At 37.5% G+C, this 133,192-nt stretch overlaps 1 protein-coding gene and 4 non-coding genes across 5 annotated transcripts; 3 read left to right on the forward strand and 2 right to left on the reverse strand.

The window, feature by feature from the left end:
- Nucleotides 1–18,699: 18,699 nt before the first annotated feature.
- Nucleotides 18,700–18,807, forward strand: LOC122274837. Its single transcript, XR_006228379.1, has one exon. It is a non-coding gene; the product is annotated as a small nucleolar RNA R71 (small nucleolar RNA).
- Nucleotides 18,808–59,018: 40,211 nt separating this feature from the next.
- On the reverse strand, nucleotides 59,019–59,126 carry LOC122274832. Its single transcript, XR_006228375.1, has one exon. It is a non-coding gene; the product is annotated as a small nucleolar RNA R71 (small nucleolar RNA).
- A 1,498-nt stretch (nucleotides 59,127–60,624) lies between these two features.
- On the forward strand, nucleotides 60,625–99,615 carry LOC122318232 (the record flags this gene model as incomplete). The annotated part of the gene is made up of 6 exons (XM_043135436.1): nucleotides 60,625–61,220; nucleotides 94,392–94,514; nucleotides 94,872–95,845; nucleotides 95,972–96,096; nucleotides 97,021–98,587; nucleotides 99,092–99,615. Coding segments are annotated over 6 exons (3,909 nt in total), but the record flags the coding sequence as incomplete, so codon positions are not given.
- On the forward strand, nucleotides 79,987–80,094 carry LOC122274839. The gene has a single exon (XR_006228381.1). It is a non-coding gene; the product is annotated as a small nucleolar RNA R71 (small nucleolar RNA).
- On the reverse strand, nucleotides 94,834–94,937 carry LOC122274847. Its single transcript, XR_006228389.1, has one exon. It is a non-coding gene; the product is annotated as a small nucleolar RNA R71 (small nucleolar RNA).
- Nucleotides 99,616–133,192: the final 33,577 nt, after the last annotated feature.

Raw genomic sequence — 133,192 nt, forward strand, 5'->3', positions numbered from 1 at the left:
GCTCTTATGCACTGTTCTTCATAAGAATTTAAAAACTTGAGAGGATCGTTTGCCATTTAAAGAGTTTGCATATAATAGGACCTTGTATACTACTACTTCATATTCTCCTTTTGAAGTTGTTTATGATTTTAATCCACTTACTCATTTAACTCTAATACTTTTGTTTGTGGATGACAGAAGTAGCTTGGATGGACATTTCCAAATTCTTGATAAAATTAATGATATTTCATACCTAGTGGATCTTCTAGGTATGTATCACGTGTTTGCTATTTTCATTGTTACTGATCTTTTTCCCTTTGATCCAGGTGGAGATTTGAGGTCGAATCCTTTTGAGGAGAGGGGGAATGATGGGCCCCAAGGTGGACCAAGTCTTAAGGATCAATTACAAGATTAAGAGCCATGAAGATCAAAGAAGCAATGCAAGGATTGGTACAATCCAATTGGGATAAAGCTAGCAAGAGCCAGAACCAGTTTTGATCCACTTGATCCAAGTTATGGAAGACATGACTTGGGCCTACTGTTAATGAAGACCATGAACTTATTTATTTCATTAAAAGAGCTTATCTTATTAGTTTAGAATAAGTGGGCTTGAGGATGTTAGCCCACACATATGTCTTATTTCTAATGAACTAAATTTTTGGGAAGGCCTTGTATTTTGGCCAAGGGCATATTTGAAAAGTTATAAATTAAAGTGAACTAGGGTTTTAGAAGTACTGTAGCCCTGACACTGTTCACGCTACAGTACCTGCGGCTCACTTTAGGGTTTTGGGGATTGTTTATTTAAACCACTTGTAGCCTCATATGAGGGGGTAAGACATTTTTTATTGAATTTTCATTGTGAGTGAGTTTTCTCCTCTTGTTCTTAATTGAACTCTTGAACTTATCAAAGGTAAATCACAACCTTTGTGGCGTTCCTCCTTGTAATTTGGGTTCTTGAGACGGGATTTCATTGGGTCTAGATTTTAATATAATCTAGGTTCTTCAAACGAGATCTCAACGGGTCTAAATTCTCCATCCATAGACTTGAGTTTGACATTCTTGGGTTTGTTTTTTCCAATCTTGTTGTTGGGTCTCAAAGCGAGTCGATTGGGGTTCACATCATTTTTGATATTATTATTGTTTTAACTCATTCTTAGACTGATTTAGAAGGTTCGGCTTGATCCATCACATGTCAATAGAACCAAAACCACGTCAATTCCCAAGTGAACGCCAATCGGAACCTTGGTGCACCACCATGTGCATTTTAGACCATTTTCTCAAGGGAAACTTCTTCATTTACACCCCTCCTCCACCCTCCGACTTCAGTTCTAGCTTTGGACGAATTGGCACCAACAAATCCGTGTTTTACTTCATTCTTCCTATTGAACCCCGAACACACCGTTCCGTTAGTTTCGCCCAAGCCCAAGAAGTGTCACAAGCGCCTAAGCTGCCCATCTATACATTGTTAAGTTTCAAACTTGACTTAAGCGCATTAATCAACTTAAAAATGATTAGTAATCTCTAAACCATGTTTTGAGATTAATTTCCGTTGAAATTCATTCTTGCCCGTTCGATCTGCACCTTTTTTATATTATTGTTGTTTTACATCATTCTTAGATTAATTTAGAAGATTAGCCTTGATCTATCACACTTCACTAGAGCCAAAGCCATGTCAATTTCCAATTCACAGCGAGTCGGAAGCTAGGCGTGCACCTTCACGTGCATTCGTACAATTCCGCTCTTAGCCTTGTCCTTTTAGACCTTTTCCACAGGGGAACTTATCAAAAGTAAATCACAACCTTTGTGGCGTTCCTCCTTGTAATTTGGGTTCTTGAGACGGGATTTCATTGGGTCTAGATTTTAATATAATCTAGGTTTTTGGAACGAGATTTCAACAGGTCTAAATTCTCCATCCATAGACTTGAGTTTGGCGTTCTTGGGTTTACTTTTCCAATATTGTTGTTGGGTCTCAAAGCGAGTCGATTGGGGTTCACATCATTTGGTAATCAGAGTAAGGTTTCCAATCAGGTCTGATTCTATCTTTATTTATTGTATCGTTAATTCTAGAGATTCAATGTTCTAGAATTGCCCAAAAAAAAAAAAAAAAGCACAAAAATTCGTTTTTCCTAGGGCTGCCAAAATTTGCACCATCTAGGGTTTGAAATTTCTAGGATTTCATTGATTTCCTTCCATTTCTTTGTCAATTTTTATGTGTTTGAATTCAATTGTTTGATTATCACAATTGAATATTCCAGTTTGTGGTTGAATTTTTGAGAAAAGAAAAGAAAAAGAAAAGAAAGGAAAGGAAAAGAAAAGAAAAGAAAAGAAAAGAAAGGAAAGGAAAAGAAAAGAAAAGAAAGGAAACGAAAAAAAAATTCAAAAAAAAAACTCAAAAAAAAAGGAGAGAGAAGGAAAGTAGAGGTAGCATATTCAGTGGTTGCTATATAGTTACAATAAAAGAGAAAGAAAGAAATTTGTTGATTGGGTCTTGTCCTTAAAGGGGCTGAATTACCTCTTGTTACCTCTTTCTAGTTGGTATCTTGTCTTATAGTTACCCTTCCATTCCAATAATTTCCTTGATTCCCTTGTCATTTTATTCATTCCGTGTTTCTCTTGTTCTTGTTTCTTGGATCTAATTATTAGTTGGGATAAAACAAGGTTGTATTGCCTTGATTTAGTTCAATTAGTTTTGAAAGAACTTGAGTGAGAAAACTCTTGAGGTAAAAGGCAAGAGAGTGTGAGATCATTATCGGGAAAAAACCAATTAAGAGTAAAACACGAGTGGAGTGCCATTATTTGAGTGTAAACACGTGAGGGAGAACGTGTGAGGTCTTTTTCCACTAACATTCTTTTTTGTGCAGCACATACAATGTCTCATTAAAGTGACTCATAACCAAAGGGGATGTCAGACAATTCATTCTTTTTGTTGCAGTCCATGCAACAAAAGTTTGAAAGGTTCAATTTGAAGTTGGGGGAAGTGATGGATAAGATGGAACAACAAGGTGCATTAATTAGAAATTTGCAAAGTGGGAGAGATAGGAGGAGATGTGAGCCTAGTATTGAGAATAGGTACAATAAGAATGAAGAGTATGGCGAGTCTCTTGTTAGGCGTGCTCCCAATACAGAATTTAAGATGGATGGTATAGAGCAGCAAAGAGAGAACATTTTTTGTACTAGATGCCACATCAACAACAAGGTATGTAGTATGATTATTGATGGAGGGAGTTGTACTAATGTTGCTAGCACTACTTTAGTTGAGAAATTGAATCTACCTACTTTGAAACACCCTAGACCATACAAGTTACAGTGGTTGAATGATTGTGGGGAGGTTAGGATAAATAAGCAAGTGCTAGTTTCTTTTTCAATTGGAAGGTACAAGGATGATGTACTTTGTGATGTTGTGCCTATGCATGCTGGCCATATTTTGTTGGGGAGGCCGTGGCAGTGTGATAGGAGAGTGATCTATGATGGGTTTAGAGACATGTACAGTTTTGAAAAGGATGGAAAAAGAATCAAACTTGCTCCTTTAACTCCAACACAGGTCCATGAGGACCAACTGAAGTTGAAAAGTGAGGTTGATCAAAAAAGAAATAGTGAGGCCAAAACCTCAAGGGAAGGAGAGAGTGAAAAGAACAAAGAGAGTGAAGAAAAAATAGAGAGTGAAAGGATTAAAGAGACTGAAGCAAAGAGAGAGAGTGAAAAGAAAAAAGAGAGTGAAAAGGAAAAAGAGAGTGAAAGAAAAAAAGAGAGTGAAAAGAAAAATGAGAGTGAAAAGAAAAGCTGGAGTGGAGAAAGTGAGAGAAAAACAAAGAGAGAAGTGAGTTTTTATGCTAAGGCGAATTTTACTACTAACGAATTTAATGAATCTTTGCCTAATATTGTTATCTCTTTGTTGCAGGGATATAAGGTCGTAATTCCTAGCAGAGTGTTTAGTGGATTGTCATCTATTAGAGAGATAGAGCATTACATTGATTTTATGCCAAGTGCGACAATCCCTACTCGACCTTTCTTTGAAGAACATGAGTCCTTGACGCACTTGAAAGGACACTGTAAGTTGAATAGAATGCATGACAAGTGGGTGCAACTCATTGAGACATTTCCTTATGTAACTAAGTACACACGAGGTAAAGAAAATTTTGTGGTTGATGCTTATGCAAGAAGGTACGTCCTTGTCATCATTATAGATGCAAAGTTATTGAGACTTGAATATGATAAGAACTTGTTTGTTAATAATGATGATGGCATGGCTAGTGTGTATGGAGTACGTAAGAAAGCATCGTTTTCTCATTTATATAGACTAGATTGGTACTTGTTTAGAGAGAAAAGATTTTGTATGCTTACTAGTCTTATGCATGAGTTGCTTGTGCATGGATGTGGTCTGTTGGAAAATTTTGATATAAAGAGGATTTTATACGTGTTGGATGACCATTGGTGGGAGTACTACTTACCATTCATTGAATTTGCATATAATTGGAATGGTCATTTTGGTACAAAGAAAACTTTAGATGTGTTTCATGAACATTTGTGGGAGTATCATTTGCCATTCATTGAATTGTTGGATGAACATTTCTTTTGGCCTAAAATGAAAAGAGACGTCAATTGCATTTGTGGTATGTGCATTACACGTAGGAAGGCCAAGTCTAAGGTTTTGCCATATTGGTTGTATACACCCTTACCCGTTCCTAGTAAACCATTGGTAGGCATATCTATGGACTTTGTTTTGGGGCTGCGTACAACTAAAAGGGGTAGTGATTCTATTTTTGTGGTTGTGCATAGATTTAGCAAAATGTCACATTTCATTCCATGTCATAAAATTGATGATACCACAAACATAGCTAACTTATTTTTCAGGGTGTTAGTGCAACTTCATGGTGTACCTAAGAGGATTGTTTCTAATACCCAGCTCTTATGCACTGTTCTTCATAAGAATTTAAAAACTTGAGAGGATTGTTTGCCATTTAAAGAGTTTGCATATAATAGGACCTTGCATACTACTACTTCATATTCTCCTTTTGAAGTTGTTTATGATTTTAATCCACTTACTCATTTAACTCTAATACTTTTGTTTGTGGATGACAGAAGTAGCTTGGGTGGACATTTCCAAATTCTTGATAAAATTAATCATATTTCATACCTAGTAGATCTTCCAGGTATGTATTACGTGTTTGCTATTTTCATTGTTACTGATCTTTTTCCCTTTGATCCAGGTGGAGATTCGAGGTCGAATCCTTTTGAGGAGAGGGGGAATGATGGGCCCCAAGGTGGACCAAGTCTTAAGGATCAATTACAAGATTAAGAGCCATGAAGATCAAAGAAGCAATGCAAGGATTGGTACAATCCAATTGGGATAAAGCTAGCAAGAGCCAGAACCAGTTTTGATCCACTTGATCCAAGTTATGGAAGACACGACTTGGGCCTACTGTTAATGAAGACCATGAACTTATTTATTTCATTAAAAGAGCTTATCTTATTAGTTTAGAATAAGTGGGCTTGAGGATGTTAGCCCACACATATGTCTTATTTCTAATGAACTAGATTTTTGGGAAGGCCTTGTATTTTGGCCAAGGGCATATTTGGAAAGTTATAAATTAAATTGAACTAGGGTTTTAGAAGTACTGTAGCCCGGGCACTGTTCACGCTACAGTACCCGCGGCTCACTTTAGGGTTTTGGAGATTGTTTATTTAAACCACTTGTAGCCTCATATGAGGGGGAAAGACATTTTTTATTGAATGTTCATTGTGAGTGAGTTTTCTCCTCGTGTTCTTAATTGAACTCTTGAACTTATCAAAGGTAAATCACAACCTTTGTGGCGTTCCTCCTTGTAATTTGGGTTCTTGAGATGAGATTTCATTGGGTCTAGATTTTAATATAATCTAGGTTCTTGGAACGAGATTTCAACGGGTCTAAATTCTCCATCCATAGACTTGAGTTTGGCGTTCTTGGGTTTGTTTTCCAATATTGTTGTTGGGTCTCAAAGCGAGTCGATTGGGGTTCACATCAGCTACAATTCTGCCCTTAGCCGTGCGTCCATTTTGAACTTTTTGATATTATTATTTTTCTACATCATTCTTAGATTGATTCAGAAGATTTGCCTTGATCCATCACAGGTCAAAAGAAGCAAAAACCTTGTCATTTCCCAAGTCATCTCTAGTCGAAACCTAGGTGCACCATCGTGTGCAATACAAGAAATTTGTACCTAGCTGAGGCGTTTTAGACCATTTTCTCGACGGAAACATTTTCATTTACAACCCACTTTTACCTCCTAGTTCAGTTCTTACTTTGGACGAATTGGCACCAAGAAATCTGTGTTTCACTTCATTCATCGAATTTATGCCCGCACACACCCTTCCATTGGTTTTCCTCAAGGCCAAGAAGTTCCACATGCGCCTAATATGCTCATCTAGCCATTGTTAAGTTTGTGACTTGACTTAAGGGCATTAATCAACTTAAAGATGAGTAGTCATCTCTAATCCCTGTTTCCAACTTAATTTCCTTTTAAATTCATTCTAGCCATTTCGATCTGGACCTTTTTGATATTCTTATTGTTTTAACTCATTCTTAGACTGATTAAAAAGGTTCGGCTTGATCCATCAAATGTCAATAAAACCAAAACCACGTCAATTCCCAAGTGAACGCCAATCGGAACCTTGGTACACCACCATGTGCATTTTAGACCATTTTCTCAAGGGAAACTTCTTCATTTACACCCCTCCTCGACCCTCCAAGTTCAGTTCTAGCTTTGGACGAATTGGCACCAACAAATCCGTGTTTTACTTCATTCTTCCTATTGAACCCCGAACACACCGTTCCGTTAGTTTCCCCTTAGCCCAAGAAGTGTCACACGCGCCTAAGCTGCTCATCTATGCATTGTTAAGTTTCAAACTTGGCTTAAGCGCATTAATCAACTTAAAAATGATTAGTAATCTATAAACCATGTTTTGAGATTAATTTCCGTTGAAATTCATTCTTGCCCATTCGATCTGCACCTTTTTGATATTATTGTTGTTTTACATCATTCTCAGATTAATTTAGAAGATTAGTCTTGATCTATCACACTTCACTACAGCCAAAGCCATGTCAATTTCCAATTCACAGCGAGTCGGAAGCTAGGCGTGCACCTTCACGTGCATTCGTACAATTCCGCTCTTAGCCTTGTCCTTTTAGACCTTTTCCACAGGGGAAACTTCTTCATCTACACACCTCCCTGACCCTCGTAGTTCAGTTCTAGGTTTGGATGGATTGGCACCAAGAAATCCGTCTTTCACTTCATTCCTCCTATTGAAGCCCGCACACAACATTCCATTGGTTTCCCACAACCCTAAGAAGTGTCACACGCGCCTAACGTGCTCTCATCTAGCCGTGGTTACTTTCCTCACTTGACTTAAGCACATTAATCAACTCAAATGTGATCGGTAATCTCTAAACAATACTTTGAGCCTAATTTCCCTTTAAATTCATTCTCGCCCTTTCAACCTGGACCTTTTTGTTGTTATTCCTGTTTTACATCATTCATAGATTGATTTAGATGATTAGCCTTGATCAATCGCACGTCACTAGAACCAAAGCCAGGTCAATTTCCAATTCACAGCTAAATGGAAGCTAGGTGCACCTTCATGTGCATTGCTACAATTCTGCCCTTAGCCGTGCGTCCATTTTGAACTTTTTGATATTATTATTGTTTTACATCTTTCTTAGATTGATTCAGAAGATTTGCCTTGATCCATCACAGGTCAAAAGAAGCAAAAACCTTGTCATTTCCCAAGTCATCGCCAATTGAAACCTAGGTGCACCATCATGTGCATTACTAGAAATTTGTACCTAGCTGAGGCGTTTTAGACCATTTTCTCGACGGAAACATTTTCATTTACAACCCACCTTTACCTCCTAGTTCAGTTCTTACTTTCGACGAATTGGCACCAAGAAATCTGTGTTTCACTTCATTCATCGAATTGATGCCCGCACACACCCTTCCATTGGTTTTCCTCAAGGCCAAGAAGTTGCACATGCGCCTAATATGCTCATCTAGCCATTGTTAAGTTTGTAACTTGACTTAAGGGCATTAATCAACTTAAAGATGAGTAGTCATGTCTAATCCATGTTTCCAGCTTAATTTCCTTTTAAATTCATTCTAGCCATTTCGATCTGGACCTTTTTGATATTATTATTGTTTTAACTCATTCTTAGACTGATTTAGAAGGTTCGGCTTGATTTATCACATGTCAATAGAACCAAAACCACGTCAATTCCCAAGTGAACGCCAATCGGAACCTTGGTGCACCACCATGTGCATTTTACACCATTTTCTCAAGGGAAAGTTCTTCATTTACACCCCTCCTCGACCCTCCGAGTTCAGTTCTAGCTTTGGACGAATTGGCACCAACAAATCCTTGTTTTACTTCATTCTTCCTATTGAACCCTGATTACGCCCAAAGAATAACGCGGTAGTTGTAGCACAGCTTTGGGGTGTCGATTCCACAGGAAGACAATTTAAAAGAATAGCAAGAGGAACAAAGAAACTAAAGAAAAAATATTAAATAAGTAATAGAGAATAAAGGTTAATTTTAAATGTAAATTCAAATGAAACAAAGTGATTAACAGAAAAAGTACTCAAATTTAACAAACAGTAGAGCGTTGGGAATCCCTTGCACAAATCTGGTATTTTAATTATTCTTAGTTCATTGGATAACTCAATTAGGAACTCAATTCCCGCAATTCCCAATCGGAAGGTATAGATTTATAAACCAGACTTAAATCAAATGTAACCCTTTGAAAAAACATTCACCACTTTTAAAAAACGTGAATTACTACCCCTATTGATAAAATCCAATGACGACAATATACTCAAGAAGCGATATTGCAGCAAAAAAAGTAAATCAATATAGATAAATAATTGATCCAAACATAATCAAAGAACTAATCCATTCAATAGAAAAAGTATGACTGAATCCATAAACGCAATAAATTCTATGATTATTCGGAGAAGAAAACATCAACGATGAATTGAGAATGATAAAACAAAAGAGTTTTAGCAATTTAAAATCAAATACATGAATTAAGAATAAATTAGAAATACCATCTAATGTGCAAGTTCATCCCTAACCCTACTTGAGAATTTAGTTACCTATAAATATAATGGACAACAAAAATCTCCAGAGAAAACTGAAGCGAACGGTGGCCATGGAAGTGATTTTTTCCTCTCTTCAGATCTGCCTCTTTTGCCTCTTCCTCCCTTCTATTTCGTGCTAATGATATGCTTATATAGGGTAAGAAAGAAACCCTAATGTCCTCTTGATTTCTGCATAAAAAAATCGCCTAAATTTTAGGACTTATCTTGGCAGCCACGTACAGCCTTTAGGAGTTCGAATTTGGAAATCCTTATTAGAGGCAAAGTTATAGCCCTTTAAGATATCTTTCCAATACATCAATAATCTCATCAATCCGATATATGAGTACAAAGATACAGTCAAAAGACTAAAGTATGTCTAGACTGTCTCCTAGCGAATTTCGGACTTGGACTTCTTGTGGTTTCATTTTGTGATTTTTTTCTTTTTCTTTTCTTCCAAATTGCTCTCAAACCCCATGAGTGTCCTCCTTTGAATTTGGCTGGGCTTGACTTGCTCTTTTATAAACTCTGAAATTAGACATAAAAAAACTGCTTAGGAGTATCCCAACGTAAATAGAAATTCAATTTAAGAATACACATTAATTCCTATGATTTCTATTCACATTTTAGTATTTTAGTCCAATAATAGGGTATATAGAGTGCACTTTCGCACACTCATCACACCCCCAACTTACTCCTTGCTAGTCCCTAGCAATTTTCATGTCAAAACAATGAAAGAGACCAAAGAAAATCACACATAAAGGCCATCAAGTCACACTTTCCAGATTCACATATCAAAACAATCTAAGGAATCCAATAACCCATCAAGATCAATCCACCTATAGCAATCCACAGAGTGTGTGTGTGTTTTCCAAGCCATAACCATCGTACCACTACCCTTGACACATGCAACATTAAGAACATCTTAAGCAAAAGATTCAACTCCACAACTCACGGGTATAATAGTGTTTCGTGTAAGGGCTCTCTCTATAGAGTTGACAATGGGTGTATATACACTCTCATGAAAAATTAGGCAATTATGTACAAGCAACAAGTAAACATTGATCTTATGATAGGAACACTAACAAATGAGACTTCCATCAATCTTTTCAATAGCTTATTTAGGATCAGAATGGTCAACACAAAAGGTTGTAATGTGGCTTGGTTTTGGGGTTATATGAAAAAAAAAAGATGAAAGGGATTCAAAAACTTCCAAGTACATACAAATGGAATTTTATTAAATATCTCAATAGACCATATTTCTCACTTAATATACTCTCCAACTTTTCAGATCATCAAATAATAATGCTTTTCCTTCTTCTTCCTCTTTTTTTTTTTTTTTTGGAGCTCACTCAATTGAACACTTTGCAACTTGTACTCTTTTCTTTTTTTTCCGTCGTCTTCTTCTTCTCTTTTTTTTTTTTTAATTGAAAATGATAAAATTAAAGAAAGAAAATACAAATTCCACACCTAGTATACACTTGGAAGTAAAAAGGGTAAGAAAATCTGTGTATAGGTTATACTCCAATGTGGAAAGGCATGGATGATATGGGCATATGAAAAGAAAAAGCTACAAGTGTTTTATTGGCTCAAAGTTGGCTACTAGGGGTCTATGATGGAAAGGATAGCTTGAAAGGCTCAAACGTTAATCCTAAGTTGACCTTCGTCATATTCCAAGTATATCCACCATTGTACCGCAAACCATGTAATGATATTCTCAAAAGAAGTGCCCAATTCAACAGATCAATGAACGCTTATCACAATTTACTGCATTTGTATGCTCTCAATCCTCTCCAAACTCACATGAAAACTTAAGCAAAAGAGTTCTCTAGCTACATGTGTCAAACCACCATCTTACCACAAAACTTGGATAAGTGCATTAAGGATTCTGTGAATGTTTCAGCAAAAAATGATCTGGTGGGTTTGGTGAATTCACGAAGATGGCTATGAATGAGAATGAGTACACATGTGAAAATGATGCACGTGTGATGCAAATTAAAAAAAAAGTTGACACATAAAAATATGTCACAGAGTTCCAACAAGCATTTTAAAAACTGAATTTGCACCACCAACCCCCAACTTAAATGAAACATTGTCCTCAATGTTTAAGAATCAAAATTGAATGGGGAGTAACTGAAAATGGTAGAATACACCTGATGAGTGACGTGGGTAGCTCCCTAAACACCAAAGATGGTAATCTGAAATGACGAAATGAAACTATCCTACAATCAAAAACAAAGAAAACAACAGCAAACAAAAAGGAAAAGAAAGAAAATAAGAAAAAACAAAAACAAAACAAAGCAAAACAAAATAAATAAAGAAACACATACCTTGGTGGTGTGGTCAAGGTTGATAGATTGGATCCACAAGTGGAATGTCTTCCACTTCTGGAACTTGCCTATCAATTAATATTTTAAGGCGTTGACCATTTACTTTAAAGATCCGACCATCCTTAGGATCTTCTATTTCTACCGCCCCATTTACAAAAACATTCCTTACTAAAAAGGAGCCAGTCCACCTAGATCGAAGTTTTCCTGGGTGCTTATGGAGTCTAGAATCATATAAAAACACTCGATCATTAAGCTTAAACATTTTTCTCAAAATATTTTTATCATGAAACGCTTTCATTTTAGCCTTATAGATTTTAGAGCTCTCATATGCATCATTTCTCAACTCCTCTAACTCGGTCAACTGAAATTTTCTAAGCTTACCTGCTTCTCCCATATCAAAATTGAAATGCTTGATGGCCCAATAAGCTCGATGCTCGAGCTCCACAGGTAAGTGGCAAGGCTTCCCAAAAACAAACCTATAAGGTGACATACCTAAGGGAGTTTTGAAAGCTGTACGATAGGCCCAAAGCGCATCAACTAGTCTTAAAGACCAATCTTTGCGATCTGGATTGACCGTATTTTCTAAAATTTGCTTAATTTCCCTGTTTGCAAGTTCTACTTGTCCACTTGTCTGGGGGTGGTAGGCAGTAGAGATCTTATGTACCACCCCATATTTTTTCATCAAAGCCTCAAAAGAACGGCTGCAAAAATGTGTACCCCGATCACTAATGATAGCACGTGGTGTACCAAATCGAGATAACACATTCTCTTTGAGAAATTTGATTACCGTCCTATTATCATTGCTCCTGCAAGCTGCTGCCTCTACCCATTTTGACACATAATCTACTGCCACAATAATATATTGATATCCAAAAGAAGGAGGAAATGGTCCTATAAAATCAATGCCCCAACAATCAAAAATTTCAATCACTAAAATTGGGTTTAAGGGCATCATATTACGACGGGATATAACTCCTAACTTCTGACACTTTTCACATGAGCGACAATAGATGTTTGCATCCTTAAATATGGTGGGCCAATAAAATCCACACTGCAGAATTTTTGCAGCGGTTTTCTTCATTGAAAAGTGGCCCCCACGAGCTTGAGAGTGACAAAATTCCAAGACGCTAGCAATCTCTTCATCAGGGATGCAACGCCTTAAAATTTGGTCAGGGCAGTATTTGAAAAGAAAAGGATCATCCCAATAGAAATTACGTACCTCAGTTATGAACTTCCTCTTGTCCTGAGCACTCCAATCCACCGGTATCTCACCTGCAGCCAAATAATTCATAATATGAGCAAACCATGGTAGAGAAGTAATAGATAGTAAATGATCATCGGGAAAATCATCCCAATTGGCAGGTGGTCAGAGGTGTCCTCAAATGTGAGCCTCGAGAGATGGTCAGCCACTACGTTCTCCACTCCTTTCTTGTCTTTGATGGTGATGTCAAATTCCTGCAAAAGTAAAATCCATCGTATTAATCGTGCCTTAGCATCCTTCTTTGTAAGAAGGTACTTAAGGGCTGCATGATCCGCAAAAATAATAATAGGAGAACCAATCACGTACGCACGAAACTTATCCAAAGCAAACACTACAGCTAGCAACTCTTTTTCAGTGGTGGAGTAATTCATCTGAGCACTATTTAGAGTTCTACTAGCATAGTAAATGACAAAAGGCTTTCCCTCCCTTCGCTATCCAAGTACAACACCTACAGCAAAATCACTTGCATCACACATAATCTCAAAAGGTAAAGTCCAATCAGGTGGCTGCATTATGGGTGCTGAGGTAAGCTTGCCAATTAGCGTTTTAAAGGCCTCTTGACAATCTTGTGTCCACTCAAATGGGGCATCTTTAGCTAGGAGGTCACATAGTGGTCTAGATATGGTGGAAAAATTTTGTATGAACCTCCTATAAAAGCCCGCATGACCAAGAAAGGATCTCACGTCCCTTACTGTCCTAGGTGTAGGCAACTTAGAGATTAATTCAATCTTAGATTGATCTACCTCTATCCCCCTAGAAGAAATAATATGCCCTAACACAATACCTGAAGGTACCATAAAGTGGCATTTTTTCCAATTCAAAACCAATTCCTTCTCCTCACAGCGAGTCAACACCCTCTCTAAATTCAATAAGCATGCATCAAAAGTAGATCCAAAAACAGTCAAGTCATCCATAAAAACTTCCATGCAATTTTCAACCATGTCACTAAAAATGCTCATCATGCAACGTTGAAAAGTAGCAGGTGCATTACACAATCCAAATGGCATTCTACGAAAAGCATAAGTACTGAAAGGACAAGTGAAAGTGGTTTTATCTTGGTCTTCTAATGCAATTTCAATTTGATAATAACCAGAATAACCATCCAAGAAACAATAGAAAGGATGACCAGCCACACGCTCAAGAATTTGATCAATAAAAGGGAGAGGAAAATGGTCTTTCCGGGTGGCAGCATTCAATTTTCTATAATCAATACACAGCCGCCACCCAGTCACAAGTTTTGTAGGGACTAGCTCTCCCAGGTCATTCTTCACCACAGTAACACTTGACTTCTTAGAAACAAACTGTGTAGGACTTACCCATTTACTATCAGCAATAGGATATATGATTCCTGCATCTAATAGTTTCAACACTTCATTTTTCACCACTTCTTTCATAGTAGGATTAAGCCTACGCTGGGGGTCTCTATGAGGGCTAGTTCCTTCCTCCAAATTAATTTTATGAGAACAGACCAGGGGACTAACACCTTTTATATCAGCAATGCTCCAACCTAAGGCTGACTTATGCTCACTTAGGATCCGAATTAATTTCTCACCTTGAAATTCAGACAATTCAGATGAGATAATAATAGGAAAAATATCACCTGGACCAAGGAAAACATGCTTTAAACCCTTAGGCAGAGGTTTTAGTTCAACTTTGGGTGCTTCCACACTTGAAGGAATTTGCTTTTCCTCTCTCTCAGGCAACTCCTCAAACTTCGGTTGCCAGGCCCGAGTGCCATAATCCTGAGTTCTAAGATAGCACAAATATCAACTACATCAGATGGATTACTGATAGAATCAAACTCAGAATTAACAAGAAAATACTCAAGGGGGTCAAAATCATGAGCTATAGAAACTCCCTTTTCTATGAGTGAGTCAATCATGTATGTCTGGTGGCTCTCGTCATCATCTTCTGGCTGTCTTGCAATATGGAAGATATTCACCTCGAGAGTCATGTTTCCAAAAGAAAGCTTCATGAGCCCATTCTTGCAATTAATAAGAGCATTAGCAGTGGCAAGGAAAGGCCTACCTAAAATCACAGGAATTTTAGAAGTAGTATCAACAACAGAGCTAGTGTCAAGGATTAGAAAATCAACAGGATAATAAAATTTATCAATTTGAATTAGAACATCCTCTACAACACCCCGGGGTACTTTGACTAAACGGTCAGCCAATTGTAATACCACAGTGGTTGGTTTGATTTCTCCCAACCCCAACTGCAAATAAATAGAATATGGCATTAGATTCACGCTAGCTCCTAAATCTAGCAAAGCTTGCCCAAACTCATGATTTCCAATGTTGCATGCAATGGTTGGGCAACCAGGATCCTTGTACTTGGGAGGAATCTGCTGCTCAATTAGAGCACTAACTTGCTCTGTCAGAAATGCTGTCTTCTTAACATGGTGCTTCCTCTTGACTGTACACAAATCTTTAAGAACTTTTGCGTAAGTAGAAACTTGTTTAATAACATGCAAAAGAGGGAGGTTAATTTTTACCTGCTTGAGATTCTTCAAGATTTCATTGTTAGGATCCAAAGTTCGCTTATTCAGTTTTAAAGCTTGAGGAAATGGTACCTTAACTGGGCTCTTTATTACCTCGGCTTCTTTGGGCAGCTCGGCACCACTATTGCTTTGATCCTCTTCCACATCTTCTGATTTGTTCGTTGTTAGGATGTGTAATGACTTACCACTTCGTGTCACAATGGCATTCGCATCCTTCAAATTCTCTTGTGCCATGTGTTGACCATGGGGTACGGATTGAGCTTGAGAATGAAACTTACCTCGCTCATTCATACTCAAGGAGCTCATCAATTTGGACACTTGGCTTTTTATCTCCTTATTTTCTTCAACAACCTGCGTAATCAAAGATTCAAACTTTTGGTTAGTCTTACCTTGTGCCTCAATAAAAGCATGTAAAGTATCTTCTAAGGGGCTCCTAGAAGATGAAGGTGCATGATATGGTATAGGATATGATTTAGGGGGTTGTGCAGGTGGCTGGTTTTCAGACTTTCAGCTAAAATTGGGGTGATTACGCCACCCCGGATTATAGGTGTCAGAGAAATGTGTAAAAGGCTTCTTGTACATACCTAAGGCATTACATTGTTCCTCATACATTCCTCTCATCTCAGCCAATGTGGGACACTCTTGGGCAAGGTGATCTACCCCACCACACACAAAACATGGTCCAAAAGACTCTGCATGATTAGCCACGTGTGTTGGCTTTAAGTCCTTAGTCTTCAACGCCTCTAGCTCTCTAGTGAGCATCTTAACCTTAGCTTTTAGGTTATCTTCTTCCCTGAGATGGTAAATTCCACCACCATTTAGGTTTCCTGCAGGTCGTAGAAACTTGGATAAGTGCATTAAGGATTCTGTGAATGTTTCAGCAAAAAATGATCTGGTGGGTTTGATGAATTCACGAAGATGGCTATGAATGAGAATGAGTACACATGTGAAAATGATGCACATATGATGCAAGTTAAAAAAAATTAACACATGAAAATATGCCACAGAGTTCCAACAAGCATTTTAAAAACTGAATTTGCACCACCACCCCCCAACTTAAATGAAACATTGTCCTCAATGTTTAAGAATCAAAATTGAATGGGGAGTAACTGAAAATGGTAGAATAAACCTGATGAGTGATGTGGGTAGCTCCCTAAACACCAAAGATGGTAATCTGAAATGACGAAATGAAACTATCCTGCAATCAAAAACAAAGAAAACAACAGCAAACAAAAAGGAAAAGAAAGAAAATAAGAAAAAAACAAAAACAAAACAAAGCAAAACAAAATAAATAAAGAAACACATACCTTGGTGGTGTGGTCAAGGTTGATAGACTGGATCTACAAGTGGAATGTTTTCCACTTTTGGAACTTGCCTATCAATTAATATTTTCAGGCGTTGACCATTTACTTTAAAGATCCGACCATCCTTAGGATCTTCTATTTCTACCGCCCCATTTACGAAAACATTTTTCACTAGAAATGGGTCAGTGCACCTAAACTGAAGTTTTCCTTTGTGCTTGTGAGATCCAAAATCATATAAGCATATTCGGTCATTAGGTTTAAACCTCTTCCTAACAATATTTTTATCATGAAACGTTTTCATTTTGACCTTATAGACTTTAGACTTAGGCAAAGATTTCAATTTAACTCTTGGTACTTTCATATTTACAGGAATCTGTTTTCCACATTTCTTAGGCAACTCCTTAAATTTATGTTGCCAAACCTGTGTGCCATAATCTTGAGTTTCATAAAAAATACTACAAATATCAATAACATCAGATGAATCACTAACAGATGTATTAAACTCAGAATTCACAAGGGAATATTCAAGGGGATCAAAATCATGGGTTGTGTGAACTCCCTTGTCTATGAGTGCATCAATCATATACGTTTGATGGCACTCGTCATCTGTTGGCTGCTTCTCAATATGGAAAATGTTGACCTCCATGGTCATGTTTCCAAAAGATAACTTCATCAACCCATTCCTGCAATTTATAAGTGCATTAGCCGTAGCAAGGAAATGTCTCCCTAATATGAGAGGAACTTTAGAGTTAGACTCAACAACTGATTGAGTGTCCAAAATTAAGAAATCAACAGGATAATAAAACTTGTCAATTTGGATCAAAACATCCTCAACTATCCCCCTCGGTTTCTTAATTGAACGATCAGCCAATTGAAGCACGACAGAAGTAGGCTTAATTTCACCCAAACCAAGCTGCAAATAAATGGAATAAGGCATCAAATTAACACTAGCTCCTAGATCTAGCAAGGCTTGCCCAAACTCATGATTCCCAATATTACATGCAATGGTTGGACAACCAGGATCCTTGTACTTAGGAGGAATTCGCTGCTCAATTAGAGCACTAACTTGCTCTGTCAGAAATGCTGTCTTCTTAACATGGTGCTTCCTCTTAACTGTACACAAATCTTTAAGAACTTTTGCATAAGTGGGAACTTGTTTAATAACATGCAAAAGAGGAAGGTTAATCTTTACCTGCCTGAGGTTCTCCAAGATTTCATTACTAGGATCTAAAGTTCGCATACCAGATTTTAAAGCTTGAGGAAATGGTACCTTAACTGGACTCTTGATTACCTCGGCATCCTTGGGGAACTCGGTGCTATCATTGCTTTGTTCCTCTTCAACATCCTCTTGCTTATCAGTTGTTGGGACGTGTAAGGACTTACCACTTCTTGTCATAATGGCATTGACTTCTTTTAAATTTTTTTGTGCCATATGCTGACCTTGGGGTGCGGATTGAGCTTGAGAAGGAAACTTGCCACGCTCATTCACACTCAAGGAGCTCATTATCTTGGATATATGACTCTTTATCTCTTTGTTTTCTTCAACAACCTGCATAATCAAAGATTCAAACTTTTGATTAGTTTTACTCTGTGCCTCAATAAAAGCATGCAAAGTGTCTTCTAAAGGACTCCTAGAAGATGAAGGTGCATGATATGGTGCAGGATATGATCTAGGGGGTTGTGCAGGCGGCTGGTTTTCTTCCAGCTAAAATTGGGGTGATTACGCCACCCATGATTGTAGGTATCAGAGAAAGGTGCAAAAGGCTTCATGTACATACCTAAGGCATTACATTGTTCCTCATACATCTCTCTCATCTCAGCAAATGTGGGATACTCTTGGGCAAGGTGATCTACCCCACCACACACAAAACATCGTCCAAAAGACTCTCCATGATTAGCCACGTGTGTTGGCTTTAAGTCTTTATTCTTCAACACCTCTAGCTCCCTAGTGAGCATCTCAACCTTAGCTTCTAGGTTATCTTCTTCCCTGAGATGGTAAATTCCACCACCATTTAGGTTTCCTGCAGGTCGTGACCTATTTGTGCTCTCAGTAGCACTAGGTCCAGTCCAAGCGTGAGCTTTTTCAACAAGCTCATTGAGGTATTCTATGGCCTCATCAGGATCTTTCTGTAAGAACTCACCATTACACATCATCTCCACAAATTGAAGCTCTCTAGGTGTAAGTCCCTCATAAAAATAGCTCACTAAGCGCCAATTCTCATACCCATGGTGAGGACACATACTCAATAGCTCCTTAAATCTCTCCCAAGACTGATACAAAGTCTCACTGTCCTTTTGTACAAAGGTGGAGATTTGCCTTTTTAAAGCATTGGTCTTATGTTGGGGAAAGTATTTATTAAAAAAGACCCGAGTCATCTCATTCCATGACCCAATAGATCGTGGTCTCAAAGAGTATAGCCAACTCTTAGCTCTATCCTTCAAAGAGAAAGGAAAGAACTTAAGTCTCACAATGTCATCAGTTGCATTTTGACTATGAAAAGTTGCAACTACTTCCTCAAACTCCCTAATGTGCACATATGGATTTTCATTTTCCAAGCCATGAAAAGTAGGGAGTAACTGTATCATCCATGTTTTAAAATCCAATTGGCGAATATTAGCTGGAAACATGATGCATGATGGTGTGGCTGTGCGTGTAGGGTGGAGGTAATCCTGAAGGGTCCTAGTGGGTTGATCTTCATGTTCACTCATTTTCTCAAAATTAGAAGAATTATCAAACAAATGATCAGAAAAATTAAACTCTGACTCTAACACAGGTCTACAAGCAAACCGACCCAAGGCGTCTCTATACCTGTGCATGCAAGGTAGAGAAAAACCCAACACTAAAAAAAAAACTAAAAAAAGAAAAAGAAAATAAAAAAAAGACGCAGCAAGCTAAAATAGGGAACGGAGTTACCGCCTTTACAAACTGTTGAAAAGAAAAACTATCTCACAATTCTTCTACCGTCTCCCCGGCAACGGTGCCAAAATTTGATTATGCCCAAAGAATAACGCGGTAGTTGTAGTACAGCTTTGGGGTGTCGATTCCACAGGGAGACAAATTAAAAGAATAGCAAGAGGAACAAAGAAACTAAAGAAAAAATATTAAATAAGTAATAGAGAACAAAGGTTAATTTTAAATGCAAATTCAAGTGAAGCAAAGTGATTAACAGAAAAAGTACTCAAATTTAACAAACAGTAGAGCGTCGGGAATCCCTTGAACAAATCTGGTATTTTAATTATTCTTAATTCATTGGATAACTCAATTAGGAACTCAATTCCCGCAATTTCCAATTGGAAGGTATAGATTTATAAACCAGACTTAAATCAAATGTAACCCTTTGAAAAAACATTCACCACTTTTAAAAAACGTGAATTACTACCCCTATTGATAAAATCCAATGACGACAATATACTCAGGAAGGGATATTGCAGCAAAAAAAGTAAATCAATATAGATAAATAATTGATCCAAACATAATCAAAGAACTAATCCATTCAATAGAAAAAGTATGACTGAATCCATAAACACAATAAATTCTATGATTATTCAGAGAAGAAAACATCAACGATGAATTGAGAATGATAAAACAAAAGAGTTTTAGCAATTGAAAATCAAATACATGAATTAAGAATAAATTAGAAATACCATCTAATGTGCAAGTTCATCCCTAACCCTACTTGAGAATTTAGTTACCCATAAATATAATGGACAACAAAAATCTCCAGAGAAAACTGAAGCGAACGGTGGCCATGGAAGTGATTTTTTCCTCTCTTCAGATCTGCCTCTTGTGCCTCTTCCTCCTCTCCATTTCGTACTAATGATATGCTTATATAGGGTAAGAAAGAAACCCTAATGTCCGCATAAAAAAATCGCCTAAATTTTTGGACTTATCTTGGCAGCCACGTACAGCCTTCAGGAGTTCGAATTTGGAAATCCTTATAAGAGACAAAGTTATATCCCTTTAAGATAGCTTTCCAATGCATCAAGAATTGCATCAATCCGATATATGAGTAAAAAGATACAGTCAAAAGACTAAAGTATGTCCAGACTGTCTCCTAGCGAATTTCGGACTTGGACTACTTGTGGTTTCATTTTGTGATTTTTTTCTTTTTCTTTTCTTCCAAATTGCTCTCAAACCCCAGGAATGTCCTCCTTTGAATTTGGCTGGCCTTGACTTGCTCTTTTATAAACTCTGAAATTAGACATAAAAAAACTGCTTAGGAGTATCCCAACGTAAATAGAAATTCAATTTAAGAATACACATTAATTCCTATGATTTCTATTCACATTTTAGTATTTTAGTCCAATAATAGGGTATATAGAGTGCACTTTTGCACACTCATCAAACCCCGAACACACCGTTCCGTTAGTTTCCCCCAAGCCCAAGAAGTGTCACACGCGCCTAAGCTGCTCATCTATGCATTGTTAAGTTTCAAAATTGACTTAAGCGCATTAATCAGCTTAAAAATGATTAGTAATCTCTAAACCATGTTTTGAGATTAATTTCCCTTGAAATTCATTCTTGCCCATTCGATCTGCACCTTTTTGATACTATTGTTGTTTTACATCATTCTCAAATTAATTTAAAAGATTAGCCTTGATCTATCACACTTCACTAGAGCCAAAGCCATGTCAATTTCCAATTCACAGCGAGTCGGAAGCTAGGCGTGCACCTTCACGTGCATTCGTACAATTCCACTCTTAGCCTTGTCCTTTTAGACCTTTTCCACAGGCGAAACTTCTTCATCTACACACCTCCCTGACCCTCGTAGTTTAGTTCTAGGTTTGGATGGATTGGCACCAAGAAATCCGTCTTTCACTTCATTCCTCCTATTGAAGCCCGCACACAACATTCCATTGGTTTCCCACAACCCTAAGAAGTGTCACACGCGCCTAAGGTGCTCTCATCTAGCCGTGGTTACGTTCCTCACTTGACTTAAAAGCACATTAATCAACTCAAATGTGATCGGTAATCTCTAAACAATACTTTGAGCCGAATTTCCCTTTAAATTCATTCTCGCCCTTTCAATCTGGACCTTTTTGTTGTTATTGCTGTTTTACATCATTCATAGACTGATTTAGATGATTAGCCTTGATCAATCACACGTCACTAGAACCAAAGCCAGGTCAATTTCCAATTCACAGCTAAATGGAAGCTAGGTGCACCTTCATGTGCATTGCTACAATTCTGCCCTTAGCCGTGCGTCCATTTTGAACTTTTTGATATTATTATTGTTTTACATCATTCTTAGATTGATTCAGAAGATTTGCCTTGATCCGTCACAGGTCAAAAGAAGCAAAAACCTTGTCATTTCCCAAGTTATCGCCAATTGAAACCTAGGTGCACCATCGTGTGCATTACAAGAAATTTGTACCTAGCTGAGGCATTTTAGACCATTTTCTCGACGGAAACATTTTCATTTACAACCCACCTTTACCTCCTAGTTTAGTTCTTACTTTGGACGAATTGGCACCAAGAAATCTGTGTTTCACTTCATTCATCGAATTGATGCCCGCACACACCCTTCCATTGGTTTTCCTCAAGGCCAAGAAGTTCCGCATGCGCCTAATATGCTCATCTAGCCATTGTTAAGTTTGTAACTTGACTTAAGGGCATTAATCAACTTAAAGATGAGTAGTCATCTCTAATCCATGTTTCCAGCTTAATTTCCTTTTAAATTCATTCTAGCCATTTCGATCTGGACCTTTTTGATATTATTATTGTTTTAACTCATTCTTAGTTCTTAGACTGATTTAGAAGGTTCGGCTTGATCCATCACATGTCAATAGAACCAAAACCACGTCAATTCCCAAGTGAACGCCAATCAGAACCTTGGTGCACCACCATGTGCATTTTAGACCATTTTCTAAAGGGAAACTTCTCGCCCTTTCAATCTGCACCTTTTTGTTGTTATTGCTGTTTTACATCATTCATAGATTGATTTAGATGATTAGCCTTGATCAATCACACGTCACTAGAACCAAAGCCAGGTCACTTTCCAATTCACAGCTAAATGGAAGCTAGGTGCACCTTCATGTGCATTGCTACAATTCTGCCCTTAGTCGTGCGTCCATTTTGAACTTTTGGATGTTATTATTGTTTTACATCATTCTTAGGTTGATTCAGAAGATTTGCCTTGATCCATCACAGGTCAAAAGAAGCAAAAACCTTGTCATTTCCCAAGTCATCGCCAATTGAAACCTAGGTGCACCATCGTGTGCATTACAAGAAATTTGTACCTAGCTGAGGCGTTTTAGACCATTTTCTCGATGGAAACATTTTCATTTACAACCCATCTTTACCTCCTAGTTCAGTTCTTACTTTGGACGAATTGGCACCAAGAAATCTGTGTTTCACTTCATTCATCGAATTGATGCCCGCACACACCCTTCCATTGGTTTTCCTCAAGGCCAAGAAGTTCCACATGCGCCTAATATGCTCATCTAGCCATTGTTAAGTTTGTAACTTGACTTAAGGGCATTAATCAACTTAAAGATGTGTAGTCATCTCTAATCCATATTTCCAGCTTAATTTCCTTTTAAATTCATTCTAGCCATTTCAATCTGGACCTTTTTGATATTATTATTGTTTTAACTCATTCTTAGACTGATTTAGAAGGTTCGGCTTGATCCATCACATGTCAATAGAACCAAAACCATGTCAATTCCCAAGTGAACGCCAATCGGAACCTTGGTGCACCACCATGTGCATTTTAGACCATTTTCTAAAGGGAAACTTCTTCATTTACACCCCTCCTCGACCCTCCGAGTTCAGTTCTGGCTTTGGACGAATTGGCACCAACAAATCCGTGTTTTCCTTCATTCTTCCTATTGAACCCCGAACACACCGTTCCGTTAGTTTCCCCCAAGCCCAAGAAGTGTCACACGCGCCTAAGCTGCTCTCATCTATGCATTGTTAAGTTTCAAACTTGACTTAAGCGCATTAATCAACTTAAAGATGAGTAGTAATCTCTAAACCATGTTTTGAGATTAATTTCCCTTGAAATTCATTCCTGCTCGTTCGGTCTGCACCTTTTTGATATTATTGTTGTTTTACATCACTCTTAGATTAATTTAGAAGATTAGCCCTGATATATCACACTTCACTAGAACCAAAGCCATGTCAATTTTCAATTCACAGCAAGTCGGAAGCTAGGTGTGCACCTTCATGTGCATTCGTACAATTCCGCTCTTAGCCTTGTCCTTTTTGACCTTTTCCACCGGGGAAACTTCTTCATCTACACACCTCCCTGACCCTCGTAGTTCAGTTCTAGGTTTGGACGGATTGGCACCAAGAAATCAGTCTTTCACTTCATTCCTCCTATTGAAGCCCACACACAACATTCCATTGGTTTCCCACAACCCTAAGAAGTGTCACACGCGCCTAAGGTGCTCTCATCTAGCCGTGGTTACGTTCCTCACTTGACTTTTAAGCACATTAATCAACTCAAATGTGATTGGTAATCTCTAAATAATATTTTGAGCCTAATTTCCCTTTAAATTCATTCTCGCCTTTCAACCTGGACCTTTTTTGTTGTTATTGCTGTCTTACATGATTCATAGATTGATTTAGATGATTAGCCTTGATCAATCACACGTCACTAGAACCAAAGCCAGGTCAATTTCCAATTCACAGCTAAATGGAAGCTAGGTGCACCTTCATGTGCATTGCTACAATTCTGCCCTTAGCCGTGCGTCCATTTTGAACTTTTTGATATTATTATTGTTTTACATCTTTCTTAGATTGATTCAGAAGATTTGCCTTGATCCATCACAGGTCAAAAGAAGCAAAAACCTTGTCATTTCCCAAGTCATCGCCAATCGAAACCTAGGTGCACCATCGTGTGCATTACAAGAAATTTGTACCTAGCTGACGCGTTTTAGACCTTTTTCTCGACGGAAACATTTTCATTTACAACCCACCTTTACCTCCTAGTTCAGTTCTTACTTTGGACGAATTGGCACCAAGAAATCTGTGTTTCACTTCATTCATCGAATTGATGCCCGCACACACCCTTCCATTGGTTTTCCTCAAGGCCAAGAAGTTCTACATGCGCCTAATATGCTCATCTAGCCATTGTTAAGTTTGTAACTTGACTTAAGGGCATTAATCAACTTAAAGATGAGTAGTCATCTCTAATCCATGTTTCCAGCTTAATTTCCTTTTACATTCATTCTAGCCATTTCGATCTGGACCTTTTTGATATTATTATTGTTTTAACTCATTCTTAGACTGATTTAGAAGGTTCGGCTTGATCCATCAAATGTCAATAAAACCAAAACCACGTCAATTCCCAAGTGAACGCCAATCGGAACCTTGGTGCACCACCATGTGCATTTTAGACCATTTTCTCAAGGGAAAATTCTTCATTTACACCCCTCCTCGACCCTCCGAGTTCAGTTCTAGCTTTGGACGAATTGGCACCAACAAATCCGTGTTTTACTTCATTCTTCCTATTGAACCCCGAACACACCGTTCCGTTTGTTTCCCCCAAGCCCAAGAAGTGTCACACGCGCCTAAGTTGCTCATCTATGCATTGTTAAGTTTCAAACTTGACTTAAGCGCATTAATCAACTTAAAAATGATTAGTAATCTCTAAACCATGTTTTGAGATTAATTTCCCTTGAAATTCATTCTTGCCCGTTCGATCTGCACCTTTTTGATATTATTGTTGTTTTACATCATTCTCAGATTAATTTAGAAGATTAGCCTTGATCTATCACACTTCACTACAGCCAAAGCCATGTCAATTTCCAATTCACAGCGAGTCGGAAGCTAGGCGTGCACCTGCACGTGCATTCGTACAATTCCGCTCTTAGCCTTGTCCTTTTAGACCTTTTCCACAGGGGAAACTTCTTCATCTACACACCTCCCTAACCCTCGTAGTTCAGTTCTAGGTTTGGATGGATTGGCACCAAGAAATCCGTCTTTCACTTCATTCCTCCTATTGAAGCCCCCGCACACAACATTCCATTGGTTTCCCACAACCCTAAGAAGTGTCACACGCGCCTAAGGTGCTCTCATCTAGCCGTGGTTACATTCCTCACTTGACTTAAGCACATTAATCAACTCAAATGTGATCGGTAATCTCAATAATATTTTGAGCCTAATTCCCTTTAAATTCATTCTTGCCCTTTCAACCTGGACCTTTTTGTTGTTATTCCTGTTTTACATCATTCATAGATTGATTTAGATGATTAGCCTTGATCAATCACACGTCACTAGAACCAAAGCCAGGTCAATTTCCAATTCACAGCTAAATGGAAGCTAGGTGCACCTTCATGTGCATTGCTAGAATTCTGCCCTTAGCCATGCGTCCATTTTAAACTTTTTGATATTATTATTGTTTTACATCATGCTTAGATTGATTCAGAAGATTTGCCTTGATCCATCACAGGTCAAAAGAAGTAAAAACGTTGTCATTTCCCAAGTCATCGCCAATCGAAACCTAGGTGAACCATTGTGTGCATTACAAGAAATTTTTACCTAGCTGAGGCATTTTAGACCATTTTCTCGACAGAAACATTTTCATTTGCATCCCACCTTTACCTCCTAGTTCAGTTCTTACTTTGGACGAATTGGCACCAAGAAATCTGTGTTTCACTTCATTCATCGAATTGGTGCCCGCACACACCCTTCCATTGGTTTTCCTCAAGGCCAAGAAGTTCTACATGCGCCTAATATGCTCATCTAGCCATTGTTAAGTTTGTAACTTGACTTAAGGGCATTAATCAACTTAAAGATGAGTAGTCATCTCTAATCCATGTTTCCAGCTTAATTTCCTTTTAAATTCATTCTAGCCATTTCGATCTGGACCTTTTTGATATTATTATTGTTTTAACTCATTCTTAGACTGATTTAGAAGGTTCGGCTTGATCCATCAAATGTCAATAAAACCAAAACCACGTCAATTCCCAAGTGAACGCCACTTGGAACCTTGGTGCACCACCATGTGCATTTTAGACCATTTTCTCAAGGGAAACTTCTTCATTTACACCCCTCCTCGACCCTCCGAGTTCAGTTCTAGCTTTGGACGAATTGGCACCAACAAATCCGTGTTTTACTTCATTCTTCCTATTGAACCCCGAACACACCGTTCCGTTAGTTTCCCCCAAGCCCAAGAAGTGTCACACGCGCCTAAGTTGCTCATCTATGCATTGTTAAGTTTCAAACTTGACTTAAGCGCATTAATCAACTTAAAAATGATTAGTAATCTCTAAACCATGTTTTGAGATTAATTTCCCTTGAAATTCATTCTTGCCCGTTCGATCTGCACCTTTTTGATATTATTGTTGTTTTACATCATTCTCAGATTAATTTAGAAGATTAGCCTTGATCTATCACACTTCACTACAGCCAAAGCCATGTCAATTTCCAATTCACAGCGAGTCGGAAGCTAGGCGTGCACCTGCACGTGCATTCGTACGATTTCACTCTTAGCCTTGTCCTTTTAGACCTTTTCCACAGGGGAAACTTCTTCATCTACACACCTCCCTAACCCTCGTAGTTCAGTTCTAGGTTTGGATGGATTGGCACCAAGAAATCCGTCTTTTACTTCATTCCTCCTATTGAAGCCCCCGCACACAACATTCCATTGGTTTCCCACAACCCTAAGAAGTGTCACACGCGCCTAAGGTGCTCTCATCTAGCCGTGGTTACATTCCTCACTTGACTTAAGCACATTAATCAACTCAAATGTGATCGGTAATCTCAATAATATTTTGAGCCTAATTCCCTTTAAATTCATTCTTGCCCTTTCAACCTGGACCTTTTTGTTGTTATTCCTGTTTTACATCATTCATAGATTGATTTACATGATTAGCCTTGATCAATCACACGTCACTAGAACCAAAGCCAGGTCAATTTCCAATTCACAGCTAAATGGAAGCTAGGTGCACCTTCATGTGCGTTGCTACAATTCTGCCCATAGCCATGCGTCCATTTTGAACTTTTTGATATTATTATTGTTTTACATCATGCTTAGATTGATTCAGAAGATTTGCCATGATCCATCACAGGTCAAAAGAAGCAAAAACCTTGTCATTTCCCAAGTCATCGCCAATCGAAACCTAGGTGCACCATCGTGTGCATTACAAGAAATTTTTACCTAGCTGAGGCATTTTCGACCTTTTTCTCGATGGAAACATTTTCATTTGCATCCCACCTTTACCTCCTAGTTCAGTCCTTACTTTGGACGAATTGGCACCAAGAAATCTGTGTTTCACTTCATTCTTCGAATTGGTGCCTGCACACACCCTTCCATTGGTTTTCCTCAAGCCCAAGAAGTTCCACATGCGCCTAATATGCTCATCTAGCCATTGTTAAGTTTGTAACTTGACTTAAGGGCATTAATCAACTTAAAGATGAGTAGTCATCTCTAATCCAAGTTTCCAGCCTAATTTCCTTTTAAATTCATTCTAGCCATTTCGATCTGGACCTTTTTGATATTATTATTGTTTTAACTCATTCTTAGACTGATTTAGAAGATTCACCTTGATCCATCACGTGTCAATAGAACCAAAACCATGTCAATTCCCAAGTGAACGCCAATCGGAACCTTGGTGCACCACCATGTGCATTTTAGACCATTTTCTCAAGGGAAACTTCTTCATTTACACCCCTCGTCGACCGTCCGAGTTAGTTCTAGCTTTGGACGAATTGGCACCAACAAATCCGTGTTTTCCTTCATTCTTCCTATTGAACCCTGAACACACCGTTCCGTTTCTTTCCCCCAAGCCCAAGAAGTGTCACACGCGCCTAAGCTGCTCATCTATACATTGTTAAGTTTCAAACTTGACTTAATCGCATTAATCAACTTAAAGATGAGTAGTAATCTCTAAACCATGTTTTGAGATTAATTTCCCTTGAAATTCATTCCTGCCCGTTCGGTCTGCACCTTTTTGATATTATTGTTGTTTTACATCATTCTTAGATTAATTTAGAAGATTAGCCTTGATATATCACACTTCACTAGAACCAAAGCCATGTCAATTTTCAATTCACAGCAAGTCGGAAGCTAGGTGTGCACCTTCACGTGCATTCTTACAATTCCGCTCTTAGCCTTGTCCTTTTTGACCTTTTCCACCGGAGAAACTTCTTCATCTACACACCTCCCTGACCCTCGTAGTTCAGTTCTAGGTTTGGACGGATTGGCACCAAGAAATCCGTCTTTCACTTCATTCCTCCTATTGAAGCCCGCACACAACATTCCATTGGTTTCCTACAAGCCTAAGAAGTGTCACACGCGCCTAAGGTGCTCTCATCTAGCCGTGGTTACGTTCCTCACTTGACTTTTAAGCACATTAATCAACGCAAATGTGATCGGTAATCTCTAAACAATATTTTGAGCTTAATTTCCCTTTAAATTCATTCTCGCCCTTTCAATCTGGACCTTTTTGTTGTTATTGCTGTTTTACATCATTCATAGATTGATTTAGATGATTAGCCTTGATCAATCACACGTCACTAGAACCAAAGCCAGGTCAATTTCAAATTCACGGCTAAGTGGAAGCTAGGTGCACCTTCATGTGCATTCCTACAATTCTGCCCTGAGCATGTGTCCATTTTGAACTTTTTGATAGTATTATTGTTTTACATCATTCTTAGATTGATTCAGAAGATTTGCCTTGATCCATCACAGGTCAAAAGAAGCAAAAACCTTGTCATTAACCAAGTCATCGCCAATCGAAACCTAGGTGCACCAACGTGTGCATTACAAGAAATTTGCACCTAGCTGAGGCGTTTTAGACCATTTTCCCTTTGGACCTAGTCATCTCTAATCCATGTTTCTAGCTTAATTTCCTTTTAAATTCATTCTAGCCATTTCGATCTAGACCCTTTTGATATTATTATTGTTTTAACTCATTCTTAGACTGATTTAGAAGATTCGCCTTGATTCATCACATGTCAATAGAACCAAAACCATGTCAATTCCCAAGTGAACACCAATCAGAACCTTGGTGCACCACCATGTGCATTTTAGACCACTTTCTGAAGGGAAACTTCTTCATTTATGCCCCTGCTCGACCCTCCGAGTTCAGTTCTACCTTTGGATGAATTGGCACCAAGAAATCCATCTTTTACTTCAATTCTTCCTATTGAACCCCAAACACACCGTTCCGTTAGTTTCCCGCAAGCCCAAGAAGTGTCACACGCGCCTAAGTTGCTCATCTATGCATTGTTAAGTTTCAAACTTGACTTAAGTGCATTAATCAACTTAAAGATGATTAGTAATCTCTAAACCATGTTTTGAGATTAATTTTCCATTAAATTCATTCTTGCCTGTTCGATCTGCACCTTTTTGATATTATAGTTGTTTACATCATTCTTAGATTAATTTAAAACAATAGCCTTGATCTATCACACGACACGAGAACCAAAGCCATGTCAATTTCCAATTCACAGCGAATCGGAAACTAGGTGTGCACCTTCACGTGCATTCATCCATTGCCTCCCTTAGCCTTGTCCTTTTTGACCTTTTCCTCAAGGGAAACTTCTTCGTCTACACACCTCCCTGACCCTCGTAGTTCAGTTCTAGGTTTGGACAAATTGGTACCAAGAAATCCTTCTTTCACTGCATTCCTCGTATTGAAGCTCGCATACAACATTCCATTGGTTTCCCACAAGTCAATAGAAGTAAAAACCATATCAATTCCCAAGTCATCGCCAATCGAAGCCTAGGTGCGCCATCATGTGCATTACAACAAATCTGCCCTTAGCTGAGGCATTTTAGACCATTTTCTCGACAGAAACATCTTCATTTAGACCCCTCCTTGACCTCCTAGTTCAGTTCTAACTTTGGACTAATTGGCACCAAGAAATCTGTGTTTCACATCACTCCTCGTATTGAAGCCCGCACACACCATTCCATTGGTTTCCCTCAAGCCCAAGAAGTTCCACATGCGCCTAATATGCTCATCTGGCCATTGTTAAGTTTCAAACTTGACTTAAGGGCATTAATCAACTTAAAGATGAGTAGTCATCTCTAATCCATGTTTCTAACTTAATTTCCTTTTAAATTCATTCAAGCCATTTCGATCTGAACCTTTTTGATATTATTATTCTTTTAAGTCATTCTTAGACAGATTTAGAAGATTAGCCTTGATCCATCACATGTCAATAGAACCAAATCCGTGTCAATTCCCAAGTCAATGCCAATCGGAACCTTGGTGCACCACCATTTTCTCAAGGGAAACTTCTTCATTTACACCCCTCCTTGACCCTTCGAGTTCAGTTCTAACATTGGACAAATATGCACCAAGAAATCCGTCTTTTACTTCATTCTTCCTATTGAACCCCGCACACACCGTTCTATTAGTTTCCCTCACGTCGAAGAAGTGCCGCACGCACCTAAGATGCTCATCTACCCATTGTTAAGTTTCTAACTTGACTTAAGCGCATTAATCAACTTAAAGATGATAAGTAATCTCTAGACTGTGTTTTGAGATTAATTTCCCTTTAAATTCATTCTTGCTCGTTCAATCTGCCCCTTTTTGATATTATCGTTGTTTTAAATCATTCTTAGATTAATTTAGAAGATTAGCATTGATCTATCACACGTCACTAGAACCAAAGCCATGTCAATTTCCAATTCGCAATGAATCGAAAGCTAGGTGCACCTTCACGTGCATTCGTACACCTCCCTGACCCTCATAGTTCAGTTCTAGGTTTGGACGAATTGGCACCAAGAAATCCGTCTTTCACTTTATTCTTCCTATTGAAGCCTGCACACAACATTCCATTGGTTTCCCTTCTGCCCAAAGAGTGCCACATGCGCCTAAGGTGCTCATCTAGCCATTCTTGTGTTTCTAACTTGAATTAAGCACATTAATCAACTTAAATATGATTGGTAAGCTCTAAACCATATTTCAAGCTTTAAATTCATTCTTGCCCGTTCGATCTGTACCTTTTTGATATTATTGTTCTTTTACATAATTCTTGGATTGATTTACAAGATTAGCATTGATCTATCACACGTCACTAGACCCAAAGCCGTGTCAATTTCCAATTCACAGCGAATCAGAAACGATGTGCACCTTCACGTGCATTCGTACAATTCTGCCCTTAGCCGTGTGCCCTTTTTTACCTTTTCCTCAAGGGAAACTTGATGGGTCCCAAGGCAGACCAAGTCTTAAGGATCAATTACAAGATTAAGAGCCACGAAGATCAAGGGAGCAATACAAGAATTGGTGCAATCCAATTGGGATCAAGCTAGCAAGAGCCCAACACTCATGATGGGCTTGAAAGAAGGAGAACCAGTTTTGATCCACTTGATCCAAGCTATGGAAGACACGACTTGGGCTTATTGCTATTGAACGCCATAGACTTATTGATTTCATTAAAAGGGCTTATTTTATTAGTCAAATGAACTAATCAAGAAAATTGGGCTTGGGGGATGTCCAACCCACACGTCTTATTTCTAGTGAACTAGGGTTTGGGGAATGCCTTGTATTTTGGCCAAGGGTTTATTTAAAAAGTTATAATTTTATGTCTTACTAGGGTTTCAGAAGTTACTGTAGCATGGCGTATGGCACTGTTCACACTACAGTACCGACGCATTGTTTACTTAGGGTTTTTGGGGATTGTCGATTTAAACCAATTGTAACCTCATTTGAGAGGCAGACTACATGGAATTGTGATTGAGAGTTGAGTTATCTCCTCTTGTTCTTCTTGAACTTTTGAACTTATCAAAGGTAAATCAAAACCTTTGTGGAGTTCTTCCTTTGTAATCTAGGTTCTGGAGACGGGTTCTTCAATGGGTCTAGATTTTGATATAATTTAGGTTCTTTGAACGAGTTCTCATCGGGTCTAGATTCTCCATCCATATACCTGAGTTTGGCTTTCTTGGGGTTGTTTTTCCAGTATTATTGTTGGGTCTCAAAGCAAGTCTATTGGGGTTCACATTATTTGGTAATCAGAGCAAGGTTTCCAATCAGGTGTAATTCTATCTTTTATCTATTGCATATTTAATTGTAGGGTTTCATTGTTCTAGGGTTGCAAAAAAACAAAAAAGGTGTAGAAATTCATTTTTTCCTAGGGTTGGCAGATTAGTCTATCATTTTGGTTTCATGTTTATCAACATTGGTTGGCTAAGTTGCTTGTTTGAGGGCTGCCAAAATTTACACCATATATAGGTTGGAAATTTCTGGGGTTTCTTGCATCTTTAAATTTGTCAATTCCTTGGAGTGTCGTTTCATTGATTCTCTTCTATTTCCTTGCCAATTTTTATGTGTTTGAATTCAGTTGTTTGATTGTTACAATTGAATATTGCTGTTTTTGATTGAAATAGTGAGAAAAGAAAGGAAAAGAAAAGAAAGGAAAAAGAAAAGAAAAGAAAGGAAAGGAAAAGAAAAGAAAAGAAAAGAAAAAAAAATTGAAAAAAAAATCCGAATTTTTATTTTATTTCAAAGGGGCTGCATATATCATTATAGTTGGTATATTGTCTTGTGATTACTCTTTCCCTTGTATCATTTCCTTGAGTCTTATGTCATTTTATTCTTTCAGTGTTTTCTCTTGTTCTTATTTCTTGGACCTAATTACTAGTTGGAATAAGACAGGGTTGTATTGTCTTGATCTAGTTCAATTAGTTCTGAAAGAACTTGAGTGGGAAAACTCTTGAGGTAAAAGGCAAGAGAGTGTGAGATCATTATCGGAAAAAAGCCAATTAAGTGTGAAACACGAGTGGAGTGCCATTATTTGAGTGTAAACACGTAAGATAGAGAGCGTGAGGTCTTTTCCACTAACATTCTTTTTTATGCAGCACATACAATGACTCATTAAAGTGACTCATAACCAAAGGGGATGTCAAATAATTCATTTGTGCTGCAAGCTATGCAACAACAATTTGAGCGGTTGAACATGGTGTTGGGAGAAGTAAGGGATATGATGGATCAACGAGGTGCAGTGATTAGAAATCTACAAAGTGGGAAAGATAGGAGTAGGACTGTTCATACAGGCTGGATTTTATCCAGCCCGGATCGGAACCAGGATAACCGAGTTCCCGGTTATGGGTTTCGGCCCGGATTTGATCCGAGCCAAAATCTGGATTTTTAAATCCGTATAAACCAGGGCCGGGTACCCGGATTTAAAACCCGGTTCTTGGTTTTAAACCCGGTACCCGGGTTTTTTGAAAAATCCATCAAACATTCAAAACCCTACTACTCTCACTCTCATTTCTCACGCCGGTCTCTCTCTCTCTCTCTCTCTCTCTCTCTCTCTCTCTCTCTCTCTCTCTCTCTCTCTCTCTCTCTCACGCCGAAAACCTAGCTTCCTTCGCTGTCCGAATCTTCATCGCTTGTGTCGTCGTCTTCATCATCACTCTCCGTCACTCCATCTCCTTCTCGGTTTCTTGGGTCAATGGATTTTGTGCTTGTGGGTTTGGGTGAGCATGGTGTTGTCGGTTTCTCGGTCTCTTCCCTTTAAAAACGAGGTTCGTGTAGATCATGCCGTTAGTGATTTTGTTTGTTGTTTCATACCTGTTACCTTTGTTGTTTGTTGTTGTCGATTTTTCTGGATATATGAGTGTGTATGTCGTTAGTGATTTCTCTTGCTCGAGATGTTCATTTATTGTGTATCCTTTATTTTAATGGGTTTTTTAGGGTCAGATCTATGCTAGCATCTATTCAAGTTTAGATCTGCAACAGTTTTTTTAGGATTTTTTTTCCTTTTTTTACTTCGTTGATTTGGGTCTATTTTGTTTTCATTTCTTTGTGCAGAAGAAAAGAGATGAGGTGGCTTTTTCACCAAAAGATCAACAATATGTTGAATCGTTCCTCCAGGTTTCCTTACATTGCCAAACATTTGTTTTTGTGAATTGGATTAGTACAAATTACTTAAATAAATAGTTGATGTGCAGCTAAAGAAGCATAATGGCAACTTCCCCTTTACACAATATTACAGAAGCATCATGGACAACGCTGCTTCTAGAAATCTGTTTTTGAGTGAAAAGGTGTGATAAGCCTCACCTTTTTTTGTATTCCCCTTTGCCCCTCTTTGTTCTCATTTTTTCTCCTTATTCATTCATTTCACTGAATGGGAAATGCTACCTTTTGATATGGGTTTTAAAGAAAAAAATAAATAAAAGGCTTCTCATATAGTGGTTGAGTCATTGTATAGGCATTAGGGGCAGAGGCAGGAAATAGAGGTGAACTCTAGGCCAATAACATGCATGATTTTTGGGTGACTAGAATCAACTGATTGTGTATGCTATCCTTTCTAGCAATGGGTTTTAATCTCTGCCATAATATGGCTCCATTTTGTTTGTGAGAATATGGATCCAAATTGTGCAATATATTGCTAAATAAGATCCGTACTTCACATTGATGGCACATGGTGCCATGCTTGTTTTTGTTTTTTCTCGTAGTAAATCATGAGGGGGAGAGGTAGTTCATAGGTCTCTATCTATTTCCAATACTGTTTTGATCAAAAAATAAATGTACTGAAAAAAAAGGGAATTGAAATCATTTGGGATGTGACAAAGGGGAAGCAGAGAGGCTGCTTGAGTTTGTAAGATGGGGGAAAAGATGATGGCTGAAATGGGCTTACTAGTCTTAGTCACTTTGAATGCTCAACGTATGCAATTCTGCAGGTGTTCCCTCTTTCAACTACATGTTTCAATTGGAGGTGGTTGTGTTGGGTTTTGGCATTTAAGATCTCTGCAAAGTGAATAAAATTTTTGGTAATGGATTCTGCTTATGTTTTGAGTCCCCAAAAAAATCATTTTCTGCGTGCCCAGAAAAAAAGAACCGACATAGTATAACAAAGGCCTTCTGTAAAAAAATCTTGTTTTTTTTCTTAAGAAAAACAGCTTTCTTAAAAAAAATACTGCCATCCTTTCAAAGGGATGTAATTTCAACAAGTGAGATTAGTTCCCTCTCTGATTTAGTGAAATTGCATCATGTGATCAGCTGAGATCATGATAGTACATGAAAAGCAGCTATCATTCTCGAGTATGGAAACATCATATTCCTTTCAAATATTAGATTTTTGTATAGTCATGATGACTTGATCTGTAGGATCTGTAGAATCAGACCTGATTGGAAACCTTGCTCTAATTACCAAATGATGTGAACCCCAATCGACTCGCTTTGAGACCCAACAACAATATTGGAAAAACAAACCCAAGAACGCCAAACTCAAGTCTATGGATGGAGAATTTAGACTCATTGAGATCTCGTTTCAAGAACCTAGATTATATTAAAATCTAGACCCAATGAAATCTCGTCACAAAAACTCAAATTACAAGGAGGAACGCCACAAAGGTTGTGATTTACCTTTGATAAGTTCAAGAGTTCAATTAAAAACAAGAGGAGAAAACTCACTCACAATAAAAATTCAATAAAAATGTCTTGCCTCTCAAATGAGGCTACAAGTGCCTTAAATAAACAATTCCCAAAACCCTAAAGGAATAGTGCCGCGGGTACTGTAGCGTGAACAGTGCCGCGCTACAGTAACTTCTAAAACCCTAGTTCACATAAATTAATAACTTTCCAAATATGCCCTTGGCCAAAATACAAGGCCTTCCCAAAAACCCTAGTTCATTAGAAATAAGACATATGGGCTAGACATCTCCCAAGCCCAATTATTCTAGAATAATTCCTTTGACTAATAAAATAAGCCATTTCAATGAAATAAATAAGTCCATGGTCTTTAATAACAATCGGCTCAAGTCGTGTCTTCCATAGCTTGGATCAAGTGGATCAAAACTAGTTCTCATTCTTTCAAGCCCATCATGTGTGTTGGGCTCTTGCTAGTTTCATCCCAATTGGATTGCACCAATTCTTGCATTGCTCCCTTAATCTTCGTGGCTCTTAATCTTGTAATTGATCCTTAAGACTTGATCTGCCTTGGGGCCCATCATTCCCCCTCTCCTCAAAAGGATTCGACCTCGAATCTCCACCTGGATCAAAGGGAAAAAGATTAGTAATATTGAAAATAACAAACACATGATACATACCTCGAAGATCCACGAGATATGAAATATCATTAATTTTATCAAGAATTTGGAAATGTCCATCCAAGCTACTTCTGTCATCCACAAACAAAAGTATCAGAGTTAAATAATTATGTGGATTAAAATCATAAACAACTTCAAAAGGAGAATATGAAGTAGTAGTATGCAAGGTCCTATTATATGCAAACTCTTTAAATGGCAAACAATCCTCCCAAGTTTTTAAATTCTTATGAAGAACAGTACATAAGAGCTAAGTATTAGAAACAATACTCCTAGGTACACCATGAAGTCGCACTATCCCCCTGAAAAATAAGTTAGCTATGTTTGTGGTATCATCAATTTTATGACATGGAATGAAATGTGACATTTTGCTAAATCTATGCACAACCACAAAAATAGAATCTCTACCCCTTTTAATTGTACGCAACCCCAAAACAAAGTCTATAGATATGCCTACCAATGGTTTACTAGGAACGGGTAAACGTGTATACAACCAATGTGACAAAACCTTAGACTTGGCCTTCCTACATGTAATGCACATGCCACAAATGCAATTGACGTCTCTTTTCATCTTAGGCCAAAAGAAATGTTCATCCAATAATTCAATGAAAGGCAAATGATACTCCCACAAATGTTCATGAGACACATCTAAAGTTTTCTTTGCACCAAAATGACCATTCCAATTATATGCAAACTCAATGAATGGTAAGTAGTACTCCCACCAATGGTCATCCAACACGTCTAAAATTCCCTTTATATCAAAATTTCCCAACAGACCACATCCATGCACAAGCAACTCACGCATAAGACTAGTAGGCACACAAAGTATTTTCTCTCTAAACAAGTACCAATATTGATGTGAACCCCAATAGACTTGGTTTGAGACCCAACAACAATACTGAAAAAACAACCCCAAGAAAGCCAAACTCAGGTATATGGATGGAGAATCTAGACCCGATGAGAACCCATTCAAAGAACCTAGATTATATCGAAATCTAGACCCATTGAAGAACCCGTCTCAAGAACCTAGATTACAAAGGAAGAACGCCACAAAGGTTTTGATTTACCCTTGATAAGTTCAGAAGTTCAAGAAGAACAAGAGGAGATCACTCAACTCTCAATCACAATTCCATATAGTCTGCCTCTCAAATGAGGTTACAATTGGTTTAAATAGACAATCCCCAAAAACCCTAAGTAAACAATGCGTCGGGTACTGTAGCGTGAACAGTGCCATACGCCACGCTACAGTAACTTCTGAAACCCTAGTAAGACATAAAATTATAACTTTCCAAATAAACCCTTGGCCAAAATACAAGGCCTTCCCCAAACTCTAGTTCATTAGAATTAAGACGTGTGGGCTGGACATCCCCGGAGCCCAATTATTCTTGATTAATTCATTTGACTAATAAATTAAGCCCTTTTAATGAAATAAATAAATCCATGGCCTTCCATAACAATAGGCCCAAGTCGTGTCTTCTATAGCTTGGATCAAGTGGAGCAAAACTGGTTCCCCTTCTTTCAAGCCCGTCATGAGTGTTGGGCTCTTGCTATCTTGATCCCAATTGGATTGCACCAATTCTTGCATTGCTCTCTTGATCTTCGTGGCTCTTAATCTTGTAATTGATCCTTAAGACTTGGTCCACCTTGGGGCCCATCATTCCCCCTCTCCTCAAAAGGATTCGACCTCGAATCTCCACCTGGATCAAAGGGAAAAACATCAGTAACATTGAAAATAGCAAACACATGATACTTACCTGGAAGATCCACTAGATATGAAGTATCATTAACTTTATCAAGAATTTGGAAATGTCCATCCAAGCTACTTCTGTCATCAACAGGTAAATGCATTAAATCAAAAGAAATAAATGGATTAAAACCAACCATAAATAATTTCAAAAGGACAATATGAAGTAGCGTTATGCATGATCCTATTATATGCAAACTCTATAAATGACAAATGATACTCTCGCAAATGTTCATGTAACAATTCAATAATTGGAAAATGATACTCCCAGAAACGTTCATTTAGCAATTCAATAAATGGAAAATGATACTCCCACAAACGTTCATGAAACACATTTAAAGTCTTCCTTACACCAAAATGACCATTCCAATTATATGCGATCTCAATGAATGGCAAACCATACTCCCAAAAGTTTTCATGTAATACACGTAAACTCTTCTTTACACCAAAGTGACCACTCCAACTATATGCAAACTCAATGAATGGGAAACAATACTCCCACCAATATTCATGCAATATGCCTAAAATATTCTTTATACCAAAGTGACCACTCCAACTATATGCAAACTTAATGAATGGCAAGTAGTACTCCCACCAATGGTCATGCAACATGTCTAAAGTCCTCTTTATATCGAAATTTCTCAACAGACCACATCCATGCACAAGCAACTCACGCATAAGACTAGTAGGCACACAAAGTCTTTTCTCTCTAAACAAGTACCAATCTAGTCTATATAATTGAGAAAACGATGCTTTCTTACGTACTCCATACACACTAACCAAGCCATCATCATTAACAAACAAGTTCTTATCATATTGAAATCTCAATAACTTTGCATCCAAAATGAAGACAAGGACATACCTTCTTGATAATGCTTCAAACACAAGATTTCTCTTACCATATGTGTACTGAATTACATGAGGAAAGGTCTCAATGAATTGAACCCACTTGGCATGCATTCTATCCAACTTAACTTGTCCCTTCAAGTGCGTCAAGGACTTATGCTCTTCAAATAAAGGTCGGTTAGGGATTGTCACACCTGGCACAAGATCAATGTATTGCTCTATCTCTCTAATAGGTGGCAATCCACTAAACACATCGCTAGGAATCATGACCTCATATCCCTGCAACAAAGAGATAACAACACTAGGCAAAGATTTGTTAAGTCCGTTAGTATTAAAATTTGGCATAGCATAAAAGCTCACTTCTCTCTTTGTTTTTCTCTCACTTTCTTCGCTCTCATCTTTCTTTTCACTCTCTTTTTTTCTTGTGGTTTTAACATCACCCTCATTTCTTTCACTCTCTTTTTCCTTTACACTCTCCTTTCTTTCAATCCCTTTTTCAACATCTTTTTTTGAACTCTCAGCCTCACAATTGTTTTTCAACTCATTCTCTTTTTTTCTTGAGGTTTCACTATTTCTTTCTTCCCCAACCTCACTTTTCAACTTGAGTTGGTCCTCATGGACCTGTGTTGGAGTTAAAGAAGCAAGTTTGATTGTTTTTCCATCATTTTCAAAACTTTACATGTTCCTAAACCCATCATGGATCACTCTCCTATCACACTGCCACGGCCTCCCCAACAAAATATGGCCAGCATACATAGGCACTACATCACAAAGCACCTCATCCTTGTACTTCCCAATTGAAAAAGAAACTAGCACTTGCTTATTTACCCTAACCTCCCCACAATCATTCAACCACTGCAACTTGTATGGTCTAGGGTGTTTCAAGGTAGGTAAATTCAATTTCTCAACTAAAGTAGTGCTAGCAACATTAGTACAACTTCCCCCATCAATTATCATACTACATACCTTGTTGTTGATGTGGCATCTAGTATGAAAAATGTTCTCTCTTTGTTGCTCTATATCATCCATCTTAAATTCTGTATTGGGAGCACGCCTAACAACAAGAGACTCGCCATACTCTTCATTCTTATCGAACCTATTCTCAATACTAGGCTCATGTCTCCTCCTATCTTTCCCACTTTGTAGATTTTTAATCACTGCACCTCGTTGATCCATCCTATCCCTTACTTCTCCCAACACCATGTTCAACCGCTCAAATTGTTGTTGCATGGCTTGCAGCACAAATGAATTATTTGACATCCCTTTTGGTTATGAGTCACTTTAATGAGTCATTGTATGTGCTGCACAAAAAAGAATGTTAGTGGAAAAAGACCTCACGCTCTCTATCTTACGTGTTTACACTCAAATAATGGCACTCCACTCGTGTTTCACACTTAATTGGTTTTTTTTCTGATAATGATCTCACACTCTCTTGCCTTTTACCGCAAGAGTTTTCCCACTCAAGTTCTTTCAGAACTAATTGAACTAAATCAAGACAATACAACCTTATCTTATTCCAACTAGTAATTAGGTCCAAGAAACAAGAACAAGAGAAAACATTGAAAGAATAAAATCACACAAGACTCAAGGAAGTGATACAAGGGAAAGAGTAATCACAAGACAATATACCAACTATAATGATATATGCAGCCCCTTTGAAATAAAATAAAAATTCTGATTTTTTTTTCTATTTTTTTTTCTTTTCTTTTCTTTTCTTTTCCTTTCCTTTCTTTTCTTTTCTTTTCTTTTCTTTCCCTTTCCTTTCTTTTCTTTTCTTTTCCTTTCTTTTCTTTTCCTTTCTTTTCTCACTATTTCAATCAAAAACAGCAATATTCAATTGCAACAATCAAACAACTGAATTCAAACACATAAAAATTGGCAAGGAAATAGAAGAGAATCAATGAAACGACACTCTAAGGAATTGACAAACTTAAAGATGCAAGAAACTCCAGAAATTTCCAACCTCTATACGGTGTAAATTTTGGCAGCCCTCAAACAAGCAACTTAGCCAACCAATGTTGATAAACATGAAACCAAAATGATAGAGTAATCTGCCAGCCCTAGGAAAAATGAATTTCTGCACTTTTTTTTTTTTTACAACCCTAGAATTAAAGATGCAATAGATAAAAGATAGAATTACACCTGATTGGAAACTTTACTCTGATTACCAAATGATGTGAACCCCAATAGACTTGCTTTGAGACCCAACAACAATACTGGAAAAACAACCCCAAGAAAGCCAAACTCAGGTATATGGATGGAGAATCTAGACCCGTTGAGAACCCATTCAAAGAACCTAGATTATATCGAAATCTAGACCCATTGAAGAACCCGTCTCAAGAACCTAGATTACAAAGGAAGAACGCCACAAAGGTTTTGATTTACCCTTGATAAGTTCAGAAGTTCAAGAAGAACAAGAGGAGATCACTCAACTCTCAATCACAATTCCATATAGTCTGCCTCTCAAATGAGGTTACAATTGGTTTAAATAGACAATCCCCAAAAACCCTAAGTAAACAATGCGTCGGGTACTGTAGCGTGAACAATGCCATACGCCGCGCTACAGTAACTTCTGAAACCCTAGTAAGACATAAAATTATAACTTTCCAAATAAACCCTTGGCCAAAATACAAGGCCTTCCCCAAACTCTAGTTCATTAGAATTAAGACGTGTGGGCTGGACATCCCCGGAGCCCAATTATTCTTGATTAATTCATTTGACTAATCAATTAAGCCCTTTTAATGAAATAAATAAATCCATGGCCTTCCATAACAATAGGCCCAAGTCGTGTCTTCTATAGCTTGGATCAAGTGGAGCAAAACTGGTTCTCCTTCTTTCAAGCCCGTCATGAGTGTTGGGCTCTTGCTATCTTGATCCCAATTGGATTGCACCAATTCTTGCATTGCTCTCTTGATCTTCGTGGCTCTTAATCTTGTAATTGATCCTTAAGACTTGGTCCACCTTGGGGCCCATCAAATATAGTCTATATAAATAAGAAAACGATGCTTTCTTACGTACTCCATACACACTAGCCAAGCCATCATCATTAACAAACAAGTTCTTATCATATTCAAGTCTCAATAACTTTGCATCCAAAATGAAGATAAGGACATACCTTCTTGATAATGCATCAAACAGAAGATTTTCCTTACCATGTGTGTATTTGATTTCATGAGGAAAAGTCTCAATACATTCCTCCCACTTAGCATGCATTCTAGTCAACAACTTACCTTGTCCCTTCAAGTGTATCAAGGACTCATGTTCTTGAAAGAGTGGTCGGTTAGTAATTGTCGCACCCGGCACAAAATCAATATAATGCTCTATCTTTCTAATAGGTGGCAATCCACTAAACACACCAGTAGGAATCATGATCTTATATCCCTGCAACAAAGAAACAACAATACTAGGCAAAGGTACGTTAAGTTCGTTAGTATTAAAACTTGCCTTAGCATAAAAACTCATTTTTCTTTTTGTTTTCCTCTCGTTTTCTGCACTATCTCTTCTCTTTTCACTCTCTCTTTTTTCTTCAGTCTCTTTACTCTTTTCACTCTCCTTTTTCTTTTCACTTTCTTTTTCCTTTTCACTCTCTATTTCCTTTTCACTCTCTGTTTTTTCTTCACTCTCTCCTTCTCTTGACGTTTTGGCCTCACTATTTCTTCTTTTCTCAATCTCATTTTCACTCTTTCTTTTTTCATCAATCTCACTTTCTCTCTGTTTTTTTTTTTATCAACTTCACTTTCTTTCTTTCTTTTTCGATCGACCTCACTTTTCAACTTGAGTTGGTCCTCATGGACCTGTGTTGGAGTTAAAGGAGCAAGTTTGATTCTTTTTCCATCCTTTTCAAAGCTGTACATGTTTTCTAAACCCATCATAGATCACTCTCCTATCACACTGCCACGGCCTCCCCAACAAAATATGGCCAATATGCATAGGCACTACATCACAAAGTACCTCATCCTTGTACCTCCCAATTGAAAAAGAAACTAGCACTTGCTTATTTATTTTAACCTCCCCACAATCATTCAACCACTGCAACTTGTATGGTCTAGGGTGTTTCAAAGTAGGTAAATTCAATTTCTCAACTAAAGTAGTGCTAGCAACATTAGTACAACTCCCTCCATCAATAATCATACTACATACCTTGTTGTTGATGTGGCATCTAGTACGAAAAATGTTACTGTAGCGCGGCGTATGGCACTGTTCACACTACAGTACCGACGAATTGTTTACTTAGGGTTTTTGGAGATTGTCTATTTAAACCAATTGTAACCTCATTTGAGAGGCAAACTATATGGAATTGTGATTGAGAGTTGAGTTATCTCCTCTTGTTCTTCTTGAACTTCTGAACTTATCAAAGGTAAATCAAAACCTTTGTGGCGTTCTTCCTTTGTAATCTAGATTCTTGAGACGGGTTCTTCAATGGGTCTAGATTTTGATATAATCTAGGTTCTTTGAACGAGTTCTCAATGGGTCTAGATTCTCCATCCATATACCTGAGTTTGGCTTTCTTGGGGTTGTCTTTCCAGTATTGTTGTTGGGTCTCAAAGCAAGTGTATTAGGGTTCCCATCAAAACTTCTTCATCTACACACCTCCCTGACCCTCGTAGTTCAGTTCTAGGTTTGGACGAATGGGCTCCAAGAAATCCGTCTTTCACTTCATTCTTCCTATTGAAGCCCGCACACAACATTCCATTGGTTTCCCACAAGTCAATAGAAGTAAAAACCATGTCAATTCCCAAGTCATCACCAATCGAAACCTAGGTGCGCCATCATGTGCATTACAACAAATCTGCCCCTAGCTGAGGCATTTTAGACCATTTTCTCGACAGAAACATCTTCATTTAGACCCCTCCTTGACCTCCTAGTTCAGTTCTAACTTTGGACTAATTGGCACCAAGAAATCTGTGTTTCACATCACCCCTCGTATTGAAGCCCGTACACACCATTCCATTGGTTTCCCTGAAGCCAAAGAAGTTCGACATGCGCCTAATATGCTCATCTGGCCATTGTTAAGTTTCAAACTTGACTTATGGGTATTAATCAACTTAAATATGAGTAGTCATCTCTAATCCATGTTTCCAACTTAATTTCCTTTTAAATTCATTCTAGCCATTTCGATCTGAACCTTTTTGATATTATTAGTCTTTTAAGTCATTCTTAGACTGATTTAGAAGATTAGCCTTGATCCATCACATGTTAATAGAACCAAAGCCATGTCAATTCCCAAGTCAATGCCAATCGGAACCTTGGTGTACCACCATTTACGTTTTAAACCATTTTCTCAAGGGAAATTTCATCATTTACACCTCTCCTTGACCCTTCGAGTTCAGTTCTAGCTTTGGACGAATTGGCACCAAGAAATTCGTGTTCTACTTCATTCTTACTATTGAACCCCGCACACACCATTCCATTAGTTTCCCTCAAGCCCAAGAAGTGCCACACGCGCCTTTGGTGCTCATCTAGCCATTGTTAAGTTTCTAACTTGACTGAAGCGCATTAATCAACTTAAAGATGTTAAGTAATCTCTAAACCATTCTTTGTGATTAATTTTCCTGCAAGTTCATTCTTGCCCGTTCGATCTGCAACTTTTTGATATTATTGTTGTTTTACATCATTCTTAGATTAATTTAGAAGATTAGCCTTGATTTATCACACGTCACTAAAACCAAAGCCATGTCAATTTCCAATTCATAGCGAATCGGAAGCTAGGTGTACCTCTACGTTCATTCGTACAATTCCACCCTTAGCCTTGTCCTTTTTGACCTTTTCCTCAAGGGAAACTTCTTCATCTACACACTTCCTTGACCCTCGTAGTTCAGTTGTAGGTTTGGATGAATTGGTGTGAAGAAATCCGTCTTTCACTTCCTTCCTCCTATTGTAGCCCGCACACAACATTCCATTGGTTTCCAACAAGCCCAATAAGTGCCACACGCGCCTAAGGTGCTTATATAGCCATTCTTATATTCCTAACTTGAATTAAGCTCATTAATCAACTTAAATATGATCGGTAAGCTCTAAAGCATATTTTGAGCTTAATTTCCCTTTAAATTCATTCTTGCCTGTTCGATCTACACCTTTTTGATATTATTGTTGTTTGACATGATTCATAGATTGATTTAGAAGATTAGTCTTGATCTATCACACGTCACGAGAACCAAAGTCATGTCAATTTCCAATTCACAGCGAATCGGAAGCTAGGTGCACCTTCACGTGCATTCGTACAATTCCGCCCTTAGCCTTGTCCATTTTGAACTTTGCCTCAAGGGAAACTTCTTCATCTACACAACTCCCTGACCCTCGTAGTTCAGTTCTAGGTTTGGACGAATTGGCATCAAGAAATCCGTCTTTCACTTCATTCCTCCTATTGACGCCCACACACAACATTCCACTGGTTTCCCACAAGCCCAAGAAGTGCCACACGCGCCTATGGTGCTCATCTAGCCATTGTTATGTTCCTAACTTGAATTAAGCGCATTAATCAACTTAAATATGATCGGTAAGCTCTAAACTATATTTCGAGCTTAATTTCCTTTTAAATTCATTCTTGCCCATTCGATCTCCACCTTTTTGATATTATTGTTGTTTTACATCATTGTTAGATTGATTTAGAAGATTAGCCTTGATCTATCACACGTCACGAGAACCAACGCTATGTTAATTTCCAATTCACAACGAATCGGAAGCTAGGTGCACCTTCACGTGCATTCGTACAATTTCGCCATTAGCCTTGTCCTTTTTGACGTTTTCTTCAAGGGAAACTTCTTTATCTACACACCTCCCTGACCCTCGTAGTTCAATTCTAGGTTTTGACGAATTGCCACCAAGAAATCCATCTTTCACTTCATTCTTTGATGGGCCCCAAGGTGAACCAATCTTAGGAATCAATTACAAGATTAAGAGCCACGAAGATCAAAGAAGCAATGCAAGGATTGGTGCAATCCAATTGGGATAAAGTTAGCAAGAGCCAGAACCAGTTTTGATCCACTTGATCCAAGCTATGGAAGACACGACTTGGGCCTATTGTTAATGAAGGCCATGAACTTATTTATTTCATTAAAAGAGCTTATCTTATTAGTTTAGAATAAGTGAGCTTGAGGATGTTAGCCCACACATATGTTTTATTTCTAATGAACTAGGTTTTTGGGAAGACCTTGTATTTTGGCCAAAGGCATATTTGGAAAGTTAGAAATTAAAGTGAACTAGGGTTTTAGAAGTACTATAGTCCGGGCATTGTTCACGCTATAGTACCCACGGCTCACTTAGGGTTTTGGGAATTGTTATTTAAACCACTTGTAGCCTCATTTGAGAAAAAAGACATTTTTTTATCGAATTTTCATTGTGAGTGAGTTTTCTCCTCTTATTCTTAATTGAACTCTTGAACTTATCAAAGGTAAATCACAACCTTTGTGGCGTTCCTCCTTGTAATTTGGGTTCTTGAGATGGGATTTTATTGGGTCTAGATTTTAATATAATCTAGGTTCTTGAAACGAGATCTCAACGGGTCTAAATTCTCCATTCATAGCCTTGAGTTTGGCATTCTTGGGTTTGTTTTTCCAATATTGTTGTTGGGTCTCAAAGCGAGTCGATTGGGGTTCACATCATTTGGTATCAGAGCCAGGTTTCCAATCAGGTCTAATTCTATCTTTTATTTATCACATCTTTAATTCTAGGGTTTCATTGTTCTAGGGTTACCCAAAAAAAAAAAAAAGAGCAGAAATTCATTTTTCCCAGGGCTGCCTAAATTTGCACTATCTAGGGTTTCATTGATTCCCTTCTATTTTCCTTGTCAAATTTTTATGTGATTGAATTCAATTGCTTGATTATCACAATTGAATATTTCTGTTTGTGGTTGAATTGTTGAGAAAAGAAAGGAAAAAAAGAAAAAAAAAAGGAAAGGAAAGGAAAAGAAAAGAAAAGAAAAGAAACGAAAGGAAAAGAAAAGAAAAAAAGGAAAAAAATCCAAAAAGAAAAAAAAAAGAAGAGAAAGAAAATGATTTTGGGTATAGTTGTTTGAAATACTTTGCCATACGAAATTGAGTGGTTTGGCATTGATTGAGCGTTATCTTTTAAGGGGCAGATACATTTATCTAGTTGGTATCTTGTCTTATAGTTACCCTTCCATTCCAATAATTTCCTTAATTCCCTTGTCGTTTTATTCCTTCTGTATTTCTCTTGTTCTTGTTTCTAGGACCTAATTATTAGTTGGGATAAAACAAGATTTAGTTCAATTAGTTTTGAAAGAACTTGAGTGGGAAAACTCTTGACGTAAAAGGCAAGAGAGTGTGAGATCATTATCGGGAAAAAGCCAATTAAGAGTGAAACACGAGTGGAGTGCCATTATTTGAGTGTAAACACGTGAGGGAGAGCGTGTGAGGTCTTTTTCCACTAACATTCTTTTTTGTGCAGTACATATGATGTCTCATTAAAGTGACTCATAATCAAAGGGGATGTCAGACAATTCATTCTTTTTGTTGCAGTCCATGCAACAAAAGTTTGAAAGGTTAAATTTGAAGTTGGGGGAAGTGAGGGATATAAGATGGAACAACAAGGTGCATTGATTAGAAAGTTGCAAAGTGGGAGAGATAGGAGGAGACGTGAGCCTAGTATTGAGAATAGGTACAATAAGAATGAAGAGTATGACAAGTCTCTTGTTGTTAGGCGTGCTCCTAATACAGAATTTAAGATGGATGGTATAGAGTAGCAAAGAGAGAACATTTTTCGTACTAGATGCCACATCAACAACAAGGTATGTAGTATGATTATTGATGGAGGGAGTTGTACTAATGTTGCTAGCACTACTTTAGTTATGAAATTGAATTTACCTACTTTGAAACACCCTAGACCATACAAGTTGCAATGGTTGAATGATTGTGGGGAGGTTAGGATAAATAAGCAAGTGCTAGTTTCTTTTTTAATTGAGAGTACAAGGATGAGCTACTTTGTGATGTTTTGTGTCTATGCATGCTGGCCATATTTTGTTGGGGAGGCCGTGGCAGTGTGATAGGAGAGTGATCTATGATGGATTTAGAAACATGTATAGTTTTGAAAAGGATGGAAAAAGAATGAAACTTGCTCCTTTAACTCCAACACAGGTCCATGAGGACCAACTGAAGTTGAAAGAGAGAGTAAAAGTGAGGTTGAGCGAAAAAGAAAGAGTGAGAGTGAGATTGAGGAAGAAAAAAATAATGAAACCTCAAGAAAAAGAGAGTGTGAGTTGAAAAACAATTGTGAGGCTGAGAGTTCAAAAAAAGATGTTGAAAAAAAGAGTGAAAGAAAAGAAGAGTGTAAAAAGAAAAATGAGAGTGAAAAGAAAAGTGAGAGTGGAAAAAGTGAGAGAAAAATAAAGAGAGAAGTGAGTTTTTAGACTAAGGCAAATTTTAATACTAATGAACTTGACGTATTGATGTGAACCCCAATAGACTTGCTTTGAGATCCAACAACAATACTGGAAAAACAACCACAAGAAAGCCAAACTCAGGTATATGGATGGAGAATCTAGACCCGATGAGAACTCGTTCAAAGAACCTAGATTATATCAAAATCTAGACTCGTTGAAGAACCCATCTCGAGAACCTATATTACAAAGGAGGAACGTCACAAAGGTTTTAATTTACCTTTGATAAGTTCAAAAGTTCAAGAAGAACAAGAAGAGATAACTCAAACTCTCAATGACAATTCCATATAGTCTGCCTCTCAAATGAGGGTACAAGTGGTTTAAATAGACAATCCCCAAAATTCCTAAGTAAACAATGCCTCAGGTACTGTACCGTGAACAGTGCCATACGCCACAGTAACTTCTGAAACCCTAGTGAGGCATAAAACAATAACTTTCCAAATAAACCCTAGGCCAAAATACAAGGCCTTCCCAAAAAACCCTTGTCCATTAGAAATAAGACATGTGTGGGTTGGATATCCCTAAAGCCCAATTATTCTAGATTAATTCCTATGACTAATAAAATAAGCCATTTTAATTAAATAATAAGTCCAAGACCTTCAATAACAATAGGCCCAAGTCGTGTCTTCTGTAGTGTATCACGTGGATGAAAACTGGATCTCCTTCTCTCAAGCCCATCTTGAATGTTGAGCTCTTGCTAAACAAGTCTCAAGTGGATTGCACCTCCATCCATGCATAGCTTCCTTGATCTTCCTAGCTCTTGATCTTGTAATTGCCCCATCTGAAATTTGCAAAGGATCTTTACGACTTGGTCCACCTTGGGGCCCATCACGTATCTTTGCCTAGTATTGTTGTTTCTTTGTTGCAGGGATATAAGGTCATGATTCCTACTGGTGTGTTTAGTGGATTGCCACCTATTAGAGAGATAGAGCATTATATTGATTTTGTGCCGGGTGCGACAATTACTAACCGACCTCTCTTTCAAGAGCATGAGTCCTTGATACACTTGAAGGGACAAGGTAAGTTGTTGACTAGAATGCATGCTAAGTGGGAGGAATATATTGAGACTTTTCCTCATGAAATCAAATATACACATGGTAAGGAAAATCTTCTGTTTGATGCATTATCAAGAAGGTATGTCTTTATCTTCATTTTGGATGCAAAGTTATTGAGACTTGAATATGATAAGAACTTGTTTGTTAATGGTGATGGCTTGGCTAGTGTGTATGGAGTACGTAAGAAAGCATCGTTTTCTCATTTATATAGACTAGATTGGTACTTGTTTAGAGAAAAGACTTTGTGTGCCTAATAGTCTTATGCGTGAGTTGCTTGTGCATGGATGTGGTCTGTTGGGAAATTTTGATATAAAGAGGATTTTAGACGTGTTGGATGACCATTGGTGGGAGTACTATTTACCATTCATTGAGTTTGCATATAATTGGAATGGTCATTTTGGTACAAAGAAAACTTTAGATATGTCTCATAAACATTTGTGGAAGTATCATTTGTCATTCATTGAATTGTTGGATGAACATTTCTTTTGGCCTAAGATGAAAAGTGATGGGAACCAAGGTGGAGCTATCCTTAAAGATCCCTTGCAAATTCCAGATGGGCCAATTACAAGATCAAGAGCCAAGAAGATCAAGGAAGCAATGCAAGGATTGGTGCAATCCACTTGGGATGAAGCTAGGAAGAGCCCAACACTCAAGATGGGCTTCAAGGAAAAAGAACCAGTTTTGACCCACTTGATACAAGCTATGGAAGACATGACTTAGAGATTGGGCCTATTGTTGTTAAGGCTTTCAATTTGTTTAAAGGTATTTTATTATTAATTTAGAAGAAGTGGGCTTGAGGATGCTTGGCCCACGTATGTCTTATTTCTAATGGACTAGGATTATTTTTGGGAAGGCCTTGTATTTTTGGCCAAGGGTTTATTTGGAAAGTTATAATTTTATGTCTTACTAGGGTTTCAGAAATAACTGTAGCGCGGCGTATGGCACTATTCATGCTACAGTACCCGACGCATTGTTTACTTAGGGTTTTTGGAGACTGTCTATTTAAACCACTTGTAACCTCATTTGAGAGGCAGACTATATGGAATTGTCATTGAGAGTTAAGTTATCTCCTCTTGTTCTTCTTGAACTTCTGAACTTATCAAGGGTAAATCAAAACCTTTGTGGCGTTCTTCCTTTGTAATCTAGGTTCTTGAGACGGGTTTTCAATGGGTCTATATTTTGATATAATCTAGGTTCTTTGAACGAGTTCACATCGGGTCTAGATTCTCCATCCATATACCTAAGTTTGGCTTTCTTGGAGTTGTTTTTCCAATATTGTTGTTGGGTCTCAAAGCAAGTCTATTGGGGTTCACATCAAAAAGAGACGTCAATTGCATTTGTGGCATGTGCATTACATGCAGGAAGGCCAAGTCTAAGGTTTTGCCACATTAGTTGTATACACCCTTACCCATTCCTAGTAAACCATTGGTAGACATATCTATGGACTTTGTTTTGGGGCTGCGTACAACTAAAAGGGGTAGAGATTCTATTTTTGTGGTTGTGCATAGATTTAGCAAACTGTCACATTTCATTCCATGCCATAAAATTGATGATACTACAAACATAGCTAACTTATTTTTTAGGGGGATAGTGTGACTTCATGGTGTACCTAGGAGTATTGTTTCTAATACTCAGCTCTTTTGCACTGTTCTTCATAAGAATTTAAAAACTTGGGAGGATTGTTTGCCATTTAAAGAGTTTGCATATAATAGGACCTTGCATACTACTACTTCATATTCTCCTTTCGAAGTTGTTTATGATTTTAATCCACTTACTCATTTAACTCTGATACTTTTATTTGTGGATGACAGAAGTAGCTTGGATGGACATTTCCAAATTCTTGATAAAATTAATGATATTTCATAACTAGTGGATCTTCCAGGTATGTATCATGTGTTTGCTATTTTCAATGTTACTGATCTTTTTGCCTTTGATCCAGGTGGAGATTCGAGGTCGAATCCTTTTGAGGAGAGGGGGAATGATGGGCCCCAAGGTGAACCAAGTCTTAAGGATCAATTACAAGATTAAGAGCCATGAAGATCAAAGAAGCAATGCAAGGATTGGTGCAATCCAATTGGGATAAAGCTAGCAAGAGCCAGAACCAGTTTTGATCCACTTGATCCAAGCTATGGAAGACATGACTTGGGCCTACTGTTAATGAAGGCCATGAACTTATTTATTTCATTAAAAGAGCTTATTTTATTAGTTTAGAATAAGTGGGCTTGAGGATGTTAGCCCACACATATGTTTTATTTCTAATGAATTAGGTTTTTGGGAAGGTCTTGTATTTTGGCCAAAGGCATATTTGGAAAGTTATAAATTAAAGTGAACTAGGGTTTTAGAAGTACTATAGCCCGGGCACTATTCACGCTACAGTACCGCGGCTATGCAGATAACTTCTTTATGTTGCAGGCTATGCAACAACAGTTTGAACGATTGAACATGATGTTAGGGGAAGTGAGAGATAAGATGGATCAACAAGATGAAGTAATTAAAAATTTACATGGTAGCAGAGATAGGAGGAGACGTGAACCTAGAAGAGAACATGAGTATGAAGATGAAGGAGATGGTGAGGATGAGGAAGATCTAATTTCTGAAGTTGGGATGGGTAGGCATAGAGGAGTCAGGCGTGAAAGAGGATTTAGGGGAAACCCACGGGGTCGTGATGGAGTAGATAGGGACCTTGAGAGCATCAAAATGAAAATACCATCTTTCCAACGTAAAACTGACCCTGAAGCTTATTTAGAGTGGGAGAAGAAGATGGAGTTGATCTTTGAGTGTCATAACTATTCAGAGGAGAAGAAAGTGAAGTTGGTAGTAATTGAGTTCACTGATTATGCTATTATTTGGTGGGATCAATTAGTGACCAATAGGAGGAGGAATTATGAGAGGTCTGTCGAGACATGGGGAGAGTTGAAAGCTCTCATGAGGCGGAGATTTGTACCTAGCCACTACTATAGGGACCTCTACCAGAAATTACAAAATCTTATACAGGGGTCTAGGAGATTGGAGGTGGCTATGATACGGGCGAATGTAGAGGAGGATAGGGAGGCCACTATGGCTAGATTTTTGTGTGGTTTGAATTGGGAGATAGCCAATGTGGTTGAGTTGCAACATTATGTAGAAATAGAAGACATGGTGCACATGGCTATGAAGGTGGAGAGTCAATTAAAGAGGAAAGGGACATCAAGGTACACTTCAGTTTCTAGCACTCCTTGGAAACCAAAGTGGGAGAAAGATGATCGAGCTGTAACAAAGGCAAAGACAGAACCACCTAAAGGAAACGATGAAGGAACTAGCAACAAACCCAAGTTGGCATCCCAACCTTCTAGAAATAGAGATATTAAATGCTTTAAGTGTTTGGGTTCAGGGCACATCGCTTCTCAATGTCCAAACAAACGTGTGATGATTATGCGTGACAATGGAGAGGTGATGACTGCAAGTGAGGATGATCGTGATGAGATACCTGAGTTGGAGGATGCCAGTGATGATGATGGAGTAGAATACCCCGTAACAGCTGAGTCCCTTGTTGCCAGGCGTGCTCTCAACATACAAATTAAGATGGATGAAGCAGAGCAACAAAGGGAGAACATTTTCCATACTAGATGCCACATCAATGGCAAGGTATGTAGTATGATAATTGATGGGGAGAGTTGTACTAATGTTGCTGGCACTACATTAGTTGAAAAATTGAATTTACCTACCTTGAAACACTCTCGACCATACAAGCTGCAGTGGTTGAATGATTGTGGGGAGGTTAGGGTGGATAGACAAGTGTTAGTTACTTTTTCCATTGGGAAGTATCAAGATGAAGTGCTTTGTGATGTTGTGTCTATGCATGCTGGCCATATATTGTTGGGGAGACCATGACAGTATGATAGGAGAGTGATACATGATGGATTCAAAAACATATACAGCTTTGTAAAGGAGGGCAAAACAACCAAGCTTGCTCCTTTAACTCCAAGACAGGTCTATGAGGACCAACTGAAACTGAAAAGTGAGGTTACTCAAAAAAGAAAGAGTGAAAATGAGCATGATAAAAAAAGAAAGAGTGAAAAAGAGATTGAGCAAAAAAGAAAGAGTGAAAAGAAAAAGAGTCTGCTGAGAGAAAAGGAAAGACAAAAGTGAGTTTCTATGCAAGAAAGAGTGAGGTTAAGAGAGCTTTCTTAGCAGATCGCCCTATGATTTTTCTTGTCTATAAAGAGTCTTATCTTAATCTTGATGAAACTAACCAACCTCTTCCTAGTTTGGCTGTTTCTTTGTTGCAGGAGTTTGAGGATGTATTCCCAGAGGAAATGCCTAATGAGTTGCCACCCATTAGAGGCATTGAGCACCAGATTGATTTCATGCCCGAAGCTGCTATTCCAAACTAACCGGCTTATAGAAGTAATCCAGATGAGACAAAGGAGCTTCAAAGGCAAGTTGAGGATTTGATGAGCAAGGGGTACGTGAGGGAGAGCATGAGCCCATGTGCAGTACCAGTGCTTCTAGTGCCTAAGAAGGATGGGACGTGGTGGATGTGCATTGATTGCAGGGCGGTTAATAATATCATGGTAAAGTATCGCCATCCCATTCCTAGATTAGATGATATGCTCGATGAATTGCATGGCTCATGTATTTTTAGTAAAATTGATCTTAAAAGTGGGTACCATCAAATTAGAATGAAAGAGGGTGATGAATGGAAAACTGCTTTTAAGACTAAGTATGGGCTTTATGAATGGTTGGTTATGCCATTTGGACTTACAAATGCACCCAGTATTTCATGAGATTAATGAATCATGTCCTACATGCGTTTATAGGCAAGTTTGTGGTTGTGTACTTTGATGATATCCTAGTGTACAGCAAGGACTTAAATGAGCATATTGAGCATTTGAGATATGTGTTTAATGTGTTGAGATGTGAAAAGTTGTATGCTAATTTCAAGAAATGTACCTTTTATATGGAGGAAGTTGTTTTTCTTGGTTATGTTGTTAGTACAAAGGGTATTGAAGTGGATGAAGAGAAAGTCAAGGCCATTAAGGAGTGGCCAACACCAAAGAGCGTCACTGAGGTAAGAAGCTTTCATGGTTTAGCTAGCTTTTATCAGCGTTTCGTTAAAGATTTTAGCACGATTGCTACACCACTCACTGAAGTCATTAAAAAGAATGTTGGGTTTGATTGGGGGGCTAATCAAGAGAATGCACTTGCCACTATTAAAGAAAGGTTGTGCTCTGCACCCATGTTAGCATTACCAGATTTTAACAAAACTTTTGAGATTGAATGTGATGCCTCAGGAATAGGGATTGGAGCCGTTTTGATGTAGGATAGGCGGCCAATTGCCTTCTTCAGTGAGAAGCTAAGTGGGGCATCCCTAAAGTATCATACTTATGACAAAGAACTTTATGCTCTTGTTCGTGCATTAGAGACTTGGCAGCACTACTTGTGGCCTAGGGAATTTGTGATCCACACCGATCATGAATCGTTGAAGCATCTCAAGGGTCAAGGTAAGTTGAATAAGACGCATGCTAGATGGATGGAATACATTGAGACCTTTCCATATGTCATCCGTTACAAGCAAGGTAAGGAGAATATTGTTGTTGATGCTTTATCACGGAGGTATGTACTTCTTCCTTCTATGAGTGCTAAAATGTTTGGGTTTGAATATGTGAAAGATATGTATGCCGATGATGTTGACTTTTCTGATGTGTATATGGCATGTGATAAGGCGGCATTTGGTAAGTTTTACAAGCATGATGGTTACTTGTTTAAAGAAGATAAACTGTGTGTACCTAGTTGTTCTATGCGTGAGTTATTGGTGCGTGAGGCACATGACGGGGGATTAATGGGACACTTTGGTGTCAAGAAAACCTTAGACATATTGCATGAACATTTCTTTTGGCCTAAGATGAAAAGAGACATCAATCGCATTTGTAGCAGGTGCATCACATGTAGAAAGGCCAAATCTAAGGTTTTGCCACATGGGTTATATACACCCTTACCCGTTCCTAGTGAGCCACGGGTAGACATATCTATGGACTTTGTTTTGGGGTTGCCTAGGACAAAAAGGGGTAGAGATTCTATTTTTGTGGTTGTGGATAGATTTAGCAAGATGGCACATTTCATTCCATGCCATAAAATAGATGATGCCACAAGCATAACTAACTTGTTTTTCAAAGAGATAGTGCGACTCCATGGTGTGCCCAAGAGCATTGTTTCTGATAGGGATGTTAAATTTCTTAGCTACTTTTGGAAGTTGTTGTGGGGAAAATTAGGTACTAAACTCTTATTTTCGACTACTTGTCACCCACAGACTGATGGTTAGACTGAAGTAGTTAATAGAACTTTAACTCAGCTTTTACGCACTATTGTTCATAAGAATTTAAAGACTTGGGAGGATTGTTTGCCATTTATAGAGTTTGCATATAATAGGACCATGCATACTACTACTTCATACTCTCCTTTTGAAATTGTTTATGGTTTTAATCCACTTACTCCTTTAGATTTGATACCTTTGCCTATTGATGGCAGGAGTACCTTAGATGGACAAAAGAAGGCAGAGTTGGTGAAGTCACTTCATGAGAAGGTACGGCTTCAAATTGCCCAAAAAAATGAAAGGTTTGCTTCCCAAGCCAATAAAGGGCGACGACCTCACCCATTGGTTGTATACACCCTTACCCATTCCTAGTAAACCATTGGTAGACATATCTATGGACTTTGTTTTGGGGCTGCGTACAACTAAAAGGGGTAGAGATTCTATTTTTGTGATTTTGCATAGATTTAGCAAACTGTCACATTTCATTACATGCCATAAAATTGATGATACTACAAACATAGCTAACTTATTTTTTAGGGGGATAGTGTGACTTCATGGTGTACCTAGGAGTATTGTTATACTCAACTTTTATGCACTGTTCTTCATAAGAATTTAAAAACTTGGGAGGATTGTTTGCCATTTAAAGAGTTTGCATATAATAGGACCTTGCATACTACTACTTCATATTCTCCTTTCGAAGTTGTTTATGATTTTAATCCACTTACTCATTTAACTTTGATACTTTTATTTGTGGATGACAGAAGTAGCTTGGATGGACATTTCCAAATTCTTAATAAAATTAATGATATTTCATAACTAGTGGATCTTCCAGGTATGTATCATGTGTTTGCTATTTTCAATGTTACTGATCTTTTTGCCTTTGATCCAGGTGGAGATTCGAGGTCGAATCCTTTTGAGGAGAGGGGGAATGATGGGCCCCAAGGTGAACTAAGGATCAATTACAAGATTAAGAGCCATGAAGATCAAAGAAGCAATGCAAGGATTGATGCAATCCAATTGGGATAAAGCTAGCAAGAGCCAGAACCAGTTTTGATCCACTTGATCCAAGCTATGGAAGACATGACTTGGGCCTACTGTTAATGAAGGCCATGAACTTATTTATTTCATTAAAAGAGTTTATCTTATTAGTTTAGAATAAGTGGGCTTGAGGATGTTAGCCCACACATATGTTTTATTTCAAATGCAAGAAAGGTCTTGTATTTTGGCCAAATGATGAGTGTGCGAAAGTGCACTCTATATACCCTATTATTGGACTAAAATACTAAAATGTGAATAGAAATCATAGGAATTAATGTGTATTCTTAAATTGAATTTCTATTTACGTTGGGATACTCCTAAGCAGTTTTTTTATGTCTAATTTCAGAGTTTATAAAAGAGCAAGTCAAGCCCAGCCAAATTCAAAGGAGGACATTCATGGGGTTTGAGAGAAATTTGGAAGAAAAGAAAAAGAAAAAAATCACAAAATGAAACCACAAGAAGTCCAAGTCCGAAATTCGCTAGGAGACAATCTGGACATACTTTAGTCTTTTGACTATATCTTTTTACTCATATATCGAATTGATGCGATTCTTGATGCATTGGAAAGCTATCTTAAAGGGCTATAACTTTGCTCTAATAAGGATTTCCAAATTCGAACTCCTGAAGGCTGTACGTGGCTGCCAAGATAAGTCCTAAAATTTAGGCGATTTTTTTATGCGGAAATCAAGAGGACATTAGGGTTTCTTTCTTACCCTATATAAGCATATCATTAGCACGAAATGGAGGAGAGGAAGAGGCACAAGAGGCAGATCTGAAGAGAGGAGAAAATCACTTCCATGGCCACTGTTCGCTTCAGTTTTCTCTGGAGATTTTTGTTGTCCATTATATTTATGGGTAACTAAATTCTCAAGTAGGGTTAGGGATGAACTTGCACATTAGATGGTATTTCTAATTTATTCTTAATTCATGTATTTGATTTTCAATTATTAAAACTCTTTTGTTTTATCATTCTCAATTCATCATTGATGTTTTCTTCTCCGAATAATCATAGAATTTATTGTGTTTATGGATTCAGTCATGCTTTTTCTATTGAATGGATTAGTTCTTTGATTATGTTTGGATCAATTATTTATCTATATTGATTTAGTTTTTTGCCGCAATATCACTTCCTGAGTATATTGTCGTCATTGGATTTTATCAATAGGGGTAGTAATTCACGTTTTTTAAAAGTGGTGAATGTTTTTTTCAAAGGGTTACATTTGATTCAAGTCTGGTTTATAAATCTATACCTTCCGATTGGGAATTGCGGGAATTGAGTTCCTAATTGAGTTATCCAATGAATTAAGAATAATTAAAATACCAGATTTGTGCAAGAGATTCCCGACGCTCTACTGTTTGTTAAATTTGAGTACTTTTTCTGTTAATCACTTTGCTTCACTTGAATTTACATTTAAAATTAATCTTTGTTCTCTATTACTTATTTAATATTTTTTCTTTAGTTTCTTTGTTCCTCTTGCTATTCTTTTAATTTGTCTCCCTGTGGAATCGACACCCCAAAGCTGTGCTACAACTACCGCGTTATTCTTTGGGCGTAATCAAATTTTGGCGCCGTTGCCGGGGAGACGGTAGAAGAATTGTGAGATAGTTTTTCTTTTCAACAGTTTGTAAAGGCGGTAACTTCGTTCCCTATTTTAGCTTGCTGCATCTTTTTTTTATTTTCTTTTTCTTTTTGTAGTTTTTTTTTTAGTGTTGGGTTTTTCTCTACCTTGCATGCACAGGTATAGAGACGCCTTGGGTCGGTTTGCTCGTAGACCTGTGTTAGAGTCATAGTTTAATTTTTCTGATCATTTGTTTGATAATTCTTCTAATTTTGAGAAAATGAGTGAACATGAAGATCAACCCACTAGGACCCTTCAGGATTACCTTCACCCTACACGCACAGCCACACCATCATGCATCATGTTTCCAGCTAATATTCGCCAATTGGATTTTAAAACAGGGATGATACAGTTACTCCCTACTTTTCATGGCTTGGAAAATGAAAATCCATATGTGCACATTAGGGAGTTTGAGGAAGTAGTTGCGACTTTTCATAGTCAAAATGCAACTGATGACATTGTGAGACTTAAGTTCTTTCCTTTCTCTTTGAAGGATAGAGCTAAGAGTTGGCTATACTCTTTGAGACCACGATCTATTGGGTCATGGAATGAGATGACTTAGGTCTTTTTTAATAAGTACTTTCCCTAACATAAGACCAATGCTTTAAAAAGACAAATCTCCATCTTTGTACAAAAGGACAGTGAGACTTTGTATCAGTCTTGGGAGAGATTTAAGGAGCTATTGAGTATGTGTCCTCACCATGGGTATGAGAATTGGCGCTTAGTGAGCTATTTTTATGAGGGACTGATGAGTGTGTGAAAGTGCACTCTATATACCCTATTATTGGACTAAAATACTAAAATGTGAATAGAAATCATAGGAATTAATGTGTATTCTTAAATTGAATTTCTATTTACGTTGGGATACTCCTAAGCAGTTTTTTTTATGTCTAATTTCAGAGTTTATAAAAGAGCAAGTCAAGCCCAGCCAAATTCAAAGGAGGACATTCATGGGGTTTGAGAGCAATTTGGAAGAAAAGAAAAAGAAAAAAATCACAAAATGAAACCACAAGAAGTCCAAGTCCGAAATTCGCTAGGAGACAGTCTGGACATACTTTAGTCTTTTGACTGTATCTTTTTACTCATATATCGGATTGATGCGATTCTTGATGCATTGGAAATCTATCTTAAAGGACTATAACTTTGTCCGTAATAAGGATTTCCAAATTCGAACTCCTGAAGACTGTACGTGGCTACCAAGTTAAGTCTTAAAATTTAGGCGATTTTTTTATGCGAAAATCAAGAGGACATTAGGGTTTCTTTCTTACCCTATATAAGCATATCATTAGCATGAAATGGAGGGGAGGAAGAGGCACAAGAGGCAGATCTGAAGAGAGGAGAAAATCACTTCCATGGCCACCGTTCGCTTCAGTTTTCTCTGGAGATTTTTGTTGTCGATTATATTTATGGGTAACTAAATTCTCAAGTAGGGTTAGGGATGAACTTGCACATTAGATGGTATTTCTAATTTATTCTTAATTCATGTATTTGATTTTCAATTGCTAAAACTCTTTTGTTTTATCAGGGACTTACACCTAGAGAGCGTCAATTTGTGGAGATGATGTGTAATAGTGAGTTCTTACAGAAAGATCCTGATGAAGCCATAGAATACCTCAATGAGCTTGCTGAAAAAGCTCACACTTGGACATGACCTAGTGCTACTGAGAGCACAAATAGGTCACGACCTGCAGGAAACCTAAATGGTGGTGGAATTTACCATCTCAGGGAAGAAGATAACCTAAAAGCTAAGGTTGAGATGCTCACTAGAGAGCTAGAGGCGTTGAAGACTAAGGACTTAAAGCCAACACACGTGGCTAATCATGTAGAGTCTTTTGGACCATGCTTTGTGTGTGGTGGGGTAGATCACCTTGCTCAAGAGTCTCCCACATTGGCTGAGATGAGAGAAATATATGAGGAACAATGTAATGCCTGAGGTATGTACAAGAAGCCTTTTACACATTTCTCTGACACCTATAATCCGGGGTGGCGTAATCACCCCAATTTTAGCTGGAAGTCTGAAAACCAGCCACCTGCACAACCCCCTAGATCATATCCTACACCATATCATGCACCTTCATCTTCTAGGAGCCCCTTAGAAGATACTTTACATGCTTTTATTGAGGCACAAGGTAAGACTAACCAAAAGTTTGAATCTTTGATTACACAGGTTGTTGAAGAAAATAAGGAGATAAAAAGCCAAGTGTCCAAATTGATGAGCTCCTTGAGTATGAATGAGCAAGGTAAGTTTCCTTCTCAAGCTCAATCCGTACCCCATGGTCAACACATGGCACAAGAGAATTTGAAGGATGCGAATGCCATTGTGACACGAAGTGGTAAGTCATTACACATCCCAACAACGAACAAATCAGAGGATGTGGAAGAGGATCAAAGCAATAGTGGTGCCGAGCTGCCCAAAGAAGCCGAGGTAATAAAGAGCCCAGTTAATGTACCATTTCCTCAAGCTTTAAAACTGAATAAGCGAACTTTGGATCCTAACAATGAAATCTTGGAGAATCTCAAGCAGGTAAAAATTAACCTCCCTCTTTTGCATGTTATTAAACAAGTTCCTACTTACGCAAAAGTTCTTAAAGATTTGTGTACAGTCAAGAGGAAGCACCATGTTAAGAAGACAGCATTTCTGACAAAGCAAGTTAGTGCTCTAATTAAGCAGCGGATTCCTCCCAAGTACAAGGATCCTGGTTGCCCAACCATTGCATGCTGCATTGGAAATCATGAGTTTGGGCAAGCTTTGCTAGATTTAGGAGCTAGCGTCAATCTAATGCCATATTCTATTTATTTGCAGTTGGGGTTGGGAGAAATCAAACCAACCACTGTGGTATTACAATTGGATGACCGTTCAGTCAAAGTACTCCGGGGTGTGGTAGAGGATGTTCTAATTCAAATTGATAAATTTTATTATCCTGTTGATTTCCTAATCCTTGACACTAGCTCTGTTGTTGATACTACTTCTAAAATTCCTGTGATTTTAGGTAGGCCTTTCCTTGCCACTGCTAATGCTCTTATTAATTGCAGGAAGGGGCTCATGAAGCTTTCTTTTGGAAACATGACTCTTGAGGTGAATATCTTCCATATTGCAAGACAGCCAGAAGATGATGACGAGAGCCACCAGACATACATGATTGACTCACCCATAGAAAAGGGAGTTTCTATAGCTCATGATTTTGACCCCCTTGAGTATTTTCTTGTTAATTCTGAGTTTGATTCTATCAGTAATCCATCTGATGTAGTTGATATTTGTGCTATCTTTGATAGAACTCAGGATTATGGCACTCAGGCCTGGCAACCGAAGTTTGAGGAGTTGCCTGAGAGAGAGGAAAAGCAAATTCCTTCAAGTGTGGAGGCACCCAAAGTTGAACTGAAACCTCTGCCTAAGGGTTTAAAGTATGTTTTCCTTAGTCCAAGTGATACTTTTCCTGTTATTATCTCATCTGAATTGTCTGAGTCTCAAGGTGAGAAATTAATTCGGATCCTAAGTGAGCATAAGTCAGCCTTAGGTTGGAGCATTGCTGATATAAAAGGTGTTAGTCCCCTGGTCTGTTCTCATAAAATTAATTTGGAGGAAGGAACTAGCCCTCGTAGAGACCCCCAGCGTAGGCTTAATCCTACTATGAAAGAAGTGGTGAAAAATGAAGTGTTGAAACTATTAGATGCAGGAATCATATATCCTATTGCTGATAGTAAATGGGTAAGTCCTACACAGGTTGTTTCTAAGAAGTCAAGTGTTACTGTGGTGAAGAATGACCTGGGAGAGCTAGTCCCTACAAAACTTGTGACTGGGTGGCAGATGTGCATTGATTATAGAAAATTGAATGCTGCCACTCGGAAAGACCATTTTCCTCTCCCTTTTATTGATCAAATTCTTGAGCGTGTGGCTGGTCATCCTTTCTATTGTTTCTTGGATGGTTATTCTGGTTATTATCAAATTGAAATTGCATTGGAAGACCAGGATAAAACCACTTTCACTTGTCCTTTCGGTACTTATGCTTTTCATAGAATGCCATTTGGATTGTGTAATGCACCTGCTACTTTTCAACGTTGCATGATGAGCATTTTTAGTGACATGGTTGAAAATTGCATGGAAGTTTTTATGGATGACTTGACTGTTTTTGGATCTACTTTTGATGCATGCTTATTGAATTTAGAGAGGGTGTTGACTCGCTGTGAGGAGAAGGAATTGGTTTTGAATTGGGAAAAATGCCACTTTATGGTACCTTCAGGTATTGTGTTAGGGCATATTATTTCTTCTAGGGGGATAGAGGTAGATCAATCTAAGATTGAATTAATCTTTAAGTTGCCTACACCTAGGACAGTAAAGGACGTGAGATCCTTTCTTGGTCATGCGAGCTTTTATAGGAGATTCATACAGAATTTTTCCACCATATCTAGACCACTATGTGACCTCCTAGCTAAAGATGCCCCATTTGAGTGGACACAAGATTGTCAAGAGGCCTTTAAAATGCTAATTGGCAAGCTTACCTCAGCAACCATAATGCAGCCACCTGATTGGACTTTACCTTTTGAGATTATGTGTGATGCAAGTGATTTTGCTGTAGGTGCTGTACTTGGATAGCGAAGGGAGGGAAAGCCTTTTGTCATTTACTATGCTAGTAGAACTCTAAATAGTGCTCAGATGAATTACTCCACCACTGAAAAAGAGTTGCTAGATGTAGTGTTTGCATTGGATAAATTTTGTGCTTACGTGATTGGTTTTCCTATTATTATTTTTACGAATCATGCAGCCCTTAAGTACCTTCTTACAAAGAAGGATGCTAAGGCACGATTAATACGATGGATTTTACTTTTGCAGGAATTTGACATCACCATCAAAGACAAGAAAGGAGTGGAGAATGTAGTGGCTGACCATCTCTCGAGGCTCACATTTGAGGACACCTCTGACCACCTGCCAATTAGGGATGATTTTCCCAATGAGCATTTACTATCTATTACTTCTCTACCATGGTTTGCTCATATTGTGAATTATTTGGCTGCAGGTGAGATACTGGTGGATTGGAGTGCTCAGGACAAGAAGAAGTTCATAACTGAGGTACGTAATTTCTATTGGGATGATCCTTTTCTTTTCAAATACTGCCCTGACCAAATTTTAAGGCGTTGCATCCCTGATGAAGAGATTGCTAGCATCTTGGAATTTTGTCACTCTCAAGCTCGTGGGGGCCACTTTTCAATGAAGAAAACCGCTGCAAAAATTCTGCAGTGTGGATTTTATTGGCCCACCATATTTAAGGATGCAAACATCTATTGTCGCTCATGTGAAAAGTGTCAAAAGTTAGGAGTTATATCCCGTCGTAATATGATGCCCTTAAACCCAATTTTAGTGATTGAAATTTTTGATTGTTGGGGCATTGATTTTATGGGACCATTTCCTCCTTCTTTTGGATATCAATATATTATTGTGGCAGTAGATTATGTGTCAAAATGGGTAGAGGCAGCAGCTTGCAGGAGCAATGATAATAGGACGGTAATCAAATTTCTCAAAGAGAATGTGTTATCTCGATTTGGTACACCACGTGCTATCATTAGTGATCGGGGTACACATTTTTGCAACCGTTCTTTTGAGGCTTTGATGAAAAAATATGGGGTGGTACATAAGATCTCTACTGCCTACCACCCCCAGACAAGTGGACAGGTAGAACTTGCAAACAGGGAAATTAAGCAAATTTTAGAAAAAACGGTCAATCCAGATCGCAAAGATTGGTCTTTAAGACTAGTTGATGCGCTTTGGGCCTATCGTACAGCTTTCAAAACTCCCTTAGGTATGTCACCTTATAGGCTTGTTTTTGGGAAGCCTTGCCACTTACCTGTGGAGCTCGAGCATCGAGCTTATTAGGCCATCAAGCATTTCAATTTTGATATGGGAGAAGCAGGTAAGCTTAGAAAATTTCAGTTGACCGAGTTAGAGGAGTTGAGAAATGATGCTTATGAGAGCTCTAGAATATATAAGGCTAAAATGAAAGCGTTTCATTATAAAAATATTTTGAGAAAAATGTTTAAGCTTAATGATCGAGTGTTTTTATATGATTCTAGACTCCATAAGCACCCAGGAAAACTTCGGTCTAGGTGGACTGGCCCATTTTTAGTAAGGAATGTTTTTGTAAATGGGGCGGCAGAAATAGAAGATCCTAAGGATGGTCGGATCTTTAAAGTAAATGGTCAACGCCTTAAAATATTAATTGATAAGCAAGTTCCGGAAGTGGAAGACATTCCACTTGTAGATCCAGTCTATCAACTTTGACCACACCACCAAGGTATGTGTTTCTTTATTTATTTTGTTTTGTTTTGTTTTGTTTTTGTTTTTTCTTTTTATTTTCTTTCTTTTTCTTTTTGTTTGCTGTTGTTTTCTTTGTTTTTGATTGCAGGATAGTTTCATTTCGTCATTTCAGATTACCATCTTTGGTGTTTAGGGAGCTACCCACATCACTCATCAGGTGTATTCTACCATTTTCAGTTACACCCCATTCAATTTTGATTCTTAAACATTGAGGACAATGTTTCATTTAAGTTGGGGGGTGGTGGTGCAAATTCAGTTTTTAAAATGCTTGTTGGAACTCTATGGCATATTTTCATGTGTCAATTTTTTTTAATTTGCATCACATGTGCATCATTTTCACATGTGTACTCATTGTCATTCATAGCCATCTTCGTGAATTCACCAAACCCACCAGATCATTTTTTGCTGAAACATTCACAGAATCCTTAATGCACTTATCCAAGTTTTGTGGTAAGATGGTGGTTTGACACATGTAGCTAGAGAACTCTTTTGCTTAAGTTTTCATGTGATTTTGGAGAGGATTGAGAGCATACAAATGCAGTAAATTGTGATAAGCGTTCATTGATCTGTTGAATTGGGCACTTCTTTTGAGAATATCATTACATGGTTTGCAGTACAATGGTGGATATACTTGGGATATGACGAAGGTCAACTTAGGATTAACGTTTGAGCCTTTCAAGCTATCCTTTCCATCATAGACCCCTAGTAGCCAACTTTGAGCCAATAAAACACTTGTAGCTTTTTCTTTTCATATGCCCATATCATCCATGCCTCTCCACATTGGAGTATAACCTATACACAGATTTTCTTACCCTTTTTACTTCCAAGTGTATACTAGGTGTGGAATTTGTATTTTCTTTCTTTAATTTTATCATTTTCAATTAAAAAAAAAAGAGAAGAAGAAGACGACGGAAAAAAAGAGAAGAGTACAAGTTGCAAAGTGTTCAATTGAGTGAGCTCCAACAAAAAAAAAAAAAAAAAAAAAGAAGTTGGTATAGATGGAAAGAATACAAAAGTGGCATGTGTTTGTCCATCAAATTGTTGAAAAAAAAAAGGGAAGAAGAAGGAAAAGCATTATTATTTGATGATCTGAAAAGTTGGAGAGTATATTAAGTGAGAAGTGTGGTCTATTGAGATATTTAATAAAATTCCATTTGTATGTACTTGGAAGTTTTTGAATCCATTTCATCCTTTTTTTTCATATAACTCCAAAACCAAGCCACATTACAACCTTTTGTGTTGACCATTCTGATCCTAAATAAGCTGTTGAAAAGATTGATGGAAGTCTCATTTGTTAGTGTTCCTATCATAAGATCAATGTTTGCTTGTTGCTTGTACATAATTGCCTAATTTTCCATGAGAGTGTATATACACCCATTGTCAACTCCATAGAGAGAGCCTTTACACGAAACACTATTATACCCGTGAGTTATGCAGTTGAACCTTTTGCTTAAGATGTTCTTGATGTTGCATGTGTCAAGATTAGTGGTACGATGGTTATGGCTTGGAGAACACACACACACTCTGTGGATTGCTATAGGTGGATTGATCTTGATGGGTTATTGGATTCCTTAGATTGTTTTGGTATGTGAATCTGGAAAGTATGACTTGATGGCCTTTATGTGTGATTTTCTTTGGTCTCTTTCGTTGTTTTGACATGAAAATTGCTAGGGACTAGCAAGGAGTAAGTTGGGGGGTGTGATGAGTGTGCGAAAGGGCACTCTATATACCCTATATTGGACTAAAATACTAAAATGTGAATAAAAATCATAAGAATTAATGTGTATTCTTAAATTGAATTTCTATTTACGTTGGGATACTCCTAAGCAGTTTTTTTATGTCTAATTTCAGAGTTTATAAAAGAGCAAGTCAAGCCCAGCCAAATTCAAAGGAGGACATTCATGGGGTTTGAGAGCAATTTGGAAGATAAGAAAAAGAAAAAAAATCACAAAATGAAACTACAAGAAGTCCAAGTCCGAAATTTGCTAGGAGACAGTCTGGACATACTTTAGTCTTTTGACTGTATCCTTTTACTCACATATCTTATTGATGCGATTCTTGATGCATTGGAAAGCTATCTTAAAGGGCTATAACTTTGTCTCTAATAAGGATTTCCAAATTTGAACTCCTGAAGGCTGTACGTGGCTGACAAGATAAGTCCCAAAATTTAGGCCATTTTTTTATGCGGAAATCAAGAGGACATTAGGGTTTCTTTCTTACCCTATATAAGCATATCATTAGCATGAAATGGAGGGGAGGAAGAGGCACAAGAGGCAGATCTGAAGAGAGGAGAAAATCACTTCCATGGCCACCGTTCGCTTCAGTTTTCTCTGGAGATTTTTGTTGTTCATTATATTTATGGGTAACTAAATTCTCAAGTAGGGTTAGGGATGAACTTGCAAATTAGATGGTATTTCTAATTTATTCTTAATTCATGTATTTGATTTTCAATTACTAAAACTCTTTTGTTTTATCATTCTCAATTTATCGTTGATGTTTTCTTCTCCGAATAATCATAGAATTTATTGTGTTTATGGATTCAGTCATGCTTTTTCTATTGAATGGATTAGTTCTTTGATTATGTTTGGATCAATTATTTATCTATATTGATTTAGTTTTTTGCTGCAATATCGCTTCCTGAGTATATTGTCGTCATTGGATTTTATCAATAGGGGTAGTAATTCACGTTTTTTAAAAGTGGTGAATGTTTTTTTCAAAGGGTTACATTTGATTTAAGTCTAGTTTATAAATCTATACCTTCCGATTGGGAATTGCGGGAATTGAGTTCCTAATTGAGTTATCCAATGAATTAACAATAATTAAAATACCAGATTTGTGCAAGGGATTCCCGACGCTCTACTGTTTGTTAAATTTGAGTACTTTTTCTGTTAATCACTTTGCTTCACTTGAATTTACATTTAAAATTAATTTTTGTTCTCTATTACTTATTTAATATTTTTTTCTTTAGTTTCTTTGTTCCTCTTGCTATTCTTTTAATTTGTCTCCCTGTGGAATCGACACCCCAAAGCTGTGCTACAACTACCGCGTTATTCTTTGGGCGTAATCAGGCATATTTGGAAAGTTATAAATTAAAGTGAATTAAAGTGAACTAGGGTTTTAGAAGTACTGTAGCCTGAGCACTATTCACGCTACAGTACTGCGGCTCACTTAGGGTTTTGGAGATTGTTATTTAAACCACTTGTAGCCTCATTTAAGAAAAAAGACATTTTTTATTGAATTTTCATTGTGAGTGAGTTTTCTTCTCTTGTTCTTAATTGAACTCTTGAACTTATCAAAGGTAAATCACAACCTTTGTGGTGTTCCTCCTTATAATTTGGGTTCTTAAGACGGGATTTCATTGGGTCTAGATTTTAATATAATCTAGGTTCTTGAAACGAGATCTCAACAGGTCTAAATTCTCCATTCATAGACTTGAATTTGGCGTTCTTGGGTTTGTTTTTCCAATATTATTGTTGGGTCTCAAAGCGAGTCGATTGGGATTCACATCATTCTTCCTATTGAAGCCCTCACACAACATTCCATTGGTTTCCCTCGTGCCCAAGAAGTGCCACACGTGCCTAAGGTGCTTGATGAGTGTGCGAAAGTGCACTCTAAATGCCCTATTATTGGACTAAAATGCTAAAATGTGAATAGAAATCATAAGAATTAATGTGTATTCTTTAATTGAATTTCATTTACATTGGGATACTCCTAAACATTTTTTTTATGTTTAATTTCAAAGTTTATAAAAGAGCAAGTGAAGCTTAGTCAAATTCAAAGGAGGACGTTCATGGGGTTTAAGAGCAATTTGGAAGAAAAGAAAAAGAAAAAAAATCACAAAATGAAATCACAAGAAGTCCAAGTCCAAAATTCGCTAGGAGATAGTCTGGACATACTTTAGTCTTTTAACTGTATCTTTTTACTCACATATCAAATTGATGAAATCCTTGATGCATTGGAAAGCTATCTTAAAGGGCTATAACTTTGTCTCTAATAAGAATTTCCAAATTCGAACTCCTGAAGGCCGTACGTGGCTGCCAAGTTAAGTCTTGAAATTTAGACGATTTTTTTATGCGGAAATTAAGAGGACATTAGGGTTTCTTTCCTACCCTATATAAGTATATCATTAGCACGAAATGGAGGTGAAGAGGCACAAGAGGCAGATCTTGCACATTAGATGGTATTTATAATTTATTTTTAATTCATGTATTTGATTTTCAATTGCTAAAACTCTTTTGTTTTATCATTCTCAATTCACCATTGATGTTTTCTTCTCTGAATAATCATAGAATTTATTCTGTTTATAGATTCAGTCATGCTTATTCTATTGAATGGATTAGTTCTTTGATTATGTTTGGATCAATTATTTATCTATATTGATTTAGTTTTTTGCTGCAATATCACTCTCTGAGTATATTGTCGTCTTTGGATTTTCTCAATAGGGGTAGTAATTTACGTTTTTTAAAAGTGGTGAATGATTTTTTAAAGGGTTAAATTTGATTTAATTTTGGTTTATAAATCTATACCTTCCGATTGAGAATTTTGTAAATTGAGTTCCTAATTGAGTTATCCAATGAATTAAGAATAATTAAAATACTGGATTTGTGCAAGGGATTCCCAACACTCTACTGTTCGTTAAATTTGAGTACTTTTTCCGTTAATCACATTGCTTCACTTAAATTTACATTTAAAATTAATCTTTGTTCTCCATTACTTATTTAATATTTTTCTTTAGTTTCTTTGTTCCTCTTGCTTTTCTTTTAATTTGTCTCCCTGTGGAATCACCACCCCAAAGCTGTGCTACAACTACCGCATTATTCTTTGGGTGTAATCAGTGCTCATCTAGCCATTCTTATGATTCTAACTCGACTTAAGGGTATTAATCAACTTAAAGATGATTAGTCATCTCTAAACCCTGTTTTGAGCTTAATTTCCTTTTTAATTCTTCGTAGCCATTTCGATCAGGAGCTTAATCAACATTCGATGAATTGGCACACACTGTTCCATTAGTTTCCCTCAAGCCCAAGAAGTGCCACACGCGCCTAAGGTGCTCACCTAGCCATTGTTAAGTTTCTAACTTGACTTAATCGCATTAATCAACTTAAATATGATCGGTAAGCTCTAAACCATAATTCGAGCTTAATTTACCTTTAAATTCATTATTGCCTGTTTGATCTGCAGCTTTTTGATATTATTGTTGTTTTACATCATTCTTAGATTGATTTAGAAGATTAGCCTTGATCTATCACACGTCACTAGAACCAAAGCCATGTCAATTTTCAATTCACAACGAATCGGAAGCTAGCTACACCTTCACGTGCATTCGTACAATTCTGCCCTTAGCCTTGTCCTTTTTGACCTTTTCCTGAAGGGAAACTTCTTCATCTACACACCTCCCTAACCCTCGTAGTTCAGTTCTAGGTTTGGATGAATTGGCACCAAGAAATCCGTCTTTCACTTCATTCTTCCTATTGAAGCCCGCACACAACATTCCATCGGTTTCCCTCATGCCCAAGAAGTGCCTCACGCGCCTAAGGTGCTAATCTAGCCATTCTTATGATTCTAACTCTACTTAAGGGCATTAATCAACTTAAAGATGATTAGTCATCTCTAAACCATGTTTTGAACTCAATTTCCTTTTTAATTCTTTCTAGCCATTTCGATCAGGACCTTATTGCCATTAATCTTTTTTTTTCATCATTCTTAGATTGAATTAGAAGATTAATCCATATCCATCACATGTCAATTGATGTGAACCCCAATAGACTTGCTTTGAGACCCAACAACAATACTGGAAAAACAACCCCAAGAAAGCCAAACTCAGGTATATGGATGGAGAATCTAGACCCGATGAGAACTCGTTCAAAGAACTTAGATTATATCAAAATCTAGACCCATTGAAGAACCCGTCTCAAAGAACCTAGATTACAAAGGAAGAATACCACAAAGGTTTTGATTTACCCTTGATAAGTTCAGAAGTTCAAGAAGAACAAGAGGAGATAACTCAACTCTCAATGACAATTCCATATAGTCTGCCTCTCAAATGAGGTTACAAGTGGTTTAAATAGACAATCCTCAAAAACCCTAAGTAAACAATGTGTCGGGTACTGTAGCGTGAACAGTGTCATACGCCGCGCTACAGTTACTTCTGAAACCCTAGTAAGACATAAAATTATAACTTTCCAAATAAACCCTTGGCCAAAAATACAAGGCCTTCCCAAAAATAACCCTAGTCCATTAGAAATAAGACATACGTGGGCCAAGCATCCTCAAGCCCACTTCTTCTAAACTAATAATAAAATACCTTTAAACAAATTGAAAGCCTTAACAACAATAGGCCCAATCTCTAAGTCATGTCTTCCATAACTAGTATCAAGTGGATCAAAATTGGTTCTTTTTCCTTGAAGCCCATCTTGAGTGTTGGGCTCTTCCTAGCTTCATCCCAAGTGGATTGCACCAATCCTTGCATTGCTTCCTTGATCTTCTTGGCTCTTGATCTTGTACTTGGCCCATCTGGAATTTGCAAGGGATCTTTAAGGATAGCTCCACCTTGGTTCCCATCATTCCCCCCTCTCCTCAAAAGGATTCGACCTCGAATCTTCACCTACATCAAAAGGAGAAAGATCAGAAATATTGAAGGTAGCAGAAACATTATATTCACTTGGAAGATCCACTTTATATGCATTGTCATTAATTTTCTCAAGAATTTGAAAAGGTCCATCTCCTCGAGGATGCAACTTAGTCCGTCTATGGGCTGGGAATCTTTCTTTGCGCATGTGAACCCAAACCCAATCTCCTGGTTCAAAGATGACACGCCGTCACCCTTTATTGGCTTGGGAAGCAAACCTTTCATTTTTTTGGACAATTTGAAGCCGTACCCTCTCATGAAGTGACTTCACCAACTCTGTATTCTTTTGTCCATCTAAGCTACTCCTGCCATCAATAGGCAAAGGCATCAAATCTAAAGGAGTAAGTGGATTAAAACCATAAACAATTTCAAAAGGAGAGTATGAAGTAGTAGTATGCATGGTCCTATTATATGCAAACTCTATAAATGGCAAACAATCCTCCCAAGTCTTTAAATTCTTATGAACAACAGTGCATAAAAGCTGAGTTAAAGTCCTATTAACTACTTCAATCTGACCATCAGTCTGTGGGTGACAAGTAGTGGAAAATAAGAGTTTAGTACCTTTTTTTTTTTTTCAAATTTTTTTTCTTTTCTTTTCTTTTCCTTTCCTTTCTTTTCTTTTCTTTTCTTTTCTTTTCTCACCGATTCAATCACAAACAGCAATATTCAATTGTAACAATCAAACAATTGAATTCAAACACATAAAAAGTTGACAAGGAAATAGAAGAGAATCAATGAAACGACACTCCAAGGAATTGACAAACTTAAAGATGCAAGAAACTCCAGAAATTTCCAACCTCTATATGGTGTAAATTTTGGCAGCCCTCAAACAAGCAACTTAGCCAACCAATGTTGATAAACATGAAACCAAAATGATAGAGTAATCTGCCAGCCCTATGAAAAACGAATTTCTACACTTTTTTTTTTTTGGCAACCCTAGAACAATGAAACCCTAGAATTAAAGACGCAATAGATAAAAGATAGAATTACACCTGATTGGAAACCTTGCTCTGATTACCAAATGATGTGAACCCCAATCGACTTGCTTTGAGACCCAACAACAATACTGGAAAAACAACCCCAAGAATGCCAAACTCAGGTATATGGATGGAGAATCTAGACCCGATCAGAACTTGTTCAAAGAACCTAAATTATATTAAAATCTAGACCCGTTGAAGAACCCGTCTCAAGAACCTAGATTACAAAGGAGGAACGCCACAAAGGTTTTGATTTACCTTTGATAAGTTCAAAAGTTCAAGAAGAACAAGAGGAGATAACTCAACTCTCAATGACAATTCCATATAGTCTGCCTCTCAAATGAGGTTACAAGTGGTTTAAATAGACAATCCCCAAAAACCCTAAGTAAACAATGCATCGGGTACTATAGCGTGAACAATGCCATACGCTGCGCTACTGTAACCTCTGAAACCCTAGTGAGACATAAAATTATAACTTTCCAAATAAACCCTAGGCCAAAATACAAGGCCTTCCCAAAAATAACCCTAGTCTATTAGAAATAAGACATATGTGGGCCAAGCATCCTCAATCCCATTTCTTCTAAACTAATAATAAAATACCGTAAAACAAATTGAAAGCCTTAACAACAATAGGCCCAATCTTTAAGTCACGTCTTCTATAGCTTGTATCAAGTGGATCAAAATTGGTTCTTCTTCCTTCAAGCCCATCTTGAGTGTTGGCCTCTTCCTAGCTTCATCCCAAGTGGATTGCACCAATCTTTGCATTGCTTCCTTGATCTTCTTGGCTTTTAATCTTGTAATTGGCCCATCTGAATTTGCAAAGGATCTTTAAGGATAGCTCCACCTTGGCTCCCATCATCTTCCTATTGAAGTCTGCATATACCGTTCCATTACATTCTCTCAAGCCCAAGTAGTGCCACATGCCACTAAGGTGCTTATCTAAAGCCATTGTTAGGCTTCTGACTTGAGTTAAGGTCATTAATCAAGTTAAAGATTATTAGTCATCTCTAAACCATATTTTGAGCTAAATTTCATTTTTAAGGTATTCTAGCCCATTGGATCTGGATCTTTTTGATATTATTGTTGTTTTACATCATTTTTAGACAGATTTAGAAGATTAGCCTTGATCCATCACATGTCAATAGAACCAAAGCCATGTCAATTCCCAAGTCAATGCCAATCGGAATGCTGGTGCACCACCATGTACATTTTAGACCATTTTCTCAAGGGAAACTTCTTCATTTACACCTCTCATTGACCCTCCGAGTTCAGTTCTAGCTTTGGACGATATGATACCAAGAAATCCGTGTTTTACTTCATTATTCCTACTGAACTCCGCACACACCGTTCCATTAGTTTCCCTCAAGCCCAAGAAGTGCCACACGCGCCTAAGGTGCTCAACTAGCCATTGTTAAGTTTCTAACTTGACTTAAGTGCATTAATCAACTTAAATATGATTGGTAAGCTCTAAACCATATTTCGAGCTTAATTTCCCTTTAAATTCATTCTTGCCCGTTCGATCTACACCTTTTTTATATTATTGTTGTTTTACATCATTCTTAGATTGATTTAGAAGATTAGCCTTGATCTATCACACGCCACTAGAACCAAAGCCATGTCAATTTCCAATTTATAGTGAATCAGAAACTAGGTGCACCTTCACGTGCATTCGTACAATTCCGCGCTTAGCCTTGTCCTTTTTTACCTTTTCTTCAAGGGAAACTTCTCCATTTACACCCCTCCTTGAACCTCCGAGTTCAGTTCTAGCATTGGACGAATTGGCACCAAGAAATCCGTGTTTTACTTCATTCCTCCTATTGAACCCTGCACACACCGTTCCATTAGTTTCCCTCAAGCCCAAGAAAGGCCACACGCGCCTAAGGTGCTCATCTAGCCATTGTTAAGTTTCTAACTTGACTGAAGCGCATTAATCAACTTAAAAATGATAAGTAATCTCTAAACTATGTTTTGAGATTAATTTCCCTTTAAATTCATTCTTGCCTGTTCGATCTGCACCTTTTTGCTATTATTGTTGTTTTACATCATTCTTAGATTAATTTAGAAGATTAGCCATGATCTATCACACGTCACTAGAACCGAAGCCATTTCAATTTCCAATTCACAGCAAATCGGAAGATAGGTGCACCTTCACGTGCATTCGTACAATTCCACCCTTAGCCTTGTCCTTTTTGACATTTTCTCAAGGGAAACTTCTTCATCTCCACACCCCCCTGACCCTCGTAGTTCAGTTCTAGGTTAGGAAGAATTGGCACCAAGAAATCTGTCTTTCACTTCATTCTTCCTATTGAAGCCTGCACACAACATTCCATTCGTTCCCCACAAGCCAAAGAAGTGCCACACGCGTCTAAGGTGCTCATCTAGCCATTTTTATGATTCTAACCCGAATTAAGCGCATTAATCAACTTAAAGATGATTAGTCATCTCTAAACCCTGTTTTGAGCTTAATTTCCTTTTTAATTCTTTCTAGCCATTTCGATCAGGACCTTATTGCCATTAATATTTTTTTTTTCATCATTCTTAGATTGAATTAGAAGATTAGTCCATATCCATCACATGTCAATAGAAGGAAAGCCATGTCATTGCCCAAATCACAGCGAATCAGAACCTTGATACAAGTAGCGCCTTGCTACAAATCTGCCCCGAGCCGAGACCTTTTAGACCAATTTCTCAACGAAAAATTCCTCATTTACACTCTACTTGGACCATCCCGTTTAGTTCTAGCTTTGGACGAATTGGCTCCAAGAAACCCGTCTTTTATTTCATTCTTCCTATTGAAGTGTACATACACCATGTCATTGAATTCTCTCAAGCCCAAGTAGTGCCACATGCCACTAAGGTGCTTATCTGAAGCCATTGTTAGGCTTCTAACTTGAGTTAAGGTCATTAATCAAGTTAAAGATGATTAGTCATCTCTAAACCCTGTTTTGAGCTAAATTTCATTTTCAAGTATTCTAGCCCATTGGATCTGGACCTTTTTGATATTATTGTTGTTTTACATTATTCTTAGACTGATTTAGAAGATTAGCTTTGATCCATCCCATGTCAATAGAAACAAAGCCGTGTCAATTCCCAGGTCAACGGAAATTGGAATCTTGGTGAACCAGTATGTACATTTTAGACCATTTCTCAAGGGAAAATTCTTCATTTACACCCCTCCTTGACCCTCTGAGTTCAGTTCTAGCTTTGGACGAATTGGCACCAAGAAATCCGTGTTCTAATTTATTCTTCCAAAGAATAATATAGTAGTTGTAGCACAACTCTGGGGTATCGATTTCACAAGGAGACAAATTAAAAGAATAGCAAGAGGAATAAAAAAATAAAGAAAAATATTAAATAAGTAGTGGGGAACAAAGATTAATTTTAAATGTAAATTAAAGTGAAGCAAAGTGATTAACAGAAAAAGTACTCAAATTTGATGAACAGTAGAGCGTCGGGAGTCCCTTGCACAAATCCGGTATTTAAATTATTCTTAATTCATTGGATAATTCAATTAGGAACTCAATTTACGAAATTCCTAATTGGAAGATATAAATTTATATACCAAAATTAAATCAAATTTAACCCTTTGAAAAATCAATCACCACTTTTAAAATACGTAAATTACTACCCCTATTGAGAAAATCCAATGACGACAATATACTCAGGGAGCGATATTGCAGCAAAAAAACTAGATCAATATAGATAAATAATTGATCCAAACATAATCAAAGAACTAATCCATTGAATAGAAAAAGCATGACTGAATCTATAAACAGAATAAATTCTATGATTATTCGGAGAAGAAAACATCAACGATAAATTGAGAATGATAAAACAAAAGAACGAAAATCACACATAAAGGCCATCAAATCACACTTTCCAGATTCACATATCAAAACAATCTAAGGAATCTAATAACCCATCAAGATCAATCCACCTATAGCAATCCACAGAGTGTGTGTGTGTTCGCCAAGCCATAACCATCGTACCACTAACCTTGACACATGCAACATCAAGAACATCTTAAGCAAAATGTTTAATTCCATAACTCACGGGTATAATAGTGTTTCGTGTAAAGGCTTTCTCTATGGAGTTGACAATGGGTGTATACACACTCTCATGGAAAATTAGGCAATTATGTACAAGCAACAAGCAAACATTGATCTTATGATAGGAACACTAACAAATGAGAATTCCATCAATCTTTCCAACAGCTTACTTAGGATCAGAATGGTCAACAAAAAAGGTTATAATGTGGCTTGGTTTTGGGGTTATATAAAAAAAAAAAAAGGATGAAAGGGATTAAAAAACTTCCAAGTATATACAAAGGGAGTTTTATTAAATATCTCAATAGACCACACTTCTCACTTGATATACTCTCCAACTTTTCAGATCATCAAATAATAATGCTTTTCCTTCTTCTTCCTCTTTTTTTTTTCAACAATTTGATGGACAAACACAGGCCACTTTAGTATTCTTTCCATCTCTACCAAACTTTTTTTTTTTGGGGCTCACTCAATTAAACACTTTGCAACTTGTACTCTTCTCTTTTTTCTGTCGTCTTCTTCTTCTTCTTAATTGAAAATGATAAAATTAAAGAAAGAAAATACAAATTCCACACCTAGTATACGTTTGGAAGTAAAAAGGGTAAGAAAATCTGTGTATAGGTTATACTCCAATGTGGAGAGGCATGGATGATATGGGCATATGAAAAGAAAAAGCTACAAGTGTTTATTGGCTCAAAGTTGGCTACTAGGGGTCTATGATGGAAATGATAGCTTGAAAGGCTCAAACGTTAATCCTAAGTTGACCTTCGTCATATCCCAAGTATATCCACCATTGTACCGCAAACCATGTAATGATATTCTCAAAAGAAATGCCCAATTCAATAGATCAATGAACGCTTATCACAATTTACTGCATTTGTATGCTCTCAATCCTCTCCAAACTCACATGAATACTTAAGCAAAAGAGTTCTCTAGCTACATGTGTCAAACCACCATCTTACCACAAAACTTGGATTAGTGCATTAAGGGTTCTATGAATGCTTTAGCAAAAATGATTATGGTGGGTTTGGTGAATTCACGAAGATGGCTATGAATGAGAATGAGTACACATGTGAAAATGATGCACGCGTGATGTAAATTAAAAAAAAATATTGACATATGAAAATATGCCACAGAGTTCCAACAAGCATTTTACATACTGAATTTGCACCACCACCCCCTAACTTAAATGAAACATTGTCCTTAATGTTTAAAAATCAAAATTAAATGGAGAGTAACTAAAAATGGTATAATACACCTGATGAGTGACGATAGTAGCTCGCTAAGCATCAAAGATGGTAACATGAAATGATGAAATGAAATTATCCTACAATCAAAAACAAAGAAAACAACAGCAAACAAAAAAGAAAAGAAAAAAACTAAGAGAAAACCAAAATAAAACAAAGCAAAACAAAATAAATAAAGAACAACATACCTGGATAGATCCACAAGTGGAATGTCTTCCACTTCTGGAACTTGCCTATCAATTAATACTTTAAGGCGTTGACCATTTACTTTAAAGATACGATCTTCTATTTCTACCCCCCATTTACAAAAACATTCTTCACTACAAAGGGGTCAGTCCACCTAAACCGAATTTTTCCTTGGTGCTTGTGAAATCCAAAATCATATAAGTATATTTGGTCATTACGTTTAAACCTCTTCCTAAGAATATTTTTGTCATGAAACGTTTTCATTTTAACCTTATAGACTTTAGACTTAGACAAAGGTTTCAATTTAACTCTTGGTGCTTTCATACTTACAGGAATCTGTTTTTCACATTTTTTAGGCAACTCCTTAAATTTCTGTTGCCAAATCTGTGTGCCATAATCCTGAGTTTCATAAAAAACAGCACAAATATCAATAACATCAGATGAATCATTAACAGATGTATAAAACTCAGAATTCACAAGGGAATATTCAAGGGGATCAAAATCATGAGTTGTGTGAACTCCCTTGTCTATGAGTGTGTCAATCATGTACGTTTGGTGGCACTCGTCATCTGTTGGTTGTTTCTCAATATGGAAAATGTTGACCTCCATGGTCATGTTTCCAAAAGATAGCTTCATCAACCCATTCCTGCAATTTATAAGTGCATTAGCCGTAGCAAGGAAATGTCTACCTAATATGAGAGGAACCTTAGAGTTAGACTCAACAACTGATTGAGTGTCCAAAATTAAGAAATCAACAGGATAATAAAACTTGTCAATTTGGATCAAAACATCCTCAACTATCCCTCTCGGTTTCTTAACTGAACGATCAGCCAACTGAAGCACAACAGAAGTAGGCTTAATTTCACCCAAACCAAGCTGCAAATAAATGGAATAAGGCATCAAATTAACACTAGCTCCTAGATCTAGCAAGGCTTGCCCAAACTCATGATTCCCAATATTACATGCAATGGTTGGACAACCGGGATCCTTATACTTAGGAGGAATTCGCTGTTCAATTAGAGCACTAACTTGCTCTATCAGAAATGTTGTCTTCTTAACATGGTGCTTCCTCTTAACTGTACACAAATCTTTAAAAACTTTTGCATAAGTGGGAACTTGTTTAATAACATGCAAAAGAGGAAGGTTAATCTTTACCTGCCTGAGGTTCTCCAAAATTTCATTACTAGGATTCAAAGTTTGCATACCAGATTTTAAAGCTTGAGGAAATGGTACCTTAACCGGACTCTTGATTACCTCGGCATCCTTGGGGAACTTGGTACTATCATTGCTTTGTTCCTCTTCAACATCCTCTTGCTTATCAGTTGTCGGGATGTGTAAGGACTTACCACTTCTTGTCATAATTGCATTGACTTCTTTTAAATTTTTTTGTGCCACATGTTGACCTTGAGGTGCGGATTGAGGTTAAGAAGGAAACTTGCCACGCTCATTCATACTCAAGGAGCTCATTATCTTGGATATATGACTCTTTATCTCTTTGTTTTCTTCAACAACCTGCATAATCAAAGATTCAAACTTTTGATTAGTTTTACTCTGTGCCTCAATAAAAGCATGCAAAGTGCCTTCTAAAGGACTCCTAGAAGATGAGGTGCATGATATGGTGCAGGATATGATCTAGGGGGTTGTGCAGGCGGCTGTTTTTCAGATTTCCAACTAAAATTGGGGTGATTACGCCACCCAGAATTGTAGGTATCAGAGAAAGGTGCAACAAGCTTCATGTACATACCTAAGGCATTACATACATCCCTCTCATTTCAGCAAATGTGAGACACTCTTTGGCAAGATGATCTACTCCGCCACACACAAAACATGGTCCAAAAGACTCTGCATGATTAGCCACGCGTGTTGGCTTTAAGTCCTTAGTCTTCAACACCTCTAGTTCCCTAGTGAGCATCTTAACCTTAGCCTTTAGGTTATCCTCTTCCCTGAGATAATAAATTCCACCACCATTTAGGTTTCCTGCAGGTCGTGACCTATTTGTGCTCTCAGTAGCACTAGGTCCAATCCAAGTGTGAGCTTTTTCAGCAAGCTCATTGAGGTATTTTATGGGCTCATCAGGATCTTTTTGTAAGAACTCACCATTATACATCATCTCCACAAATTGACGCTCTCTAGGTATAAGTCCCTCATAAAAATAGCTCACTAAGAGCCAATTCTCATACCCATGGTGAGGACACATACTCAATAGCTCCTTAAATCTCTCCCAAGACTGATACAAAGTCTCACTGTCCTTTTGTACAAAGGTGGAGATTTGCCTTTTTAAAGTATTGGTCTTATGTTGGGAAAATTATTTATTAGAGAAGATATGAGTCATCTCATTCCATGACCCAATAGATCGTGGTCCCAATGAGTATAGCCAACTCTTAGCTCTATCCTTCAAAGAGAAAGGAAAGAACTTAAGTCTCACAATGTCATTAGTTGCATTTTGACTATGAAAAGTTGCAACTACTTCCTCAAACTCCCTAATGTGCGCATATGGATGTTCATTTTCCAAGCCATGAAAAGTAGGGAGTAACTGTATCATCCCTATTTTAAAATCCAATTGGTAAATATTAGCTGGAAATATGATGCATAATGGTGTGGCTATGCGTGTAGGGTGGAGGTAATCCCGAAGGATCCTAGTGGGTTGATCTTCGTGTTCACTCATTTTCTCAGAATTAGAAAAATTATCAAACAAATGATCAGAAAAATTAAACTCTGACTCTAATACAGGTCTACAAGCAAACCGATCCAAGGCGTCTCTATACCTGTGCATGCAAGGTAGAGAAAAACGCAACACTAACAAAACCTACAAAAAGAAATAGAAAATATAATAAAGATGCAGCAAACTAAAAAAGGGAACGAAGTTACCGCCTTTACAAGCTGTTAAAAAGAAAAATTATCTCACAATTCTTCTACCGTCTCCCAGGCAACGGCGCCGAAATTTGATTACGCCCAAAAAATAACGCAGTAGTAGTAGCACAACTTTGGGGTGTCGATTCCACAGGGAGACAAATTAAAAGAATAGCAAGAAGAACAAAGAAACTAAAGAAAAATATTAAATAAGTAATGGAGAATAAAGATTAATTTAAAATGTAAATTAAAGTGAAGCAAAGTGATTAACAGAAAAAGTACTCAAATTTGACGAATAGTAAAGCGTCGGGAGTCCCTTGCACAAATCCGATATTTTAATTATTCTTAATTCATTGGATAATTCAATTAGGAACTCAATTTACGAAATTCCCAATCGGAAGGTATAGATTTATAAACCAAAATTAAATCAAATATAACCCTTTGAAAAATCAATCACCACTTCTAAAATACGTAAACTACTACCCCTATTGAGAAAATCCAACGACGACAATATATTCAGGGAGCGATATTGCAGCAAAACACTAAATCAATATAGATAAATAATTGATCCAAACATAATCAAAGAACTAATCCATTCAATAGAAAAAGCATGACTGAATCTATAAACATAATAAATTCTATAATTATTCGGAGAAGAAAACATCAACGATGAATTGAGAATGATAAAACAAAAGAGTTTTAGCAATTGGAAATCAAATACATGAATTAAAAACAAATTAGAAATAGCATCTAATGTGCAAGTTCATCCCTAACCCTACTTGAGAATTTAGTTACCCATAAATATACTGGACAACAAAAATCTCCAGAGAAAACTGAAGCAGACGAAGGCCATGGAAGTGACTTTCTCCTCTCTTCAGATCTGCCTCTTGTGCCTCCTCTCGTCCCCCCTCTCTATTTCGTGCAAATGATATGCTTATATAGGTTAGGAAAGAAACCCTAATGCCCTCTTAATTTTTGCATAAAAAAATCGCCTAAATTTTATGACTTATCTTGGCAGCCACGTACGCCCTTCAGGAGTTTGAATTTGAAAATTCTTATTAGAGAAAAAGTTATAGCCATTTAAGATAGATTTCTAATGCATTAAGAATTGTATCAATCTGATATGTGAGTAAAAGGATACAGTCAAAAGACTAAAGTATATCTAGACTGTCTCCTAGCGAATTTCAGACTTGGAATTCTTGTGGTTTCATTTTGTAATTTCTTTTTCTTTTTGTTTTCTTCCAAATTGCTCCCAAACCCCATGAATGTAATCCTTTGAATTTGATTGGGCTTGACTTGCTCTTTTATAAAATCTGAAATTAAACATAAAAAAAACTACATACGAGTATCCCAACGTAAATAGAAATTCAATTTAAGAATACACATTAATTCTTATGATTTATATTCACATTTTAACTTTTTAGTCTAATAATAGGGTATTTAGAGTGCACTTTCATACACTCATCAACCCCGCACACACTGTTCCATTAGTTTCCCACAAGCCCAAGAAGTGCTACACGCGCCTAAAGTGCTCATCTAGCCATTGTTAAGTTTCTAACTTGACTAAAACGCATTAATCAACTTAAAGATGATAAGTAATCTCTAAACCATGTTTGGGGATTAATTTCCCTTTAAATTGATTCTTGCCCGTTCGATCTGCAGCTTTTTGCTATTATTGTTGTTTTACATCATTCCTAGATTAATTTAGAAGATTAGCCTTGATCTATCACACGTCACTAGAACCAAAGCCATGTCAATTTTCAATTCACAGCGAATTGGAAGCTAGGTGCACCTTCACGTGCATTCGTACAAATTCGCCCTTAGCCTTGTCCTATTTGACCTTTTCCTCAAGGGAAACTTCTTCATTTACACTCCTCCTTGACTCTGAGTTCAGTTATAGCTTTGGACGAATTGGCCCAAGAAATCCGTGTTTTACTTCATTCCTCCTATTGAACCCCGTACACACCGTTCCATTAGTTTCCCTCAAGCCCAAGAAGTGCCACACGTGCCTAAGGTGCTCATCTAGCCATTGTTAAGTTTCTAACTTGACTGAGGCGCATTAATCAACTTAAAGATGATATAAGTAATCTCTAGACCATGCTTTGAGATTAGTTTCCCTTTAAATTCATTCTTGCCCGTTCGATCTGCACCTTTTTGATATTATTGTTGTTTTACATCATTCTTAGATTAATTTAGAAGATTAGCCTTGATCTATCACAAGTCGCTAGAACCAAAGCCATGTCAATTTCCAATTCACAGCGAATCAGAAGCTAGGTGCACCTTCACGTGCATTCGTACAATTCTGCCATTAGCCTTGTCCTTTTTGACCTTTTCCTCAAGGGAAACTTCTTCATCTACACACCTCCCTGATCATCATGGTTCAGTTCTAGGTTTGGACAAATTGGCACCAAGAAATCTGTCTTTCACTTCATTCTTCCTATTGAAGCCAGCACACAACATTCCATTGGTTTCCCTCGTGCCCAAGAAGTGCCACACGCGCCTAAGGTGCTCATCTAGCCATTCTTATGATTCTAACTCAACTTAAGGGAATTAATCAACTTAAAGATGATTAGTCATCTCTAAAACCTGTTTTGAGCTTACTTTCCTTTTCAATTCTTTCTAGCCATTTCAATCAGGACCTTATTGCCATTTATCCTTTTTTTTCATCATTCTTAGATTGAATTAGAAGATTAGTCCCTATCCATCACATGTTTAGAAGCAAAGCCATGTCATTGCCCAAATCACAACGAATCAGAACCTGGGGTCACCGTCTTGTGCCTTGCTACAAATTTGCCCCTAGCCGAGACCTTTTAGAACAATTTCTCAAGGGAAAATTCCTCATTTACACTCTACTTGGACCATCCTGGTTTAGTTCTAGCTTTGGACGAATTGGCTCCAAGAAACCCGTCTTCTATTTCATTCTTCCTACTGAAGTATGCATACACTGTTCCATTGAATTCTCTCAAGCCCAAGTAGTGCCACATGCCACTAAGGTGCTTATCTAAAGCCATTGTTAGGCTTCTAACTTGAGTTAAGGTCATTAATCAAGTTAAAGATTATTAGTCGTCTCTAAACCATGTTTTGAGCTAAATTTCACTTTAAAGTATTCTAGCCCATTGGATCTGGACCTTTTTGATATTATTGTTGTTTTACATCATTTTTAGACCGATTTAGAAGATTAGCCTTGATCCATCACATGTCAATAGAATCAAAGTCATGTCGATTCCCAAGTCACCGGCAATCGGAACCTTGGTGCACAACCCTGTACATTTTAGACCATTTTCTCCAGGGAAACTTCTTCATTTACACCCCTCCTTGACCCTCCGAGTTCAGTTCTAGCTTTGGAGGAATTGGCACCAAGAAATCTGTGTTTTACTTCATTCTTCATATTGAACCCCGCACACACCGTTCCATTAGTTTCCCTCAAGCCCAAGAAGTGCCACACACGCCTAAGGTGCTCATCTAGCCATTGTTAAGTTTCTGACTTGACTGAAGCGCATTAATCAACTTAAAGATGATAAGTAATCTCTAAATCATGTTTTGAGATTAATTTCCCTTTAAATTCATTCTTGGCCATTCAAGCTGCACCTTTTTGCTACTATTGTTGTTTTACATCATTCTTAGATTAATTTAGAATATTAACCTTGATCTATCACACGTCACTAGAACCAAAGCCATGTTAATTTCCAATTCACAGCGAATCGGAAGCTAGGTACACCTTCACGTGCACTTGTCCAATTCCGCCCCTAGCCTTGTCCGTTTTGACCTTTTCCTCAAGGGAAACTTCTTCATCTACACACCTCCCTGACCCTCGTAGTTCAGTTCTAGGTTTGGATGAATTGGCATCAAGAAATCGGTCTTTCACTTGATTCCTCCTATTGAAGCCCGCACACAACATTCCATTGGTTTCCCACAAGCCCAAGAAGTGCCACACGCGCCTAAGGTGCTCATCTAGCCATTGTTATGTTCCTAACTTGAATTAAGCACATTAATCAACTTAAATATGATCGGTAAGCTCTAAACCATATTTCGAGCTTAATTTCCCTTTAAATTCATTCTTGCCCGTTTGATCTGCACCTTTTTTATATTATTGTTATTTTACATCATTCTTAGATGGATTTAGAAGATTTGCCTTGATCTATCACACATCACGAGAACGAAAGCCATGTCAATTTCTAATTCACAGCGAATCGGAAGCTAGGTGCACCTTCACGTGCATTCGTACAAATCCGCCTTAGCCTTGTCCTATTTAACCTTTTCCTCAAGGGAAACTTCTTCATTTACACCCTCCTTGACCCTCCGAGTTCAGTTCTAGTTTTAGACGAATTAGCCCAAGAAATCCGTGTTTTACTTCATTCCTCCTATTGAACCTCGCACACACCGTTCCATTAGTTTCCCTCAAGCCCAAGAAGTGCCACACGCGCCCAAGGTGAGCATCTAGCCATTGTTAAGTTTCTAACTTGACTTAAGCGCATTAATCAACTTAAAGATGATAAGTAATCTCTAAACCATGTTTTGAGATTAATTTCCCTTTAAATTCATTCTTGCCCATTCAATCTGCACCTTTTTGATATTATTGTTGTTTTACATCATTCTTAGATTAATTTAAAAGATTAGCCTTGATCTATCACACGTCACTAGAACCAAAGCCATGCCAATTTCCAATTCATAGCGAATCGAAGGTTAGGTGCACCTGCACGTGCATTCGTAAAATTCCGCCCTTAGCCTTGTCCTTTTTGACCTTTTCCTCAAGGGAAACTTCTTCATCGACACACCACCCTGACCCTCGTAGTTCAGTTCTAGGTTTGGATGCATTGGCACCAAGAAATCCCTCTTTCATTTCATTCTTCCTATTGAAGCCCGCACACAACATTCCATTGGTTTCCCTCGTGGCCAAGAAGTTCCAACGTGCCTAAGGTGCTCATTTAGCCATTCTTTTGATTCTAACTCGACTTAAGGGCATTAATCAAATTAAAGATGATTAGTCAACTCTAAACCCTGTTTTGAACTTAATATCCTTTTTAATTCTTTCTAGCCATTTTGATCAGGACCTCATTGCCATTAATCTTTTTTTTTTTCATCATTCTTAGATTGAATTAGAAGATTAGTCCATATCCATCACATGTCAATAGAAGCAAAGCCATGTCATTGCCCAAAGGACAGCGAATCAGAACTTGGGGTCACTATCATGTGCCTTGCTACAAATCTGCCCCTAGCCGAGACCTTTTAGACCAATTTCTATTGGGAAAATTCCTCATTTACACTCTACTTGGATCATCCCAGTTTAGTTTTAGGTTTGGATGAATTGGCTCCAAGATACCTGTCTTCTATTTCATTCTTCCTATTGAAGTCTACATACACCGTTCCTTTGAATTCTCTCAAGCCCAAGTAGTGCCACATGCCACTAAGGTGCTTATCTAAAGCCATTGTTAGGCTTCTAACTTGAGTTAAGGTCATTAATCAAGTTAAAGATTATTAGCATCTCTAAACTATGTTTTGAGCTAAATTTCGTTTTAAAGTATTCTAACCCATTGGATCTGGACCTTTTTGATAGTATTGTTGTTTTACATCATTCTTAGACTGATTTAGAAGATTAGCCTTGATCCATCACATGTCAATAGAACCAAAGCCATGTCAATTCCCAAGTCAATGCAAATCGGAATCTTGGAGCACCACCATGTACATTTTAGACCATTTTCTCAAGGGAGAACTTCTTCATTTACACCCCTCATTGACCCTCCGAGTTCAGTTGTAGCTTTGGATGGATTGGCACCAAGAAATCAGTGTTTTACTTCATTCTTCCTATTGAACCCCGCACACACCGTTCCATTAGTTTCCCTCAAGCCCAAGAAGTGCCACACGCGCCTAAGGTGCTCATCTAGCCATTCTTAAGTTTCTAACTTGACTTAAGCGCATTAATCAACTTAAAGATGATAAGTAATCTCTAAACCATGTTTTGAGATTAAATTCCCTTTAAATTCATTCTTGGCCGTTCGATCTGCACCTTTTTGATATTATTGTTATTTTACATCATTCTTAGATCAATTTAGAAGATTAGCCTTGATCTATCACACGTCACTAGAACCAGAGCCATGTCAATTTCCAATTCATAGCGAATTGGAAGCTAGGTGCACCTTCACGTGCATTCGTACAATTCCACCCTTAGCCTTGGCCTTTTTGACCTTTTCCTCAAGGGAAACTTCTTCATCTACACACCTCCCTGACCCTCATAGTTCAGTTCTAGGTTTTGACGAATTGGCATCCAGAAATCCGTCTTTCACTTCATTCCTCCTATTGAAGCCCGCACACAACATTCCATTGGTTTCCCTCATGCCCAAGAAGTGCCACACGCACCTGAGGTGCCGATCTAGCCATTGTTATGTTCCTAACTTTAATTAAGCACACTAATTAACTTAAATTTGATCGGTAAGCTCTAAACCATATTTCAAGCTTAATTTCCCTTTAAATTCATTCTTGTTTGTTCGATCTGTACCTTTTTGATATTATTGTTGTTTTACATCATTCTTAGATTGATTTAGAAAATTAGCCTTGATTTATCACACGTCATGAGAACCAAAGCCATGTCAATTTCTAATTCACAGCAAATCGGAAGCTAGGTGCACCTTCACGTGCATTCATACAATTCCGCCCTCAGTCTTGTCCTTTTTGACCTTTTCCTCAAGGGAAACTTCTTCATCTACACACCTCCCTGACCCTCGTAGTTCAGTTCTAGGTTTGGACGAATTAGCACCAAGAAATCTGTCTGTCACTTCATTCCTCCTATTGAAGCCCGCACACAACATTCCATTTGTTTCCCTCGTGCCCAAGAAGTGCCACACGTGCCTAAGGTGCTCATCTAGCCATTCTTTTGATTCTAACTCGACTTAAGGGCATTAATCGACTTAAAGATGATTAGTCATCTCTAAACCCTGTTTTGAGCTTAATTTCCTTTTTAGTTCTTTCTAGCCATTTCGATCAGAACCTTTTTGTTATTATTGTTGTTTTACATCATTCTTAAATTGATTTAAAAGAATAGCCATGATCAATCACACGTCACTAGAACCAAAGCCATGTTAATTTCCAATTCACAGTGAATCGGAAGCTAGGTGCACCTTGACGTGCATTCGTACAATTCTGCCCTTAGCCTTGTCCCTTTTGACCTTTCCCTCAAGGGAAACTTCTTCATCTACACACCTCCCTGACCCTCTCGTAGTTCGGTTCTAGGTTTGGACAAATTGGCACCATGAAATCCGTCTTTCACTTCATTCCTCCTATTGAAACCCGCACACAACATTCCATTCGTTTTCCACAAGCCCAAGAAGTGCCACACGCGCCTAAGGTGCTCATCTAGCCAGTGCTATGTTCCTAACTTGACTTAAGCACATTAATCAACTTAAATATGATAGGTAATCTCTAAACAGTATTTTGAGCTTAATTTCCCTTTAAATTCATTCTCGCTCTGTCGATCTGGACCTTATTGCTATTAATTTTTTTCATCATTCTTAGATTGAATTAGAAGATTAGTCCATATCCATCACATGTCAATACAAGAAAAGCCCTGTCATTGCCCAAATCACGGCAAATTAGAACCTGGGGTCACCGTCATGTGCCTTGCTACAAATCTGCCCCTAGCCAAGGCCTTTTAGACCAATTTCTCAAGGGAAATTCCCCATTTGCACTCTACTTGGACCATCCCGGTTTAGTTCTACCTTTGGACGAATTGGCTCCAAGAAACCCGTATTCTATTTCATTCTTCTTATTGAAGTATGCATACACCGTTCCATTGATTTCTGATAAGAACCCGCGGGAAGAGAATCCCTTGAACCCACAATCAATTTGAAAACTCACCCAAGAACGCCAAATCAAGTCTATGGATGGAGAATTTTGACCCGTTGAGAACTCGTTTCAAGAACTTAGATTATATCAAAATCTAGGCCCATTGAAATCCTGTCTCAAGAACCAAAATTACAAGGAGGAATACCATAAAGGTTGTGATTTACCTTTAATAAGTTCAAGAGTTCAATTAAGAACAAGAGGAGAAAACTCACTCACAATTAAAATTCAAAATAAAATATCTGCCTTACAGTGGCTAGTTACATCCTTTAAATACTATCCCCAAAACATGATAAAACCCTAAACTAAAATTTGAAACCTTTTCTGTCAAAAATGCCCGTAGTGAACAGTAGCCGCGGGTACTATAGCGTGAACAGTGTCGTGCTATAGTACTTCTAAATCCTAGTTCAAATAAATAAGACATATGTGGGCTAAGTATCCTCAAGCCCACTTATTCAAAACTAATAATAAAAATCCTTTAAACAAATTGAAAGCCTTAATATCTAAAGGCCATATTTCTAAGTCAAGTCTTCCACAGCTTGGATCAAGTGGATCAAAACTGGTTCTTCTTATTTCAAGTTCATCTTGAGTGTTGGGCTCTTGCTAGCTTCTTCCCAAGTGCTTTTTTGCATTGCTTCCTTGATCTTCTTGGCTCTCGATCTTGTAATTGACCCATCTGGAAATTGCAAAGGATCTTTAAGAGTAGGCCCGCCTTGGTTCCCATCATTCCCCCTCTCCTTAAAAGGATTCGACCTCGAATCTTCACCTACATCAAAATGAGAAAGATTAGAAACATTGAAGGTAGCAGACACATTATACTCACCTGGGAGATCCACTTTATAGGCATTGTCATTAATTTTCTCAAGAATTTGGAAAGGTCCATCTCCTCGAGGATGCAACTTAGTCCTCCGATGAGCTGGGAATCTTTCTTTGTGCATGTGAATCCAAACCCAATCTCCGGGTTCAAAGATGACACGCCTTTGCCCTTTATTGGCTTGGGAAGCAACCCTTACATTCTTTTGGGCAATTTGAAGTGGTACACTCTCGTGGAGTGACTTCACCCACTCCGCCTTCTTTTGTCCATCCAAGCTACTTCTGCCATCAACTGGTAAAGGCATCAAATGTAAAGGGGTAAGCGGATTTAATCCATAAACAATTTCAAAAGGAGAATATGAAGTAGTAGTATGCATAGTCCTATTATATGCAAACTCTATGAATGGCAAACAATCCTCCCAAGTTTTTAAATTCTTATGAACAACAGTGTGTACCTATTAACTACTTCAGTCTGACCATCAGTCTACGGATGACAAGTAGTGGAAAATAAGAGCTTGGTACCCAATTTCCCCCACAACACCCTCCAAAAGTAGCTAAGGAATTTAATATCCCTATTAGAAACAATACTCCTGGGAACACCATGGAGTCACACTATCTCCCTGAAAAACAAGTCAGCTATGTTTGTGGCCTCATCTGTTTTATGGCATGGAATGAAATGTGCCATCTTACTAAATCTAACCACAACCACAAAAATAGAATCTCTACCCCTTTTTGTCCTAGGTCGCCCCAAAACAAACTCCATGGATATGTCGACCCATGGTTCACTAGGAACGGGTAAGGGTATATACAACCCATGTGGTAACACTTTAGATTTGGCCTTCGTACATGTAATGCAGCTGCCACAAATGCGAGTGACATCTCTCTTCATCTTAGGCCAAAAGAAATGTTTTTGCAAAATATCCAAAGTTTTCTTGACACCAAAGTGTCCCATTAATCCCCCACCATGTGCCTCACGCACCAGTAATTCACGCATAGAACAACTTGGCACACAAAGTTTGTTTTCTTTAAACAAGTAACCCTCATGCTTGTAAAACTTACCAAATGCCGCCTTATCACATGCCATGTACACATTGAGAAGTCAGCGTCATTGGCATATAAGTCTTTCACATATTCAAACCCAAGCATCTCTTAGCACTCATAGAAGTAAGAAGTACATACCTTCGAGATAAACCAAGGGAAAGATGTTAAAAGTTTTGCTAAAACACACACAACACATACCCGGAAGGCCTAGAAAGACTACATTGAGTCATTGTTGGTTGATTTACATTTCAATTATTTGAGACTCTAATGAACCATATCCTAATGGCTTAGGAAGAAATTTGAAATGAATGAGAAAAGGGACAAGCCAGGGATCCAATAAAAAAAAAAAAAAAACCAAAAAACAAAAATTACGTTTGTGTAGTGGAAAAGGCTGCCTATTACCGGGGTCCTTACAAAAAAGTAGGCGCCTTCCAAAGTGTAATAGCGTGAAAGCCGCCACTACAATGGTTTTGAATTAGAGTAAGACCATGTGGTTTTCTCAGATTAGTTGTTGTGATTGAAACTGTTAATGTCTCCTAGTAGTCGATCTTGGAATTCTAACCCCATTTCCATGCACTTGAAAGAAAGCAAGCTTTGTTACATGTAATTCCCTTGGTTGATTAACTAAATTGTGTATAAATCTCTCAGTTGATACAAAATTCATATTAATCTATCTCCAGTGTTCTTAAACTCAACAAGTTATTTCATGGCATGTGATCCTTGAACTTCTTTTAAAAATTGTAGTTGGTAATCTCACCTTTGCATGAATTCATTCGCTTTGTTTGCTAGAGTCGAGCAAAAAGCTAGTTGGGGGGTGTGATAAAGGGTTAGAATTGCATAATTAAGTTGTTTAAATGAATGATTTATTTTATCAAATAAGGATTGAACACTTAATTATGCATCAAATTCTAATATTGAATGTCAAATTAATTGATGCCAATATTTTTTGCACATCAAGGTCTCATATTTGCCCTTGAAATATTTAAACTATGATACCAATTCATTTATATATTGTAGGGCATTTATGGAAGGAAAGAAAGAATGGGACTCAAATGCAAGCACCACTCGGCAATACATATATGTAGAGGACATCACATGCACGTTGCAACACAGCAACCATGCAGCAGACCAATTATTCGAACCAGCCAAAAATAGATGCACATGCAGATGCAGAAATAAACTAGTTGGACCGAAAAGCTGGAAGAAGAGCAAGACATTTACGGAAAAGGTGTGTTGTGCATGATTGAAGGAGAGTAGAATCAACAACCGAAAGATCAACAAGAACAACTGGAAGACTAGCTGGAGTGAGACAGCTTGAGTGTAGCTGGAATTTAAAGTATTGATTGGCACCGACTTGTGATATTGCTGGACGAAAGGTGAGCTGAACGTGGGCCATTCCAGTCAAAGAATCGGTACATGATTAGAATGAGATATTCCTTATGTGAGAGAAGCAGCCGGTGGATTAATTTGATTGGAGGGAGTTAGGATGAGTGAAAGTGCCGTATGTGAAAAGAGAAGGAGGAGTAGTGCAGCTAATTTTCTTAACCTTTATTCTTCACTTTCGGTTTGGCAGCAAGAGGTGGAGAAATTGAATTTTTCTTCTCTCTTTTTAATTCGGCTAGCAGCAGATTCTCAAGGATTTCTTTTGGCCTTACATTCGAGCAGCAAATTGAGTAGAGATTGGTGTGTGAAGAAAGTGAGGTGCCATGATTAAAGGGAGAATAAAGTAATGGATGAAGGAGAGGGGAACATGGAACCGAAATTAAGGAAATTGATTGATTTTTCAAGAGGCAAGTGGGGTTGTTCGGCTATTGCATTTTCTGCTATAAATAGAGGTTGGTTGAAGAGAGGCAGGGACATGGAAAAAGAGGGAAGAAAAGAGGAAAGTCATGAGAAAGGAAGAGAGCAAATTGGTTTCTTAGTCTTTATTGGTGGGAATAAATTCATGTGTTGGAATTAAATAGAGTAGGAACTTGTGAGTGTAGAAAGGGACATGTGAAGTGGTTGGAGTTGTATTTCTTTTCGCTTATTCATGTTTTTCTTTTGGCATTGGGCTGCAACTTAGTTTCAATTTCTGTTTTATGCATTTTAATTATGTTGTGAACTTTATTCTTTCAAGGTTGACTAGATTCTAAATTTTGTTGTTTCTAAAATTGTTACCTAGTATTTCTTGTATTCCATTTTAGTTTTCTAATGAATAATATTTATATGATTTCTATAGTATTTGTAATAAATATGTTTGGCTAAATTTTCATACTAAGGTTAGAGGTGACGTTTAATGATTTACATATTGTTTCCGAATCGACGTAAAATCTATTTTGCGAGTTTGATTGATTGAAAGTTTTTATTTGAAAATTTTGATTATCTATATACTCGTCTTGATTCATTGTGATTTCCGAATACAGTGAATGCTTGAGGAATCCCTGTGGTATTCAAATAGATTTGTAAATGTTTTAACCATCAATCGTTTACGCTCAATCATAAGCGTCTGTTTTTCTCGATCTTAAATGCTAAATCTACCAATTAAACGGAATCATTATTCTAGTTTAATTGTAGTAAATTGATCGGAAACAATATCATAAATCATTAGACGGATCCTCGAAACCTTAGTCTTTTTCCATTTATTTTATCAATCTTCATTTGATAGTACGTTTCTTTTAGTAATTTCATTTTATTGTCTGAATTTATTTCTTTATCACAAAAGTCAATCCCTGTGGATACGATCCTGTAAGATACTACAACGCCTGTATACTTGCAGGTAAAACTGCACTAGATTTTTGATTCATTAATTTGAGTCAGAGTTTAGTCGCAACAGGTAGTGCTGCCAAGTCTCTAATGCACGAACAAGAGCATAAAACTCTTTGTCATAAGTAGGGTACTTGACTGAGGCCCCATTTAACTTTTCACTGAAGAAGGCTATGGGCCGCCTATCCTGCATCAAAAAGGCTCCAATCCCTATACCTAAGGCATCACATTCAATTTCAAAAGTTTTGTTAAAATCAGGTAATGCTAACACAGGTGCAGAGCACAACCTTTCTTTAATGGTGGCAAAAACATTCTCTTGAGTAGCTCCCCTGATGTGAACCCCAATCGATTCGCTTTGAGACCCAACAACAATATTGGAAAACCAACCCAAGAAAGCAAAAATCAAGCCTATGGATGGAGAATCTAGACTCGTTGAGAACCCGTTTCAAGAACCTAGATTATATTAAAATCTAGACCCGTTGAAGAACCCGTCTCAAGAACCCGGATTACAAAGAAGGAGCACCACAAAGGTTGTGATTTACCTTTGATAAGTTCAAACGTTCAATCAAGAACAAGAGGAGATAAACTCAACTCCCAATGAATAAAATTCAGCAATTTCAATAATGCCTTACATTCTCAAAAGAGGCTACAATTGGTTTAAATAAACAATCTCCCAAAACCCTAAGTGAGCTGTGGGTACTGTAACGTGAACAGTGACACACTACAGTAACTTCTAAAACTCCTAGTTCACATAAATTAATAAAGTTTCAAATATGCCCTTGGCCAAAATACAAGGCCGTCCCAAAAACCCTAGTTCATTAGAAATAAGACGTGTGGGCTGGACATCCCCCAAGCCCAATTATTCTAGATTAATTCCTTTGACTAATAAAATAAGCCCTTTTAATGAAATAAATAAGTCCATGGCCTTCTTTTAAGCCCATCATTTGTGTTGGGCTCTTGCTAGCTTCATCCCAATTGGATTACAACAATTCTTGTATTGCTCCATTGATCTTCATGGCTCTTAATCTTGTAATTAATCCTTAAGACTTGGTCTGCCTTGGGGCTCATCATTCGCCCTCTCGTTTCAAAAAAAAAAAAATAAATAAAAAATAAAAAAATAAATAAAAAAATAAAAAAAATAAAAATAAAAATTATTTTCTTTTACTTTATTGCTTGTTTTGCATTTTATTTTTTCTATGATCAATCCTCTATGATGAATGATCTCGTGGCAACGTGATCAAACGGGTAGATTGAGAAGAGAGGAAATCATTTTAAGTGAATTGGTTGATACTTTGTCAAGTGATTCTAAAAATTCTCAGTCTGATACCATGGCTGACAATCGTAGTGTTCATGACGATGAAGAGGCACAAAATAATCCGCAAATGAGAACTTTGCGTGAATATTTACAGCCTACAAGGACAAGTACTCCATCTTGTATGATTTTTCCTACGAATATGGGAAATTTTGATTTAAAACCGGGAGTAATCCAATTACTTCCCAAGTTTCATGGCTTGGATTCAGAAAGTCCTTATTTGCATCTAAAAGAATTTGAAGAAGTTTGTGCAACTTTACAAAACCAAACTATCAATGATGATGTTGTTAGATTAAAGTTGTTTCCATTCTCTTTGAAAGAAAAAGCTAAGAATTGGTTGAACTCCTTGAGACCAAGATCTATTGGCACATGGCAAGAAATGCAAAGGGAATTTCTAAAAAAGTTTTTTCCTACCCATAGGACCAACACTCTTCGCAGAAATATTATGAATTTTTCTCAAAAGGAAAATGAAACATTTTTTCAGTGTTGGGAACGTTTTAAAGAATTGTTGCTAACTTGCCCACATCATGGCTATGAAACTTGGCGCACCATTAGTTTCTTCTATGAAGGTTTAACATCTCAAATGCGTCAGTTTGTAGAAATGATGTGCAATGGTGATTTTCTAAATAAAGATCCTGATGATGCTTGGGACTATTTTGACCAGTTAGCTGAAAATGCCCAATCTTGGGATAACACAGATCGTTCTGATCGGTCAAATAAGCCCAAGCTCAGTGCCATGTCTCAAGAAGGTATTTATGTTCTTAAAGGAACTGATGATGTGAATGCTAGGATAGCAAGTCTGACAAGAAAAGTCGAAGCCATGGAACTTAGGAAGGTAAATCCGGTTAAGGCCAGTGAAAAAGAAGAAGAAAATTGTGGCATTTGTGAAATTAGTGGACACCTAACTCAGGATTGTCCAACAATCCCTGCTTTTAAAGAGGTGTTGCATGAACAAGCAAATGTCATGAATTCCTATCGGAGACCATTTTCTTCCCCATATTCGGAAACATACAATCCTGGATGGAGAAATCATCCCAATTTTAGTTGGAGGAATGAGTCCAATATAAATCAAAATCCTCAAGGGCCATCTTCTTCTAGTCCTTATGTGCCTCCACATAAGAAAACCCTTGAGGAAACATTACATGCTTTTATGCAGGGACAAGCAAATATCAACACTCAGACAATGCAGGCCATTACTGAGATGAGAAGTTCTATCAGCGACTTGACCTCTGCATTACATGCTCAAGAAAAGGGTAAGTTTCCTGCTCAACCTCAGCCAAATCCAAAAGGTAAATTCGAGGTAAGAAATCCAAATCCTTCTGATTCAAAATTTGAACATGCAAAGTCCATCACCACTCTACGCAGTGGAAAAATAATTGATAAGAGTATTTCAACAACGAAAGTTGATGAGACCAACAACTCTTTAAATTCCAAGAGTGATGGTGAACTTGAGAAGGTTGAATTAGATGTGCCTGTGAAAGCCCCAATACCTGCACCATTTCCCCAAAGATTGCAACATTCTCACAAATTGGTTCAAAATGCTGATATTCTTGAAATTTTTAAACAAGTAAAAATCAACATTCCTTTGTTGGATGCAATCAAACAGATTCCTTCGTATGCTAAATTTTTGAAAGATTTGTGCACAGTAAAGCGTACGATGAAGGTGCAGAAGAAGGCTTTCCTCACTGAGCAGGTTAGCGCCATCCTCCAGAACAATTCTCCACCAAAGTACAAAGACCCGGGTTGTCCAACAATTTCCTGCGTGATTGGAAATTTTAAAATTGAAAAAGCTTTACTTGACCTCGGAGCTAGTGTTAACCTCCTACCCTACTCGGTATATGAGCAGTTGGGTCTTGGTGAACTTAAACCCACCAAGGTAACACTCCAACTTGCTGATCGTTCGATTAAAATACCGAGAGGGATAGTTGAGGATGTGCTAGTTCAAGTAGGAAAATTTTATTTTCCAGTGGATTTCATTGTTTTGGAGACGGAACCTGTCTTTGATGTTTGCACTCAAATTCCTATAATTTTGGGAAGGCCGTTCCTTGCGACCTCAAATGCTTTAATAAATTGTAGGAGTGGTGTGATGGTAATTTCTTTTGGCAACATGACTTTGGAGTTAAATATTTTCAATATTTGTAAACAACCTAGTGATGATGATGATGTGCAGGAAGTGAATCTGATCCAAACTCTTGTTCAAAATAAATTTGATTTGTCAAGTTTTTCTGACCCTCTTGAGGCTTGTTTGGTTTATGGTGAAAATTTTGATGATGATTCTGTGCTTGCATCTATGAATTTTTTGCTAGAATCTACTCCTATAATGGACACTGATAGATGGAGAACACGTTTTGAGGAATTACCACCTCATGATGTCATGTCTCTCCCTTCAAGTGTGCAAACACCAAAACTCGACTTGAAACCTCTACCTGCTGATCTCAAATATGCATTTTTAGGCCAAGCAGAGACATTACCAGTGGTCATTTCATCAAGACTGGATGAAATTCAGGAGAAAAAATTAATTGGTGTTCTCATCGAACACAAAGAGGCAATAGGATGGACCATAGCTGATATCAAAGGTATCAGTCCTTTGATCTGTACCAACAGGATTTATCTAGAGGACAATTCTAAACCTTCTAGAGAAATGCAGCGTAGACTGAACCCCAACATGAAAGAAGTTGTCAGAGCAGAGGTGTTAAAACTTCTAGATATAGGGATCATTTACCCTATTTCTGACAGCAAATGGGTTAGTCCCACGCAGGTGGTACCCAAGAAATCTGGTGTAATTGTAGTTAAGAATGCTAACAATGAACTGATCCCAACTAGAGTTACTACTGGTTGGCGTATGTGCATTGACTACAGAAAACTGAATTCTGTCACCAGAAAGGATCATTTTCCCCTACCATTCATGGATCAAATCATTGAACGTGTAGCGGGCCATAAGTTCTATTGCTTCCTAGATGGTTATTCTGGATATAACCAAATTGAAATTGCTCCTGAAGATCAAGAAAAGACCACATTTACATGTCCATTTGGTACCTTTGCATATCGAAGGATGCCATTCGGACTTTGTAATGCTCCTGCTACATTTCAACGATGCATGATGAGCATATTCAGTGACATGGTAGAGCGTTTCGTTGAAATATTCATGGATGATTTTTCTATTTTTGGTGATTCATTTGATGAATGTTTGACTCACTTGGAAAAAGTGCTGATTAGATGCAAAGAAAAGAATTTGATTTTAAACTGGGAGAAGTGTCATTTTATGGTCACTCAAGGGATTGTTCTTGGGCACATTGTTTCTTCTCAAGGTTTTGAAGTGGACAAAGCCAAAATTGAATTAATTTCTAAATTGCCCATCCCAAAGAACATCAGGGATATCAGATCTTTTCTAGGTCATGCAGGTTTTTACAGGAGGTTCATTAAAGGCTTCAGCACAATTTCTAGACCTTTGTGCAATTTATTGTCAAAGGAAAGTTCTTTTGTGTGGACTGATGATTGTGAGTTAGCTTTTACAAAGCTAAAAGGTATGTTGATTTCAGCCCCAATTATGCAATCACCTGATTGGAATTTACCATTTGAGATTATGTGTGATGCTAGTGATTATGCTGTTGGAGCTGTGTTGGGCCAACGTAGGGACAAAAAGCCTTGTGTTATTTATTATGCAAGTAGAACTTTAAACAGTGCTCAAATGAATTATTCAACAACTGAAAAAGAGCTACTTGCAGTGATTTTTGCACTTGACAAATTTCGCTCTTATTTGATTGGATCTCAAATTGTCATCTTTACTGATCATGCTGCGTTAAAGTACCTTTTAGCGAAAAAAGATGCAAAGCCCAGGTTACTTAGATGGATCCTTTTGTTGCAAGAATTTGATTTGATAATCAAAGATAAAAAAGGGGTTGAGAATGTTGTTGCTGATCATCTGTCTAGACTTGTTCTTTCAGATTCCATAGAGACAGTTCCCATTAAAGACACATTTCCAGATGAGCAACTCTTTGGTATATCTCAAGTGCCATGGTACGCTGACATTGCTAATTTTCTTGCTACAGGTGAAATTCCTCACATTTGGACTCAACAAGATAAGAGGAAATTCTTTGTGGAGGTAAGAAAATTCTTTTGGGATGATCCATATCTGTTTAAATATTGTCCAGATCAGATAATTAGACGATGTGTTCCGAATAACGAATTTCAAAGTGTGATATCTTTTTGTCACTCTGGGGCATGTGGTGGCCACTTTTCTGGAAAGAAAACTGCTTTTAAAATTTTGCAATGTGGTTTCTATTGGCCTACCATTTTCAAAGACACCCATGAATTTTGTAAAACTTGTGAGCGTTGTCAAAAGTTGGGAGGGATTACCCGCCGGAATATGATGCCATTAAATCCAATCTTGGTTGTTGAAATATTTGATTGTTGGAGCATTGATTTCATGGGACCCTTCCCAGTTTCTTTTGGCAATTTCTACATTTTGGTAGCTGTGGATTATGTGTCCAAATGGATTGAGGCTGTTCCATGCAAAAACAATGACCACAAAGTGGTACTGAAATTTCTGAAAGAAAATATTTTATCAAGGTTTGGAACACCTCGAGCCATTATCAGTGATGGGGGCAAACATTTTTGTAATAAGCCTTTCGAGGCCTTAATGCGAAAATATGGTATTACTCATAAGGTTGCTACCCCTTATCATCCACAAACAAGTGGTCAAGTTGAGGTATCTAATCGGGAGATCAAAAAAATTTTGGAAAAGACGGTTAACCCAAGCCGCAAAGATTGGTCTTTACGACTAACTGACACACTTTGGGCGTACCGTACTGCTTTTAAAACCTCGATTGGTATGTCCCCATATCGACTCATTTTTGGAAAGGCATGTCACTTACCTGTGGAGTTGGAACACAAAGCTTATTGGGCAATCAAGAAATTTAATTTTGATTTGGATAAGGCTTGTTCTCTTCGTAAGTTTCAGCTTAATGAGTTAGAGGAAATAAGGAATGAAGCTTACGAAAATTCTCGTATTGCCAAGGAGAGAATGAAAATTTTTCATGACAAAAATATTTTCCGAAAATCTTTTGAGGCTTCACAAAAAGTTTTGTTGTATAATTCAAGGCTCCATTTGTTTCCTGGCAAACTTCGATCCCGATGGATTGGTCCCTTTGTTGTAAAAACTGTTTATCCTTTTGGGGCCATTGAGATAGAAAATCCAGAGAATGGTAATGTTTTTAAGGTTAATGGACAAAGGTTGAAACCATTTTTGGATGATTTTACTCCAGAAGTTGAGTCCATTACTCTGGAGGATCCTGCGTATCAGAATTAATTTCTGATTCCTCATTGTATATACCGTATGTGTTTGTTTTGTTTTTCCTTCTTTTGTTTTCTTTTGTGTTTTTAACTTTGACAGAAATCTACCCCTTGTGTGCACTCGAGTATCTCAGGTGAATTATTTCCTCTCTGTTCAATCATTTTCGTCTCAGTATATGTTCTGCAGTGTTTATCTTGCTTCAATTCATGTCTGCATAGTATACACCATCGAATATTCAATTGCTGAACATTGAGGACAATGTCACATTTAGTTGGGGGGAGGGTTTTCTGTTAAAATTGTATTAAAATTTTGTTAAAAATGTGTAAAAAAAAAAAAAAAAAAAAAAAAAAAAATGATTTGTTGAGGTCATGGAACATGTGGAATGTAGTACAAATATGAGTACATGTCAAAAGAGGGACTTATCCATTTTATTTAGTTGTTAAACCAAGGGAAAGATGTTAAAAGTTTTGCTAAAACACACACAACACATACCCGGAAGGCCTAGAAAGACTACATTGAGTCATTGTTGGTTGATTTACATTTCAATTATTTGAGACTCTAATGAACCATATCCTAATGGCTTAGGAAGAAATTTGAAATGAATGAGAAAAGGGACAAGCCAGGGATCCAATAAAAAAAAAAAAAAAACCAAAAAACAAAAATTACGTTTGTGTAGTGGAAAAGGCTGCCTATTACCGGGGTCCTTACAAAAAAGTAGGCGCCTTCCAAAGTGTAATAGCGTGAAAGCCGCCACTACAATGGTTTTGAATTAGAGTAAGACCATGTGGTTTTCTCAGATTAGTTGTTGTGATTGAAACTGTTAATGTCTCCTAGTAGTCGATCTTGGAATTCTAACCCCATTTCCATGCACTTGAAAGAAAGCAAGCTTTGTTACATGTAATTCCCTTGGTTGATTAACTAAATTGTGTATAAATCTCTCAGTTGATACAAAATTCATATTAATCTATCTCCAGTGTTCTTAAACTCAACAAGTTATTTCATGGCATGTGATCCTTGAACTTCTTTTAAAAATTGTAGTTGGTAATCTCACCTTTGCATGAATTCATTCGCTTTGTTTGCTAGAGTCGAGCAAAAAGCTAGTTGGGGGGTGTGATAAAGGGTTAGAATTGCATAATTAAGTTGTTTAAATGAATGATTTATTTTATCAAATAAGGATTGAACACTTAATTATGCATCAAATTCTAATATTGAATGTCAAATTAATTGATGCCAATATTTTTTGCACATCAAGGTCTCATATTTGCCCTTGAAATATTTAAACTATGATACCAATTCATTTATATATTGTAGGGCATTTATGGAAGGAAAGAAAGAATGGGACTCAAATGCAAGCACCACTCGGCAATACATATATGTAGAGGACATCACATGCACGTTGCAACACAGCAACCATGCAGCAGACCAATTATTCGAACCAGCCAAAAATAGATGCACATGCAGATGCAGAAATAAACTAGTTGGACCGAAAAGCTGGAAGAAGAGCAAGACATTTACGGAAAAGGTGTGTTGTGCATGATTGAAGGAGAGTAGAATCAACAACCGAAAGATCAACAAGAACAACTGGAAGACTAGCTGGAGTGAGACAGCTTGAGTGTAGCTGGAATTTAAAGTATTGATTGGCACCGACTTGTGATATTGCTGGACGAAAGGTGAGCTGAACGTGGGCCATTCCAGTCAAAGAATCGGTACATGATTAGAATGAGATATTCCTTATGTGAGAGAAGCAGCCGGTGGATTAATTTGATTGGAGGGAGTTAGGATGAGTGAAAGTGCCGTATGTGAAAAGAGAAGGAGGAGTAGTGCAGCTAATTTTCTTAACCTTTATTCTTCACTTTCGGTTTGGCAGCAAGAGGTGGAGAAATTGAATTTTTCTTCTCTCTTTTTAATTCGGCTAGCAGCAGATTCTCAAGGATTTCTTTTGGCCTTACATTCGAGCAGCAAATTGAGTAGAGATTGGTGTGTGAAGAAAGTGAGGTGCCATGATTAAAGGGAGAATAAAGTAATGGATGAAGGAGAGGGGAACATGGAACCGAAATTAAGGAAATTGATTGATTTTTCAAGAGGCAAGTGGGGTTGTTCGGCTATTGCATTTTCTGCTATAAATAGAGGTTGGTTGAAGAGAGGCAGGGACATGGAAAAAGAGGGAAGAAAAGAGGAAAGTCATGAGAAAGGAAGAGAGCAAATTGGTTTCTTAGTCTTTATTGGTGGGAATAAATTCATGTGTTGGAATTAAATAGAGTAGGAACTTGTGAGTGTAGAAAGGGACATGTGAAGTGGTTGGAGTTGTATTTCTTTTCGCTTATTCATGTTTTTCTTTTGGCATTGGGCTGCAACTTAGTTTCAATTTCTGTTTTATGCATTTTAATTATGTTGTGAACTTTATTCTTTCAAGGTTGACTAGATTCTAAATTTTGTTGTTTCTAAAATTGTTACCTAGTATTTCTTGTATTCCATTTTAGTTTTCTAATGAATAATATTTATATGATTTCTATAGTATTTGTAATAAATATGTTTGGCTAAATTTTCATACTAAGGTTAGAGGTGACGTTTAATGATTTACATATTGTTTCCGAATCGACGTAAAATCTATTTTGCGAGTTTGATTGATTGAAAGTTTTTATTTGAAAATTTTGATTATCTATATACTCGTCTTGATTCATTGTGATTTCCGAATACAGTGAATGCTTGAGGAATCCCTGTGGTATTCAAATAGATTTGTAAATGTTTTAACCATCAATCGTTTACGCTCAATCATAAGCGTCTGTTTTTCTCGATCTTAAATGCTAAATCTACCAATTAAACGGAATCATTATTCTAGTTTAATTGTAGTAAATTGATCGGAAACAATATCATAAATCATTAGACGGATCCTCGAAACCTTAGTCTTTTTCCATTTATTTTATCAATCTTCATTTGATAGTACGTTTCTTTTAGTAATTTCATTTTATTGTCTGAATTTATTTCTTTATCACAAAAGTCAATCCCTGTGGATACGATCCTGTAAGATACTACAACGCCTGTATACTTGCAGGTAAAACTGCACTAGATTTTTGATTCATTAATTTGAGTCAGAGTTTAGTCGCAACAGGTAGTGTTGCCAAGTCTCTAATGCACGAACAAGAGCATAAAACTCTTTGTCATAAGTAGGGTACTTGACTGAGGCCCCATTTAACTTTTCACTGAAGAAGGCTATGGGCCGCCTATCCTGCATCAAAAAGGCTCCAATCCCTATACCTAAGGCATCACATTCAATTTCAAAAGTTTTGTTAAAATCAGGTAATGCTAACACAGGTGCAGAGCACAACCTTTCTTTAATGGTGGCAAAAACATTCTCTTGAGTAGCTCCCCTGATGTGAACCCCAATCGATTCGCTTTGAGACCCAACAACAATATTGGAACACCAACCCAAGAAAGCAAAAATCAAGCCTATGGATGGAGAATCTAGACTCGTTGAGAACCCGTTTCAAGAACCTAGATTATATTAAAATCTAGACCCGTTGAAGAACCCGTCTCAAGAACCCGGATTACAAAGAAGGAGCACCACAAAGGTTGTGATTTACCTTTGATAAGTTCAAACGTTCAATCAAGAACAAGAGGAGATAAACTCAACTCCCAATGAATAAAATTCAGCAATTTCAATAATGCCTTACATTCTCAAAAGAGGCTACAATTGGTTTAAATAAACAATCTCCCAAAACCCTAAGTGAGCTGTGGGTATTGTAACGTGAACAGTGACACACTACAGTAACTTCTAAAACTCCTAGTTCACATAAATTAATAAAGTTTCAAATATGCCCTTGGCCAAAATACAAGGCCGTCCCAAAAACCCTAGTTCATTAGAAATAAGACGTGTGGGCTGGACATCCCCCAAGCCCAATTATTCTAGATTAATTCCTTTGACTAATAAAATAAGCCCTTTTAATGAAATAAATAAGTCCATGGCCTTCTTTTAAGCCCATCATTTGTGTTGGGCTCTTGCTAGCTTCATCCCAATTGGATTACAACAATTCTTGTATTGCTCCATTGATCTTCATGGCTCTTAATCTTGTAATTAATCCTTAAGACTTGGTCTGCCTTGGGGCTCATCATTCGCCCTCTCCTCAAAAGGATTCGACCTCAAATCTCCACCTAGATCAAAGAGAAAAAGACCAGTAACATTGAAAATAGCAAACACATGATACTTACCTCGAAGATCCACTAGATATGAAGTATCATTAATTTTATCAAGAATTTGGAAATGTCCATCTAAGCTATTTCTGTCATCAACAGGTAAACGCATTAAATCAAAAGGAACAAATGGATTAAAACCATAAACAATTTCAAAAGGACAATATGAAGTAGTAGTATACATGATCCTATTATATGAAAACTCTATAAATGGCATATGATACTTTCGCAAGTGTTCATGTGACAAGTCATTGAATGGTATATGATACTCCCACCAACGTTCATGCAACACGTCAAAAATTTCTTTACACCAAATTGATCGCTCCCATTATATGCAAACTCAATAAATGGAAAGTGTGACGCCCCCAAATTCTGTTTGGGATCGGACGGACATTTGAAACGTTGAGACATGCAACACAAGCTTACCTGCCCCTGTTCATGACATATAAGATGCAATGTTCCTAACATGCATCTAATATTATGCAATATTTACGGCGGATAAATTTTTTCTTTAGCAATACTATGCACCAAATTGAAAATATCCCAAATGCTTAAAACATACTTCATACGTAAAGACCCATTGAACAACTAAGATCACCACACTAGTCCAAAATGGTTATGATCTAAAAATACTGGAGATGCAACTCCATCGTATAAGTAGTAATTTACGTTAACTACTATATTAACATTGATGTTGCACCGTCACTCAGTCAACTGTGTCTAGTTGATCAGCTCCTGATTCTCCTTCAGGTCCTGTAACAAGATCTAACATTCAGGGGGAATGGTAGTTGGGAGTACAACAGTGAGATTTGATTACAAATCTAGGTAAGTTAACAAAAAACCTCCACACAGGCTAATGATGCATGGATGACAGTAAAAGCACGAATGCATAATCAAATTCATAAGTAATTAAAGCATAACTGATGTGAACCCCAATAGACTTGCTTTGAGATCCAACAACAATACTGGAAAAACAATTCCAAGAAAGCCAAACTCAGGTATATGGATGGAGAATCTAGACCCGAAGCTTTGTATGAGATAAATTTTGTGTGTGATCCATATGTTAAACTTTTTGAATAGATTGGAAGTCATTAACGCATGCATGACTCAAAACAATGAATTTTGGCTTGTAGGTCTTATACACATGACATGGAAAGATATATTGAATTGTTGACCACCTCTAGATTGAAGAGTGCCGTATGCACTTGATCCCACCAACTCAACACAAGTCACTCTCATCAATCATCCACCACCTCTTCCATTCACACTCAAATAAATCCACCAACTCCTTTCCAACCCACGGAAAAATACCTCGTTTGTCTTCCAATTGGTTGCATATCACATGAATTTAATCCATTCACATGGCAACAACTTGGCAAGTTGGAAGAAGGAGCTGAAATGTGATTGAAGGTTGCTGTCCACCGAAATTATACATTGAAGAAGCACATCAAAGGCTGCTGCCTTTCCACTGAATTGGACAAGAGCTGTTGGAGAAGGAAGATAGAGAGCTGCATGTGATGTAGTCAACAATTAACATCACGAAAAAGGGAAAATGGAAAGCAAGACAATACATGCAAGTTGGGTCAATGTTTACGGCAATGAGAAGAGAATAGAGAGAGGCATGTGAATGTTGTGATGGAATTAAAATGTGTGTGTGGCTGGACGGCAAAAATTGAAAAGGAATGAGAAGAAATAAGAGAAGTCGGCTGGAGTGAATTGTAGTTGGGCACCGACTTGATATATATATTGCTGGATGGAATGGAGAAGCACCGAATTCAACCATCTACATATATATATATATGTATGTGTGTATGGCTGGATGGTAGAATAAAGGTGTGAAAGGATAGATGCAGTGATTGGCTGCATGATTTGTTTGAGCTGAAGTGTGATGTGCTGGAATTAATTGAGAGAAGTCGGTGGGTGCTTAATGTGTTGTGCTGAAACTGAAAAATAAAAAGGAAAGAAAGCAAAATCGGTGCATGATTAAAGGAAAGTGGTCGGTTGCCAATGCTGAAGTTTTTGTAGTGTGAAGACGTGTTGGACTTGGTTTGGGGAGTGAAAGGTGCTTGGTTGCTTGATTTGAATTGAGAAACCAATTGAATAAAGAATGTGAATGCAAGAGTCGGCTGGAATTATTCTTCAAGATTGAATGTGAATGCAAGATTAAGTGTGAATGCAAGTGAAGTGTGAATGTGAGAGGCAACTAGTGGAGTTGTTCGGCTATAAAAGGGGTGCAATCCGAAGGGAGTAGGGGGAGAAGAACTTACAAGAACAACTTTGTGCTTTGTTATGTTCTTTAAATAATTGAGTCTTTCTTGTGTTCGGCAGTTTTGTTTTTCCTTTTGGCTTCAATGCTTTGTTGTTTTAGTGTAATACCTTAATTTCTATTAAGTGTGCTAGTTTGTTTCATTACTAGTGTGTTTTATGCAACAAAAGAATTATTTTAGAAGTTTTAATTAAATATGCTAGTTGGTTTTATGCAACAAAAGAATTATTTTAGAAGTTTTAATTAAATATGCTGGTTGGTTCCATATAGCAAAAGAATTGTTCTAGGAGTTCTCATTAAGTTTGTTACCTTAATTTATTGCAAGAAAGGTTTGGTTGTAAGCTTCTGTTTTTGTTTTTGATTTTTCTGAAACATCATACGTGGGGAGTAGAGGAATTGTTCTAGAGTTTTCATTAAAGGTTTGGAGATTAATTTTCAAGAGCGATACATGAGAAGTTGTTTTTTTTTGCTTTAGATTTCAATTGAATGGTGAAGGGGAGTTTTCTTCTAGACTTTTCGTTCTCTATTTTATTTAACTTCAGTTTAAAGTTTATGGAATACTTTTGAGATTTTTTTTTTTTTTGGCTTAGAAGTTTGGATAATTTATTTGCTGTTTACTTATTTCATGTTATTTATTTTTCTCACTTATTTAAGCTTTCATTTAATAGTGATTACAATTGTTTTGTGTTATTTTGAGAATTTGTGATTTAAATACAAAGATGAATTCTAGAATCTTGGTTTTAGGCATTTTCAATTTTCAGTTCATATTTTGTCAATTACTTTCTAATTTAGTTTAATTCTTAATTTAGTTTTATTAATTTCTGAGTTTAATCTATTAGTCCTTTACATTCCAATCCAACAATCAAAATCTAAAAACATGAATCTAGTCCATGACTAGTAATCTCTTCCATCCATTGCACATATCATCCTCTTGTTTTCTCTTTGTGAAGTTTTTCATATTTTTCAACGAGTTTAATTTTAAGTAACTTTCCCTAAGGAGACGATCTAGGAATTTATTCCTAATTATTACACGACATCCTCCTGCACTTGGGATAGCATTAGTGCTACTCATTTTTGAGTGAATCAAGTTTTTGGCGCCGTTGCCGGGGAAAAGTTGTTTAACTTAAATTTAAACTTGTTATTTTATTTTATTTTTCTCTACCATATTATTTCTGGTTACTCATCTCATTTGTATCAACCACTCATCTCTACCATATTGGATTGATGTTTCATGTCATGGGTAAGAGACACTTCAAATAGGTTGTTTAGAGTCACATCGAGTGTTAAGAGTAGTATACACAGCTTGGAGGTAGATAGCTCGTCTGTCTTTTCTTTGAGTGAGCCAGGTGACGAAATTGAAATTGAACCAGAAAACATGGCTGCACCTGCACCACGCACTCTTAAGGATTATTTGCAACCCACTCGCACCACTACACCTTCATGCATAGTTTTACCAGAAAATGCACCTAATTTCTCTATTAAGCATGGCATGATGTCAGTGATACCTCAGTTCCACGGGTTGGATTCTGAGAGTCCTTACCAGCACTTGACAGATTTTGAGTTGGCTTGTGCTACTTTTATCACCAGGGCTGTTACTGATGAATTCATTAGACTTCGTTTATTTCCTTTCTCTTTAAAGGATAAAGCGAAGATTTGGTTTAACTCTTTGAGACCTAATTCTATGTCTAGTTGGTCTGATATGCAGCGTGAATTCTTACAAAAAATTTTTCCTTGTCAGAGAACTCAATTTTTGCAAGAGCAAATCAGCCAGTTCAATCAGAGACCTGATGAGACCTTTCAAGCCAGTTGTGAAAAATTTAAGGATTTGGTGAACATTTGTCCACATCATGGTTTTGAATCTTGGAGGTTGGTGAGCTATTTTTACACTAGTCTCACTCCAGAATGCAAACAGTTTGTTCAGACAATGTGCAATGGGGAGTTCTTTAGCAAGGAACCTGATGAAGCACTATCATTTTTTGACTACCTTGCTGAGAGAGCACAACAGTGGAACACTCGTACTGATCGAGTTCCATTAACAGCACAGCCACTGAGGGCTATTTCTAGAGGGGGTAGATATGAGCTTAAGGGAGACACTGATGTTCAAGCCCGAATAACTGCATTGACTAGAAGAATGGAGGTCATGGAAATGGAAAAAGTAAAGGCTGTGAAAGTAGTGGAGGCGTGTTCTATATGTGCTGATTCAACCCATAAGACCCAAGACTGCCCGATAATGCCAGTATTTCAAGAAAGTGGGTCTGAGCCGATGTAATCAGCTAATTGGGTTAATAGAGCACAGAATCAGCCTTTCTCCAACACATATAATTTGAGGTGGAGGAATCACCCAAATTTCTCATGGAGAAATGATCAGCCAGGTCGGTCCCCACCACCTCAGCAGCAGCCATTTCATCAGGGTGCTCCTCAGCATCAGTATCCGTCGTATCAGAATCCTCAGAGCTATCTTTATGTAGCTCCTCCTGGATTTCAGCCTCATATAGCTGTACAGAGTTCTCACCCTTCATCATCTGCAAAGAAGACTCTAGATGACAGTATGGCTCAGATGGCTAATACACTTCAGCAATTCATGCAGATTCAGGCTACCACAAATAATCAGAACACTCAGGCCATAAATGAGTTGCATGGAACTATTAATAAGATGAGGACAACCTTGAGCACCCTAGAGAAAGGGAAATTTCCAGCACAGCCTCAGCCTAATCCTCAAGTATACAGACAACAACAACATTAAGTGCATAATGTCTCAGGAGACGTTATTGAGACAGCGAAAGCTGTTCTTACTTTGAGAACTGGGAAGGAAGTTCCCCGACCTGAGATGACCATAGACACAGAGGTAGTTGCTCCTACGCCTAAAGATGTAGCAGAGATGGATGAAGTTGAAAAAGAACCAGAGGTAGTAAGACCAGAACTGAAGAAGCCTATGAGTGCAGATGCTGAAACCAGTAAGGGATACCAACCTGTGGTTCCCTATCCTCAGAGATTGGCAGCTGGCCAAAAGAACAAGTATCACACGGAGATTCAAGAGATTTTCAAGCAAGTGAAGATCAATATTCCACTCTTGGATGCCATACAACAAGTGCCTTCATACGCAAAATTTTTGAAGGACTTGTGCACAATGAAGAGGAAGCTGAATGTAAAGAAGAAATTTTTCCTAACGGAGCAAGTTAGTGCATTGATATTGAGTGAGACTCCTCAGAAGTTTGGAGATCCTGACTCTCACAACATTTCCATTATGATTGGTGAATCACGCATTGGGAGAGCTTTACTTGATTTGGGGAGTAGTGTGAACTTGCTATCGTTCTCAGTATATGAGTAGTTGGGATTGGGTGAGCTGAGAAAGACCTCCATCATGCTACAGTTGGCTGACAGATCAGTTAAAGTACCGAGGGGTATTGTAGAGGACGTGTTGGTCCAGGTGGACAAATTCTACTACCCAGTAGATTTTGTGGTTCTTGACATGCAGCAGCCGGTCTCCACTATTTACCAAGCTCCTGTCATCCTAGGAAGACCATTTCTAGCTACATCAAATGCTTTGATCAATTGCAGAAGTGGAGTTTTGAAGCTTACCTTTGGGAACATGGCACTTGAGTTGAACGTTTTCAACGCTTGCAAGATGCCGTCACATTTTGATGACACAAGTGATTTGAATGCTATGGAGAGTTTGACACCAACAAATTTTATTTGCTCAACTTCTCCCTTATCTGATGATAATTATATTTTTCAGACACCTGAATTTTTACTTGATGAGAAAATTGATCATATCAATGAAGATGACTTTGATTTTTTTTGATTGTTTTGCAGATTCATCTTTACCACTTGAAGTACAATTTGAGGGAGCAAGATGGAAACCCCAGTTCGAAGCTCTGCCACCACCAGACATACTTAGATCTTCAGAGGAAGAAGTTCCTCAGTTGGAACTGAAACCGCTTCCTCAAGATTTAAAGTATGCGTTTCTTTGACCTGAAGAAGGAACTTTTCCGGTGGTGATTTCCTCGAAGCTAAATCAAAAGGATGAAGCCCAGTTGATTGAAGTATTAAGAAAGCATCGAGGTGCAATTGGTTAGACAATAGCAGACATCAAAGGCATTGATGCCGCTGTATGTACCCACAGAATCCATCTTGAAGACGAAGCTAGACTGGTTCGTGATGCTCAACGTAGGCTCAATCCTACCATGAAGGAAATTGTGAAAGAGGAAGTGCTTAAGCTACTCGCAGTAGGTATCATTTACCCTATGTCAAACAGTAAGTGGGTAAGTCCAACTCAAGTGGTACCAAAGAAATCTGGTTTGACTGTCATAAAAAATGATAAAAATGAGTTGATTCCAACTAGAATGGTTACTGGCTAGAGAATGTGCATTGACTATAGAAAACTTAATTCAGCCAGTAGAAGGATCATTTTCCTTTACCATTTTTGGATCAAATTTTGGAAAGAGTAGCTGGTAATGCATATTATTGTTTCTTGGATGGCTACTCTGGTTATTATCAAATTGCTGTAGCACCTGAGGATCAGGAGAAAATCACTTTCACCTGTCCTTTTGGCACTTTTGCTTTTACTAGAATGCCTTTTGGTTTGTGTAATGCTCCAGCTACTTTTCAGAGATGCATGATGAGTATTTTTTCTGACATGATTGATGATATTTGTGAAATATTCGTGGACGATTTCTCTGTTTTTGGAAAATCCTTTGAGAGTTGTTTGCATAATTTGGCACGTATTCTCCAGAGATGTGAGGAAAAAGATCTTTTACTTAATTGGGAGAAATGCCAATTTATGGTTACTCAGGACATTGTATTGGGGCATATTGTTTCTTCTGAGGGTATAAAGGTTGACAAGGCAAAGATTGAATTAATATCTAGACTTCCTATTGATTGAGCTGAGATATTGCATAGTTTTGCTATTTAAAACCAATGTATTTTAAATTCATCATGACATTATTATTGGTTTTAAATGGAAAAATGATTAATAAGGATAAATCAAAGTTGTGATTTTAATTGATTAAAAGCATGAATTTCTGCTTGAATTCTACCAACTATTGATTACTGTGCATTCTAGTTCATAATTTTTCTTGCTTTCCATTATCATTTGCGTTTGTACCATTGTTTTTCTTGTTCTTCATGTTCATAAAGTTTCTTGAGCTATCTTTCCATCTTTTGGGTTCAATCCATGAACCTCAAAAGATGGAAGCACTTCTTGCCATCTTTGAATGGAAGTTGCTCAAGCTAATTTTTTTGAGTTATTTTGTTGTTGAGTATTTTCTTTTTTTTTTAATCTCCATCTCCATTTTTTCGTGCATACCATGGTTTATTATGTTCATGCCTTGTTCATACTTTGTCTTGAGCTTTCCCACCATTCAAACACTCCCAACTCCATCTAACCTCATACACGGCCACAGCAATCACCCCACCGAATACTCATGCCCTTCAACTCATGGATCCATTTTTCACACTAAAATAAACCCACCAACTCAACCCAAGTCCAAAAAGGAGGCTGAAACAAAGAAGAGGCATGTTGAAAAGAAAAAAAACAAATAAATATGGAAGAGCATGCCGTGCCATGCTTGACTTGGAGGAAGGAGTTTGGCAACACCAACTTGAATTCAACCATCTATATATATGTGTGTGTGTGTGTGTGTGTGTGGCTGGACGGTGTAGTAGGTACAAGAGAGCGAGTTTTCAACCAAGAGATTCCGTGCTTGAACTTTCAACCAAGGGCATTCATGAAATGAAGGTGAGGAACATGTGATGGATTGGAAGAAGAAGGCTGCTGCTGTCCACCAACTTCTGTCCACCGAAATGAAGGAAGAAGTCATCAAAGGCTGCTGCTGTCCATCGAAATTATATGAAGAAGAAGGCTGCTGCTCTCCACCAAATTTGACATTGAAAAAGTCATAAAAGGCTGCTTCCTTTCCATTAAATTGGACAAGAGCCGAAATGAAGGAAGATAGAAAGAGAACATGTGATGGATTGGAGTTTAGTCGGCTGGATTAATTTCTCTAGCAGGAGTGATAGTCGGTTTGAAGGATTTTATTGGTGTTGACTTTATTCTGATGAGTAGGGACATAGAGAGAGTCGGTCAATGCATGATTAGAGAGAGTTGTGTGCTGGAATTAAAAAGGAGTGAGTCGGTGCATTTCTGGAACTGAATTAGATTGAAGAAGGGAGATGTGTTGTGCTGTGATAGAAGGAGGCAATCGGTGGGTGCTTGTGTTGTATCGGTGCAGATTATTTTTCTGGAAGTAATAAGCAGTCGGTGCATGCTTTTTCTAGGGGTTGAAAGGAATTGGCTGGAATTATTCTTAAAGCAGGTGAGTGATGTGTGCTAAAATTGAAAAAAAAAAAAAAAACAGATTGAAGAGAAGAGATAGGAGAAGTTGGCTGGTTAATTTGTTTTGGAGGCAAAGAAGAACCGTGTATGAATTTTCATGAAGTTAGGCATGAAGTTAGGCAAGAAGTTAGGCATGAAGTTAGGCATGAAGAACCGTGTTGGACTTGTTTGCTTGGTTTAAATTGAGGAGAAATGCAAGAGGTGGCCGAATTAAGGTGTGAATGCAAGATTGAAGTGTGAAACCAATTGAGATTGAATGCAAGAGGCGGCAATAAAAGATTGAATGCAATTGAGGTGTGAATGCAATTAAGTGTGAATGCAAGATTGAAGTGTGAAACCAATTGAATGTGAGATGCAACTAGCCAAGATGTTCGGCTATAAAAGGATGCAGTCCGAACTCAACAAAGACACAACTCAAACTTAGACATCTACAACTTACAACACACAACTACAATTTTCTGCTTTTGTTATTTCTTTGTTATGTACTTGAAAGAATTAGCTCCTTATTGTTTTCGGAAATTTTGCTTCTCCTTTTAGTTTCAATACTTTGTTGTTTTAGCATTTTTATTAAGTGTATTAAGATTTGTTCTAGAATTTTATTTCATTAAGAGTAATACCTTAATATTAAGTGTGCTAGTTTGTTTTATAAAGAATTGTTTTAGAAGTTTTAATTAATTGTGTTACCTTAATTTATTGCAAGAAAAGGTTTGGTTTTAAGCTTTTGTTTTTGTTTTTGATTTTTCTGAAACATCATACGTGGGGAGTAGAGGAATTGTTCTAGAGTTTTCATTAAAGGTTTGGAGATTAATTTTCAAGAGTGATACGTGAGAAGTTGTTTCCTTTTTGTTTTGAATTTCAATTGAATAGTGAAAGGAAGTTTTCGTTTAGACTTTTCGTTCCCTATTTTATTTAATTTCAGTTTAAAATTTATGGAATACTTTTAAGATTTGTTTAGATTAGAAGTTAGGGTAATTTATTTTCTGTTATTTATTTTTCTCACTTCCTTAAGTTTTCATTTAATAGTGATTACAATTGTTATGTGTTATTTTGAGAATTTGTGATTTAATTACAAAGATGAATTCTAGAATCTTGGTTTTGGGCATTTTCAATTTTCAATTCATGTTTTGTCAATTACTTTCTAATTTAGTTTAATTCTTAATTTGGTTTTATTAATTTCTGAGTTTAATTTATTAGTCCTTTATATTCCAATCCAACAATCAAAATCTAAAACATGAATCTAGTCCATGACTAGTACCCTTTTCCATCCATTGCACATACCATCATTTTATTTTCTCTTTGTGAAGTTTTTCACCTTTTTCAACGAGTTTGATTTCTAAGTAACTTTCCCTGAGGAGACGATCTAGGAATTTATTCATAATTATTACACGACATCCTCCTGCACTTGGGATAGCTTTAGTGCTACTCATTTTTGAGTGAGTCAAGTTTTTGGCGCCGTTGCCGGGGACAATATTTTAACTTGAATTTAAACTCGTTATTATTATTATTATTTTTTATTTTGCTTCTCTAAACTGATGTTTCATGTCATGGGTGAGAGACACTTCAAATAGGTTACTTCGAGTCACATCGAGTGTTGAGAGTAGTATACACAGCTTGGAGATAGATAGCTCGTCTGTCTTTTCTCTGAGTGAACCAGGTGATGAAATTGAAATTGAATCAGAAAACATGGCTGCACCTGCACCACGCACTCTTAAGGACTATTTGCAACCCACTCGTACCACTACACCTTCATGCATAATTTTACCTGAAAATGCACCTAATTTCTCTATCAAGCATGGCATGATGTCAGTGATACCTCAGTTCCACGGGATGGATTCTGAGAGTCCTTACTAGCACTTGACAGATTTTGAGCTGGCTTGTGCTACTTTTATCACTAGGGCTGTTACTGATGATTAGACTTCGTTTATTTCCTTTCTCTTTAAAGGATAAAGCGAAGATTTGGTTTAACTCTTTGAGACCTAATTCCATTTCTAGTTGGTCTGACATGCAGCGTGAATTCTTACAGAAATTTTTTCCTTTTCAGAGAACTCAATTTTTGCAGGAACAGATCAGCTAGTTCAATCAGAGACCTGATGAGACCTTTCAGGCTAGTTGGGAAAAATTTAAAGATTTGGTGAACATTTGTCCACATCATGGTTTTGAATCCTGGGGGCTGGTGAGCTATTTTTACACTGGTCTCACTCCGGAATGCAAGCAATTTGTTCAGACAATGTGCAATGGGGAGTTCTTCAGCAAGGAACCTGATGAAGCATTATCATTTTTTGACTACCCTGCTGAGAGCGCACAACAATGGAACACTCGTACTGATCGAGTTCCATTAACAGCACAGCCACTGAGGGCTATTTCTGGAGGGGGCAGATATGAGCTTAAAGGAGACACTGATGTTCAAGCCCGAATAACTGCATTAACTAGAAGAATGGAGGTCATGGAAATGGAAAAAGTAAAGGCTGCGAAAGTAGCAGAGGCATGTTCTATATGTGCTGATTCAAACCATAAGACCCAAGACTGCCCAATTATGCCAGTATTTCAAGAAAGTGGGTCTGAGCCGATGCAATCAGTTAACTGGGTTAATAGAGCACAGAATCAGCCTTTCTCCAACACATATAATCCGGGGTGGAGAAATCACCCAAAATTCTCATGGAGAAATGATCAGCTTGGTCGGTCCCCACCACCTCAGCAGCAGCCATTTAATCAAGGTCCTCCTCAGCACCAATATCCGCTAGAATCCTCAGAGCTATCCTTATGTAGCTCCTCCTGGATTTCAGCCTCATGTAGCTGCACAAAGTCCTCAGCCTTCATCATCTGCCAAGAAGACTCTAGATGACAGTATGGCACAGATGGCCAATACACTTCAGCAATTCATGCAGATTCAGGCCACCACAAATAATCAAAATACTCAGGCCATAAATGAGTTGCGTGGCACTATTAATAAGATGAGCACAACCTTGAGCACCCTAGAGAAAGGGAAATTTCCTGCACAGCCTCAGCCTAATCCTCAAGTATACAGACAACAACAACATCAAGTGCATAATGTCTCAGGAGACGTTGTTGAGACAACAAAAGCTGTTTTACTTTGAGAACTGGGAAGGAAGTTCCCCGACCTGAGATGACCATAGACACAGAGGTAATTGCTCCTACGCCTAAAGATGCAGCAGAGACGGATGAAGTTGAAAAAGAACCAGAGGTAGCGAGACCAGAACTGAAGAAGCCTGTGAGTACAGATGCTGAAACTAGTAAGGGATACCAACCTGTGGTACCCTATCCTCAGAGATTGGTAGCTGGCAAAAAGAACAAGTATCACACAGAAATTCAAGAGATTTTCACGCAAGTGAAAATCAATATTCCACTCTTGGATGCCATACAACAAGTGCCTTCATATGCAAAATTTTTGAAGGACTTGTGCACGGTGAAGAGGAAGCTGAATGTGAAGAAGAAAGCTTTCCTAACGGAGCAAGTTTGTGCATTGATATTGAGCGAGACTCCTCAGAAGTTTGGAGTTCCCGGCTCTCCCAACATCTCCATTATGATTGGTGAATCACGAATTGGGAGAGCTTTACTTGATTTGGGGAGTAGTGTGAACTTGCTACCATTCTTAGTATATGAGCAGTTGGGATTGGGTGAGCTGAAAAAGACCTCCATCATGCTACAGTTAGCTGACAGATCAGTTAAGGTACCGAAGGGTATTGTAGAGGACGTGTTGGTCCAGGTGGACAAATTCTACTATCCAGTAGATTTTGTGGTTCTTGACATGCAGCAGCCGGTCTCCACTATTTACCAAGCTCCTGTCATCCTAGGAAGACCATTTCTAGCTACATCAAATGCTTTGATCAATTGCAGAAGTGCAGTTTTGAAGCTTACCTTTGGGAACATGGCACTTGAGTTAAACGTTTTCAACACTTGCAAGATGCCAACACATTTTGATGACACAAGTGATTTGAATGCTGTGGAGAGTTTGACACCAACAGATTTTATTTGCTCAACTTCTCCTTTCTCTGATGATGATTATATTTTTCAGACACCTAAATTTTTACTTGATGAGAAAATTGATCATATCAATGAAGATGACTTTGATTTTTTTGATTGTTTTGCAGATTCATCTTTACCACTTGAAGTACAATTTGCGGGAGCAAGATGGAAACCCCAGTTCAAAGCTCTACCACCACCAGACATACTTAGATCTTCAGAGGAAGAAGTTCCTCAGTTGGAACTGAAATCGCTTCCTCAAGATTTAAAGTATGCGTTTCTTGGACCTGAAGAAGGAACTTTTCCGGTGGTGATTTCCTCAAAGCTAAATCAGAAGGATGAAGCCCAGTTGATTGAAGTATTAAGAAAGCATCGAGGTGCAATTGGTTGGACAATAGCAGACATCAAAGGCATTGATGCCGCTGTATGTACCCACAGAATCCATCTTGAAGACGATGCTAGACCGGTTCGTGATGCTCAACGTAGGCTCAATCCTACCATGAAGGAAGTCGTGAAAGAGGAAGTGCTTAAGCTACTCGCAGTAGGTATCATTTATCCCATCTCAGACAGTAAGTGGGTAAGTCCAACTCAAGTGGTACCAAAGAAATCTGGTTTGACTGTCATAAAAAATGATAAAAATGAGTTGATTCCAACTAGAATGGTTACTGGCTGGAGAATGTGCATTGATTAAAGAAAACTTAATTCAGCCAGTAGAAAGGATCATTTTCCTTTACCATTCTTGGATCAAATTTTGGAAAGAGTAGCTGGTAATGCATATTATTGTTTATTGGATGGCTATTCTGGTTATTATCAAATTGCTGTAGCACCTGAGGATCAGGAGAAAACCACTTTCACCTGTCCTTTTGGCACTTTTGCTTTTACTAGAATGCCTTTTGGTTTATGTAATGCTCCAGCTACTTTTCAGAGATGCATGATGAGTATTTTTTCTGACATGATTGATGATATTTGTGAAATATTCATGGATGATTTCTCTGTTTTTGGAAAATCCTTTGAGAGTTGTTTGCATAATTTGGCACGTATTCTCCAGAGATGTGAGGAAAAAAATCTTTTACTTAATTGGGAGAAATGTCAATTTATGGTTACTCAGGGCATTGTATTAGGGCATATTGTTTCTTCTGAGGGTATAAAGGTTGACAAGGCAAAGATTGAATTAATATCTAAACTTCCTATCCCTAGGACAGTAAGGGATATTCGTTCTTTTCTTGGTCATGCTGGCTTTTATAGGCGGTTTATTCAAGGGTTTAGTTCCATTGCAAAACCTTTGTGCACTCTTTTACAAAATGATATTGAATTTGTTTGGACTAATGAGTGCCAAAAAGCTTTTGATACCTTGAAAAAGTCGCTTACCACTGCCCCTATTGTGCAACTCCCGCAGTGGGATATTCCCTTTGAGACTATGACAGATGCTAGTGACTATGCCTTAGGAGCTGTTTTGGGGCAGCGTGTGGATAATAGACCATGTGTGATTTACTATGCTAGTAGAACCCTGAATGATGCCTAGAAAAATTATACCACTACTAAAAAAGAATTGCTTGCAGTGGTTTTTGCACTTGATAAATTCCGGGCTTATATTCTTGGTTCTCCTGTTACTATTTTCACTGACCACTCTGCTATTAAGTATTTTTTAGCTAAAAAAGATGCAAAACCACGCTTGATTCACTGGATTCTATTACTTCAAGAGTTCAACATCAACATTAAGGACAAGAAAGGAGTTGAAAACGTGGTAGCTAACCACCTCTCTAGATTGTCATCATCTCCTTCTTCACATGTCAGCCTCCCTCTTGATGATAGTTTCCCGGATGAGCAGCTGTTTGTGGTTGATAGAGCTCCCTGGTATGCTGACATAGTCATTTATCTGGTGACTGAGCGAATGCCTTCTGAATGGTCAACCCAAGATAAGCGTCGGTTTCTATCTGAGGTAAAACATTTATACTTTGATGACCCTTATCTTTTCAAATATTGTTCGGACCAATTGATTCGGAGATGCAGTCCTGATGATGAGTTTTCTTCAGTATTGAGATTTTGGCATATGGGGTGCACGTGGTGGTCATTTTTCGGCAAATAAAACAGTGGCAAAAATTTTACAAAGCGGTTTTTATTGGCCTTCCATGTTTAAGGATGTGAGTCTTGGCAAAAGTTGGGAGCCATTAGCAAAAGAAACACGATGCCCCTTTCCCCCATTCTTACTTTAGAAATCTTTGATTGTTGGGGAATAGACTTCATGGGACTTTTTTTGGTTTCCTTTGGAAACACATATATTTTATTGGTTGTGGACTATGTTTCAAAGTAGGTTGAGGCCATCGCTTGCGAAACCAATGACCATCATGTTGTGCTAAAATTTTTACAATCTTTGTTTGCTCGATTTGGCATGCCCAAGGTTATCATTAGTGACGGGGGTTCTCATTTTTGCAATAAACCATTTTCTACACTTGTGAAGAAATATGGTATCACACACAGAGTTTCTACCCCTTATCACCCTCAAACAAATGGGCAAGTTGAATTGGCAAACAGAGAGATAAACATCATTTTGGAGAAAACAGTAAATCCTAATAGGAAAGATTGGTCGATTAAGCTTCTTGATGCTTTGTGGGCTTATAGAACAGCTTTTAAAACAAATCTAGGGATGTCTCCCTATCGATTAGTTTATGGTAAAGCTTGTCATTTACCTGTTGATATTCAGCATCGAGCTTTGTGGGCCATAAAACATGTTAACTTGTCACTTGATAAAGCTTCAGGGTTGAGAAAATTGCAGCTCAATGAATTGGATGAAGCTCGTCGGAATGCTTATGACAATGCGCAACTGGCAAAGGAACGCATGAAAATTCTACATGATCAAAAAATTCATCCAAAGCATTTCACACTTGGCCAGGAAGTTCTTCTTTACAACTCTTACTTGCACATTTTTCCTGGAAAGTTGAAATCCCGATGGAGTGGGCCGTACATTGTAAAGACCGTTCATCCTCATGGCGCGGTAGACATTGTCAATCCGAAGAATGGTAATAGCTTCACTGTCAATGGACAACGTCTAAAGTCATTTCTGAAGGTCTCTGATCCACATGAAGAGATCTTGCTTGTGCAAGACCCCAGGGAAGTGTTTTGATTTGTTTTTTTCTTCTTTACAGTTTTCTTTACTTGCTTTGTTTTTATTTGTTCTTTTGCTTTGATTTTATATTTCATGTTGATTGTTTGTTTTGCTTGCTTAATTCTGTGCACTTTGTTTTCTTTCGTTCGATTCATTGAGGACTATGTATCTCACTAGTTGGGGGGTAACATGTGTGCACATATAAACCAAAAATTTGAAATTTGAGATTTGTGAAATTTGAGCATCTTGGTGGAGTAGTTGAGCCGGATCATTTGTGAAGATTTATTTTCAAGCTTAAACATAGAGCATGATTTTTGATGCATCATATTTTGTTGATATGTGGCTTGAAACCCTGAGATGTTATGCTTATTGAGATAAAACTTGATAAAATTTTTGTAGAACAAAAGGCAAAGTTTGAAGGACATTTTGCACATGCTTAGGCTTGTAGTGTTCCTTATTTACCATTCATTGATTTAACACTGGAGAAGTAAACTGCAGGACTACCGAGCCATGCCAAAAAGAAAAAGAAAAGAAAAGAGAAAGGAGTGAAAAAAAAAAAGAATAAAGGCAACTTAGTGAACTTTCCTAAGTAAAAATGGCTAGAAACAGTTACCCAAGACTTTGGGGGTTGAGTGTCCAACCTTTAAAAACAAAGCTGGCGTGAAAACTGCTAGTCCCTTGGGCTTTGAGGTAGTTAGAATCAGCAATAACTAATCTTAAGGTTGAAAAATCCTATGACAAATGATGGCTAGTAATGAGGAACACACAACCAGTTTAGCTCCACACACATATTTGAGTTATGAGAAATTTGCCTCAATTCTACGTGAAAGATTGTTGAGATAGTCTTGGTGGGTATAACCCTTGGGGGTTGAGTAGTAACGTGTCACTTTTGTGAGAATTCAAAATTGTGTTTGATTGTTTTTGTTTGAATTTCGATCTTTATGCAATATTCATCTCAATTAATTTTCACTATTTTGCTCAAGGATTAGCAAAAAGCTAGTTGGGGGGTGTGATTGAGCTGAAATATTGCATATTTTAGCTATTTAAAACCAATGTATTTTAAATTCATCATGATATTATTATTGGTTTTAAATGAAAAAATGGTTAATAAGAATAAATGCAAGTTGCGATTTAAATTGATTAATAGCATGAGTTTATGCTTAACTTGAGATTTAATTGGATAATGTTTATTCATATGCATATTTTATCTTATTTAGAAAGCTTTGTATGAGATAAATTTTGTGTGTGATCCATATGTTAAACTTTTTGTATAGATTGGAAGTCATTAACGCATGCATGACTCAAAACAATGAATTTTGGCTTGTAGGTCTTATACACATGACATGGAAAGATACCTCTTCCATTCACACTCAAATAAATCCACCAACTCCTTTCCAACCCACGGAAAAATACCTCTTTTGTCTTCCAATTGGTTGCATATCACATGAATTTAATCCATTCACATGGCAACAACTTGGCAAGTTGGAAGAAGGAGCTGAAATGTGATTGAAGGCAACTGTCCACCGAAATTATACATTAAAGAAGAAGGCTGCCTTTCCACTGAATTGGACAAGAGCTATTGGAGAAGGAAGATAGAGAGCTGCATGTGATGTAGTCAACAATTAACATCACCGAAAAGGGAAAATGGAAAGCAAGACAATACATGCAAGTTGGGTCAATGTTTACGGCAATGAGAAGAGAATAGAGAGAGGTATGTGAATGTTGTGCTGGAATTAAAATGTGTGTGTGGCTGGACGACAGAAATTGAAAAGGAATGAGAAGAAATAAGAGAAGTCGGCTGGAGTGAATTGTAGTTGGGCACCGACTTCATATATATATATTGCTGGATGGAATGGAGAAGCACCGAATTCAACCATCTATATATATATGTATGTGTGTATGGCTGGACGGTAGAATAAAGGTGTGAAAGGATAGATGCAGTGATTGGTGTTCGGTGCATGATTTGTTTGAGCTGAAGTGTGATGTGCTGGAATTAATTGAGAGAAGTCGGTGGGTGCTTAATGTGTTGTGCTGAAACTGAAAAATAAAAAGGAAAGAAAGCAAAATGGGTGCATGATTAAAGGAAAGTGGTCGGTTGCCAATGCTGAATTTTCTGCAGTGTGAAGACGTGTTGGACTTGGTTTGGGGACTGAAAGGTGCTTGGTTGCTTGGTTTGAATTGAGAAACCGATTGAATAAAGAATGTGAATGCAAGAGTCGGCTGAAATTATTCTTCAAGAAAGAGTGTGAATGCAAGATTGAATGTGAATGCAAGATTGAGTGTGAATGCAAGTGAAGTGTGAGGCAACTAGTGGAGTTGTTCGGCTATAAAAGGGGTGCAATCCGAAGGGAGTAGGGGGAGAAGAACTTACAAGAACAACTTTGTGCTTTGTTATGTTCTTTAAATAATTGAGTCTTTCTTGTGTTCGGCAGTTTTATTTTTCCTTTTGGCTTCAATGCTTTGTTGTTTTAGAATTTTTATTAAGTGTATTAAGAATTGTTCTAGAATTTTATTTCATTAAGTGTAATACCTTAATTTCTATTAAGTGTGCTAGTTTGTTTCATTACTAGTGTGTTTTGTGCAACAAAAGAATTATTTTAGAAGTTTTAATTAAATATGCTAGTTGGTTTTATGCAACAAAAGAATTATTTTAGAAGTTTTAATTAAATATGCTAGTTGGTTCCATACAACAAAAGAATTGTTCTAGGAGTTCTCATTAAGTTTGTTACCTTAATTTATTGCAAGAAAGGTTTGGTTGTAAGCTTCTGTTTTTGTTTTTGATTTTTCTGAAACATCTTACGTGGGGAGTAGAGGAATTGTTCTAGAGTTTTCATTAAAGGTTTGGAGATTAATTTTCAAGAGGGATACATGAGAAGTTGTTTCTTTTTGCTTTAGATTTCAATTGAATGGTGAAGGGGAGTTTTCGTCTAGACTTTTCGTTCTCTATTTTATTTAACTTCAGTTTAAAGTTTATGGAATACTTTTGAGATTTTTTTTTTTGGCTTAGAAGTTTGGGTAATTTATTTGCTGTTTACTTATTTCATGTTATTTATTTTTCTCACTTATTTAAGCTTTCATTTAATAGTGATTACAATTGTTATGTGTTATTTTGAGAATTTGTGATTTAAATACAAAGATGAATTCTAGAATCTTGGTTTTAGGCATTTTCAATTTTCAGTTATGTTTTGTCATTTACTTTCTAATTTAGTTTAATTCTTAATTTAGTTTTATTAATTTCTGAGTTTAATCTATTAGTCCTTTACATTCCAATCCAACAATCAAAATCTAAAAACATGAATCTAGTCCATGACTAGTAATCTATTCCATCCATTGCACATATCATCCTCTTGTTTTCTCTTTGTGAAGTTTTTCACATTTTTCAACGAGTTTAATTTTAAGTAACTTTCCCTGAGGAGACAATCTAGGAATTTATTCTTAATTATTACACGACATCCTCCTGCACTTGGGATAGCATTAGTGCTACTCATTTTTGAGTGAGTCAGGGCTCTTCCTAGCTTCATCCCAAGTGGATTGCACCAATCCTTGCATTGCTTCCTTGATCTTCTTGGCTCTTGATCTTGTAATTGGCCCATCTGGAATTTGCAAGGGATCTTTAAGGATAGGTCCACCTTGGTTCCCATCATTTCCCCTCTCCTCAAAAGGATTCGACCTCGAATCTTCACCTACATCAAAAGGAGAAAGATCAGAAACATGAAGGTAGCAGAAACATTATATTCACTTGGAAGATCCACTTTATATGCATTGTCATTAATTTTCTCAAGAATTTGGAAAGGCCCATCTCCTCGAGGATGCAACTTAGTCCGTCTATGGGCTGGGAATCTTTCTTTGTGCATGTGAACCCAAACCCAATCTCCTGGTTCAAAGATGACACGCCGTCACCCTTTATTGGCTTGGGAAGCAAACCTTTCATTCTTTTGGGCAATTTGAAGCCGTACCCTCTCATGAAGTGACTTCACCAACTCTGCCTTTTTTTGTCCATCAAAGCTACTCCTGCCATCAATAGGCAAAGGCATCAAATCTAAAGGAGTAAGTGGATTAAAACCATAAACAATTTCAAAAGGAGAGTATGAAGTAGTAATATGCATGGTCCTATTATATGCAAAATCTATAAATGGCAAACAATCCTCCCAAGTCTTTAAATTCTTTTGAACAACAGTGTGTAAAAGCTGAGTTAAAGTCCTATTAAGTACTTCAGTCTAACCATCAATCTGTGGGTGACAAGTAGTGGAAAATAAGAGTTTAGTACCTAATTTTCCCCACAACACCTTCCAAAAGTAGCTAAGAAATTTAACATCCGTATCAAAAACAATGCTCTTGGGCACACCATGGAGTCGCACTATCTCTTTGAAAAACAAGTTAGCTATGCTTGTGGCATCATCTGTTTTATGGCATGGAATGAAATGTGCCATCTTGCTAAATCTATCCACAACCACAAAGTCCATAGATATGTCTACCCATGGCTCACTAGGAACGGGTAAGGGTGTATATAACCCATGTGGCAAAACCTTAGATTTGGCATTTCTACATGTGATGCACCTACTACAAATGCGATTGATGTCTCTTTTCATCTTAGGCCAAAAGAAATGTTCATGCAATATGTCTAAGGTTTTCTTGACACCAAAGTGTCCCATTAATCCCCCGCTATGTGCCTCACGCACCAATAACTCACGCATAGAACAACTAGGTACACACAGTTTATCTTCTTTAAACAAGTAACCATCATGCTTGTAAAACTTACCAAATGCCGCCTTATCACATGCCATATACACATTAGAAAACTCAACATCATCGGCATACATATCTTTCACATATTCAAACCCAAGCATTTTAGCACTCATAGAAGTAAGAAGTACATACCTCTGTGATAAAGCATCAGCAACAATATTCTCCTTACCTTACTTGTAATGGATGACATATGGAAAGGTCTCAATGTATTCCATCCATCTAGCATGCCTCTTATTCAACTTACCTTGACCCTTGAGATGCTTCAACGATTTATGATCGGTGTGGATCACAAATTCCTAGGCCACAAGTAGTGCTGCCAAGTCTCTAATGCATGAACAAGAGCATAAAGTTCTTTGTCATAAGTAGGGTACTTCAGGGATGCCCCACTTAGCTTCTCACTGAAGAAGGCAATCGGCCGCTTATCCTGCATCAAAACGGCTCTAATCCGTATTCCTGAGGCATCGCATTCAAAGCTTTGTTAAAATCTAGTAATGCCAACACGGGTGTAGAGCATAACCTTTCATTAATAGTGGCAAATGCATTCTCTTGATTAGCCCCCCAATGAAACCCAACGTTCTTTTTAATGACTTCAGTGAGTGGTGCAGCAATGGTGCTAAAATCTTTAACAAAACGCCGATAAAAGCTAGCTAAACCATGAAAGCTTCTTACCTCAGTGATGCTCTTTGGTGTTGGCCACTCCTTAATGGCCTTGACTTTCTCTTCATCCACTTCAATACCCTTTGTACTAACTACATAACTAAGAAAAACAACTTCCTCCATACAAAAGGTACATTTCTTGAAATTAGCATACAACTTTTCACATCTCAACACATTAAACACATATCTCAAATGCTCAATATGCTCATTTAAGTCCTTGCTGTACACTAGGATATCATCAAAGTACACAACCACAAACTTGCCTATGAACGCATGTAGGACATGATTCATTAATCTCATGAAAGTACTGGGTGCATTTGTAAGTCCTAATGGCATAACCAACCATTCATAAAGCCCATACTTAGTCTTAAAAGCAGTTTTCCATTCATCACCCTCTTTCATTCTAATTTGATAGTACCCACTTTTAAGATCAATTTTACTAAAAATACATAAGCCATGCAATTCATCGAGCATATCATCTAATCTAGGAATGGGATGGCAATACTTTACCATGATATTATTAACTGCCCTGCAATCAATGCACATCCGCCACGTTCCATCCTTCTTAGGCACTAGAAGCACTGGTACTGCACATGGGCTCATGCTCTCCCTCACGTATCCCTTGCTCATCAAATCCTCAACTTGCCTCTGAAGCTCCTTTGTCTCATCTGGATTACTTCTATAAGCTGGTCGGTTTGGAATAGCAGCCCCGGGCACGAAATCAATCTGGTGCTCAATGCCTCTAATGGGTGGCAACTCATTAGGCATTTCCTCTGGAAATACATCCTCAAACTCCTGCAACAAAGAAACAGCCAAACTAGGAAGAGGTTGGTTAGTTTCATCAAGATTAAGATAAGACTCTTTATAGACAAGAAAAATCATAGGGCGATCTGCTAAGAAAGCTCTCTTAACCTCACTCTCTCTTGCATAGAAACTCACTTTTGTCTTTCTTTTTCACTTTTTCTTTTTTGCTCAATCTCTTTTTCACTCTTTCTTTTTTTATCACGCTCATTTTCACTCTTTCTTTTTTGAGCAACCTCACTTTTCAGTTTCAGTTGGTCCTCATAGACTTGTCTTGGAGTTAAAGGAGCAAGCTTGGTTTTTTTGCCCTCCTTTACAAAGCTGTACATGTTTTTGAATCCATCATGTATCACTCTCCTATCATACTGCCATGGTCTCCCCAACAATATATGGCCAGCATGCATAGGCACAACATCACAAAGCACTTCATCTTGATACTTCCCAATGGAAAAAGTAACTAACACTTGTCTATCCACCCTAACCTCCCTACAATCATTCAACCACTGCAGCTTGTATGGTCGAGAGTGTTTCAAGGTAGGTAAATTCAATTTTTCAACTAATGTAGTGCTAGCAACATTAGTACAACTCCCCCCATCAATTATCATACTACATACCTTGCCATTGATGTGGCATCTAGTATGGAAAATGTTCTCCCTTTGTTGCTCTGCTTCATCCATCTTAATTTGTCTGTTGAGAGCACGCCTGGCAACAAGGGACTCGCCTGTTTTGGGGTATTCTACTCCATCATCATCACTAGGATCCTCCAACTCAGGTATCTCATCACGATCATCCTCACTTGCAGTCATCACCTCCCCATTGTCACGCATAATCATCACATGTTTGTTTGGACATTGAGAAGCGATGTGCCCTGAACCCAAACACTTAAAGCATTCTATTTCTAGAAGGTTGGGATGCCAACTTGGATTTGTTGCTAGTTCCTTCATCGTTTCCTTTAGGTGGTTCTGTCTTTGCCTTTGTTACAACTCGATCATCTTTCTCCCACTTTGGTTTCCAAGGAGTGCTAGAAACTGAAGTGTACCTTGATGTCCATTTTCTCTTTAATTGCCTCTCCACCTTCATAGCCATGTGCACCATGTCTTCTATTTCTACATAATGTTGCAACTCAACCACATTGGCTATCTCCCTATTCAAACCACACAAAAATCTAGCCATAGTCGCCTCCCTATCCTTCTCTACATTCGCCCGTATCATAGCCACCTCCATCTCCTTATGGTAGTAGTCCTCCACACTCCTAGACCCCTGTGTAAGATTTTGTAATTTCTGGTAGAGGTCCCTATAGTAGTGGCTAGGTACAAATCTCCGCCTCATGAGAGCTTTCAACTCTCCCCATGTCTCGACAGACCTCTCATAATTCCTCCTCCTATTGATCACTAATTGATCCCACCAAATAATAGCATAATTAGTGAACTCAATTACTGCCAACTTCACTTTCTTCTCCTCTGAATAGTTATGACACTCAAAGATCAACTCTATCTTCTTCTCCCACTCTAAATAAGCTTCAAGGTCCGTTCTACCTTGGAAAGATGGTATTTTCATTTTGATGGTCTCAAGGTCCCTATCTACTCCATCACGACCTCTGTGGGTTTCCCCTAAATCCTCCTCTTTCACGCCTGACTCCTCTATGCCTACCCATCCCAACTTCAGAAATTAGATCTTTCTCATCCTCACCATCTCCTTCATCTTCATACTCATGTTCTCTTCTAGGTTCACGTCTCCTTCTATCTCTCCCACCATGTAAATTTTTAATTACTTCATCTTGTTGATCCATCCTATCTCTCACTTCACCTAACATCATGTTCAATCGTTCAAACTGTTGTTGCATAGCCTGCAACATAAAGGAGTTATCTGCCATCCCCTTTGGTGATGAGTCACTTTTATGAGACATCATACACGCTGCACACAAAAAAATTATTGGTGGAAAAGACCTCACACGCTCCCTTACGTGTTTACACTCGAATAATAGCACTCCACTCGTGTTTCACTCTTAATTGGCTTTTTTCCAATAATGATCTCACACTCTCTTGCCTTTTACCTCAAGAGTTTTCCCACTCAAGTTCTTTCAGAACTAATTGAACTAAATCAAGACAATACAACCCTATCTTATTCCAACTAGTAATTAGGTCCAAGAAACAAGAACAAGAGAAAACACTGAAAGAATAAAATGACACAAGACTCAAGGAAATGATACAAGGGAAAGAGTAATCACAAGATAATATACCAACTATAATGATATATGCAGCCCCTTTGAAATAAAATAAAAATTCGGATTTTTTTTTCGATTTTTTTTTTCTTTTCTTTTCCTTTCCTTTCTTTTCTTTTCTTTTCCTTTCTTTCCTTTTCCTTTCCTTTCTTTTCTCACTATTTTAATCAAAAACAGCAATATTCAATTGTAACATTTAAACAATTGAATTCAAACACATAAAAATTGGCAAGGAAATAGAAGAGAACCAATGAAATGACACTTCAAGGAATTGACAAACTTAAAGATGCAAGAAACCCAGAAATTTCCAACCTATATATGGTGTAAATTTTGGTAGCCTTCAAACAAGCAACTTAGCCAACGAATGTTGATAAACATGAAACCAAAATGATAGAGTAATTTGCCAGCCCTAGGAAAAAACGAATTTCTACACCTTTTTTTTTTGCAACCCTAGAACAATGAAACCCTAGAATTAAAGATGCAATAGATAAAAGATAGAATTACACCTGATTGGAAATCTTGCTCTGATACCAAATGATGTGAACTCCAATAGACTTGCTTTGAGATCCAACAACAATATTGGAAAAACAACCCCAAGAAAGCCAAACTCAGGTATATGGATGGAGAATCTAGACCCGATAAGAACTCGTTCAAAGAACCTAGATTATATCAAAATCTAGACCCATTGAAGAACTCGTCTCAAGAACCTAGATTACAAAGGAAGAACGCCACAAAGGTTTTGATTTACCCTTAATAAGTTCAGAAGTTCAAGAAGAACAAGAGGAGATAACTCAACTCTCAATGACAATTCCATATAGTCTGCCTCTCAAATGAGGTTACAAGTGGTTTAAATAGACAATCCCCAAAAACCCTAAGTAAACAATGCGTCGGGTACTGTAGCGTGAACAGTGCCATACGCCGCACTACAGTTACTTCTGAAACACTAGTAAGACATAAAATTATAACTTTCCAAATAAACCCTTTGCCAAAAATACAAGGCCTTCCCAAAAATAACCCTAGTCCATTAGAAATAAGACATAAGTGGGCCAAGCATCCTCAAGCCCACTTCTTCTAAACTAATAATAAAATACCGTTAAACAAATTGAAAGCCTTAACAACAATAGGCCCAATCTTTAAGTCATGTCTTCCATAGCTTGTATCAAGTGGATCAAAACTGGTTCTTTTTCCTTTAAGCCCATCTTGAGTGTTGGGCTCTTCCTAGCTTCATCCCAAGTGGATTGCACCAATCCTTGCATTGCTTCCTTGATCTTCTTGGCTATTGATCTTGTAATTGGCCCATCTGGAATTTGCAAGGGATCTTTAAGGATAGCTCCACCTTGGTTCCCATCAATAACTTGACGTAGAACATAGCATAACTTACATAACTTAAATTGAAACGTGAACTGAACTTGACTTGACATGAACTTGATCTGAAACTTGACTTAACATGAACTTGCTCTGAAACTTGACTTAACATGAACTTGTTCTGAAACTTGACTTAACATAAACGTGATCTAAAACTTATTCTTTAACTGTTTAAATACATACTCCACAGTTGTTGTGGCTCCATGTATTCAAAGTGTCACAATTGCTGTGTCTCACGTAGTGTATGCATCACAATTGTTGTGACCCCATACATAAGTAATTAAAGCATAACTTGACGTAGAACATAGCATAACTGACATAACTTAAATTGAAACGTGAACTGAACTTGACTTGACATGAACTTGATCTGAAACTTGACTTAATATGAACTTGCTCTGAAACTTGATTTAACATGAACTTACTCTGAAACTTGACTTAAACATAAATGTGATCTCAAACTTATTCTTTAACTATTTAAATACATACTCCATAGTTGTTGTGGCCCCATGTATTCTACATGTCACAATTGTTGTGTCTCACGTAGTGTATGCGTCACAATTGCTGTGACCACATACATAAGTAATCAAAGCATAACTTGACGTACAATTGTGATGTATACAATACGTGAGACACATGTGGGAAAAAGTTAGTATTTGAAATATGGAAAAATACTAACTTAAGAGTAAAATTTCCATTTTACCCGCTTCATGTGGGAAAATTACATGCTAATTTCAAAAGTCATCAAAATTTACATGCCTCATGTAAATTTTATCCTAAACTCAAATATCAATTTAGAAAAATTTGAAACTAATCACAACTATTAAAATTCCATAGGGCCGAAATTCCCATATGTTATTTCCATTGATTTTTGTTTCTAACTTGTTTTGATTAATCTTTCAATCTATGACTTATAAAACTGTGATCTTCAAACCAAACCATCAAATGATTTAAAAAGATGTCCTAAAACATATATAAGCTTCTAATTCAATATCACATGGTTAAACATTAACCAAAACATAAATTGAGCCAAGAACATCCACACTTTGGCCTATCCGAACATCTCTTTGTATAATATTTCATATTTTTGAAACTAATATCAAATATCTTCAAAATAATATTCTAATATGTATATAAGAGGCTTAGGATCCTCCAAGAAAATTATCAAAGCCATTGGAATAGGTTTAAACCACCAAAGATTTAAACTTTCTCAAAACAGAAATTGTTTTTCCTCTTCCAATTTCTAAGTTTCTAGATCTAAGAAAATCTTTGACCAAAACCTTTAATCATACAACAAATCCTAAACCAATAATCATATGCACATGTTAAAAATACTCAATAAAAATTTTGGACCAAGCCCTATTCATTAGCTCGGTCAAAAACTCCAAAATACAATATATTCTCTAGTTTATCTCCCAGAATGACTTTTCTAGAGTTTAAACAATATGTAACTGACCAAATGATCTTCAAATGGAACACATAAGCTATCCACATAAAGTAGACTCAAAAAGGAACAACTTGTATGAAGAAAACTTTATGATAAAACACTTACAAAAGCTTTGAAATGGGTGTGCAAAAAAACACCTAAAAGCTATCCGATAGAGTGTTTGGTGTTCTTTCAATGAAAGGTGTAAAGGAAGATGATTTCGTGGGGAGTGGGATGGAGATAATTTATGCACAAGATATGGAAGAGGATGAGGCTGAAGTGAGGGTTGAGTGTTGGCCTTTCTTACCCAATAATATCCACAAAAATCAGCTCAAGATACTTTTACCCAATAATATCCACAAAAATCAGCTCAAGATATTTTCTAAAGGTGGAGTGTAGACTTGGAAGAGTGAGGTGGATAAGATCTTTCCATGTGTCTAATTAAAACTTTTCTAACTTAATTTGGACATTCCACACTGTGATTTTGAAAATACAGTGACAATCGTTTATCACTAATTAGCCCCAAATTGACCCTAAAAATAAAATCACAGTTTTGAACAGGCGTTTCGTCCGAAAATATAAAAAATAGTTGTTACGCCATAAGACCTTAAATAATTTACTGAGTCTAATGGCACAAACCATAACACATTCTGACACTTCTAACTATCTCCAATAATTAAAAACACACTCTTGATACCATAGTGAGTGATAACACTAACTATGTGGTGAAACTAAAACCTATATGACTAATAGATTCATGAAAACTTATAGGGTCTTCACGAGGTTCCTAAAACCAATAGAAATTTTATAATTGAATTTCTAGCTGGCTGTTACACAAATAGTGTACAATTTACCAACCCCAAATGACTTGACATACTCCAAAATAACAATAATGCAATACAACCATCAATTGCAATCAAATCAACCTCGACTATGTTTAACCACACATATGTCCTAGTAAAATATCAATGAAGACACAAGCTCCTGTAGTTCCTAGGGCGCTAGCATCTACGTCTCTCTGAGTGACAGCGTACACTCTAATGGGTATGTACACTTGTCGTAGTTGTTGATGTCTAAGCACGTTGGTCAGCAAACGTACCGCCTCAGCTAATCCTCCATCAATCGGGGGATTCTAATCCTCTTGATTGACATGAATAACTTGACTTGACTATTCTCGAAATAAAAACATTGTACTCAAGATGAAACGTGACTGGAATACGAAAGGACAGAAGCCCTGACGTAACTTAACGTGACTTGAACATAACTTGAAAGACATGACTAACTTGATATAGAACATTTTGTAACATGACATAAACATGTAAAACATAATATTTCATAACATGGTATCACATGTAACGGAAAACACACTTAACATGACATACTTGTAACAGTGAACATGACATGACATACATGTAATAGATGGCATATTTAACATGATGTACTTGCAATGTATAGTAATAAGTGACATAATATCTTGTGTAACAAACGAAAACTCATGATAGAATAAATTCTGTGTAACAGACAAATATGTGATAACTTGGCATGGCATGGCATGTATGATAACACACATACATACACTGTAGTTCCTTTACTTAGCACACATACATAGTAAACTACTAGTAAGTTAAAAGCTAACTTATCTCGATCTCCGCATTTCTTATGAAAGCTCAAGCGCGATCATGAGGAACAATAATTAGTGATTCTAAAAGTTAGAACTAAATCACTAATAATTTGAAATATGAAAAAATACTAACTTAAGAGTAAAATTTCCATTTTACTCTCTACATGTGGAAAAATTTCCATTTTACCCCTAACTTAAGGGTTTTGCATGCTAACTCCAAAAGTCACCAAAATTTACATGCCTCATGTAAATTTTATCCTAAACTCAAATATCAATTTTGGAAAATTTAAAACTAATCACAACTATTAAAATTCCATAGGGTTGAAATTCCCATATGCTTTTTCCATTGATTTTTGTTTTTAATTTGTTTTTATTTACCTTTTGATCTATGACTTATAAAGATGTGATCTTCAAACCGAATCGACACATGATTTAAAAAGATGTCCTAAGAGGTAATGCAGCAGTCGTTTTAGTGAGAGAATCCCTCCCTCCTCTCTCTCTCTTTCTATTTTTGTTTTCTCTTTGCTTTTTCTGGTTTTCAATTTCCATGCTTCTCAGTTTTTTTCTTTTTCCTGAGTCTTGGTTTTGGTTTCAATAAAAGTCTTTGGCTGTATTTTTGGTGGGTTGTAAGACCACCGGCTTGGAAAAGAGTTCCTCCATAACAAAACATGCAGCTGGGCGGGGAGTCTTTGCACGATGGAGGAGGAGGATCTCGGCTTCCTTTGGCCATGGTTATGGGTGGTTGAAAATCCACGAACCTGCCCGGTGTTTCTGACTGGATGTGTGGCGT

This window comes from Carya illinoinensis, chromosome 8 (genome assembly GCF_018687715.1).
Source record: "Carya illinoinensis cultivar Pawnee chromosome 8, C.illinoinensisPawnee_v1, whole genome shotgun sequence".
Classification (NCBI taxonomy): Eukaryota; Viridiplantae; Streptophyta; class Magnoliopsida; order Fagales; family Juglandaceae; genus Carya; species Carya illinoinensis.